Source organism: Glycine soja, chromosome 18 (genome assembly GCF_004193775.1).
Source record: "Glycine soja cultivar W05 chromosome 18, ASM419377v2, whole genome shotgun sequence".
Taxonomy (NCBI): Eukaryota; Viridiplantae; Streptophyta; class Magnoliopsida; order Fabales; family Fabaceae; genus Glycine; species Glycine soja.
The window spans coordinates 56,640,902-56,781,760 of NC_041019.1; the positions used below are offsets into that span (position 1 = coordinate 56,640,902).

Here is a 140,859-nt window from a genome sequence, read left to right on the forward strand (position 1 = left end):
TGTTTAACGTTGCTCTTCTATGCGTAGAAGAATATCCACATGATCGTCCACATACGACTGAGATAAATCCTTGTCGGCTGCTCACTGATGAAACTATCTCAGATAATGGCTTAACTATTTCGACAGAAGAGATGATATCAGGGCCTGGATTTTATGGTCCATGACAAAATATTAATTAAAATTCTCTTAAATTTAAGTATTTAAAAATAAACATAATATCATAAAAAATATATATTTTATTTCACTAAACAAAATAGCAATTTTAATAAATCTGGAAAATATAACATTTTTATTTAACTTACTTTTATGTTATTGTCTATTATTCAATTTATATCTATAAAAAAAATTGCTTTCACATAAATATTTATATATAAAGTAGGCATGACAAAGGAATAAATGGGAGGATGGGGTTGACTCTCTTGATCCCATCTCTACAAAAGGTAAGAATGCTTAAAAGATACGATATTATATTTTTGAAATCAATATATGCTCCCATCCAATTTAATCGAGTTTAAATAAATTCGTATGGATATATATTTTTAAAGTATTAATTATATTTATGATTTAATTTATTTTTTATATTTGGTCTCACAAGGAAAATTCTCTAGCTCCATTATTAACATTTGAAAAAAATATTATTTCACATTAAAGCTTAAGTATATTTTATTCTACTAATTTTAGTTTTATTTTCTTTATATTTTTTTTTGTGTTTCTTTAATATGTTGATATATTATAGAGTTGAAAATTCAATCAATACGAATCTTGGTATAACCTTAGGAAAAATAATTAAAAGAGTGACATTTTTTTAATAACATCTAATATTTTAGTTTAAATAAAAAAGGAGGCAAAATAAATAACAACTTCAATTTATTTATAAAAATAATATAAAAAATCATTACAAAATTCTAATATGACATTAGAGCAACTGTTTTGTTTGTTGTTGGTTTGGACTGAACACACCGGAAGGAAGGAAGAAAGAAAAGAGTGGAGTAATATGGAGCTTAAGATGTGAAAGAAGAAAGAAAGAAATCTGATTCTATGTAACTATGTTATTCAATGAATGAGTACATGCGATGTGAAAGTTATTTATAATTGTTACAATAAGGAGAGAGGACGATATTCAATACAAAATTTCATTCACATTCAACTCAATTGATGAATAACACGATACAGTGGGTGTTAGCCTTTTATAGGCAAACAAAGATGACAATATATATTTAATGGCTAAGGTGATTGAATGGAATATTACTACTTTTGCTTCAATTAAACAAACAACAAACTTACATAATTTAATGAAATATTACTACTTAATAGTAAAGTAATTAGTTATTTAGTCTAAAAGACCGAACGTCCTGTGCAAGCAAAGGCTATTGTGACTTGCATTGATCAGTCAACCGCAAGATAAATGACCCTCTCCAAGTCCAAGCTCAAGTTCAGATATATTTCAAAAACCAGAGTGAGAGTCTTTACCTCTCATAGGAGGCACTTCTTCGTGATCTTCAGCATCGTTTCCAAACACTTGCATCACAATTCAGACTACATCTACTAATTGCTGCATCAAAAAAGTGGTCCCTATACTATACCAGCTAAAATGCTTTCTTACACTCAAAAAGCATTGCATTATTAGGATTCATCCCATGTGATCCGTGATTCAGTTCAATAAGATGAGTAGAGAGGAAAACGGGTGGTCAATGCAATAAAGGAAAATAAATTGACCCAACAAAAGAACACATCACTTCAATATTAAAAAATGAAAAAATTGTAATTAATGGATTTGATCAGATGGAAGAAGGAAAAGAAAAAAAAAGGGCAAGAGTAGGAAAATTGAAGAATCTATAACCACACCACACGCATTCCCTGTATTGGTATCTAGCAATTATTAAGTTGTTTTTTTCTTGTATGTCTTGAAATTGAAATATGATGAGTTGTTTTACGATTATTTGGGTAGGCATTCACCATATCACCAACCTTTTCATTTAAAATGAATATATTCCAGGAAGATTTACACATTGGAGATTTGACACTGCATAGACAAATGGAAAAATCAAATAAACTAAAAAAATTTAAACAAAAGGAACTGAAAGAGCACTACCAAACACATCCTCTTTGATTATTCAGATGTTCTATTTTCAGTCTTATAAAATAGAGGCTTCACACACTTCAAATTCTTGAAACTTGAAAGTTGAAATTTCATACTTAATTTTGGGACTTCATGAAGCAATTTTAAATCGTACGAACAATATCTTCTAAAAGAAAAATTTCTCCTTGTCAGATTCTATCATCATTAAGTCCTAGATCTCAACCTCCTACCAACCAAGACTATCATGTGTAGAACATATATCAAACAAATCTGTCATGTGTATAGCACAAAAAGAAGTTCAGGCAAAAAGATTCCAACACTGAGCACTTGATGTAATAATTAACAACATTGCAGTGATCTGAGTACATCTTGATGCCAAAAGAAGGCACCCATTTTATTTATTATTACTGTACAAGGCAGTCACTTGTGGTATAATGCAGTCAACCATTAAATTCTCCTTTAGGCTCATACACGTATACAAATCTAATCTATTACAAACTTGATAAACTGATTTATCATTTATGTATGAGTACATATTGATGGAAAGGTCAAAGGATTTCAAAATCTACAGGCTGTGTTGTAACCAAAGATTTTGTTGAGTACTCCTGACAACCTCATATAGACTCGCGGTATTACATGGACCTTTGTAAATCTTACAGTAAATTATCTAGTTGAGTCTTTGGTGTCACATTCTATGCTCCATCTCCAGTTGTAAACATTCCCAAAAGTTTGATTTATGCGTGAAAATGAAGTGGACAATGTTGATAGTCGAAGCAAACTATATGAATTTAGAACATGTGCAAACTAACTGCGGTGCTACTAAATTGACTAGTGTCATTGAAATGTCACAAATAAAGGAAAAGCTACCGTCTGCAAATATTGGTATGATGTTAGGTGTCCGTTTTGCATGGTAGTGGAAGAAGCGTTTTGTTGCACTGTTGTGTTGTAAGGTTGAAAAGGTGTGGAAGGGTTGCTATAAGTGGGTCGGGTTGCAGGTAGCATTGCCCTGGCCACTGGGACACAAGGAACCATTTTATGCAGCATAACATGCTTGGTCATTATGGAAGCACAGGAATGAAGTTATTTTCAGAGGAGTTACTGTGAATTCTGAGCTGGCAGTTTTGGATTTGGCAAAATTTACATCTTGGGCCTGGACCAATGCTTGGACGAATGGAAATAAAATGATTGGAACACAAATCCTTTATTGTGTCTGAATTATGTAAATTCATGCAGTTCTTAGCTTTCGATTGTTGCAGTGGTATATAGGGTTGCCTGTTAGAGGGATGTTGATATAGGATCTATGCAACGTTATATTTCCCATTGAAGATGACGTTATATTTTTAGTGTATAAATAAATAAATAAATAGCACTACACTGTCTAAATCTGCTTGATACTGAAATTGCAAAATTGGACGCTAAAATTATATTATCCAGAGTAACAATTTGCAAAGCGGGGCTAGTTTTCAATTATCAAACAAATGACAAATTGAAAACAGCAATACAATTCATGAAAGCAAAAATTTATATAGCCTAAACCCAAAAACCTTAACAAACATTATTTTCCTAATTCCTTCCAAATACTAACTAGTCCACTTAATCAACCTCCTCAATCTTGGGGCCAGCACCACTACCACCAGCAGGTGGAGCATCATCATCGACGTCACCACCAGTACCAGCTCCGCCTTGGTACATCTTCGCTATAATGGGATTGCATATGCCCTCAAGCTCCTTCATCTTGTCTTCAAATTCATCAGCTTCTGCAAGCTGATTGGTATCAAGCCATTGAATGGCCTGCTCAATTGCATTATCAATCTTTGTCTTGTCTTCAGAGGAAAGCTTTGAACTGATCTTCTCATCCTTTATTGTGTTTCTCATGTTGTAGGCATAGTTCTCCAAGGCATTCTTTCCCTCAACCTTCTTCTTGTGCTCCTCATCTTCAGACTTGTATTTCTCAGCTTCTTGAACCATCTTCTCGATTTCTTCCTTTGACAACCTTCCTTTGTCATTGGTAATGGTAATCTTGTTCTTCTGGCCAGTTGTTTTGTCCTCGGCAGAGACATTCAAGATACCATTAGCATCAATATCGAAGCAAACAGTGATTTGAGGGACACCACGGGGAGCTGGAGGAATGCCTGACAGCTCAAACTTACCCAACAAGTTGTTATCCCTGGTTCTTGTTCTCTCACCCTCATAAACTTGAATCAAGACACCAGGTTGGTTATCTGAATATGTAGAGAACACTTGTTCCTTCTTAGTAGGAATGGTAGTATTCCTTGGAATCAATACAGTCATGACACCTCCAGCAGTCTCCAAACCCAATGACAATGGAGTGACATCCAAAAGCAACAAATCTTGAACCTTCTCATTGCCTTCACCGCTCAATATAGCTGCCTGGACAGCAGCTCCATAAGCAACGGCTTCGTCGGGATTGATGCTCTTGCAAAGATCTTTCCCATTGAAGAAGTCCTGCAACAGCTGCTGAACTTTAGGAATCCTTGTAGAGCCACCAACAAGGACAACATCATGAACAGAGCTCTTGTCCATCTTTGCATCCCTAAGACACTTTTCCACAGGCTCCATACATTTCCTGAAGAGGTCCATGTTGAGCTCCTCAAACCTGGCACGAGTGATGGTTGAATAGAAGTCAATGCCCTCAAACAGAGAATCAATCTCAATGGTGGTCTGAGCAGTGGATGAGAGTGTCCTCTTTGCTCTCTCACAAGAGGTTCTTAACCTTCTCAAGGCTCTTGGGTTTCCAGTAATATCCTTCTTGTTCTTCCTCTTGAACTCTTGTACAAAGTGGTTCACCATTCTATTATCAAAATCCTCCCCTCCAAGGTGAGTGTCTCCAGCTGTGGCCTTAACTTCAAAGATACCCTCCTCAATGGTGAGGAGAGAAACATCAAAGGTGCCACCTCCAAGATCAAAGATCAAGACATTCTTCTCACCAACACTAGTGGCTTTCTTGTCAAGCCCGTATGCAATTGCAGCAGCAGTTGGCTCATTTATTATTCTCATAACATTGAGGCCAGCAATGACACCAGCGTCTTTGGTGGCTTGACGCTGAGAATCATTGAAGTAAGCAGGCACAGTAACAACGGCATTCTTCACAGTCGACCCAAGGTAAGCCTCTGCAATCTCCCGCATCTTTGTTAGGACCATAGAGGAGATTTCCTCAGCAGCGAATTGCTTTTCCTCACCCTTGTAATTGACACCAATCATGGGTTTTTCACCAGCACCAGCAGTAACCTTGAATGGCCACAACTTCATATCACTCTGAACAGAAGGGTCGCTAACTCTCCTACCAATCAACCTCTTCGCATCTGCAAAGTGACAACACCCAGTTATCAACAATCACACCAAGCATCATCAACTCACAAATTACACCACAATAGAATGAAAACCTTCCACACTGTACATATATAGAATATTGAAACAAGTATATCGCGGGAATAAAAAACAATTCTTAAATTAGGGTAGATTAAGAGAATTCCTATTTTATAATATATATATATATATATATATATATATATATATATATATATATATATATATATATTGATCTCAATTCAAACCCTATAAACAAACCAAAGAGGACCACATCTGCTTCCCAACATGTAATTTTGGATTGAGCTCATTTTAATAAAATAATAACGAAGGCTTTAAAAAACGGTCCACAAGTTTTGAGAGGCTTCCACAATTGTAACCCGCAATATCATGAACCTTGAAAATTTGAAAATTGTCATCCTATTTTTAAAAAGAAGAAGGCTTGAATAATCGTAATTGAAATGAACCAAACATGAACTCAGCTTAAACGCGTAATTAAGATTTTACAACAAAACTCCACACTACTACTCATTAAAAGGAGATATAAGGTTGACCCGGTGTTTGACGAAAGGTACGGGGAGAAGTCGCGTGTTCGAGTCCATTTCTAACAAAACTAACAAAATAATATTTGCGGATAAAAAAAATAATGAGAACAATAAAACATAAAACATTACGATAAAATGTAAAAAGCTTGTTAGAAAAATGTAGGTAAAAATATTATTGAGCAGATAATGAGGACTGAGAAGAATTACCGAAGACGGTGTTGATGGGGTTCATGGCGACCTGGTTCTTAGCGGCATCTCCGATGAGTCTTTCGGTATCGGTGAAGGCGACATAAGAGGGTGTGGTACGGTTGCCCTGATCGTTGGCGATGATTTCGACGCGGTCGTGCTGCCAGACTCCGACGCAGGAGTAGGTGGTGCCCAGGTCGATTCCGATGGCGAGTCCCTCTCCTTTTCCGGCCATTTCTTTTTAGCAAATAAAGATTTAGAAGGGAAGATTGCAAAAAACCTTAACTTGGGTTTCTTGGTTCAGTTTTCTGTGAATGAATGGAAGGAGGAGAAGTGAGGTATATATAGGTTTCAGAGAGACACTGTGTCTAACTCTAGAATCTTCTACTCTTACGTGGGGCCCTCACCTTAACTGAAGCCGCTTTTCATTTGCCTCGTTGCTCGTTCTCTTTGAATCAGTTCAGTTCATTGGACCAAACCAAACCCACTGCTACGCTGGTTCCGGGTTTAATAGGCCCAACTCACTCAAAATTGATTTATTTAAGGGAGGTGCAGGAAGCAATAGCCGCTTTTGTCAAGTGGCAAGCCCTTTTTCTAATCCAGCCCATTTATTTACCCGCAGTAGTTCTCTTCAGAGGTTGTGCATCTAGACCCGAACAGAATAATAGAGCGTTAACAAAATGAACCGTTCAAGTCTGTCTTTGCTTAAATCAAAGATATTACTGCTGTCAAAAAAACAAAAAAATAATAATCAAAGATAATACTTTTATAACTAATTTAAATAAAAGCATAATTAATTGAAGTGACAGCACATGCGATTGTGAAACGCACGATTGCAGTTATTAAAAAATTATATTAATTAATATTAATAGGACTTATATATTAAGTTTATATTAAGATTGATTTTATCTGATATATGAGATGCACAATAAGAGTAACTTTCATCTTCTCAACCTCCCCTTCTGATTTGATTTCCTCTTAGGGGCCGTTTTACAGGAAAAAAAAAGATTTTTCATTTTCGGAAATTATATTTTTTTGGAATGAATAAACTTTTTTTTTACAATTGAAAATATTTAAATAAATTTCTCAAAAATCAAAGAATTTAGTATATTTTTATGAATTATTTAATTATTTTTCACATTATATAATTTAATAAAAAATAATATTATATGTTTACGATCATAAAAGAAAAATTAAACTCAAAAAAATAAGATTTTCAGCTTACATCGTGAAAAATTAATTAAAAAAATATTTCCAAAAAACATCGTTTCTTATGAATATTAATTTTTTTTAAAAATGTATATCCAACATGAGAAACTAAGTTTCTCAACTTATAATTCTCAGGAAATAAAAAATTTCTCTCCTATCAAACACCCCTATTAAAGATTAGGCTCAATTTTTATTCTTATTTCATTTTGGATTTCATTTTAAAATATTAATCAATATTTATTACATTGTATAAAATATTGTATATTAACCAAAAAGAAGAAAGATATATTGTACTAAATTTTAATGACGTACTATTTATAATTCACATTATGTTTTATTTTTAATGATTCAAAATTTAAAATGATACTACCTAGTTCAAGATATAAAAATATCTCTAAATTCAAAGAATACATTGTTATGTTGTCTAATATAATTTTAATGCAAACCAGATCAAAATTCAATAGTCTCTTGATGTAACAAACTGTGTATTATACATGCGTGTTTATTATTTGACGTACAATAATGAAATGAATCAAAAAATGAAATTAATTCACAATGTGAGTTACTTCAAATGAAAACAAACACAAAGGATTGTTCATGTCTTTTAATTTTTTTTGTTTAAATGCTAGTTAACCGTTATATATGATATAGTAAGTAAAATATTTAATTATAAGAGAATATATTCTTTATAATTTGAGAAAAGGAATTTATAATATTCTTTTTCCTTTTTATCACACCTAAGATAATCATATTTAATATTTTCAAACTATTAAATTATTAATCCCTTTAAATTTCTAAAGAAGTGATTCAACACAAATAATTAATATGTTGAAATTAATATTAAATAATTTAAGTACTACTTAAATTTGATCTTTAACGAAAATAATTTGTAATCATATTTTATTTACTTTTTAGTTGAATTTTGAATTAGTCAAAAAAAATTTAGGGTGATGAAACGAACAATTAAGATAAAAAAATTTAAATATCATAAGAGATATATACACTAAAAAAATGTATACTAATGGTGAGAAAATATTTGTCAATAGTATTACCTCCACTGATATCATTTTAATTTATTTAATAATATATATATATATATATATATATATATATATATATATATATATATATATATATATTATACCAATAGACAATTTCATTTATTAACTCCCTTGTTAACAGATTAATGTTTTTTAACCACAACTTAAAGCTGGGTCGATCTTGAATTCAAATATAAATATAGGTATTAATAAAAAGTAAACAACTTATGCACAAAAAGCAATTTTCTTTGGCTTTTACTCTTAAAATGAAATAGTTTTATCTTTTTCGGTGGATCTTTTTCTTTTTGTATCTTACAGTACATGGAAACACACCGATTGTTCTTATATATAATTGCAAAATCAATATATTTAATGTATTACTTTTGAATACTAATTTGATTACTGAATAAAGTAAAGAAGAGACATTTATTACACTCGGTTTCCTACATAAATTAATTAGTATATGTGTAAAGTTCATATAGTGACTTTAAATATAATTGATATAAGATTCACAACGATATATATATATATATATATATATATATATATATATATATATATATATATATACCCTTTGTCCTTAGAGAATAAACTTAAAATAGAAAGAATCTCTGAGGTAACAGCTAGATGGTTTTCTTTCAGTGAATTTGATAGCTAGTAACGAAACCAGTTTCAGACTCTAAGACTTGTTTCTCTTTTGCAGAAAAGAAAGAAAAAGAGGCACGTCTTTATTTCAATATCCGGATAAACGTTAGCAATAAGGTTGCATGCCCACGTTTCTATACAGTAGAAGATATACATAATTATTTAAAAGTAACGAAGAATCTAACATATATGATTGAGCTAATGTGGGGCTACAATAGGCCTTGGAACCAAGAAGGAATAGATTGGAATCACGGAAAGAGAGAGAAAATGATCATGCTGAAGAAGGACGTCATAAAAAGCAAAAGCTGCTAAGGAAACAGAGAAAACATATTCACGCCTAGACATGTGGGCATCATCAGCAACTATGCTATAGTAAAAGCTTGCTTGGGATTCCGAGCTACAGTTACCTTTAGTTGCTGCTGCTCCTAGCTACTACTTCTACTACTACTTCCAGTGGACCTGCACCTCTTTCTTTCTTCGAAGTTTCTTTGCTTTTATCATCATATATATATATATATATATATACACTACATTATTACCATGTTGGTAATATATAATCAAGAAATTGATTTTTATTTACATGACACATCCGTGGAAGCTATTCGATCATTACAACGAAGGCAACATTTCTTGGAATTAACCATGTCTTGGTCGAAGTTAACCAACTCGCAAATAAGTTAGCAAAGCATGACTTGATGGCAAATGTAGATTTTCATGTCTTATATTTTACTTCTGATGTTGTTGTATCTGAACTTAAGTTGATTTAGCGCTCTGGTTTCTTTCTCAGAGACTTTTAGTCTTAATTAATAATATTATTCTTTCAAAAAAAGAAGAATTTGATTCTAAATTTAATACATACAGAAAAACATACATATGCGTCAGAAGAAATTAATTTTTAAATAAATTTAATTAAATACCTCAAGAAATTATATTAATCTTTAATTTTCAACCAATTATCCCGAGTTTAAAGAAAAAGATATATGCATTACCATATAAACATTTTTGTGATCACTATCCCATCAATATACTACGACCCACCGACCAACAAAAACCACCCTTCACTGCTTCCTCCAACAGAGAGAGAGAAGGAAAAGAGAGAGATTCGCTTTTTTGACTATGTTGTGACACCTTTATTCCTTTTAAGCAAGCAAGCAATTAGCTAGCTTTGAAAATTGCAAAAAGCAAACAACTTAATGTCCCAGATTCCATCTCTAAAGCCTCCTTCAATTATCATATGAATGACATCATAATCATAATTAGATTATGACAAATATGCTTTACCAGATTGATTTCCTTGGGCCTTTATTCCATTATTTTATAACAAAAAAAAATTAAGGAATGAAAGATGAGTGCTAAGGAAGTATTAGCAAGCTCCCATCAATATTAAGGATGACGAGAGAAAAGATTGAAAAAGAATAAACACATGACTAATTGATATGCCTTTTTAATTAGTTAAAAAATACTTAAAATAAAAATTTAAATGTTTTTATTCTTTCATTTTTTTTTCAATTTCAAATTTTTTTCCTGTTTTTGTCTTGTACCTTTAAAGGTTTAAATTAGCAATCTAGCATTTTGATTATTTCTCCTTTGTTTTATTCTTTGTCTTCAATTGATTAGTTCGTTTGTTGTTGAATTGAAAGTCATATCTAGATTTTATAGTGCATGAAAGAGGAGTTGCATGGTTTTGAGGGGTATTTTGGCGTTTCTTTAACAACAAATGAAACATATCCTCCTTTTCCATGACTACAGTTCTCAGTTCACACATAAAACAAAGAAGTACGATAGATCCATTTGGTCAATTTCCTTATAATATGATAATCATTTTCGACACCAAATTATAGTACATATTCGTATTACTACAATTCTACCAGATCAACGTGACTCTCTTCTCTCACTCTCATGGTCCCAATTTGGATGTACTCAAAGTGCTTTTTCTGTGATAGGTTAAAAATAAGTAACCAAGATGAAAAAGAGATTCTCAAAATATGAGACCAACAGAAGTCTAGGAATTTGAAGTTTCTATTTAGATGATTAAAACAGCAAGTTGAACGTACTAACTAGCAGGAGTGGGTCAGAACAAACTAGAACTAAACATGATAAAATTAATGCACGAGGAAGAAATATTTCATGATCATGCACATTTCATTAACACCTTGCTAGCCCTCCAAAAATGGGAGTCTCCATGCGTTAAATTTTGCATTGGCCTTAAGAGGAAAATATATATTAATATGGATGCCTACTACGTAGTTCATTAATTTCCTGGGTAGTATTATCTAATATCTAGTATAATATGTGTGAGAGGAAAAGGTGCAGGGGGTGCAGAGAGGTAGCCACCTTATAAGTGTTGGAAAATGCATCTTCAAAATTCATTAATTTCACACACTCTAAAATATATTTCATTTGACTTTCTAACTATATATGATAGTATATATTTTAAAAAAACTAACTGATCGAGGATCCTCCCACTATGAATGTTACAGGATAATATTGAACTGGAGCACATCACTAAAAAAGCCCTACATATCACATATGTTTATTGGTTTGCTAGAATTTCTCACATTATTATACTCAAATATGACCATTACCTTTGTTTCAAATATTTTGTTGGTAACTTTCAATTGCCGGTATATTACACATATACCATATCTTTGTTTTGCAAATAAATTGATAGGAATTAAGGATATTGAATTAGACGAAAACTAAAAAATGATTCGAAGTCAGACACATTAGTGAGTAAATTAAAGTTTCTTAAACTTACATAAGTTGCATTATACCTGGCGCAAATCGTTAACAATGAGCAAATATTAAAAAAAAATGACACCATCACATAATAAAAAGCCCTCTAGACTAGTCCACACACACACATATATATATAGCTGCACACAATTAGTAATATCAACTTAACCCTTCATGTCATAACAACACATGCATATAAACAAATACACACCAATACTTTTGCTCAACGTGTTCATACTTAGTACAACAAAAAAGTATCAACGACATCCATCGACGGAAAAAGGAAATTACTTGAAGAGTTGCGTACCATTTTATCGTCACATTGATATGTAACACAAAGTGTTCTGATCTTCTTATCCTTCCTTCCCATTTATATATCCTCGTAAGACAAGACACATGCATAGGGTAGAATTCCGTTCCAATGTTAGCAAGGTGATATAATAGGTTCTTCTAACTCTAATACATTCGATCATTTTTCTATGATCATAAAAATCTGAGGCGACTAGGAAATGAAGCAAAAGCAATAGAATTGGAGTAGCTTAATTCCAATGATCACAACAAGTGGTTAGGTGAAGGAGTGAAACTAGGAACTTCACTCCATGCATTGCCACTACTTCCATTCCAAAGTACACCATTTCCCGAACTAGTCATCAAGAGATTTTTTGGCAAACTCAAACCTTGATTTTCTTCCAGCTTTATTGTGTTAAGCTGAGGTAATGTTCCACTTACACTAGAAATAGAATCCATTTTAGAACGAATATCAAACCGGCCTCCATTCTTTGCATAATTTGGCGGTTCAACATTGTTATTTTCTCCACCACCAAACTGAAACACCCCAAGTTGTGGCTCCAAATTAGTACTAAAGAAAGGGAACTGATGTTGAACTTGTTGCAGATTGTTAAACCTCAATTGCTCACCAAGGCCATTATTTGACAACATAGCCCCTCCACCACTATTACCAAGTGATGAAGCTGAACTAGTTCCGATTTGAAACTCAACATCACTAGTAGTGTTGCCATTTCTAGCCACCAAAGGTGTTGTGATCGCCCCCAAATGAGATCCAATGCCCCCAGAAGCGTAGTCACTGTTATAATGATGTAAAGAGGCCAAGAATGGGAATTGATGAGCTGGTGTTGGAGTTGGCAAATGAGTCATCATCACATGATCAGGGGTGCAGCCACTAGAAGAAGAGTTAGCACTGGCTGAGGTAGAACCTGTTGAAGGTTTCATAGGAGACTTTGATCTAGCACTGTTCCCTTTGTTTCTTTTGTTCCTTCTGCAGCCACCTCCAACTGGCACGCTCCTGAGTGCACCTCCTCTGGTCCAGTAACGACGACATGTCTTGCAAAAGTGGCGAGGCTGTGAGAGGCTGTAGTTGTTGTAGTAGCAAAACTTTGTGTTTGTAGATTCACATCGTGGACATTTGAGTGATGCATCGGGTTGGTGTATCTTTGCCATCCTGGCTCTATCAGCCATTGATCCTGGTCTGATAGAGCCCTGATAGCCACCATTTCCGATAGCGGCCGCCACCGATGAAGGTGGTGGCCGTTGCGGAGGTAGTGGAATCTGGGGATTCTGGGTGCCAATTCTTGCTAGCTGATTAGGTTGCTGTGAATTTTTTTTTACAAGTGTAAGCCAAATAATAAAAAAAAGAAAAGAAAAAATAAAGAAACTACAGAATTGAATATCTGTAAGTGTACACACATACAAAGAGTATATTCAGGAAAAAAAAATTAAAAGATTGATAAAGTGTATGTGTAGGAATATCTGATTTTTGGGATTAATTGTATTCTTAGCTAGCTTTATTGATGAAGAAGCTATAATAAGAAAAAGAAGAAAGGGAAGAGAGAATGAAAGAATTAATCCTTACCTGTTGTGACCAGTTGGGTGGATCTAGATAGATTGGAAGGGACGGGAAGACCATAGCTCTTGTTAATTAGAGAGCTTTCTTTCTCTTTTGTAAAAGTTTGATGGGTTCTTTGGTGGTGTGTGGGTGGAGAATCACATCAACATGAGAGAGTTGCAGAGAGAAAGAGATCACAGGGGGACGGGAAAAGATAAAGGAGCTTGTGGGGGTGTGTCTATTTAATTTATTTGTTTTGTTTTTGTTCTTAATTTATCTCTCCTCTATCTTTTTGTTTATATTAAAATTATTGGGGGATTATGGAGGAGCACCAAACGAGTTTCTTATTGTATAAGCACCTTTCTCTTCTGCTTTTACTGTGGCATTAACATTAAAGACTTTACTCTCCAATGGCCATGCATGTTGAGACTTAAGAAAGAGAAACCCTAGCCCTAGCTTTAGATTAACATACTATATTTTGTATTGTGAGGATTTTGATGCCTTAAAAAATATTTTAGAATAATAAATGTAGAATTTAAAAGTAAAAAGGTGATGAGTCAGGACTCATGGTGGGAAGGTCTTCGGTGGATGCGTCACAATCGAATGTACCTTTGTTTCCCTTCCGCCAGCTCTCTTCGAGGAAAAAGTAGTCATTATTTTCTTTTTTTTATCCTTTATTTAATTCAACTTTTTTTTTTCTGTAGTAAAGCTTTTTCCTTTTTGTGTAAAATTATTCATTAATACATATCCTATGTATCATAAATATTCACACACCTTTTTGGATTTAGCACTTCAGTCCTACAGTCATTCGATTAAATTCAAACATTAGATTCAAAGATGTAGAATATGACCTAGTGAAACTTTGTTTATAGATTATTAGATATTTTACTCCCTTTCACCCATTTCCACCTTTGTTATGAAATATATTTATAAGTCAAAGGGTATATATTAGACCTTGGAACTTGAAAGTTATTTTATATTTTATAAAGAAAAAGAAAAATAAAACAATATGTGTAAAGAATAATTTGATTAGAGAATATGCGTGAATCTGTAAATCTCCTGATATTAATTTAAGTTTAATTTCTATAGATAAAAAACCTCACCAATATATAGTAATTATTTCTATAAAAACGCACAATGAGTAGTTAGTTTAATATAAAAAGAAAATTAACAAATATGTATATTAGAAGAAAATAAATAAAAAAATGCATTAAAGGTCTATAATTTAACTTTCAATGAAGTCCAATGAGATAATTTATATCAATGGGAGTTGGGTATACGGTAAGGGATTAATCTTCTACTTACGTTATCAATTAAGGAGGACTCAGAATTCTTCCTAAAAGAAGTGCCCACAGTTTGACCGTGGCATATCTTCAACATGATTGCAGTAATGTGTAAGATTGTATACTGTCGTTTCATAATGATATTCTTGTACGTTAGTAATGATATATATATATATATATATATATATATATATATATATATATATATATATATATATATATATATATATATTGTTGAAACCAGGCTCCTAATTAATCTTTATTAATTTGGACAATAGATGTTGGCATCTGCCGTGCTTCCAACCTTAATCCAAGATTCCCTATGCCAACTATCATAGTAATCGCTCATGAATTATTGAATTTAGTGCTTAGAAGAAAGACAAGAGTAGACATCGATTCAATTCGAACCTTGAAAAAAAAGAATTCGATCGCTTGTCTAATTGTTCTTAAAGAGAAAGAAATTATCAAATAATTCCTTAAGATTACATACATAAAATATTTTAGTCCTTCTATTATTTTTGTTATATTTTTTAGTGCATCTTTAGGCGCAAAAAATGAATGTGTATTTAGTCTGTAAACGAATTATTAGTAATTCAAATTGATCTCTAAAAATGTTAACTAAAATAAATAGAGATGATTAAAATGTTCTACATTTATAATCATGAGAAACTATTTAGTAACTTCTTTTTTTAACAAATAAAACTCATCGAGTTAAATAATTTTTTATAAGAATGAAATTGAATATTTACTCAAAGTCTCTAATTGGTTTTAAGCCTTTTTGCCTCACCCATTTAAGTATGTGACTGGTCTGATTTGAGCCTAATTGATGAAATATAGAGTTTATATTTCAAATTGTTAGTTCAAATTAAACTTGACTATTTTTAATCTAATTCGATCATAGCTTATAAAAGCATGTAAAAAGCTTATATAATATTGATAAATGTTATGTATATACTATTTGTAAATTGAAATCACATAATAATTATCTAATTTTTTTTTTTTGTGTTAAAACAACAACAACTTAACTTCTTTTCAGTTTTAATCCAAAAGATGTTAAAGTTAATGATTTTATACTAATTTTGGTTATATTTTTTTGTAAATATATGAAAGATGATTGAAGAACTGAAGTGTCGCATCTTGCGGCTTAACGCATGCAAACATGTTAAGCGCGCATCCTGCGACTTAGCGCATGATCACTTAATCCAGCTGCCATGCATGTTCAACGCGAAAATCACGCTAAGCACACAAAGAAGTTCTGATTGGTCAATCAAGTGGTAAAGATATTTTAAAAGAAAAAGATTCATGGGAATTCTTCAACAAGAGGAAAGCAACGAAGCAAGGACAACAAAGGAGAAGAAAAAGCATACAAAGTCGTTATTAGCCGGTGCAAGGAAAATCCGTTTCTGGAGCTCTGGTCAACCCGTTTCACTCCATTTTCTTCCATTCATTTCATTCTTTATATTTATTAGCTTCTCATGAAAATGAGAGGCTAAAATCCAACCATTGTTGGGAGCTCTACAAACCAAACTCTCTATAATGTGATGATTCTAAATTATCTATTAATATGATATTGATATTATTGTTCTTTTATGTGCTCATTCACATGTCTCTGCTTTGATCATCCATTTTCATGTACTGTTTTAGGATTTAGACATTGGAAAATATTTATATGCTAAGAACTTGGGAAGAACATCTAGGTGATCTATGTCTAGGGATAAAATGGTATTGTTTAACCTGTTTATGCATCTTTGTTCATAATGCAAATGATTTAATATAACTCTTAAGGGATTAGGAGTGCTATTAAGTGATTTAGGCTCTCTCACTTGAGGGATCATAATTACGGTAGGTTAGTAGATGCAGGAAATAATTATATTCATGTTAAAAAGAAAAAAAAATCAATTACAATTGCATCAAAAGTAGTTCTGGTAAGTAAAGTCCCTAACACACTTCATAACTCATCACCAACACTATCTCACAATTCTAAGCGTTTGTTTTCTTAACATTTCATGTTCCTTGCTTTGTAGTTAATTTATATTAATTTATACTTAAATCAATGAACATGATTCAATTTGAATAACAAATTGCTTAAACATTAGATATACATAACTCTGGATATAAGCAAAGTCTCCATGGACTCGATATTTGTCTTACCGTTATATATATATATATATATATATATATATATATATATATATATATATATATATATATATATATATATACACATACAGAGAGAGAGGACATATCATATGAGAATGATCTTCTTGTGTGAAAATAAAAATGGTCATTCTCATCCATTAGATTAAAATAAAAGGCCAAGATTAAAACATTTTAAATTTAAATCAAAGTCTCATCTAATCATAAAATCTCTATAAGATTTGTCAATAAAAAAATTAAATATTTTAAAGATTCGTCATCACAACCACCACCATCATCATGATTACCGTCATCACCATCGTTGTTGCCACCGACAAGACCGTCACTACCACCACCTTCGTGATCGGCGTCATGACCACTGCCATTGCGATAGGGGTGGTGGCAATGACAGTCATGTTGGTGGGAATGAGAATGGTCACAACAATGATGATTATGATGATGGTGATTGCAGTGATAGAGGTGGTTGTGGTGATGATCTTGACGTAAATTAAAATTTTAAAATATTTAATTTTTTATTTGGCAAATCTTATAGAGATTTTAAAATATTTAATTTTAAAATGTTTTAATTTTTGCCTTTCATTTTAATCTAATAGATGAGAGTGACCCTCTTATGCGAAAATGAGAATGATTAATTTCAATCGTTAACTTGAAATGAAAATTCAAGCTTAAGACATTCTAAATTCAAATTAAAAATTTATTTAAGCATAAAATCTTTTTAAGATTTATCAAACAAAAAATTAAATATTCTTAAGATTTAATTTACGTCAAAATTATCACTACAATCAATATCATCGCCACATAATTACTATTGAGATAATTGTTATGATCATCATCGTTCTCACCAACATGAAGATTCTTTAATTTAAGAATATTCTTTCACCACAGCAGTTTAATTAATTTGAAGAGACTCACAATTTTTTTAGTTTTAAAATTGAAAAAAAAAAAAATCTTAAACTACAAGCTAAAAACTTGTTTTAATTTTTGAAATATTGAAAACCGAAAGTACTTACTTTTTTGTTGGATTTTCCCCCCGACAAACTGTAAACTATTTAACGGTTATTGATCATGACAATATATGTTTTGAATGCATTTAATATAAGCATGCAAATATTATACGAGTGATTATAGTATCAGTAATATTAGTATAATAATAATGGATATATACTAGAGTAATTCTAAAAATTAAGGAATAATAGTACAAATGTTGTTATGTAACAAACATACAATATTTGATCAGAATTGGGCTTTTCTTATGTCCCTTATAGAAGTATTTTCCTTTGCTTGAAAAAAAATATATTTGATCAGAATTGGATGTAGCAAGCAAAGGTCCCACCTGTTTTTACCAAATTTTTAAAATTGTTTAAACAAAATATGAGGGAGACAACTGAGGGACAAAGAATGGTGGAAATGGTGGACAAGGCAGCCAGTTATTGTGGGGAGGAAGAAGGAATGACAGGGAGGGGGGGTGACTCTTACTTTACATAGCCAAGTCCCGTCCCTTGTTTGATGAATGGAAAAGAAGAAAAGTAGACCCTTTTTGGGATATACAGGACGAAAGGAAAAGAAAAAAAATACCAAGTAATAATGTGATGAAAAAAATAGGTGGAAAATAAAACAGTAGAGAAAATGGGTATATAATCTTTGATCTTTGATGAATGATGATGCAGGGGAAGCTCCACAGCCATGCATGGACAGCGACATGGAAGATGGAACACATTGCGCATTGTGCATAAAAAAATCTTGATTTTAGGATAAGATTGTAACCTCTTGATTCCACAGCTCTGCCCCGCAAATGTTTATTCTCTCTAGAGATACATGTATATACATTATGGCTAGCTAGCTCTATGTATATACAAGAATTCATGCAAATTATATTGTGCTATATTGCATTTCGGCCATTTCCCACTAAAACAGAAAAACAAGCTCGACTTACTATCTTCAAAGCCGAGATACATGAAATTAAAAATAAAAATAGCATTTAAGATAATAAGATAAAAGCTAGTTTAATTAAAAAATAATAATTAAAGATCTAAGTTAGCTATAGTATTGTTATTTGGGGTGTGCTTCTTTATATAATAAGCTTTTAGTTGTGAACGATAAGTTACACTATATTCCATAGAGATTTGCCTTCATAGGATATATATCTTGCTGAGAAATAAGAATCTTCAATATAGTCAACCTCCTTTTTCACTTTTTCAGTTGTCTTCATAATCAAGCTCTTTTTTGTCACTTCCTTGCTCATTCCGTGCTAAACAAAATATTCCACACTTTCATCATTATTTTCTCACTAGAACTATGATCAAAGATCATTATAAATATCCACATATAATTAAGTAGTTTTTCTCCATATATAATGCCGTAATAGCACTCTATAAATTGTTGCAAATCATTGAAGTTATTTTTGTGTGGCGATATTTCTAATTACTACTACAAATTACTTAGTTAAGCTTTTTGACATTCATTTAATGGCTAAAAACTCATATAATACTTCTTCTCCCATGAGTAGTGTGAGAAAACATGTAAAAATAAGAATGGAGTACGTGACTAGAAATTTAAGTATCGTTGTTTGTATACTGAATAAGTTTTCGGTTAGGGCAGCCAAATATCTATCCAATCTCACATATAGGCAAAACAATTATTATGAGATTAGGCCACCTAATCTTGTTTAGGAGACGGATTATCTAAATGATCAACCAACACACGCAGACCCAACGTCCAAGGTCCAACAAGATTTATATAAATAGGATAGAACCTTCAAGTAAAAATGATTGTTCTATTAGTTCTCTAATTTATATATCCACTCTCATTAATAATTAATGACTTGTAATTTATAGTTTATTGACTTAATCTTATTTGAGTTTTTACTGAAGAATTTTATTTAAATGTTTTATCAATCAATATGTAAAAAAATGGACTTTTTAAAATATAATGAGAGATAGAGGATGCAATAGCCCATTAGTGGATGAGATGAGTCTCTTTTTGAGGACTCAAGAATTTGACCATTTTTTACAGATTGAAATTGAAATGGCCCGGTCCATGGTGATTATAAGGTGAAAAGGTTGACATGTTTTAAAATGAATCAGTAATGAATGATTAGCATTATCATGTCCGCTTGTTAAGCATTTTTAACGAATGATCTTCTAAGCTGTTGAAAAAAAAAATGATACCGTGCTACGTTGTTAATAAAAGTAGCGTAACATTGCATCATTTTTAAAAAAAAAAGAATATATATATTAATATTTATTGTTAAAAATTTACGGGTTGATAAATAATTGTAGACATGCATGAGGACAAAGAGTCGATCATCTATGTGAGAGTCCCACTCAAAATTTTAAATACTAAACCTGTTTGGCACTATAGGCTTGTTTAGTTGTTTTCAACTTTTAATGGGTATATCTATCAAATAAAAAGCTAAGATTATAGTATAAATATTACGGTACATTATAGAAAAAAATTTGATTGACATATCACATTAGTTAATCATATTATTTTTATAATTTTTTTTGTATATTTTAATATAATTTTTTATCAAACAAAATTTATACCTGTGGGAAACAAAATTAAAGATAATATATATATATATATATTTGTTGTAGTGCATCGAACTAGCTATCTGGCATCCAAAATTACAAGTGATATCAATACGAAAACTGATGTGAGAGCCCTAAGTCACCGAAAATGCATGTCATCTCCCTCACTCGTTAATTACTAATAAGAGCAGTTGAAAGCCATTAAACACTGTTTGTTTGTTTAATCAGTGGAAGCCATTCAAACGTTTGTTTTGGCCTTCCTCATTAAAAGAGTGATGGGTCAATGGCTCTTGGTAATTAATGCTACGTTAAACCATAGAGTCAAGTGGCTATCATGTACATTAAACACTGTTTTTATTTCTTTCTAGCTATTGGGCATCCTGAAAGGAAGCAATTTACCATCTTCTAATTAACCTCGGCGGCCTTTGGAAACTCGGTTTATTAACATTAATATGTTGAACAATTTTATTAAACTACTTTCACTTAATATTTTTTTCCCATTAAAACGTTACTTACAGTATTTTACAATAAATTAAATGAGTGTTGTAATAAGAGAAAAAAAATATTATACATTAACCGTATAAAATCCATTCAATTTTAATCTATCATATGATTTTTTTTTTTAATTTTTATAAAATTATCTTAAAAATTATAAAAATAATAATTTGTGATTGAATAATATAAAATTATATTCTCATTAAACTCTTGTAATAAATGAATTGATTCGGCTCGTTGTGATGATAACCCATTTTTGCCTATTTACTTTTTTTTTTGGGAAGGCTAGCTTTACCTAATTACTTAATGGCCGGCCAATTTAAATTAACCTTGTTGTCCTTAAGTACTCCTTATATATACCTAGTAAACGAGGAATATTATTAGAACACCTGGCCAGAAACTGCACCAAATCTGTCTACAGAAACATTAATTAGGAGAAGCCTGCGATGGATAACACTACTACCACCCACTCAACAAGTTCCACCTATTCAATTACTCTCCTCCTTTTGAGGGTCTTAACCTTTATCTTCCTTGTTATGGCGCTCATTTTCATTTCTATAAACAAGCTAACATTTGATGAAATTGATGCAGAAATCAAGTTTCATGATGTCTATGCTTATCGGTAAGTATTGTTTTTACTTCGATCTAGGTTATATGACATTTTAGAAAAAAAAAATCTAAAATAAATGTTATTTTATAAAATCAATACTGTATTAAAGATTTTTTTCAATATTATTCTTAACTAAAACTTAATGGGAGTAACATATAGAAAGATAAATACGTCATTAATTAGAGAGATAAAAATAAAGTATATTAGAAAATTATATAATTTTTTAATTTAATAAATTAATTACATTTCTTAATATCCGTATCAAAACTTTAAATATTATATAATCTGAAAATGAGGAAGTAATAGTTTACATTTCTACTTTATTAACCAACCTAATTAATATTCCCCTAGATCTCATATACTATAATACCACTTTGACTTTTGTTATAAGTCCCTAATTATAAAATCATATTCATGAATTTGTTTGATCTTTTTTATAAAATTATTTTTCATTTTTAGATGTATTAATTATTATGTTTTTTACATGTTTTTACTTAATTATTTTTTCTTTAAATATTAATGAAAAATAACTAAATAAATAAAAAGATAAGGAAAAAATAATTTTAAAATAATAATACAAATAATTTACATATTTAATGTGATTAAATAAATTGACTATTTTTATTAAGCCACTGTGAATCAATTAGAAAAATCTTATAATTAAGTGACTAGAGACGAAGGGAGTAATTTCCCACCTAATTATGATTATGGATTGATTTTCAAGTACTTTACAAAGGTTGTTATTTATAGTGCTAAGTACAAATGTCAAATCCATCTTTAATTTTTTTTTTATAGTGTCTGTTTCTCACATATTTAAGAAAAAGCGATTTGATTTTTTTTAATAAAAAAGTGATTTGGTTTAAAATAATTTAATGATGATTAGTTTTTCTATTTTTTTTAAATAAGAGCTACTAATTTGGACATCTTTATTTTAACGATTTAAAGTAATTTCTATTTGTTTATAGTAATAAAAATATTTTTTTTTAAGAAAACAACTGATTTTTATGAGAAATTATTCAAAATAAATTATAATTTAAATCAGATTTTATATTATTTTCATCTTTTAATTATTTTAAAAAGTTGAAACCAATACATGAAAAATATTTTGAAATTATTTTTTATGAAAAATGATGTAACAAACGGACCATATTTTCTAGACTTGATATGTAAAAAGGATAATGCTTAATATATATTGTTATTTTCCTTTATTAACTAGATACAAATTTCCAATTTTCACAACACTTTTTTCTCCCTATCACTTTATTACATGTCCCATGACCATACCGACAGATTTGAGCCTAGCAAAGGACTGATTCTCCACAACTAAAGTTTAATTAAATTCTTACTATGAAAGGTATCCAAATTTAATATGTCTAACAGTATGTCAGTATTTCAAACGTGTCTTCAAAGAAAGATAAATGTTATGTAAAAAATGTTTTGAAATGAGAACAACGCTTTTTTATTTTTCTCTCTTATCAATGCAGATATATGCTCTCTACGATAGTCATTGGGTTTGCGTATAACCTCTTGCAAATGGGCTTTTCAATCTTCACAGTGGTCTCAGGAAAGCGTGTATTAAGCAGTAATGGTGGTTATCTATTTGATTTCTTTGGTGACAAGGTACATCATTTTATAACAAATCTTCAAAGCTTTTACAATAATGTCGTTCTGCACCACATAAAAAAAATAATGTTGTTCTGCAAACGAAATAATAATTTTTTTGGCCTAATATTAGTATTGTCATTTTAATTGACAACTTTGCATGGTTAATTTCTATGGACAGATCATAGCATACCTTCTGATTTCCGGTTCAGCTGCTGGACTTGGTTTCACCGTAGAGCTGCTGCAAGATATTCCCTCAGATTCCTTCACTCAAAAGGCAAATGTTTCGGCCAGCCTTCTTCTAGTTGGGTTTTTGTTCACTGCCATAGCATCAATTTTCACTTCCTTTGCTTTGCCAAAGAAAGATATTAATTAATGAGTTGTATAATTCATTACAACAATTTCTACAACAATACCCATTTTCTCTTTCTCATTGTTGTAAAAACTGTTGTACGAATTATATTTCTCTTAACTAATTAGCTTGATGCAGAAATAATGAACATGGATTATATTATGATAGTACTTTTTGATTCCCTTCTCTAGTTAATTTGCTTTAGTTCAATTCCTTTGGTGGTCAATCAATATTTGTCGTGGTCATCTTTGTGTACCAGTGTGTATGCACTAATTAGTTAATTACACCAAAAAAAAACTCTCTGATCACAAACTCTCTAATTAGTCAATGAGTAGTATCTTATAATAATTTGATGTTATACGGTCTTTGAAAATAATACTCATGCCTGATGCGGACACTTTATTTATGTATAAGATTAATAATATGAAATTAATTAAAATAATTACTATAATTATATAAAAATTTATTTTTAAATATTTTAAACATAAGATTAAAAGTATGCATATTGCAAACATAAAAATTGATTTTTACTTGCTATTGAAACCTGGTTTTGCTTGTGTGCTCTTATGAGCATGACATGTTGCAAATAGTCGTCTCTAGCTTTAGAAAACAAAATACGAAGAAAAATACAAAGGCTCAGCCATTTTTGTTTGATCGTTGTTATTCATTGGGATGTCTTAGGGTACTACTTGGAATTTTCTATTTTAATGATTAATATGGACTAATATTATAAGACAATTATATGAGTTAATTATCATTAATGATTTTTATTTTATGTGATCAGATTAAGTGAGTCTCTTAAACAATTAAATTATATAATATAAAATTAATTGAGCAGTTAGGAAATAATAAAAACTCTAATAAGTTAACACGTTATAAGAAATTTATGATCTCCAATAATATACTCCATCGGCACATATATTCCTATTAAAAAATAAATATATTCTAGTTGAGGGAGAATCATGAAGTCATCCGCTACACATTTAAATCCGCTTCGTTTGTTTGATCAATTATCACTGTGGATCCAAATATTCTTAAAATTCTACTCGATAATTTAACTAATATGTTTTTGGTGATTATTTATATTTTATAAGGATGCTCTAAAATTTTAATATAGTAAACTTTTATGAATATGTAACTTTGTATATCCTAGCCGGAAAAAAAAATTAAGAAAAGAATTTGAAATTCTCCATTCAAACATACGCAAATGACCACGAGAGTGCATAATAGAAACTGTTTTTCTCGTGCATGTTATCCTATATCTACCTTACAGTTATAAAAAAAGAATATCTGCCTCAGTCATTCTCAAACTATCATCCCTTTATATATTTCATATTCTTAACTACTTATCTCTTTTTCAATGTATCATCTTTTATTCCTATATCAAAATTTTATTTTTTTTTTAAATTTCAATTGTTAACCATAACATTTATTTCAAAATTTAAAGTTTTCATTATTAATTTAAAATATATTTTATGTATTAAAAGATATTTATTCAATATAAATTTTAATTATAATATAATTTATAGATTTAAAATATTCATTTATTATATATTTTAATTATATAAAAACAAGTATTTATCTTATACAATATACAAAATAAAATTTTAATTTTAAATTAAAAACGTTAACAAATATATTCTAAATACCAAAAATTGAGTTGACAAATGCCTCTGAATGAGATCCGTTGGGAAGCCTAAGAATGGACGTTTGCCAACGAATCTCCCTCCTTCCTTTTGCAAATGGCAAACGGCCAGATGGGTCTCATAACATGTGTTGTCGCAAATCCAGCGAAAAAATAAACCTAGTCTTAGAAGTTGGGATAATTATGTTTCGTTTTATTTTTCTGTTTTTTGACTTTGGTTGCACATGTAGTAGTAATTAATCAAGAAGATTAGACGCTGACAACTTGTTACGGCTTTTGATTAAAAAAAAAAGTTTATAAAAGATTTCAATACTATTATTTTTTAAAAATAATGTATTGTTGAATCTGGTGAACCTGAGTAAGTTTCACGCTCTTGACCAATTCAAAAACGTAATCGTGTCCACGACGTCGAGGGTGAAAGCTTTTTTTTTAAAAAAAAAAAAAACAGAAAAGCAATGAATTAGTTTATTCGGAAAATATTTTTTCTTTATAATTAATTATAGATGTAATAATATTTTTATGCATTTTACATTTAAATATTTATAAAAAAAGCAGTAAAAGTAACACCGTTTTTAGTTTCATTATTATCTTTACAGAAAATTTAAATAGGCCTGATTATAATAATCAACAAACTTACAACACGTAACAATTTGTAATTAGTTAATTTTTTTATAAAAAAATTGTACCGTAAATATATATACTATTTTTTTTATTAATATCGTTGTCAACCCAAAATCAAATTAAGTTGTAATCGGTAGGTGCACATCTTAAGCTACAATTGAATCCATTTAATTTGACAAGTCTATATCCAACACATAAGCTTAATACAACTCAAATGAGTCAAATTAATCAGTTTGAACACTAGTATCCTGAAATTAAGTTGCAAATTGTACAAAATTTTAAAACACCTAAAAAGGATATATAAAAAAATTAGTATAAACTACGCACCAATAATAACTAATATATTAATCACTCAACATACTCTGGCTAATAGGGTCATCCAATCCCAAGTAATATTAATAACGTCAAAGAATGTGAATTTTCGCAGAAATTAAATTATAAGCAAAGAGTTTAGTCAACCAATTGATTCGGCTAGCTATAGCTGTGATGCCATTTTCAAAGTCAGCCATATTATGCTTTATTCGAAATCACCATGCATCTACTTGGCCATTAATTATTAATATCTTGGGTAAACGAGAACTAGATAGAGTGCATGCACATTCACAAGCTCATATTATAAAAGGGGCCAAATTTGTTCGCAGGAACAAGCTTTTTGGGTACAAGGAATCCAGAAGCCTTAGATATGGTTAATACCCCGCCCTCCAGTTCCACAGTTTCAAGAACTGTCCTTCTCCTTTTGAGGGTCTTAATCTTTGTCTTCCTTCTCATTGCTCTCATTCTCATTGCCATAGTCAAGCAAACTGATGACGAAACAGGTGCCGAAATCAAGTTCAATGATATCTATGCTTATCGGTAAGCATTATACATATAGTTTATGTCTCTACTTTATTATCCATGCCTAATCAATTATTAATATTCTCATCTATATATATATATATATTACCACTTTGACTTTTACATTATTAATTAGCAACGTGAGAAGGATTTTTACCTGAAGTTAGCTAGCTGGTAAATTATGATTAAGGATTGATTTAATTATTTTCAAGTACTTTACATATATATTGTTAAGCAAATGCCAAATTGGTACCTTACATCAAGGATTTTGGGATATATACGGAGATATAAGTAAAAACGAGAAGAAGAAAAAAAGTCATTTTTATTTTTCTACCTTTCTCTCTTTATTAAGAAATGTAAAGTGAAAATAATAATATTACTGTTTTGTAAATGCAGATATATGATATCTACAATAATAATCGGGTTTGCGTATAATCTGCTGCAAATGGCTTTCTCAATGTTCACTGTGGTCTCAGGAAACCGTGTATTAAGCGGTGATGGTGGCTATCTATTTGATTTCTTCGGTGACAAGGTACACCATGCATGCACGCCATCATAACAATTTGTCTTCACGCTTCTGCAATTAATAATGTTGTCCTATAGACTAATAATAATTATTTTGACCTAGCTAATATATTGTCATTTTAATTAACAACTTTGCATTAATTGTTAATTTCTATGGACAGATCATATCATACCTTTTGATTTCCGGTTCAGCTGCTGGATTTGGTGTGACCGTAGAGCTTGGTAGAGGTGTACCCTCAAACTCCTTTATTGAGAAGGCAAATGCTTCAGCCAGCCTTCTACTAATTGGATTTTTACTCACTGCCATAGCATCAACTTTCACTTCCTTTGCTTTGCCAAAGAAAGCTAATTAACAATTAAATACCTTGATGCAGAGAAAATGAAGTGTTCGTGTGCTTATAAAAACAAAATGATATTCATATGGATTATAAATTTATAATTCTGTCTTTCCCTTATTTAGTTAATCTAGTTTTGTTCAATTCCGATCCTTTGGTATGGTCGAACAATTGTCATGGATTAATTTGTATCTTGTACGTCTACGTCTGTGTCTGTATTTTTCCTTCCTAAGATACGAAGTTCAACTGTATTGTTTTTATTTAATAGAATGGAATTTTCTTGTTTCTCTCTTTGCTTTGCTTCTATGTTCATCTACTCTCATTATTAAATTTTACTGATTATAACCAGCACATCTCACAAATAAAAAAAGATAAGAAAAGAAAGGGTTAAACATCTTTTAAAAAAATTGTGTAACTGTCGAGTTGTAGTACTCCCATTTTTAATTAAATTAAATTATGTAAAATTGTCACATTAAACTCCGATCATTAACTTTGTCAATACAACTATCAGTGATGCCTAGCCAGCATTGTATGCAGACATTTTGGATGACATGACATCTTCTTGCTAAGTGTGTGTTTTTTTTTTCGTCACAATTTTTTAAGTCCTGATTTTAGTTTTTATAAAATTTAAAAATTGTTTTAATTTCCATAAAATTAAGAAGTTCAATTTTAATCCATTAAAATATAAAGTTTGATTTTAATCATTATGGTGAAGATTCATAATTAATGATATTTTTACCACAATTAAGTTAGCATAAAAAAGAAAGTTATATCAACTCGATTCACTTTTTTATAAGTAAGAAATAACCAATTTGACTTGACACATTATATGAGTTGACTCACTTCAAATCATAAAAAATTAAAAATAAATTAGAAAAATTAATCATTGTATTTCAATTCAAGTTATAATTGAAAGTACATATGTACTTAAAGTTAATTGTGATGATATAAAGTATATTCCAGTTGGTGGAATTAAAAATTAGAACAAAATCAACACAATATAAAGGCCATAAGGTGAAAGAATCATTATTAAAAAAATAAAAGGTTAAATTTGTTTTTTCCCCTTAAATTGAGCTTATTTTTATTTTTGATCAGCCAAATTTAAATTTATGTTTTTAGTTTCCTATTTTTTTTAAAAAAATTCTTTTTAGTACCTTTGTATATATAAATAAATAAACAAAAACATCTTAGTCACCTCAAAGTTAATCTGAGAATTTTTTTTATAATTATATTTGATTAAGCTAGATTGACTATTTTGTAGCTAAAAAAGGCAAACTGGATTGAGTTGGTTTACTTTCAAAAACAACCCATGGGGTGCCAATGTAGGTAAGATAAGTTTGCTCACATTGAGAGCTCTCCTCAAAACCTTTCATGTGAGATTATCTAACACTCTTTAATACCCTTTTGGATCGAAATATAAGAAAAAAAAATTAATGTGTATTGAATTAAAAAATAAATAAATTTTAACTAGTTTTTTTTATATTTAATGATTATATATTAAAAATTGCTATCCATTTAATTGGAGTTTTATTTTTAATAAACTTCTCCTTTTTTTGTCTTATATAATTAATATAGAGGATACTTTAAAAATTTGATTAAATTTTTATTGAAGCTATCAAAATTAAATGATGTTAACTAATTTTTTTTATATAGATATTATTCAATTCGTTATATATTATAGGGAGGGAGTACTAGCTAATAAAAGTTCCAATTAGAGCTCCAACTCAAACCACGTGTACAACTAAAGAAATATGAGACCAAGTGTTGCAATTTTTTAGTTACTAAATTAATTAATATACTGGTCGACATTGATTTGTGTAGTATTTCCCAACACAAAGTATATATTATCCATAAAAACTAAAACAATATATCTAAATTGAAATGCTTTTATTTGGTAGGCATTATATTATAGAGAAAAAAAGGATTTTTTATTTGGTAGATAGTATATTATACAACAAATTATCAAGTTAATCTGATAATTTTATTTTTCTATAATATCTATTAATAAAATATAATTGTGGAGGTTTTTAACAGGTAAAAATAAATTAAGATTCATCTCCTTAATTTATTTATCACAAAATGTTCAAAAAATCATTTTATATTATTTTAATTCTATGTATAAAAAATAGTAACAATTTTTTTTATTCAGAAAAAAAGTGAATATATATTACATAAATTAATGTGGAATATATATATATATATAAAGTCTTTTTCGTCGACATATATGATATTTAACCTTTAGGTCCACCATATTTCTCACGAGTAACATTATTTTTCACAAAAAGAAATGATGATACCCTGACAGTAAAAAAAAGAAGAAAGGAATTCGAAAGGTGTGAAGAAAAGAAATAAAACTATTAAATTATAAGTAAGTGATTCGAGAATATTAATGTTACTGAAAAACAAATTGCTCAAAAAACAAATTATATTGCAATAGTTGTACCAAATGCAGCAAAAGAGATAAACATGTCCACTTATTACCAATTACTAATTAAACAATCACAGAAGGAATTTCATCTGTTGACAAAAATCTAAAAATATAGCAATCATCACTCTTCCCCGGAAAGTACAAATCTGTGGCTATCCCCTCCCTATGGAACCCAACCTTCTCCAACACCCTCTGGGAAGCCTTGTGGCGCAAATAAGTATAAGCTTGCAACCTTCTCAAGTGAGGGAAATCATGGAAGACTTGGGACAAAACAATCTTCACTGCCTTAGTGGCTATCCCATTGCCCCAACAGTTGAACCCTAAGGCATATCCCAAGTCAGCTTTGTACCTTTCATCACCCGAATAAGGAAGCACCCAAACAATCCCTATGGAACGATCATCAAGGCATATTGACCGGCGTAAGGGGTGAACACACTCATCTTTCAGGAATGTCAAAGCCTCTGACCTGGACCCACAGGTCTTTAATCGTGTGTTCTGAGTCACTCTAGCATCTCCCAACCATAACAATACATCGTCAACATCTTCACTTGCCTTGAATGGCCGGACAGAGATCCTTGACAGATCAATTGCCATGACCATGTACTTTAGCTCTCGCCCCAGCTATAAATCTTCTCCTCTCTGTATAATCATATATAGAAGATGATTGCCGATAATAAAAAATGAATGTGTGGTCCTGCATTGTTTCTCATCCTTCAACAAAGATATTTATGATTATGGACAGAGAAATTGTATTAAAAGGAAGATAAAATTGTATTTTTGATTGGGTGGCTATTTTTAAATTTTGATTTTTGTCTCTTTTAAAATTATTCACTTATTTTATCTTTTTTTTTTTAAATCCAATCACATCATCATGATTCCAAATCTATATTTAAATATTGATTGTTAAAAAAAATATTGATTTTCACATATCATATGTCATGTTTTAATTTGACAATTATTATGTGTTTTCGAGGTTGATTTTATGAACAATAAAATGAACCTTATTGTTCTCATTAACATGATATGTGTGCTAAATGTTTTTTTACTTTATTTATAAATATTTTATTTTAAACTTGCAAAAAACCTGGGCTAAATAGAGCAACTTTGTGAACCAATTATTTAGGTTACGATGACCTTGTGAACCCCTAGGATGAAGTATTGACAGGAAGATATGTATTATCACGGGTAAAACTATAATGAGAATTTTAGTTTATTTTCTTTTATTATCATTTTCTTTTTTTTAGACTGGAAGACGCTTATCTTATTTCATTAATAAGCAGAACATCTATACGAGAAACATAAAAAAAGTGCAGACTAGCATAGACCCTAAACGCCCGTGCAAGAGCAAGAGCGACTCGACTTGCTTAATTGTTTACGAGCAAAACTCACATTTCTTATTAATACATGGGGGAATGATCAAATGAATAAATGACATTAGTGTAATTTTAAAAAAGTTGCATCAAATTCAAACTGTTAATACAAAATGATCCTGTAATTTATAGTAAATTAATATATATATAAATATATATTACAAAATGATCCTATATCTACCTTAGTACCTTACAGTTATAAAAAAAGAACGTCTGCCTCCTCAGTCATTTTCAAACTATCATCCCTTTGTTTTTATCTATATATTTTATATTTTTAACTATTTATCTCTTTCAATGTATCATCTTTTATTCCTATATCAAAATTTTAATTTTTTTTTTAAATTTCAATTGTTAACCATAACATTTATTTCAAAATTTAAAGTTTTCATTATTAATTTAAAATATATTTTATGTATTAAAAGATATTTATTAAGTATAAATTTTAATTATAATATAATTTATAGATTTAAAATATTAATTTATTATATATTTTAATCATATAAAAATAATTATTAATCTTATAGAATATACAAAATAAAGTTTTAATTTTAAATTAAAAAGTTACCAAATATAGTCTAAATACCAAAAATTGAGTCGACAAATGACTCTTCATGCATGCATGAGATGCGTTGGGAAGCCTATATGAATGGGCCAACGAATCTCCCTCCTTCCTCTTGCTAATGGCAAACGGCCAAATGGATTTCAATAGTATTATTTTAAAAAAATAATGTATTGTTGAATCTGATGAACCTGAGTAAGTTTCACGCTCTTGACCAATTCAAAAACGTAATCGTGTCCACGACGTCGAGGATGAAGGCTTTTTTTATAAAAAAAAAAACAGAAAAGCAATGAAGTAGTTTATTCGGAAAATATTTTTTCTTTATAATTAATTATAGATGTAATCATATCTTTATGCATTTTACATTTAAACATTTATAAAAAAAAGCAGTAAAAGTAACACCGTTTTTAGTTTCATTATTATCTTTACAGAAAATTTAAATAGGCCTGATTATAATAATCAACCAACTTACACCACATAACAATTTGCAATTAGTTAATTTTTTTATAAGAAAATTGTACCGTAAATATATATACTATTTTTTAAATTAATATAATTGTCAACCCAAAATCAAATTAAGTTGTAATCGGTAGGTGCACATCTTAAGCTACAATTGAATCCATTTAATTTGACAAGTCTATATCCAACACATAAGCTTAATACAACTCAAATGAGTCAAATTAATCAGTTTGAACACTAGTATCCTGAAATTAAGTTGCAAATTGTACAAAATTTTAAAACACCTAAAAAGGATATATAAAAAAATTAGTATAAACTACGCACCAATAATAACTAATATATTAATCACTCAACATACTCTGGCTAATAGGGTCATCCAATGCCAAGTAATATTAATAACGTCAAAGAATGTGAATTTTCGCAGAAATTAAATTATAAGCAAAGAGTTTAGTCAACCAATTGATTCGGCTAGCTATAGCTGTGATGCCATTTTCAAAGTCAGCCATATTATGCTTTATTCGAAATCACCATGCATCTACTTGGCCATTAATTATTAATATCTTGGGTGAACGAGAACTAGATAGAGTACTAGTGCATGCACCTTCACAAGCTCATATTATAAAAGGGGCCAAATTTGTTCGCAGGAACAAGCTTTTTGGGTACTAGGAATCCAGAAGCCTTAGATATGGTTAATACCCCGCCCTCCAGTTCCACAGTTTCAAGAACTGTCCTTCTCCTTTTGAGGGTCTTAATCTTTGTCTTCCTTCTCATTGCTCTCATTCTCATTGCCATAGTCAAGCAAACTGATGATCAAACAGGTGCCGAAATCAAGTTCAATGATATCTATGCTTATCGGTAAGCATTATACATATAGTTTATGTCTCTACTTTATTATCCAACCTAATTAATCATTAATATTCTCATCTATATATATATATATATCACCACTTTGACTTTTACATTATTAGCAACGTGAGAAGGATTTTTACCTGAAGTTAGCTAGCTGGTAAATTATGATTAAGGATTGATTTAATTATTTTCAAGTACTTTACATGTTGTTAAGCAAATGCCAAATTGGTACTTTACATCAAGGATTTTGGGATATATACAGATATATAAGTAAAAACGAGAAGAAAAAAAAAGTTACTTTTATTTTTCTACCTTTCTCTCTTTATTAAGAAATGTAAAGTGAAAATAATAATATTACTGTTTTGTAAATGCAGATATATGATATCTACAATAATAATCGGGTTTGCGTATAATCTGCTGCAAATGGCTTTCTCAATGTTCACTGTGGTCTCAGGAAACCGTGTATTAAGCGGTGATGGTGGCTATCTATTTGATTTCTTCGGTGACAAGGTACACCATGCATGCACGTCATCATAACAATTTGTCTTCACGCTTCTGCAATTAATAATGTTGTCCTATAGACTAATAATAATTATTTTGACCTAGCTAATATATTGTCATTTTAATTAACAACTTTGCATTAATTGTTAATTTCTATGGACAGATCATATCATACCTTTTGATTTCCGGTTCAGCTGCTGGATTTGGTGTGACCGTAGAGCTTGGTAGAGGTGTACCCTCAAACTCCTTTATTGAGAAGGCAAATGCTTCAGCCAGCCTTCTACTAATTGGATTTTTACTCACTGCCATAGCATCAACTTTCACTTCCTTTGCTTTGCCAAAGAAAGCTAATTAACAATTAAATACCTTGATGCAGAGAAAATGAAGTGTTCATGTGCTTATAAAAACAAAATGATATTCATATGGATTATAAATTTATAATTTTGTCTTTCCCTTTTCTAGTTAATCTAGTTTTGTTCAATTCCGATCCTTTGGTATGGTCGAACAATTGTGACTCAATTGTCAAGGATTAATTTGTATTTTGTACGTCTACCTCTGTGTCTGTATTTTTCCTTCCTATGATACGAAGCGCAACTGTATTGTTTTTACTTAATAGAATGGAATTTTCTTGATTCTCTCTTTGCTTTGCTTCTATGTTCGTCTACTCTCATTATTAAATTCTACTGATTATAATCCGCACATCTCACAAATAAAAAAAGATAAGAAAAGAAATAGTTAAACATCTTTTTAAAAAATTGTGTAACTGTTGAGTTTGAGTCCCATTTTTAATTAAATTAAATTACGTAAAATTGTCACAATAAACCCCGATCATTAACTTCGTCAATACAACTATCAGTGATGCCTACCCGGCATTATATGCGGACATTTTGTCATATTTAATGATTATATATTAAAAATGATGTTCGTTTAATTGGAGTTTATTTTTAATAAATTTCTCCTTTTTTTGTCATATATAATTAATGTAGAGGATACTTTAGAAATTTGATTAAATTTTTATTGAGACTATAAAAATTAAACGACGTTAACTAATTTTTTTTATAAATGCTATTCAATTTGTTTTATATTTTAGGAAGGGAGTACTAGCTAATAAAAGTTCCAACAATTAGAGCTCCAACTCAAACAAAGTTTCTAAAACTGTACAACTAAAGAAATATGAAGACCAAGTGTTGCAAATTTTTTAGTTACTAAGTCAATTAATTAATATACTAGTCGACATTGATTTGTGTAGTATTTCCCAACACAAAGTATATTATCCATAAAAACTAAAACAATATATCTAAATTCAAATGATAAAATTATACTTTTATTTGGTAGACATTATATTATAGAGAAAAAGGGAATTTTTATTTGGTAGATAGTATATTATACAATAAATTATCAAGTTAATCTGATAATTTTATTTTTCTATAATATCTATTAATAAAATATAAGGGTGGAGGTTTTTAACAGGTAAAAATAAATTAAGATTCATCTCCTTAATTTATTTATCACAAAATGTTTAAACTTTGTTTCATTTTAATATACTTTATTCTTTTAATTCTCAAAAATCATTTTATACTATTTTAATTCTATGTATAAAAAATAGTAACAATTTTTTTTATTCAGAAAAAAAGTGAATATATATTACATAAATTAATGTGGAATATATATATATAAATTAATTACTCAACACGCTCGGCAAATAATTAAGGTCAACTCAACCAATGTGAACTAATAATATACCCTGACAGTAAAAAAAAGAAAGGAAAGGTGTGAAGAAAAGAAATAAAACTATTAAATTATAAGTAAGTGATTCGAGAATATTAATGTTACTGAAAACAAATTGCTCAAAAAACAAATTAAATTGCAATAGTTGTACCAAATGCAGCAAAAGAGATAACCATGTCCACTTATTACCAATTACTAATTAAGCAATCAAAGAAGGAATTTCATCTGTTGACAAAAATCTAAAAATATAGAAATCATCACTCTTCCCCTTAAAGTACAAATCTCTGATTATCCCCTCCCTATGGAACCCAACCTTCTCCAACACCCTCTGGGAAGCCTTGTTGTCCAAATAAGTATAAGCTTGCAACCTTCTCAAGTGAGGGAAATCGTGGAAGACTTGGGACAAAACAATCTTCAGTGCCTTAGTGGCTATCCCATTGCCCCAATAGTTGACCCCTAAGGCATATCCCAAGTCAGCTTTGTACCTTTCATCACCCGAATGAGGAAACACCCAAACAATCCCTATGGAACGATCATCAAGGCATATTGACCGGCGTAAGGGGTAAACACACTCATCTTTCAGGAATGTCAAAGCTTCTGACCTGGACCCACATGTCTCTAATCGTGTGTACTGAGTCACCCTTGCATCTCCCAACCATAACAATACATCGTCAGCATCTTCACTTGCTTTGAATGGCCGGACAGAGATCCTTGATAGATCAATTGCCATGACCATGTACTTTAGCTCGCGCCCCAGCTATAAATGTTCTCCTCTGTGTATGATCATATATAGAAGATGATTGCTGATAAAAATATATATATATAGAAAATGATTATGAATGGGTGGTCCAGAATTGTTTCTCATTCTTCAAAAAAAAGATATTTATGATTATGGGAAGAGAAATTGTATTAAGAGGAATCTCTCTAGATGTCTTTAATTTTTTATTTTGATCTTTTTTTAAATTATTTATCTATTTTGTTCTTCTTTTTTATCTAATTATATAATTTTAGTCTCAAAATTTAGATTTAAACGTTATTAATTATTAAAAAAAATATTAACTATCACGTGTTAGATTAAAAAATTATCAGCATCTTCATAAGCACTAAGTCACTATAAATTGGAAATGGTAGACGAGAAAAGCTTATAAATCCAATTATAAATAGACTGATTTTCAGAAATATTAGTATATATTTATATGCATACAATGATGCAAACAAACAGGAACCGTTTGGCAGCTTAATGCTTCAAGATCTATTATTTGTTACTTCTTCCAATTTATCTGTAACTTGTACTCCCCTGCCCCTTTTAAGAATACTTATTTACTTATTATTTTATTTGCAGTAATTTCAGCTCCTTCTGATGTCAAAAAACATGAGCAGAAAGATGATAACCTTCCAGTTGACATCAAATTGCCTGTTAAGCATGTATTATCCAGAGAGCTTCAGGTTTCAAAATTATTAAGCCACCATGAGCTATTTTGTTTTCTCATCTTGTGGTTCATTTTCATTTGTTTTATTGTTTCTTGCAGCTGTATTTTGACAAAGTGGCCGAGCTTACTTTGAGTGAGTCTGAATCAGTTCTCTTTAAAGAGGCATTAGTAAGTTTGGCTACTGATTCAGGACTTCATCCACTAGTTCCTTATTTCACATGCTTTATAGCTGATGAGGTAATAATATTTGTCTATTTATGATAATGGTTGATAAAAATGGAAAATTCTCCTTATTGTAGCTCATTACAAATGCACGCTTCTCCATTCTTGTCAGGTTTCCTGTGGTTTGAATAATTATCCTCTTCTATTTGCCTTGATGCGAGTTGTTAGTAGCCTTCTGCAAAACCCTCACATCCATATTGAACCATATGTAAGTTTGCCTCTTGTTGATTTAGGGTTTAGAGTTGACATAGTACGATCTTTGTATAATCAACATAGTATTATTAATATTTACATAAATGTTGGTTGTTTTATCATTTTCTATTTGGAATTCTGTTGTTCATTGAATTATGAAAGCATCCTGAGATATTTAAGTTGACTTGTCTATAAAGATGGCCCTAACAACCCATGACCTGTTTGCCCCATAAATTTGAAGGCAAATAAAAAAAATGTACTTACTGCTATACTTTCTTGTCTCTTGCCGTGTAGGCTGCCCCATCAGCTTGGGTTCTGTTTTCTGGTATGGTTTTTTTCTTGCAAGATAGCAATGGGGCAGATTCAGAAAGTCATGTCCATTTGTTAGTACTTAATGGCTTTTATTATCTAATAAAGTGGTTTCCATGTTTATATTTTAATTTGTAAATATCAATATCCTAGTTTAATAATTTGTAGGGTTGTGAAATGAAGTAGAATGAATAACTAGAAAAGTCTTTCCATATATGTGGGGTTAGCTGCATGGATCAAATGACACCACAGTGTTTTGTCATAAAATGTGTTTTTCGAAAGGCCATTTAGATCTTAGTATGTTACTTGGTTCACATGAATGAGTTAATGTGAAACCATCTCTTTACCTCTTTTTCTTTCTGTTTTTGCATGCTTCAGCTACACCAGTTGATGCCATCTGTTGTGACCTGCCTTGTTGCTAAAAGGTTGGGCAGTAGGTTGGCAGACAACCACTGGGAACTTAGAGACTTTACGGCTAATCTGGTTGCCTCAATATGCAAAAGGTGAGATATCCTCTATCTATTCTGTTATATGTTTTGCATTAATGGAAACAAGCAATTTTCACTCAATACATTTATTGGTATGGTATCCTATTTATTTGTTGGTTGTTGCAATTTGTTCTATGTGTCTTTTGATTTTGTAGTAGCAAAGCCAAACAATACTAAATTTATTGTGTATTTCCTTTCAAATTCACCTTTGTTTTTGGAGATCCAGTTCAAAGGCACACTTAAATGGTTTTATTTGGTGAATTTGTATGATTAAAGCTTATGCTTTTTGTTGAGTTATCAAGCATTTTCCTGGCTTAGTCGTTGGCCTTTGAAGATGTAAAATTTGGTACAAACAGTTGAATCATTGAGTTGTAAGCTGGAAAATCCAGTTTTGCTTTATGATTTTAGGTATCTTGTTTGCCTAGTTTCAAAGTATTGTGTGGCTTATTTGTTGGGCTCTTATTGATTCTATTGCAATTTTTCTTGCTTTAAATGCTTGTTTCATGCAGGTTTGGACATGTTTACAGTAATCTCCAGTCTCGGTTGACAAAAACATTGCTGAATGCATTCTTGGATCCCAAGAAGGCATTGACGCAACACTATGGTGCAATTCAGGGGTTAGGAGCACTGGGTCCCAACGTGGTATGTGCCTGTCTATGTTGTTGGCAATTATGGAATTAGTCAAAGGCCAAAATTGGAAAAAATATTGTGAAAGAGAAAAATCAATGTACCAGCACATTTGTATTTATTCTATGTTGGAATATAACCCTGCAATGTGTATAGTAGAATTTGGTCTTGCATGGCATCAGAAAGAGCAGATTAAAATTTTTTTCATACAAAAAATTGTTGGAGGTGAATTGAAGGAAGAGGCTGCTCTTGGGTCAGAGGAAAGACAGGAAAAGAAGTTAACTTTGTATTCAGCTGACTTAACAGATTTGATCCTTTAAGCTCAACCTATTTCTTAATCCTTTTTATCACTAATTGAAATTGATTGATTTAATCCTTAAGGTTTTGATGTCAACATATGATATACTTATGTTGGTTAAGATGATAACTTCAGAATGCAATGACTATATATGTTTTTCATCATCTTATCATTAGGTTCCTATGCTTAATGTGGGAAGAACATGCTATTTCATTATTTTTTCAATATTGTGAACTTGTGAAGCATCTTGAGAGTTGACACCTTTGTTAAAGTCTTGGTTTGGGGAAAAATAAAGGTGCTTCTTGCTTGATGTTTATTCATATATAATTATAGAGCGGGCAAGTAACATAGTTTATATATATCATAATCTTGAGGACAAAATTTAATTGAAGTGAGATTTGGAACTTTGGGGTTTAAACGACTAATTTTTAAAAAAGCCTTGCATGGTATATGATGTATTTCTTAGTTTCACTCAAGTTATATTTGATGCTTACATATGAGGCTGTGATATGTTTTTAATGTTTATTGTTGCACTGTAAGTAGGTTCGCCTTCTTTTGCTGCCGAACCTTGAAACATATATGCGACTTCTTGAACCAGAGATGCTTCTTGAGATGCAGAAAAATGAAATGAAAAGGCATGAAGCTTGGCGGGTTTATGGAGCCTTGCTGGTAAGATATGCTGTCACATATAGACACTTGTTAGTAAAAAATAGGTGATTTTACAACTGAAGAATGTCAGTCTCAGTTAGTATAATATGGTTGTTCTGATAATAGTATGTAACGTATCATTCAGCGTGCTGCAGGTCAGTGTATATATGATCGACTAAAGATTTTCCCAACTTTTCCATCTCCTCCCCTTCATGCTGTCTGGAAGACCAATGCAAAAGTTCTTACTTCAACTCGTGAGTATTTTCCTCGTTACCCAAGAAAATATTGGTCATTAGTTTAGGAAATCTCAGTATCATTTTTTTAACCTGCTCATAGGAGGGAAGACACTTTTTCTTATTTCCTCATTGTCTCTTTGGATTGTTTACCATATTTCCTTATCTTTTCCTAATTCATTCCCCTAATTAGATGGGATTATAATTATAAATAGGATTAATAATATGGTCTAGTGCTCTAGGTTTTATGAACATAACCAACACGTCAATACATTGTAATACATCAAACTTTATAATTTATATTAATTAGAGTTTCATTCTCTTTTATATCAATTCCTGCCTCTATACCTAAAATCCGGTAATCTTAATAGCTTTTTAGAATATTCATCTGTGAATTTTTGTTTGAGTTGTGAAAGGTCTACCTCTTGTATCTTGTAATAAAATACACTTAGAAGTATATGTCTATCGAATATCAGTAATTTCTTGTTCACTTTAGTCTAACATTTCTAAGTAATTGAATAATGATACATTTTTATGTTTATAAAAAGAAATTATGAAATCTTTTCATTAAAAGTAACTGACCATTTGACCAGGAATATGCTAATGAACTAGTAAACAAGCTGGTAATCATGCTTCTATACTATACTAGGATATCATCTAAATATTCATGTACAGAAGTAATGCTTTCAGGTCACTTCTGTTTATAATTCAGATAATATTGCAGCAGTTACAAGTTCTGTTACTTGGTTCTTATTTTCTTAAGAAGTTCTTGATAACTGATGTACTAGGAGGCGCTAACTTTCCAATGGTTTTATCTTATAGATCAGTGTTGTGATTATTTAATAAAGTTTGCAGTTGGTCCAATTGAGACTTTCGCATGTCTGTTCTGTGGTTTTGTCAAACCAAAGTATCAATTATCAGCTTTGTACTTCTCCATGATTTGTTTGTACATGATTGATTATTAAGATAAACGCAAGGCAAGCCCTGAGCAATTGGAACAGCAGCCACCTTTGAAAAAAGCTGCTACGGATGGTGAGATTGGTGTGGACCTAATGAATCACGAGCAAGAGGAGGCAGGGACTCAAGCTTCTTCAGCCGATTCAATAATTGGCTCATCATCATCTAACACACAGATGAAAAATGAGACTACTTTAGATAGAGAAGTTAGAAGTAACAGGGGTGATACTCAGGCATTGAAGACATCTGCTGCTCTCACCCAGGTTTGGAAGGACGAGCTTAACTCAGGACGTACCCTGGTATCACTGTTTGAGTTGTTTGGTGAAGGAATTCTCTCCTTCATTCAGGCTCCTGAGATGTATATGTTCTTGTAACTTAGGGAGTATCATAGTAATTTGATGGATAGAACTTGGATAACCCATAGACCATTATTTCGAAAACAAACTAAAATTCCTCCATGGTATGCCAAGTTCATATTGATGTTTTTGATGTTGGTGGTGGGATGTTGCTTATCGGGTTGAGTGACGGGAAATGTTATGTTTGCGTAGCATGTTAAAATCCTTATTGCAGCCTATTCAGAAAGTCAAATAATAACCAAAGTACTAATAGGAAAATAATATTTGTACACCAAATGAGTGCATACACTTCAAGAAAGAAAAGAGAATGGAAGAGAAGAGATAACAGACTAGTGTAAAAAATAGGGTGTGAAAAAAATTCAAGATTAGTATTGATATGGCTTTTGGATTTAGACAGTGATAATTTCATCATTCTCAGGTGTAATTTTTCCTTTATGGATGTGTAAAAAGTCATTAAGATCAGTTCACGACCATGAGGAATTTATTACAAAAAAACCAGTGTAAGTCGTTATACTGGAAACAGTAATATAAAACAGGACATTAAAAATATTACAATACTAGAACTTTGTGAATTACAGGCTTGAGTAAATTAGTACTTAAGAAGCCACTTTTGGGAACTCCCTTTCAACAGCTTTTTTGAGGATGCTGTCTTCTTCCAAGACCATCTGAACCGGCAAGAAGCCCAATCCATTTGCCATGGCAAGCATCATCTGCTTCGTTTCCTTCTTGAATTCGTCGAGATCAATGGTGCCATTCAAGTTGTGATCGAATTGTACGAACAAGGATTCATAAACACGAGCAAGCTCATCTGGGTCTGGCTCCACATCAATACCAAAGTGCGTTTCCAACACCCTCAAGCTTTGGAGCTCCTTCAACATCTCCGCATACGAGAGAAGGCCATCATTGTCTGTGTCAAGGTAGGCGAACCGGTTAAGAACTGAGGCACTGAATGCTTCTTCATCCTGAAGGAAGTTGACAATGGTGGCACCATCCAAAATTTCTACACTCATCTTTCTCTTCTACTCGAGGCCAAATGAAAGATAGTTTTTATGGATTAGGAGAGGAGAGGGTTGTGTGTTTGCAAATGCTAGTGCTTTGACGAAGGTTTGATTCCTCCTAGTAATTTATAGTACAGGTAGTTGGTTCCAAGAGCATAGATTCCTTATAAACCAAAGATGAAATGGTATCGAAAGTTTCTCCTGTTTTGTGTCCCACGTTTATTTAGTGTGCTACTTTGTTTGTTCTTTAGTTAAAGGACTAAATTGGAAGTTTCCTTCCAACCCTTGGTCGTGATTGTTGGAATTTTCCCGTCTGCATTCTAGAAACCATTGATCACGGGGCTAAATATTTAAATCAAACTGCTTAGATTACACGGGTCATAAGTGAGGACGTTTTTATTAAGTGTTATAAATCTTCAATTCCTACTAATAAAAAAAGAAATAGTGAGGGTTGGGGAATAATACATAATTGGCATTCGGCAAAGTCTAAAACTAAAACCCTTAACGTGTAGACCGAATCAGTGAAGATTGAAGCACAAGTTGAAAGTCTTAAACAGGGATACCCACTGATTATGCTTTGCACTTTGCAATAAAGGATCTTCTGGGTTTATTCCCTCTCTCTCTCTCTCTCTACTATTCAGTTTACAACTTGCTGCCACCTGACTAATATCAAGGCGTCAAAAAATCTGTTTTCTGTACTTTATTGGCAGTTTTTTCTTTTTTAAAAAAAAAAAAAGAAAAAAGAAAAACCCATAACCACCCGTTTGCACTTGACTTAAAGGGTATAGCTTAGTTTGTACCTATTTAATAAATTTTATTAAATAAAAAATTATTTATAAGTTTGATTGAAATAAGTTTAAAAGTAACTAAAGAAAATCACAAATAATATTCACAATTCCGAACACTTTTTGATTAAGTCATATAATTGCTGTACTTTAAATTGAGAGATCTTTAAACTTTCCAAAACTTAAAAAAAAAAGAGAAAATTATATTGACAACCTGAAGTTTATTGAGATTGTACACTTGTAGACAATTCTATTTTCTTAACGATTACAACAACTTTTCTTATAAGGATATACGGTGAAATATTTTTTAAATAATTAAGAGCGTATTGATGTAATATTTTTAAATAATTAATGAGATTTTGTGTATACAAAAAAGAGAGATATAAAGACAAATTTGATAAAATTATAGGGGAGACAATGTAATTTAATAAAAAAATGCTCACAATACTCTCATTTGTAAGTTGAAAAAAAAAAACTTTTAAATTATTATGTTCTTCTTCAAACTTGTTCTTCAAATATGACGTAGGATCTTCAAAATTGGCAATGCTATGATTAAGTTTAGACATGGTAAGAAAATCCGTACCCGTGGGTACCCGTCCGAATCCGTCCCGACTTTGACGGATAATACCCGAGTTGACCGGGTATGGGTTCGGGTTCGGGTTTTCCCCGATAACCAAAAGTCAGGTATGGGTACGGGTATGAGATTACTAGACCCGTCCCGAACCCGAACCCGCCCCACCACTTAAAATCTTTAGAATTTTTGCATAATTTAATCAAAAGACATATAATTTTTATTACTAGTTAATTTTATTTTAAATTTTTTACATAATTTAATATTATTTTCTTAACTATTTATGTAGACACACGCGTTATAATAAATTTATTGATATATAAGTAGTTAAAAATAAATGTTTAACAATCAATTTATTTTTTTCTAAAATCAAATTTTTAATAATTTTTTTTAAAAAAAATATTTTTCTAAATGATGTGTGGAACGGGATTAGGGATACCCGATACCCGACGGGTACGGGGATGAGACAATAGACTCAAACCCGTCGGGTATCGGGTACGGGTATAGGGATATGTTAAGGAATCGGGGTAAGAGATTGGGGAGATAATACCCGTACCCGACCCACCCAATTGCCATGTCTAATTAAGTTGTCAAAATTGCATTTTGAACTCTCGGTGCAAGTGTTTAGTTGTTTAGTGGAACCCTCAAGAACAATTGAACTCAAACACCACTTCTTGGAAACAGGAAAGATATTCTAATACTATGAAATGAAATCTGAAACTTATACTTTCCTTTATATTAACAATCTTGAAATACACTAAATGCATAACAAAAAAAATAATAACAAATAAAACTATAAGTAAATATATAACACATACTCTCATACTTAATAACAAAAATTTAATTCCTCAATATGAATTCAAATTTGTTAGTGTACAATTAACAGATAATTATTTCTGTAAGTGTCAATTAACCTTGAGATATGTCTAATGAGTCCCGCGATTCAACTTACTTAAATTTTTCTTAATTAAAATAAAATAAAATTGTAACTGTCATAAATTATTACCATCAAGTCCAATAAACTTTAAAAATAGATGCTTTAGATGTGGGTGGATATTAATTATCGGATAGGGTGATGGCGAGTCTAATGTTTTCGTAGCATGCCAAATTCCTAACTGCAGCGTATTAGGAGACTAAATAATAATAATAGAAAAATAAGGATCTAGATGGTCATAATTTCAATCATTCTCTCAACAGCTACTCTAGTTCTTGGGCTAGAGATGTAAAGGTCAGCTTAAGATAGCTCAGTTCAAGTGTACACAAGGAATTCAAAAAAAAAAAAAGCAGTTTAAGACTTTTGACTGGAACAAGTAATAACAAGAAACAGAACATTAAAATGTTACAACAATAGCAGAACTCTATGAATGGCAAGCTTCTTGAATAAAATAGTACTTAATTAAGCAGCCACTTTATTGGACTCTCTTTCAACAGCTTTTTTAAGGATGCTGTCTTCTTCCAAGACCATCTGAACCGGCAAGAAACCCAATCCATCTGCCATGGCAAGCATCATCTGCTTCGTTTCCTTCTTGAATTCGTCGAGATCAATTGTGCCATTCAAGTTGTGATCGAATTGTACGAACAAGGATTCATAAACACGAGCAAGCTCATCTGGGTCTGGCTCCACATCAATACCGAAGTGCGTTTCCAACACCCTCAGGCTTTGGAGCTCCTTCAACATCTCTGCATACGAGAGAAGACCATCATTGTCTGTGTCAAGGTGAGAGAACCGGTTAAGAACTGAGACACTGAATGCTTCTTCATCCTGAAGGAAGTTGACAATGGTGGCACCATCCAAAATTTCTACACTCATCTTTCTCTTCTACTCGAGGCCAAATGGAAAGGAGAGGGTTGTGTAAGTGTGTTGCAAATGAAATGCTAGTGCTTTCTTTTTTTTGTTGATGAATAGAGTTTGATTCTCCTTAGTAATTTATAGTGTTGGTTAGTCGGTTCCAAGAGCATATATATTCTTAATTTATTGACTTACATTAAATGTGAAGTGGTATCGAAACCTTCTCCTGTTTTGTGTGTCACGTTTAATTAGTGTCCTGTGGTTTGTTTATTCTATATATATTATATTGGATGCTTCCTTCTTCCAACTTTGGGTCGTGATTGTTGGAATTTGATTTCCATTTCCAGAAATCCAGAGTCTACGGTGGAAAATGATCGGAATATAATAGGGGAACATCTGATAAATAATCATTGATCATTGGGTAAATATTTCAGATCAAAAGGCTTATATTACATGGGCCAAAGTGATGGTGTTCAAAATCCAATCAAATTGTTTATAAATGGTTAAATTGATTAAAAATAAAATAAAAAATCACTTAAATTGAAAATTACAAAACAAATAATAAAAAAGTTACATATTTTGTTGTTGTTTGGTTTAATTTTCAGATCATGTTAGAAAAACTCGGAACAAACCGAATAAACCCATGATTAGATTAATTTTTATCATGATAATTAATAACAAATATTAAATAATTTATTATTTTTCCTTTAGTTTGTAATATATATTTTACTTTCATGTGTTAAAGAAATATATTAATATTATTGAATATAGTATTAAACATGAAGTGATAGATAAGTTATTATTGTATTAAAAAAGAGTTAAAAATAAAATTTTATATTAATGTTAAATAAAAGTGAAAATAATATTTTTTAAGTAAAATATGTTAAATAAAATTTATTTTTAAATAATATAATAAAAAAATTAAAAAATATGAAATCACATCAAACTATAAAAAATTGATTTGGTTTGATTGAGTTTGATTAAAATTTGATGTAATATTTAAATTAAAAATCAAAACAATATTTATATTTTATGTTTAATTCTAAAGATATTTTTGTCCAACAATCAAATTACACCCTTACTGTCGAAAATGCTGTAAAGTCGGCGGGTATGTGAATTTTCAATTGGTATCTGGCAAAGTGGATGTTGAAAGTCTAAAACCCTTAGCGTGTAGAAGACCGATTTAAGTTTTGTTGAGAATGGTCTTTCCTTGAATGAACGAAACATAAGTTGAAAGTCTTAAACAGAGATACCCACTGATTATTTTAACAAACTCAATAAGTTAAAGTTATTATATATGCTTTGCACTTTGCAATAAAGTATCTTCTTGGTTTATTCTCCCTCTCTCCTTTTTATTTTCTATTCAGTTTGCATCTCTTGCTTGCTGCCCCATGAGTCCATCACTAATATTATTAAAGCCTAAAAATATCTGTTTTCTGTACTTTATCATTAATTCTTTTTATTAAAGAAAAACCGTTAACCACCCTTTTGGACTTTAGTTTAAAAGGTGTAGTTTGGTTAACTACTTATTTATTACTTTTTATTAAAAATTTATTGAAATAAGAAAAAAACTCATCATGAGAAATTCATAAATCATATTCATAAACTCAAATAACTCTTACAAATATACTTCTTAAATTTGTTATAATATTATTGATCGAACTTTTAGATTGAGAGATCTTTTGATTTTCTAAATCTTAAAAAGGGACATTAAAATATCTTATTTATTTAAAAGGAAGAGAAAAAAATCATTTTCTCTCTCTCTCTCTAAGAAAAATGAAGAGTACCTATAATAAAATTACATCCTTCTCACGTTCAAGATTTATAACTAAAAGCCAATGACTTGAGTAAGTGGGTGATTGCAAAATAAGTTTGAATGAAATAGATTTTGAAAAATTGATCTTTGAAGTAATGAGATTTTATATTTGAATATTTTTAATATTCTTAATGTATTTTTTATTGAATAAGTTAATTTCTAAAAGTAAATTAGTAGTACAATTTAATATAGTATAAAATTTTGATTCAAAGCAAAAATCACCTAAAATTACTTCCACTCAATTAATTCTAAACCTATTGAATCTTTAACATAAAACTAAAGATGTTTATATTTATATAAAATTATGTTGGCTCGTATTTCAAAGTGATTTGGCATGATAATCTGAATTCAAACACACACCAGAGTTCCAAGCATGCATGTAAAAAGATATAATATATATATATATATATATATATATATATATATTATTAATAGACAACTCTTTTAATGATAAGGCGAAATGGAAGCTGCAAATAGAAATTAAAAGGGTCGTAGCAGAAGGTATCTTGATTTGATGAGCATAATAAAGTAAGTGGTGAGAAGAAAAAGTAAACGATGAAGCAGCACAACGAATAAAAGTCAGAAAGGAAGAAGAAAGGTGAAAATTATTAAATATGATTGTCCGAGTCTTGTAGAATCATAATAAGTTCTTTTGACGGAATCATGATAAGATTCTTTTTTTTTTTTATAAGTTCTTATTTGATCAAAAATTGTGTTTTTTTCTTTCTTAAATATTAATTATAATTGTGTTTTTTCAGTTCATGCTTCATTTTTTCTGCTTTTGAGTGCTGCCATATAATGAATGAGTTTATAACCTGCTTGTTGAAAGTTTGTTTGATCATTTGTGATGGTATTATGTTAACTTTTGGCCTTTGTCATATAAAACCCAGTGGTATATTAGCACCACAACCACACTTTCATGCCAACCCCACTAAGAATGAAATAAAAACGACAGAACCTTAATAGCCCGAAAACAAAACCATGCCATGTCAAGTCATTCATCTATGGTGTTTGAGTCTCTACAATGACAGGAAACAAAAGATAAGACATAGCCCGAAAAGCAAGCTTGGTGAATTTTCTCTACCTTTATTTAGTACACTGTGCCTTTTTAAATACATGCAATTTTGGAAGTTAACATAATGACCACTACATTAAATTAATATGATAATCACTGTATTAACTACTTTTAGAATGATGACTACGGCCACGCCATGACAATTTCCATGCCAGAATATCTTTTTTCTAACATAGTCTCAATTAATAAAAGTCAATGCCTTCCAAGTTTGCTTGCTTCTTGTTAATTGGGATTTTTATTTTCTTATGGTCCAAATTGAAACCAAGGTATTTTTGTGGTCCACGAGATTAAGGTTTAATTGAGTGATTTTGCAATCGGGCTTAGTGGGTTGGGCTATATTAAGTTTGTGATTCGTGATAGCAACGCATTTTTAATACACTCCTTTAAATACATTATTTTCTATTGATTAAATTTATTAAAAAAATTGAAATTAGAGAAACATTAAAATAAGAGGGAGTTTGTTAAGAAAGATGTGTATCCCTAACCTTTCCCATTTGGGATTATAGTTAATTACTTTGTTTTTAGCTAAAAGTTTAGTTTTCAAATGATTCTAAAATAGCATGTAGATTAGTCATGAGTGGCGGCGGTTAGATAAATGATCCTATGTTACTTGTTTTTTTTTATATATGATTCAAATTTCATATAATATTTTTTATATTATTTATTTTTAGATTAAAATATTTTTTAAGTAAATGAGATACACGTTGTATTGACAAGTATTCAGAAGAGAGTGCACGAAACCATCCCCCCAGACACACACTAAGTGGCGGATAGATAAATGATCCTATGTTACTTGTTTTTTTTTTTTATATGATTCAATTTTTATATAATATTTTTTATATTATTTATTTTTAGATTAAAATATCTTTTATTGTATTGACAAGTATTCAGAAGAGAGTGCACCAAACCATCCCCCCCACACACACACACACACATATATATATATATATATATTATGGATTGAATATTCCAAAAACCAGAAGGAAATGCAAGAAGCAACAGAATTACATAAAGCAATATCTCTTATGTTATATATGAACTTGTGGCCAAAGCCCAATCCAATATTTTCTCATGTTTCCTTTTAGAAGGCATTTGGCACTGTGAGCATTCTTTTATGGATAAATAATTATTTTGTTTTTGAACATGTGAAGTGTTAATATATCACTTGTTTTTAACAGATCAAAATTCAAAATTTCAAATTTTAATGACTGAAATGAAGAAAATTCAAATTTTAATTTCTAAAAGTAAAAAAAAAAAGACAAATCTATTAATCCATTAACTTAATTCATTATCGTTAAGAAAGAGTCTACATGATATATTCAAAAACGAATTTATCAATATTCTATTAGAATGAAAATAATTGATTACTTTAAATATAATTTAATTTTTATCTTCTCCTTTTAATTTTGACATTTAGTTATTACCTATTTGTTGTCAAATATTTTTTTATGAATAAAAAACATCTTTTAATATGAATTTATTATCGTCCAGCGGAAGATGGATTAATTGATATGAAATTGTATATTTCATCTATGTTAAATACTGGGAACGAGAACTTTACTGCTTACACTGTCTTGTTAACTTTTGATAAATAATAAGAGGGGAGTTATAACAATAAAAGTGAATATCTCTTTCCATTCCTGACTTCAACTTTTATGATGCTATTTCATTTACTTGAAAGATCATCCACTCCTTCTTTTCTTGCTTTCACAGACAATCAAAGCTCGATTGGTGACCACGACATTGGAGTGTAAGCCACTCTCCAACCAAAGCGATAATGAGAATTGAAAACCCAGATTTGATTAGAATTACAGCATTGAGAACAATTAAAAATCCAACATTTGATAAGAATTATGCTCATCAATCTTGGTTGTATCATAAAACAAATCTGTGAGACCAATATGTTGTGTTGCAGAGCTGCAAAGGCATTTTCCTGTGTCGGCATTAATCAAAACTTTAACCGGCGCCAGGAGAAAGTGTCACGTGAGTATGATTTACATTTAAGACGTCAATCTAATAATCATATTAAGTCACGGGATTTGTAGGTTTACATTTTTATATTGATGCAATAAAACTATAAAATATAGTCCTCTTAATAGGAGAAAAAAATTAAATACATTTTTATTGTTAATAAATATTTAATTTTTGTATTTGTTGTTTAATAATTTTTTTATTTGAGTTGAGTTTTTAATAAAATAATAATTTTATTTTTTTATCCTTTGTGTTTATTTTTAGTTTTCAGTAAATTGATGAACTTTATGTCTATTATTTGATAAAAAAAATTTATTGTTAATAGTCGAAATTAAAATAAAATTTACTAATTTATCAATAATTAAAACAAAATATTAAGAATCAAAAATAAAAATATAATTTTATTAAGAATTAACACAATAAAATTTCATTAGAGTACAAACACAAAAAAATGGGTATTTAACATGATTAAAGACATATTAAAAAAATAGTCTTTGTTAACTCTTCTTCTCAGTAAGACATTCAAATCTCTTGTTCCTTTTTCGTGTCTTTTTGAGTTTTTTCCCTTTCTTTGTTAATTAAAAGATTGCATGTCAATGAAAGACACTAACAATTTAACACAACTTAATAGGGAACTTTTTTTTACTAATGTTTTATCCTTTTCATTTTTTTGACAACATACTATTGGGTGCAATGTGAAATAGCTCGCAAGACAGGAAAAAATACTATTGGGTGCAATGTGAAATAGCTCGCAAGACAGGAAAAAAGACTAATGTCATGGCACGTCAACTACAATTTTGTAGACACATTTTAGTGCAGAAGAATAACTTAAAAAGTTGTTATTTGAAATTAAGGAATCGCAATGATTCTTTGATGCATTTTACACTCAGTCGCACAGTAACTGGGTGCTTAGTTTTCTATTTATTCCAAGGCATTGCTGACTTGCTGTCAAGATCAACGGGAGAGCATGCCTATAAATCACTAAAACAAAGCCATGTCTAACCACAATTTTTTTTTAATCAGCATGTCTAACCAGCATTGAGAGTTAACCAGTAAACTGATGTTGGCTAGTTTTTTTTTAATCATATCAAGCAGTGTCTCTATTCAAAGATAAAATTATGGGAAGAGATGGGGAAAACAAGACTAGCAAGGCTGTTCTGCCGTAAATGTGAATTCTTATTCGTATACATGCCATTTGGCAGGTGATTGCAATTTGAAGCGAATTTTGTATGTGTAATATGTAACACCTATGGTTCTCACCTGGTTAGGACCCTTCTTTGCCTTTGAAGAGGAGTACCATTAGATAAATGCGGATACTATTTATCAAAATCAACTTCAGTATTAGCAGAGACTGAATTTGAGTGAGATCCATTCAGAGAAAGATGAACAACGCATAGCAAAGCTTGTTCTTGTGAACTGATCCAAAGATGAATTCAATAACAATAACAGAAGCCAAAGTCAACAATAATAACATTTTAAAACATGCCCGGCACAAATATATTAAACTACAACACTGTTCAAATAATATCTATAAATAAGAAAAGTTTGCATTCAATACAAACAAAATGACAGATCTCAGCATTGCAAAAAATAGAAACTTAAAAAACATCTAAGCAAACTTGCCAATGACACGATCAAAGAGGTTCACAATCTCATTTAGATGATCCTCAAACACCTCTATTTTATCCCGCTGATTATCACCCTCAAGCAAATCAGTCGCCTTTGTAATTACAGATTTGATTTTCTTCCTTTCTTGTAAACAAAGCTTTGAACTGATATTCTTATTATTCAATGCATTCCTCATCTTGTAAACATAGTGATCCAAAGCATTCATTGTATTAGCCTTCTTCATGAACTTCATATCATTAACCTGATATTTCTCAGCTTCATGAATCATTCTTTTAATCTGCTCAGCTGAAAGCCTTTTTTGGTCATTGGTTATGGTAATCTCATTCCTATAACCAGTGGTTGTTTCCTCCGCAGAAACAGATAGAATGCCATTTACATCTATTGTAAAGCATACATCCACAGGATGGCCACGAGGAGCAGGAACCAATCCCAAAAGACTAAAGAAACCAAGCAAATTGTTATCATTTGCTCTGGTTCTCTCGCCTTCATAAACCTCAATACGCGCAGAGGTTTGGTTATCTTCCACTGTAAAATATTCTTGAGTCCTCTTAACTGGAATAGTAGTATTCCTAGGAATCACAACACTCATGAGATCTCCTTTTGTGGATATACCAAGTGACAGCGGTGCAACATCCAACAAAACCAAATTTGGAACATTCTGAATGTCATCACTCAACAAAGCAGCCTGCACGGCAGCTCCATAAGCGACAGCCTCGTCAGGGTTGATACTCTTGCACAAATCCTTTCCCTCAAAGAATTCCTGCAATAGTTCCTGCACTTTGGGAATCCTCGAAGAACCACCAACAAGGACAACATCATGTACACTGCTCTTGTCCGTCTTTGCATCTTTAAGACACTTCTTAACAGTCTTCAGACACTTCTCAAAGAGATCCATATTTAGTTCCTCAAACTTTGCACGAGTGATTGAAATGCCGAAATCAATGCCTTTAGATAATGAATCAACCTCAATTGTGGTTGTAACAGCAAACGAGAGTGTCCTTTTCGCCTTTTCGCACGCAGTTCTCAACCTTCGTAAAGCTCTGGGGTTACCACTAATGTCGACCTTGTTCATTCTTTTGAACTCCTGCACCAAGTAATTCACCATTCTGTTGTCGAAGTCCTCTCCCCCAAGGTGGGTGTTCCCTGCAGTAGCCTTGACTTGGAAGACCTTGTCCTTAATTGTAAGGAGAGAAACATCAAAAGTACCACCACCAAGGTCAAAGATAAAAATGTTACGCTCTCCAACACAGTTAATTTTCTTGTCAAGGCCATATGCAATAGCTGCTGCAGTGGGTTCATTGATTATCCGCATAACATTAAGGCCAGCTATGGTTCCAGCATCTATGGTGGCTTTACGCTGAGAATCATTGAAATAAGCAGGCACTGTAACAACAGCACTCTTTGCCGGTGTTTCCAAATATGCCTCAGCAATCTCCCGCATTTTCATGAGGATCATAGATGACACTTCCTCTGCTGAAAGGAGCTTCTCGTGGCCCTTGTATTTAACGGTGATCATGGGTTTGTCATTATTATCAGCTATGACCTTGAATGGCCATAACATTTTATCATTTTGAATAGTGGGATCGCTGTATTTCCTACCAATTAACCTCTTGGCATCTGCAAAATTTATAATATGTTGCTGTTCATTTTGCCTTTAATAGTCCAGAGAATAATCAAGAAGGAAAAAAAACGTACCAAAGACAGTGTTTTCTGGGTTGGTTGCAGCCTGATTCTTAGCAGCATCACCAATCAACCTTTGATCGTCAGTGAAAGCGACAAAAGAAGGTGTAGTTCTGTTCCCTTGGTCGTTGTGAATTATTTCTACTCTATTTTGTTGCCCCTGCCACACTGCAACACACGAGTAGGTTGTACCAAGGTCGATTCCTACGGCAAATCCCTGGTTTTTGGCCATTCTATTTCACGTGAATGAAGACCCAGATGAACAGTAGTAATTGAATGCAGGCTTTGAAAGACTTCTGGTATGGTTGAATATTTCAAGTTAGATTTTTATACGCGTGAAATATGAAAATCAGCTAAAATATTTATAATTAAACATACGTATATATATTGATTGCATAAAAGGAATTTATATCTGCCTGGCCATTGGAAATCATTACTTAATTATTCGAAGTGATTTCCAATGGAATTTGGAAAACTAAAAATCAGAGAGCATTCGTTAATGTTCTTTGTTTAAGTTGATAAGGTGTTAGAATAGAATCGTCATCCGTATTGAAGTTAAGTAGTGTATACATGTGCCCAGTCATAGGAAATGGCACAAACTTAATTACTCCCATTAACTAGGGCAGGAAATTGGAAAACTAAAAGACTTTTAAGTTATCATTCAATGATTTTCCTTCTTTAAGTTGATAGGGCAATCTTTTATGTATGACAAGGAAATGATGATCCGATCAAGTTAGGTAGTTAGACTGAATCGTGGTTCACAGTTTCCTAACTTTTTTTTGTTGGAATTTAAGAAATTGAATGGACGTAAATAACACATACTGTATTGTTTATAAGATTTAAGTAGACTAATTTAACTGCTCTTAAAAAAAAGTGGATTAATTTAACACGGATGATGATGGTTGTCATTTTATAAGTAAAAAAATAATTTTTCATTTCTAAGAATTATGTTTCCTGCAAATATTGTATAAGAATAGAAAACATAACTATAAAAAAAAAAATTACGTCATGAGAATCTTAGATTCTAACCCTATCATATGGAAAAGTTTTAGTGAAAAATACCTAATTTAAAAACAATTTCTAAAAATGTTAGATTCTTGTAAATGATTTTTAAAATACTCAACTTAAATTCTTGAAAAACTAAAAATTTTCTACCAAACACCTTCTAAAGAAAAAATTAGTAGGATAACATGTACTTGTACTAATATTAATTTTATAATTTATATATTTTTATATTATTATGATTTTGGCTGAAGTTTTAGGTTGTGAGGAATTTGCTGCCCAAGCCCCAATTGCTCTTGGAATTACTCCAAATTTGATAAGGTTCTTCCTTGCATCTTGTAAAGATTAAAGGCAATGATATCCTCTTTTCCTTTATGCGAAGAAAAAAGTGAAGGTTTACAGTGTAAACTCTTAAAAGTACATACTTTATTAAAAAAAAAAAGTTTTAAAATTGACTGTGTTTAACGTGGACTGATTTATTTTCTACCATTAAAAATATCCCTTAGATTAATCAATAGTCTATTTTCTTATCATGGACTTTAAACACCAAATCCTTGCTCCTTTCTTGCCGGCGATGCTTGTCCACCGTGCGCCTCCGCCGGAGATATATTCGGCAGCGGACCCGCAACCGGAGACGATTTTCGATGGCGGCACCGCCACTTAAATTTTTCTCTCCGTTTTTTTTTTTCCATTCCCTTCCTCTTCTCTGCTCCTCCCTCAAGCCTTTGTTCTGCAACATTTTATTTCTCCTCCTTCGTTGACAACGGCTAGTTCTACGATACCAGCCTCCCTCACTGTCAGTCTAGATCGAAATCAAGTTCAAGGACGAACGTGTAGACACACCGCTTGCTCCTCCCTCAACACTTCCGCACATTGTCAGCAAAGGCACCGCAGATTTGATCGTCGGTGGCGTGATTAGCAGATCTGGATAGCCATGTAACGCGATGTTTTTCGCAGTTTTTGGTGTTTTTTTTTTGTTTAACTGATTCTTAAGCTTTTAGTCCCCGAGACTCACTCTGTTTCACTATTTCTGGACTTTTTGGATTGTTTGTTTTTTCGTTACTTTGTCAATTTTTGCTTTGCTTGTCTCTGATTTTTATCGTAGATCGCCATCCATTTTTTCTTCTTTATTTTTTGGCACGGAGATTGTTGGTTTGGGTGGAGATAGTCAAAGAAAGAGAAGAAGGAAGAGGATAGGAGAAGAAAGGGTGGAAGGGGGGGGGGGGGGGGGATACAACAAGAGAGTCACCGTCGTCGGAAGTCATGGTGGTTACCAGTCGAAATTTGAGGAGCCGAGGAGCGAGAGAGAAAGAAGAAAAACATTTGGTACAACATGCCTACCAAATTACTGTGTACCTGAGATAAATCTAACCGTATAAAAAAGGCAAAATTACATTTTTTTCCCCTTCTCTACAATTTCGATTTTAGTGTTTTTAAATTTATTTACGAACTTAATTTCCCAATTATTTCAAATAGTGTGGTGAAATGGTGATAAGATAGAGCATAGAGGAGACGTGGGACATGAATTGCATTGAAATATCTTGCATTTGCAGGAAACGGTAAGTACAGTTCCCTCTTGTTCTTACCTTGCGAAATTCGGTATTAATTTCCTTATCAAATTTATTTAGAATGCAGTGACACAGTCTAAATTATCATCTATTCACAAATTTTCATATATGATAGGTTTCTTCTCGTATCATAACTACTTTAGAAATGATAACTGTAACAATTTGTTATTGGTTACCGGGTGTAAAACTCTTTCTCATTGTCATGGGAAATATAATTGACAGCCACCTAAACATATACTACTTCCTAACTGACATATTTAGATTATTGTGTTGTGCACCATCTGTTTGATGAAATTTCCAAGTTGGTTTCTAGAATTCTACAATTCTACCTTCAAAACCGTGTGTACAACTTGTTTGTTATAATGTCTGAACCACAACAAACATGCTTCTGTTGTGCTGATTCCTAGCCCACTTGTTCTTGGCCATCCTTGCTCTCTTCTACCTGTTGTTATCCTCTACTTGCTTTTTTGGGGTTTATTCAGTAAGCTTGGAATAGTGTGGAATTAATTGGTTATTTTGTATCTTGAGGGCTTAGGCAACTTTCTGACTGTTTGGTTTTGTGCGGATATTTTTAAAATTGCCTGAAGGTTAGTCTTTTCATTTGCCAATTTATCTGCACATTTCGTGTCTCTGAATATTTGAAGGTATTGCTTGGCCCATGCTTTGATTTAAATCATTTTGGTGACACACAGTCAGAAATATTTTGTGAGGATGAATAGAAAATTTGGAGGTGGAAAGCAGCCAACAGGGACTCCTTCACTGGCTTGGTCCTGCGTGGTTGTTGTCTTCTCTCTTCTTGCTGGTGCCTCTGTTGTTCACAATATCTATAAGCCTAATCTTGTAAGTTTTTCTCTCTAACTTCTTCATGTTACATTCTTTTATTCAGTGTTTTGAGTTATAAATATGGCAATATGTGCAAGGTATGTGTGTTTTATTTGTGGAAGTTGGACTTTTGAATGCTCCATATTTGTTACAGCACATAGGGAGCTAATGTGCTTGATTGAAACCTGAGCTATTTTAAATATCTTTTCTTTTCAATTTGTCTAACAAAGTGCACAGTTGAGATCGTTGCTAACTATTTTTTAGATATAGATAAAGCCAATCCCTTTACTTGACATTGCACTGATCATTGCAGCATACTGTGCGGTCAGTAACTTAAGTCCAACTTCTATGATTTCCTATAAATGTTAGATCCGTTTGACTATCTTGACAATTTATCTCACGCATTAGTTCATGCTGCTCTAAATTCAATCCACTCTTTGCGAACAATGCAATGAAGATATTGTAGTTGCAGTAGTACATTCACACACACAAACACATATATTCAAAAATCATTTGACCGATAAAAAAAAACATATTCAAAATCTTTATCATGTCCTCTATTTTCACTATGAATTTAAATTTTCCTTAGATTGAATCATAGTAGATAGCGAAGTGCAAAACCATTTATGAAATAATAAAGTCTATAATTTTATAAAATACAAACTCTTGATAAAAAGCCATGGATATGTAGCCATTAACTCCCTTTGATTTTCTTATCATAATATCATCTGTTATCACTTACAGTCTTACACTATACTATCTAAAGTGCCTAGGATGCATTTTACAGGATCAAGATCTTTTTACTGTAATGTTGTTTACTCATTTTTTTTTCCTATGTAGACATTGCCTCCTGTTGATGGAGTTGATAGCACCAAGCAGAAACATGATGAAAAAGAATGATCATCTCCCCTGCTGAATTCCTTTTCATTATCGTGAAGGTGACCAAGTTTGCTTAAAGTTAACTATCACTACAATTAAGTCTGATATAAACTACAAAGGATTAATTTTATATGAGAATATTAATTTTATTTTTTGGAATTTTTGTTTTTACGGTGGTGTTTTAATTTTTTGGTGGATATACAGTTGCAAAATTTTTGGAAGACTAGTAGTGATGTTTTAAATTTTTGAGAGACTAATGTTGACCAAATTTTTTGGAAAACTAATATGTGCAAAACGAACCTTGAGAGTTTATCAACTTTATTCTATAATCATATAGTATTCTATCTTTGCTTATCTACTGCACAAAACAAGTCCTAATTCAATGTATAAAAACAAAATAGATAAAGCTTTTAGAACAGCTCGATCAGATTGTATTTACGGTGCAAGTCTTGTAATATCTTATGATGTCCTGCATAACTTTAAAAATGATGATTTGAGTATTTGACTACTCTGATTATATATTTTCAGAGCAAATACATGTGAATTAAAATAAACATATTATAAACACTGTTGGTACCAAAATAATTAATGCAATTTTTTTATAGCCTGTAATTAAAATTTCCAACACTTTTGATTACAGTATATGCCTAACTTTTATCTACACATAGTTAAAGCCTGAACAATTAACTGGTCTACTGAGTTCATCTTCGTGCCACAGACGACCTCAACTACTAATACTGTTCATTATCCATTTCCCCCCCTTTCCTTTTATTCTATCTTGTATTATTATAAACACAATGCTTTGTTGGCAATTAGTGTTTTTTTATTAAGAGCTTTCTTTCTGCTTCCCTTTCAAATATTTGCTGGCAGCCTTGCATTACAAGGACTTGACAGAGCATATTCAGTTAGGATCGAAGATGTTCTTAGTGCTGGACAACTATTTGTGGTTGGCTAGTTGTATAATCGGGCCCCAAGTAGCATTAGGGCTTATTTTATTGTAAAGTGGATACTGAATTGAAAGTTAATCTTAGAAAAGGTTGCATATCCTAATGAGATGGTATCCATAGATGTTTTCATTGTTGCCACTCCATAATTAGAGGAAAGAGGTGTTTTATCTTTTTGTTGTCCAATACTTTTTACACGTTGGAGAGAAAGAATAGGCTGTTACTCACCTATTGACTCGAGCAAATTCCACTCCTTTTCAGAGTAACACAATTGGTTAAATATGTATAAATTCTGTTTTACCTGCGCTATTTTTTCTTCCTCAAACCACTAGGAGTATTTCGTGGATGGCATCCGAAAGTTATGCTGTTAATTTTTGTCCAATCTTATTCCTTGCAAATTTGACTTTAACCGTAATTAATTTTGTATGAAGGAATAAATGTACGATACTGATTGAAAAACAAGAATAAATACTTAATGGTGAACCCAAGTAACTTTACTTCAATAACCAACGTGAAGGGATATTTGAATATTTGATCGGAATATAAATATTTAAATTATTAACAATTAGAAATTATACATTTTTTGTAAGAAAAGAATAATTAGTTTTTACTTAATGCTAAAAAATGCCTTTAGTGAAAGCAATGATCATTCAGTAAATAAAAGCAACAACTGTTTTTAAATTTTTTATTTCAATATTTTTGTCATTTTCTTTTTTTACTGAAAAGAACTTTAATTATTGATGTTAATACACAATTTTTTTCACAGAAAGAAATTATTCTATCACACTCTCAAAGAACCGGTACATTTGTCCAATTGTTACAAGAAGCAACACTTCTTGGTTCTTGCCCAGGAAAAAACCTCGAGTTTAATTGAAGTAGTACACGACTACAATTACATTATCAGTTGACACGATTTGAACTTGTAAAGAGATTGTTAAAATAAATGCTACTTCTATTACAATCTTTGTTGTTGTTTTTATAATTTTAATTTTAATTCTTGATCAATATAATATACATATTTTTTCCCTATTTAAGTGTTAATATGTTGCAAAAATTATCTCTCAAATAATAATTATTACAACCAAACTTTAAAATGTAATGAAAAATAACTGAATGCAAGGTATTCGTGGTACTTACTAGTTATCAGTTCAAGAGATAATTAAGTAGACATTCCCATAAAAGGAGCTTTATTGTTAATATTAGCTTTAAATTTAGCATATAAAAAATACTCGGCAACAAAGAATAGTTTGAATATCTCAAAATTTGTTAGTAATACATTGTAAAGATGACCAACATAAATAGTTAATACTAGTTACAATTAATCTCTTACCTAAATAAAATTAAGAAAAAATGGCATACTAGAAATTAACATTTTTTCCGGTGAAACACATACTAGTATTAGCCAATGATAAAAAGAGAGGACCGGAATGAATGGGTGTAAGGAAAAAGAGGGAAAAAAAAGTGAAAAAGAGAGAAATTAAATACTAAATATTAAATATATAATAATAATAATAGGAGTGGAGGGCAAAAACCAAGCACCGTGGAAATCGCTGTTTGATTTAAAACCAGAAATCAACGGTACACATTGCATCTCGTGGTTCTTATATTGAATTCCAATTTCCATTTCCACTTGATCCCCCCCTCTCTCTCTCTCATCACTACCTCTGCATTTTTCTCTCGCTCTCTGCCTTCCATCACCCTCGCCATTTCCCTTCCCAAGGTCCGTTTCTCTCCCTCGATCCGTTTCTCTTTCTCTTGGATCTGTTTCTTCCGTTTCCGTTTTCAATTTTCACCATTCAATTTTGGTTTTTTCTTCAATTCGAATGGGAGTGTTCTTTGTTTTCGTTATTTTATTGTTGGGTAGCTGGATTTCAATTGGGTCGTTGTTGGATTTCGATTTATTTCACTGGGTGTGAGAATTTTTTTTTTTCTTTTTGCTAGCTTTTTTAAGTGGATGTGGGTTGGATTATTTTTAGATTTTTGGTTTGTTTGATGTTTCTTTAGGTTTTGTTCAATCTTTTTAATCTATGTTGTTTATAATTGATCGATCTGCTTGTTATTTATGGGAGGATGCGTTTTCTTGTTTTATTTTGAAGAAAAGAACGATTTTGATTGGTTTAAATGGTAACATCATGCGTCGTTGTGTTTGTATTTTTGAGATTTGTGGTAGATGGGGATGGATCTGTCGTTGTTGAGGATGGTTCTGTCAAAAGTGTGGTATTTGAGGATGAGTTGGTAACGAATCTGAATTGTTGTTTGAGGTTGAGACAACACAATGATTTGTATTAGTTTACTTTTTTGCCGTGATGCAATTAATTAAAGATGTTTAAAATGTTGGTAAAGTGTGCTGAACCTCCCTCTCTCTTAAAACTGAAAGAAGAGATACCGAAAAGGAAATGTAATAATGCTTTGCTTGTGGACCCTTTGGAAATTTTCAACGGTTTGAGTGTTCCCTATCCTTCTAACAACCAACTATTATGGCTCATGGTGCATGTCTAATCAACTTATTCTGTTGTCAACATCTTTGCTCTTGTCTGAGGAATGTAGGATGTAGGAGTGGGTATGTGTACAGTATGTACTTTTGTTTGGGTTTTACTATGTTGGAACACATTTATGTGTATCATTTAATTCAGGATACAAGTTTCTATTCCAGGTTAAATATCTGTCTGGTAGTCATTTTCCCGACTTGTTTATTGTGTATTGCTATGTTACGATATATCTCTGCACTAATAATAGTTTTGTTACATGATGCTTTGTCCATGATATACCCATCCCGTTATCTTTAGGTCTACTTGATGGATGCTATTTTGAAATGACTTGCTGTGGGACTAATCTGCTCAGAGGAATAGAAAAATTAAAACAAAATGAAGAACAGTGGAATGTATAAGATTTAATAATAAATAATATATGTTTCCCCTTTTTGTTATGTGTGATTGTAATTGGTTAGCTTACTGTTTGCGTCTGTCCTAGGACATCATTTTTGTTTATAAACCATAAGGATTGAGGATAGTTGAAATGGATTTGGTTAAGTATATGATTAAATTATGTGATCCTGTCAAAGAGTTCTTTGTTTTGGTATTTTTCTTTGTCACTTTTTCATAGTATGCTATGGAAGTGGAGAGAAATTTGATTTGTGTAGGGATTGTCTTGTTCAAAATTTCCCTTCCAATGTTTTATTGGCTGTGTTTACAGAATGCACTTCTACTGAATATTCATCATTTATCCTGCAGATAGTAGAAGATGGCAGACGCTGAGGATATTCAACCTCTTGTTTGTGACAATGGAACAGGAATGGTTAAGGTACATGATGGATCTTTTGTTTTTGTATTATTTGTTGAATAAACTTACTGTCATACTCTTGTTGGTTTTATGGGAATATCATTTTACATTAATGTTACTTTTGTGAATTTGAAAAATTAATTGCAACAAATATTTGTAGGCTGGTTTTGCTGGAGATGATGCCCCACGTGCTGTGTTTCCCAGCATTGTAGGTCGTCCTCGTCACACTGGTGTGATGGTTGGCATGGGCCAAAAAGATGCATATGTTGGTGATGAGGCACAGTCTAAGAGGGGTATTTTGACTCTCAAGTACCCCATTGAACACGGAATTGTGAGCAATTGGGATGATATGGAAAAGATTTGGCATCATACCTTCTATAATGAGCTTCGTGTTGCCCCAGAAGAGCATCCAGTTCTCTTAACTGAGGCCCCTCTTAACCCTAAGGCTAATCGTGAGAAGATGACCCAAATCATGTTTGAGACCTTTAACACCCCTGCTATGTATGTAGCCATCCAGGCTGTTCTTTCACTTTATGCAAGTGGTCGTACAACTGGTAAGCCATTTTTTATTTGTTTGATTAACTTGAGGTTGTATAGTATGAACTTATCTGGGAACTTTGAAATTGAGATAAGCATATGTCAACATCCATGAGAATCTATAGAGTCTGTATGTTCAACATTGCATTTTTGGATATTTTAAAATAAACTGAAAATGATTCATTTCATTGTGAATGATTTCACTTGACATATTACTAAATGGAGAAAAAACAAATTCTGTGAACTGGGAATTATGATTGTAGAAAACTGCTGTAAAGATTCCTTATATCATGTGATCGACTTTTAAAACTTTATTTATTTGCCTTCTCGTTGCAGGTATTGTGTTGGATTCTGGTGATGGTGTCAGCCACACTGTCCCTATCTATGAGGGTTATGCCCTCCCACATGCCATCCTTCGTCTTGATCTGGCTGGTCGTGACCTCACAGATTTCTTGATGAAAATCTTGACTGAACGTGGTTATTCCTTCACCACCTCAGCCGAGCGGGAAATTGTAAGGGATGTGAAAGAAAAGCTTTCTTACATTGCCCTTGACTACGAGCAAGAACTGGAGACAGCCAGGACCAGCTCGTCTGTGGAGAAGAGCTATGAGTTGCCTGATGGGCAGGTCATCACCATTGGCGATGAGCGTTTCAGATGTCCAGAGGTTCTGTTCCAACCATCCATGATTGGAATGGAAGCTTCAGGCATTCACGAGACAACATACAACTCCATAATGAAGTGCGATGTTGATATCAGGAAGGACCTCTATGGTAACATTGTTCTTTCAGGAGGAACAACCATGTTCCCTGGTATTGCTGACAGAATGAGCAAGGAAATTTCGGCATTGGCACCCAGCAGCATGAAGATCAAGGTTGTAGCACCACCTGAGAGAAAATACAGTGTCTGGATCGGTGGTTCTATCTTGGCATCTCTTAGCACCTTCCAGCAGGTTTGTTCTCTTCCTTTATTCTTTTTCCTGCTTCTTGGAATGTTATGTTGTTGTGAGATAGTACATTCTTCTATGATAATAATGACACAAACTTTTGTTTTGAGTGCAGATGTGGATTGCAAAGGCAGAATATGACGAGTCTGGTCCATCAATTGTGCACAGAAAGTGCTTCTAAAACTGTTTGAGAGATAGGGTTATTGAAGCGAAAGACTACTATCATCATGATTTGTCTGGAAGCAATGCATTGCAGATTGTAACCCTTTCATTCTAGCTTTTGTTATCCTTTTCATGTTATTCTCTTGTTGGAGTGATCATTTATTTGCAGAAAGTGAGGAGAGTTGGTTTTTTTTTTTTTTTTAAATGGTCCAGTTCTTTTCATATACATTGATAAGTTTTTGACTGGTTCATTCTGAGTATGAGTTAGCTGGATTATCAAACTACGCTTGTACCCTTGTTATGCATAATTATAATCCTTCATCCGTTGAACTACAAGTTTAATTCTTTTCAAATACACTACGCTTGTACCTATGTTATGCATAATTATAATCCTTCATCCGTTGAACTACAAGTTTAGTTCTTTTCAAATTAAATAACAAGTTAATTCACCGAACCCCTAATATCTTCTAGTCACTACTGTGCACTAGAAGAAAATTAAAATACTCTTTTCTGCCTCGTGTTGTGAGAGTATTATTTATGTTCTTATAATTGATATTATGAATAAAGGTATTGCCACCATTGTGTTACAAATCATACAATCAACGGAGTACTATTATTCGCACTTAAACTTTATGATTCTGAATTCCATCTAAATCCTTCGTGCGGTCTAGTTTTTTATCAGTGTAATTTTATCATGGAGAAACACTAATTAAAATCGTATAAATCTGATCCTGTATTAAAAGATTCAGGCTTTGATAAAATGTTAAATTAAAAAATCATAGTTTTCAGTAAAAATAGCATCATCGTGTTCTCTAAGTATCATTTGCACATGAATGAATCAAGCATCAATTCAACATGATTATCGTATTGGATGCACACTTGAGAGAAAAGTTACTGGGCATAGATTGTTTTGACAAAATAAAAGGATTAATATAGGAGAATTGAAACCCACAAACACATCAAAATAAATAATTTTAGTACCTAGCAAAACACGGCCGAGCCTAGTTTAAAAGAAATTTGAGATAATATAGCATCAACATTCTAAACAAGAATACTAAATTACCTAACGTAAGAAATGGAGGGATGGATATATACCAAGCACCAACGAGAAAGGCAATTCATCCCTAATGAAGGGGAAATAAATAATATAACTTGCCAATACTAGTTCTATATAATAAACTGAAAATCAGAACGGAACAAGCTGTATATGAATGGCAAAAGTTGCATGTGAAAATTGATTGACTATCTAACAAACTGAAATGTCAGTACTACTCAAATGTCAGTGCAACTACTGCATATAATTGCACTTCATGTGAGAAAAAGCAAGTGAAATCAATTAGATGACACTAGAATATTAAATATAAGTTGGATTGGATGGTTAAGAAAGAAAAGAGAAGAAAAATCTCAGATTCAATCTCTCTACTAGTAAAATTAATATTTTAATAAACTAATATTTGTCGAAAAAAAATAGTACAATGGTCGGTGATATTATTAAATAAGTAAATTTAATTATGATTTGCTTATATTTTGTTCTGCAATTTTATACAAGAATTTCTCTCTTGAGAGACTTTTAGCTTATAGTTTAATCAAAAGAGGGTATAGTAAATTATGTTTCTTATTGGAAATTTTTTTAATTAATTTTAGATTTTTCAGCAATATAAGTAATAAATAAAATTGTGTTCTGCAATTTTATACAAGAATTTCTCTCATGAGAGACTTTTAGCTTATAGTTGAATCAAAAGAGGGTATAGTAAATTATGTTTCTTATTGGAAATTTTTTAATTAATTTTAGATTTTTCAGCAATATAAGTAATAAATAAAATTGTCAAGATATTTCTTTATACATATAAAAAATTACTTTGTATGGCACATGTCCATGCTCTGTTCATTTCTAAAATGATGAGAATGTATATTTTAAAATAAAAAGAAAAAAAAAATATTTGAACATAGCCATAGGGGAAAATATAATTTACTGTAACTTTTCTTCTTTTACCACAAGGCATAAAATTCATAAATTGACCTGCTATTCATAAATTAATCCTCTTATTTTTCATAAGCAATTAATTATGTATTTATGTCATTTGCATTTTACAGTAAAGTTACAGAAATACGATTGATGATCATAATTTGATAAATTTTCCAAAAGGATGTAATCAAAGATTGTCTTATCAGGTAGTATCACCCAACCTGGGAGGAAAATTAATGAAAGTAACCGTTTAGTTATCACCCTATCACTTGAAGGCTTTCAGTCTTTTAGTTTTCCAATGTCCATGCAGATGCACTGTGCAAGAAGTGACCTTGGATTAATTAAGTGGTGATTTCCAATGGATTGGCAGATATACATTCATCTTATAGAATCAAGAGATGCAAAAATGTATAAGTTTTAAGTATTTCATATAATTATCAAATTTCACACAGAGAAATTAACCTGCCACATTTATAAAAAAAATTTAAGTCTTTCAAAGCCTGAATTTTGAATCTTTTGAAATTCACTCTTCATTCACCTGACCCGAGAATGGCCAAAGAAGATGAAATTTGCTGTAGGAATCGATCTTGGTACAACATATTCGTGCGTTGCAGTGTGGTAAGAGCAACATGGTAGAGTTGAAATAATCCACAACCAACAAGGCAACAAAACCACACCTTCTTTTGTTGCTTTCACAGACAATCAGAGGTTGATTGGTGGTGCCGCAAAGAATCAGGCTGTCTCCAACCCAGAAAGCACTGTATTTGGTATGTTTTCTACTCTCAAGCATTCAAAAATATTACTACTTTCCTTTACATTTCCCTATAGATTTTTACAATGAGACTTCTTATAACTTTTGCATTAGTATATTTTCTTTTCTCAAGTATTCACAAATATTACTACTTTCCTTTATATTTCCCTATAGAGTTTTACAATGAGACTTCTTATTACTTTTGCAGATGCAAAGAGGTTAATTGGTAGAAAATATAGTGATCCTGTTATTCAAAAAGAGAAAATGCTGTGGCCATTCAAAGTTGTTGCCAGTATTAATGACAAACCAATGATTGTTGTCAAGTACAAAGGGCAGGAGAAGCACCTTTGTGCTGAGGAAGTATCATCTATGGTCTTGTTAGGAAGAAGATGATGCTCTGCCATGAAAACCTGCCATAGGGATAGTTACAACAATGTTCAGGCCAACTAGAAGCAGTTATCATTCAGTTGTAGACATGCAATTGTGTATAAAAGCTCTATGAATCAATGAATAAGACAGAAAAGAATCTTCGATACCTAGCTTTCATAGGAGGCCTTGGTCCTCAAAACCAAGTAGTGTAGTTTTCTCCCTCCCCTCTGCTCCTAACAGGTCTTCACAAAGATGTGGGAGATTGCAGAGGCATATTTGGAAACACCTGTAAAGAATGCTGTTGTAACAGTGCCTGCTTATTTCAATGATTCTCAGCGAAAAGCTACTGCTGCTGCTATTGCATATGACCTTGACAAGAGGACTAATTTCGTTGGAGAGCAAAACATTTTCATCTTTGACCTTGGTGGTGGTACTTCTCACGATCAAGGATAAGGTATTCTAAGTTAAGGCTACTGCTGGAAACACTCACTTAAGGTGGAGAGGACTTTGAAAACAGAATGGTGAGCTATTTTGTAGAGGAATTTAAAAAGAAGAACAAAGTGGACATTAGTGAGAACCCTAGAGCCCTAAGGAGGTTGAGAACTGCGTGTGAGAGGGCAAAAATAACACTATCCTATGATGTTATTACCAACATTGAGTTGGTTGTTTTATTTAAGGGCATTGACTTCTGCTCTTCAATCACTCGTGCAAAGTTTGAAGAGTGTATGCAAAGATGGACAAGAGCAGTGTAGATGATGTTGTCCTTGTTTGGTGGCTCTTCTAGGATTCCCAATCCTGATGAGGCTGTTGCTTACGGTGCAGCTGTGCAGGCTGCTTTGTTGAATGAAGGCATTGAGAATGTTCCAAATTTGGTGTTGTTTACTTTTAACATTTTTAGATTGATCTAGCAATTACATCTATATAATTCTTCATCTGGTAGATGACTTAGTTTTACAATTTACTCAATTTTCAGGGCAACATAGACCAATGGGAATAAATTATAATACTTAGAAATCACTATATGGCTCACAAGGCACTTGTTTCATATGTAGAGAGGTGCGGTATATTTATAAGCTTGATCTTACTTCCTTCCTTACTCTTAAGATTCTTCTAGCAATTACATCTAGATAATTTTTCATTTTGTGGAAGACATACTTTTACAATTTACTCAATTTTTTGGGGTATTCTACACAAAACAGTATCCTTGAATTTGGCATGTATCTTTTCTTTTGGTACAAGGTCTTAAAGATGTATGTCAGATACACTTACGATGACAAATCCTTCTTTAAACTAACAACAGAACTATAAAGCAGGGAATTAAAAATGTGACATAAAATGCCAAACTCCTAATAATAGAGGTATAGACTGCTAGCTGATGAGTGATGAAAAAGAAAGACATGTGAGATTGAAATAATTATGAAATGAAGAATATAGAACTATAAATTACTAGAAAGAAATTGTTGAGATTCATTCTGCAGGATAGTTTTCAAATTGAAATAGATGGAGCAATCAACAATTTTAAATATTTAGCCTACCTACTATACCCGGCAATTTCAGCAAGAAAAACATACTTTTTTATTAATATTAAAATGGTTGTATGAAATTCAGCACATTAAGGGTATTTTCATCAGACTTCTTTACATGGCTATTATCTTAATAAGCACTTGTGTCTATAATGAGAATCAGATTCTGAAATTAATTTACAGATATGACTAATTACAATAATTGTATTCAATGTGTCCAGATATTACATGTCAAATTATAGCAATTAACTTCAGATTATGTTTTCAGATTTTGATCCAGATATTATTGATTCCAGATTCTGATCCTCATTAATCTATTTGATGGAACCATTAAAGCCTTACTTTGTTGAACACTGATTTTTTATTTAAGCATTGGTGCTTAGAGGAGTGCTAGCAACCTACTGTCCTTATCACCAAAGGAGCAATCTTCATTCACCTAATTTTGACCCTGCCAAATCGACACCGGTAACCTTACACCGTTTTATTCATTTCACGTAATACACATCGATCCGATCACTGTATAATATAGGTTTTTCTTTTCCGTCGGTAAATGTTAGTTAGTTGTTAGCCAGGGAATCAAAACCACGACCCTTCTCTCCCTTCCTACTCCTTTTACCAACAAATCAATCTTATAACTATGTCGTATAATATAGGTGGTTAACCGTTTTATTCATTTCATGTAATTCACGTAATATGGTCATTGAAGATCATTACTACTATTAAGGACAAACTCATGACCATGGTTAAGTGCAAAGGTCAAAAGAAGCACCTTTACTCCTAAAAAGTATCTTTGCGTGGTAGTGCAGAAGCATATATAGAAAACCTTGTGAAAAAAATGTTGTTGCTATTGTGCCTGCTTATTTGAATGACTCTCAGAGAAAAGACGGTGCCAATGTTGCTGATGCCACTGCTGGCCTCAATGTTATGCAGATAGTCAATGAGCCTACCGCAGCTTTTGTATTTGTATATAGCCTTGGCGATATAACTGATTGTGTTGGAAAACAAAACATTTTCATCTTTGACCTTGGCAATGGCGAAATATTTTGAAGAGGAGTTCAAGAGGAAGAATGAAGCAGACATCAGTGATAACCGAAAAGTTCTAGGAAGGTTGAGAAGTGCATGTTAGAGGGTGAATAGGACACTCTGATCATATGTTGTTACTTGGGCTGCTCAAAAAAACTAGTTTTAAAGAAATAACTATAACAAGTTATATAAAAGTAATTATAAAAGTATAACCAGTTATATAGTTATGATTATTTTAAATAACTTATTTTTACTCATCCATAATCGGTTATATACCCATATTTTAAAAACAATAACTAATTATAGTTATAATATCCAAACCATGAGCACCCTAGTTGTTACATGCAACGTTGAGATAGATGCTTTATTTCAGGGCATTCCTTTGTGCTAAGATTGAGAAAATCAATATGGAGCTCTCTAAGGAATGTATGAAAACAGTGACCAGGTGTCTCGCTGATGCTAAGATAGACAAGAGAAGCAAGGTACATGATGTTGTTCTTGTTGGTGGTTCTTAATTAGCTCTTCTATGGTTCTCGTGAAGATGCTTGTGTGAGAAAGCAACATCATTAAGAGCTCTTCTGTGGTCCTCTTCAACCATCAATAAGGACAACACCATCTATATTACTCTTGTGTCGATCTTAGCATCAACAAGACACCCTATCTACTGTCTTCATACATTCATGAATATTGATTTCTTCAAACTTAGCACGAGTGAATGAAGAGCAGATCGAAGTAAATGTGTCCTTTTTGCCCTCTCGGGTGCACTTCCCAACCTCCTCCTCAATCCCTTTGGGTTCGCACTGATGTCTGCTTTTCTTCCTTTTGAACTCTTCTACAAAATATTTCACCAATCTACTAATTATCAAGTAACCATCTTAAACTAAATTAAGTCTGATAACCTCTCATTGGATATGTTGCTTAAATTGCTGCAATGGCTGACTTGAGCACTCAACATACTTCTGATTGATCCTAGACTTGTTCCATGCCTACAGGCTAGCCAACTCATTTTGCTGCGCGGTTGAGTACATCTCATTTATAAAACAAAATATGGTTTAGATAATTCATATATGATTTTATATTTTTTATTATATACTTGTCCTTGAAGTAGCATGTTGCTAAATTAGTCAACTTTAAGAATTACTCTAGAACATTAAATTTAACAATGACTATGTTTTTAATGTTTCTTGTATGATTGTGTTTGAATGATTTAAGAATGATTTTTAATTCAATTATATTAATTTTAATTAATATTTTGTATTGATTTATCGATGTTATACTTAATAAAGTGCATATAATGAGTATAAATATGAGTACATATATAAGTATCCAACAAATTACATGGGTATGGATCTGGGGTATTATTTTCAAATTTACTCATTATCATGACTAGATATTGACCCATCTAACCCTCTCATGTACAAGTTTGGTGCAATCATAGATTAAAAAGGGGTTAAGGTGAGAAAGAAGATGTTAGGATTTTAGTAAAGTTTCAAGAGATCCATATAAAGTTTAAAATGAAAAAATGACTTAAGGATATGTCTTTCTAGAATTAGTTATAATAGCTTGATATCATGAGGGGGGCGGCATACAGAGCCTTGCTATTAGAAGTTAGATTTTAAATAATTGTAAATTCGGCTTCGTCCCTGGTAAGGTGTGATCATTTTCCTTCTTCTTATTTTGCTTTTAGAAACTGTTACGTAAAATAATTTTAAAAATACATTTTTAAACTAAAACCAAACTATTGTGGATGTCATGGATAAAGGTTTTGAAATTTGAGCTCGATTAATACTGTAAAATGTGAATTAATTATTTGTACATATTTATACACCCTTTCTTTGATTCTACGATGTCCATAAGCACCCCTCTTCACCAAACTTACACGCACTTCAAGTGCTAAATTATGTAAATTATTGTTACATCTCATTACACAGAAAGCAGGGATGCTGTAGTCCGTTTCTCTCGATCATCAATAAAGGGGTGATATTCTTCTGTGACTTCTCCCGAATTTGGATCATTTTCTTGCTTTAGGAGCTTTGAATTGTCATTGTCTTCATGTATTTGTTGCTCTCTTTCATTTCCATTTGCAGTACTGAGTTTCTTTCCTAAGCTTGTGAAATCATATTTTTCATATTGACGATTATCATAGTAAGAATTACATCTCCCGTAAATCTTAGAAGGTAAGTCACTTAACCTTTCATCTATTGCTGAGCTTCGTTGGTTAAAACTTCCAAAACCTTTGATTGCATGAGAAAGATTACGTGCTCTTGCTCTTTCTTCTGTGAAAAAATCCTTGTTTCTTAAGAGCTTTAATATTCTTTCTGATAATTTTCTAACTCTCAAACCCCAGTTGAACCTGTAAAATGAAATAATGTACCAAGGGTCATCACTTGATTCATGCAACAAAATTTTGGTGATGACAAAAATTATTTGAGTTGATACATCACCTACCCTTTTTCATCAATGAACTGAAATTGTCCAATCTCTTCAATAACATCTATATCACATTGAAACTCCTCGGATACTCTTTTAGGTCCATGAGTTAGTAGATGTTCCAGTAAAATAAGAGCCTTGTATGAGGCTCTCCAATACCCTTTATCGAATTTCAACAACCTGTTTTCTCCACAAAACTAGAACACAATTATTACACTTTACGAAAAGAGTCTTTGAGATCAGAATAACCAAATCAGGACACAAGAAACCGGAAACCTGCGATGCAAAATCTCTATGATTCTCTCATATTCATCCACTTCGAAGGCAGCTCGTGCTATTATACTTGTGGAACGCGTGTCTGGTGGCCATGGATTCTCATTTGTGGCTTCTTCTGTCATTCTTAAGCACAGTCCCACACACAAAAGAAAAGCATTGCCAACATGAAAAATAAAATCAAGTGTTTGATTGTACCAAAAACGAATAAAATGATTGCACAGCAAAGTTAAAAATTAAAATTTATGGCCCTTCTACTAAGTAGTTTCACATGTTTTAACCAATTCCTTTGATCTTGACATTAATGAATAAGATATTATACTAAAGAAAGGCTTCTTAAGAATTCAAAAAAATGAGTTATATCATTCCTTTGGTACTTTGTTGAATCTAACTTTGACTAATAATATGGCGAAATCCAATTTGTAAGATGTTGACATAGAATCTATCCTATCTAGTAGTTGTTGAGCCTATCGGGTAATTGATTATTATTGGACCATGCCAGCAGCAGATATCCACTCCCAAATTCTAAGATATAGATAATATATTTCCTTCCTTGTTAAAGAATTTGAAACTGCTCTGGTCATACTATGAGAAGGATTTTATTTTAATTTTGTTAATAACCAATAACTTAAAACATGCATGATTTAGTTTCATGACAAAGAGCTTCATATTTTTTCAGCTATCCTGGTCATCTTAGGAGAATGGTTTCTTTTTTATCTTCAAATAATCAACAACTTAAAGCATGATTGAGTTGAGACCACTAGGTCAGGAAAAAAGAAAAAGAAAGACTTACAACTGTACTGGTGTAACATCTGTGAGCGCTAGCCTTGCAGTTTTAATCTTCTCCTTCAAGAACCGAAATGCTTGCCCTTTGATTTCATGGATGAGAGGAGAACTCATATTTACAATCTTCTTTGGAAGAATTTTGAGGATAATGGTGACGAAGATTTTGAAGACTAGTTTTATTATATAATCTATAGTTTGCGTATCTATGTACGTAACATGTGCAACTGCTCCATTACCAAAAGCACTAATACTTTTCATAAAGTGGAGTTGCATATGTAATGAGAGGTAGAACAACGGAATAAGCCTAACTTGTGATTTGGAAAGGATGAGGAATAATATAAGCATGATAATTCAAAGGCAAGTTTTGCTGAAGCGTCTTTGTCTTTAAGTTCATGTCGTTTAGAAAGAGTGCCTTAAACTACTCCTTGATGGCCAAAGAAATTTTTGACCCGGTGAACTTATAAAATACTGTTGATCTCAATTCCTCAGTCTATGGTTGACTGGTTTAAAATCTGTCTGATGCTTAAAACGTTGTACATAAAACTACTGTGTACGTGTGTGTAGAAACTTCTGATTATGTGGAATTTCCTAAATATCACTTTCTTTTTTAGAAAAAATTGTTTTTCTTTCAAAGATAATATTTTCCAACACACTGTTATTAGATGAAATTTATATCAGTATCAACTATCAACATGTATCAGGTTGAATGAAAGGAACTCGGATCCTTTAAATATGAGTATTGAAACATATTAGGTAAGAACTCTTGATTATCATGAATAAAAGTGAATAAATCTGAATCCTACACTCATACTTAGATGTTTAAGATTAAAAGTAGGTTCGGGTATGCTTGCATACGTGTTTTTTCACGTTCAACGGAAAAGTTTTGTGAGAGTAAAGTTCTGCAAAGTCAAAATGCTTTAAACCAAACACACATTTAGAATTAATATGACTACTTAAAAGTCTATATTTATCTTTTACATTTTTTACCGTTTAAATATAATCTAATGGTCTATATATTTTTTTAAAAATTTCATGCAATAACAAGAGTTCTCACTTCTCACTTGATATAGCAATACTAAACAATTTTTAGTATTCAGACATATTAGGTGAGAAAACTCTTGGTTATTATAAAAAATGTGAATAATGATTTTGAATCCCACAATCATGCTTAGATGTTTAAGATTAAAAGTAGGTTAAAGACTTAGAATGTGTTTGCCTATGCGTTTTTTCACGTTCAACAAAAAAATTTAGTAAAATTATGTTGAACATTTGGAAAGTGAGAATGCTTTAAACTAAACACACACTTATAGGAGGCTATCCTATACCTTATTGATGACTAATTTGATACCCATATGAAATACTGAGTGTAAGCGTTTACCATAAGATCACATAATAAACTATAAATTAAATAATAAAAATTACAAAAAAAATGTTTTTTCTATTCTCAATCGCTAACATTTGACATCAAATTTGTAATTTCTAAAACAAACAATAATGTGCCTAGCTTACTCTTTTCACTCATGTTAAATGTATAATATTCCATTTAAAACTAACTACTTGAATAAACAAAAAAAAAATCAAGATTTGCAACATTACAAAAGTGAAAATGGGTGTTTCTAGAGAACCAAAAAAAGAGGATGTGCAAAAATGAAATAGTCAAAACTACAATCATGAACTATTACATTACATATAATGATATTCATGTACATGATGGACACTATCATGAATATCTCTCTCTTCTCTTATCTCTCACTAGGTGTATCGTGAATATCACATTTCTATTACATATATCTATCTAAATGTGAATTTTGTAGTTTTTATTGTCAAGTAATAGGTGCAAGAGCTATGAGAATTGCACGAAAATAAACCAGGGTTTCAGCTTTTTGTGTTTATCGGAACAGTACGCAGCTTTGCTAACACGATATTAAGTTATTAACACAATCTACAGCAGCCATAACATTTACTTCCAGGAGAGATGAACAAAAAGCATCAACAACTCACCAATATTAGATAACGTCTTTCAAATGGAATGAAAGGAATACAAAGTTATCTATATAATATTTTGATTAAGAAAAATACAAACCAATGTGATTGAAAACTATTCCCAGCCAACAGTAACAACATAATGTTGAATATATTTTTACCTGGTAGAAATAGCAATACTAAAAGTAAAAAGGATAAAAGCCTCTATGACCCCAAACTGAAGGGAATAACCCGGAAAGTTATGGTTAGTCCTACAAACTTTAAATATTGCATGATTGTCCCTTAAGCCCGGCATGAGAGTATATGTTCTCTTGTAAGAGGTGACTCTTGTTTAGATAGGAAAATGCCACTTCTCTTCCCAGTTAAGTTGATCATCGACGCTCGCTCAGGTAGAATTAGAAATTCTCCACATACCAGTCCTGTACCCCACAGACATGAGCACAAGCTCCCAAAGCATGTTAGGTATACTCAGAAGATTCACCTTGGATCCTGGAATTTCAGACCAATTCACAGAAATTTCTGAAACTGGGATTCTAAACCACTTGCATAGAAAGACTAACTCAACATCAAAGCACCACCTGCAGAGAATGGCATAGACATTATAGAAAATTACAAAGTTTTGTTTAACTTGTTTTGTAATTCAAAGGATTGAGCTAAATATTTATCGCATATTGCAACCTATAGACAGGAGCATAGTCGACTGATACAAATATGTAGATTCTATTTTTTTATATCAAATATCTGTAGGCTTGTAATTTACTAATATAACCACATATGTCAAAGTTTGTTCACTTTTGGTCCTTCTCTTGCGTGTTTTTTCTTAATCCATTTTCGAGTGACAGAAAGTTATACCAAAGAAGTGAAGATTGTAAGAACAATTTACTAATAAAAATAAGTAAGAGCAATCAGTTTTCTATTATTTCTGAATTATGAAGTAATTTCCTTTCAAAATTTACGAAATTATTGCTTTTTATAGAGGACTAAGAGCAGTCACCTTTTTAAGCGTACATTTGAAAAAAGCTTCCTGGCTGCTGCCCTAGTAAACATCTTGAAACCACACTGTGGAAGTACAAGGTCAATATCAGAATAAAAACCAACATCAAATACACATGCACAAGCACAGGAAATGCAGAAGTGGAGAAGTGATAAAAAGATAAATCATGCTAATGTCAACAGGCTTTTATGACACAACTACCATGTCTGGTGAAGCTTTCGTCATAATCTGTATACCAGTCACAAGAGTATCAAATCAAAATGCAAGCCCAAAAATTAATGAAGTAGGGAATTGCCTGTGTATCACGAATTCCAGGACCAGCAGCCAAGAGAACCACAAGATGGAAGCCCTTCATCAAAAAATTGCGGTACCACTTCCTCTGAAAGCATTAATTTAAGTTATTCAACCTAGATGATCTAAACATATGGCAACAATAAAACAAAGAATGAAGAAGGCCACACTTAACTGTAGCTAAAGCTTTCTCCTCTAGATGAGCTCTTGAGCCAAACACAGCAGCTGGGACATCAGATATTCTAAATCTAGGATCACTATCACTTGAATCTCCATGGTGATATTCCCTTTTGGCAACAGCTTGAATCTGACCGCAGAACATTAGACAATGCATATCAATATTTAGCACCAGAAATATTTGATTGTAAGATCTATGAAAACTTCCATTGTAGCATTCCATTAACCTGATTTTCAAGCTTTTCTAGGTCAGTGACTTTAGTTGCTCCATCAGCATCAAGCATAAGAAGTAGTTCACCACGTGAATGCATCATTCCCTGTAATACAATGCTTTCAAGGAAAGAAGAAAGCCTTAATTAATTATCAAGCATAGTGTGATACAGAGGCATTTGACTTTCGACATGAATAGATTTTAAGATACTACAGTTTAAATTAGACTCACTTTTCTGATTGCTTCTCCTTTGCCATGATTTCTTCCTAGAAGGATGACCCTTACCTTGTCTACTGTGTATTTCCTCACAAATTCAAAAGCTACTCTTTTTGTCTCATCAGCACTTCCATCATCAATAATTACAACCTGCTCAAGTGTCCATTGTGAAGAGAATGTAGAAGTGTATCCACAGAAAGTTACAAATGCATTTGGAACAAAGTAAGTTGAGCAAAGAGATTCAAATATGCTATGTTAGGCCAAACTGTTCTTAATGAATATAGAAAGTATTTTCACTTCACATTAGTAAAGTTCATGAGTGAAATAAAGCCTTTTTTTATATGTCCACCAGATACCCTCATCATGTAATATAGAAATTTCTTTACAGTTGATTCTAAATCAATATTAATATTCCCAACACAATAAGCTAGACTCTAAAACAAAGTTCCAAGAGAATGGAATTAAAACAGGGTTATATAGATAATATATATATATATATAATATATATGCAGTTGAATAAAAGGAACTGGAAGTACCTCATATGTAAATGAAGAATCCTTTAAAGTACGTTGATGAAGATAACTACAAATTATGGTATAAATAGAAGTATGCTTATTAGTACCAAACTTAAACAATAAATGATAAGCTACTTCACAAGAGAAGCAGTTAAATAACTAGTTACACCACTACTCTATGCATATGAGGTCCAAACCTATTCAAATAAATGGCACCGCCAAGAAAATGCATAAGAGTTTGCGAGCCAGGAGAAGTGAATCAGCCTATGGACCAGGTGCTGGACACAAGTCCTAGGAAACCCATTGTATGGAAAGTATATTCTAGACGAAATAAGGCAGGGGTTGTTAGGAGTTAGGAGTTGGTAGTGAGGTGGCAGTTAATCACTATGGGAGCAGCAGGAGTATAGACAGAGTATGGGGGTTGGAGGCATGCTTTTGGTGAGTGTCAGTTAGGCAAGTATCTTTCCCTGAGGAGCCAGAGGCTCTGGAATGTGGTGCTGTGCTCATCTTTCTTCTAACGAACTTTTAGTTATCTGTGACTGAATAATATAGTAATGCCTTTGATATCTTCTCTAGTGCTCTAACAGATGCAAACACAGAATACAAAATTTTGAAAGAAGTAGTCAAATAGACTCATTGCAATTGACATTATACACACAACAAAAACTGCATGGCAGAATGACCAAAGTAGACTGACTAAGTGGCAACCATACCCAAATCCTTTTATTAATATTAACATTGAAAACATAAATCTAGGTAAAAACAACGCACTTTCACTTACTTCATAGTTTCCTCAAGAGCTCCTGGAAGCCTATGCTCCTCATTGAATGCAGGGATAATCAAAGAAATATACTTTGTGGCTGGATCAACAATATGTGGGCAAGGAACCTAAATATGCAAGAGTATCAATTAAAACCAATTCATAACAATGAGCTATCTTCATAAAGTCAAGCTGAAACATAGGCTAAAACATGTTTCCTCCAGACCTGCAATCTTCAAGTTGTACAATTACAATTTTCCTATACCCTTGCAGCAAAAAAGTCACCATTTTGCATTACCAAATTCACTTGTCAATCCTTTGGAAAGAAAAAAAATAATCCCATTGATAAGAGGTGATAGGTTGAAAAGTGGACTCGTAAAGTCGACTTATTTCACTAAATTAGACTTCTTAAATGTTCACAAAATCCTGCTTATCTACAGAAATAACACAATACAAACGTGCAAAGGGAAACATTTACCTGTTTCAATGAGCTAGGATCTTCAAAAATAGCCGGAACTTCAATATGCCTTTTGAAAATCAAAATGGAAATATTAAACTAATACTCCCAATCCATATACACATACTACTAGATGAGTAAAAATAAGGACATACTGATGGTTGTTTCTTCTTTTATATGCTTCAAAAAACACTACAAAGACAAACCCTAAGAGCGCAATCGCAGTGAAGGTGACAAAAAGACAGATATAATCCATTCCTATTCAGATGCTGCAGCTATTGCAAGCTTCGTATCCCTGCCATGAAGCACAGAGAATTTGCACACATTGTTCACATTAAACAACACATAGCACATAAGGAATCATGTCATTCAGCATACACACATACATTCAAAACAAATGAAAATGAATATTATTTTGTCAAATTCAAAACATTGATTTCACCATCAGCATGGAATAAAGGAAATTCATCACCACTGATTGATTTAGTGTATAGAAACACATTATGGCAGGAAACAAAATAAAAACTGAAGAAGCAATGGTGGTCAGAACAGAGTCAAACCATATCGATCATTAATTTTATTCATATATTTATTTTTTTTAAAATAGTGAACGAAGGGAATGGAGAATAGTGAATCGAAGATTCATAGACGAAGATGAAGAAGATGAAGATGGTTTGGAAGAATTACCAGATTGAGCTGAACGAAGAGAGAGAACGCTCAACGTCGTCGATCAAGACTTCGAAGTTCAACCCGACCCAAACGCACCGTTTTAGTCGCTCGGTTCTCTTTCCCGGACCTGAGGTACAAAGACATAAAATAAGAATAAGGCCCAAACCAGAAATAATAAGTTAACTTGTAATGGGCATTTGAATAATGCACCTCCACTTTGAATCTGCACCTCCCAGAGAAAGATGAATGGACAAAAAACACTCTATCCTCTCTTTTTCTATCTTCTTCCTCTAGTAACACGTGTCGACCCTTCACTTTCCCTGCAGTGCCCTTCACCCTGCCCTCTCTTGTGTCACGTCCCACGTAGCCAAAGTGTGTTTCTTCTCTCCTTGTTCTTGTTCTTGGTCAACCCTAATTTGAGTTTGAGTTTAGGGGGAAAAGGAAACATGGAAGATAAGCAAAGGCAATCAGAGATGGAGAGGGTGACGGTGAATTTGTCTTCTTCCTCTAGTAATGTATAACCCTCCACCACATCGCAAATCTAAAGGATTTTTTTTATTCCAAAACACATATCACTCCTAGAACAACTATTCTGAAATAGTTTTTCTAGAAGAATTTTTTCTATTCCAGAATATTTCATCTGGAAGTGTATATGTAATCTGGAATAGTTGTTTCAGAAAAGTATTCCAAAATGGATTTTTTTTTTTCTATTGCAAAATAATTGTTTCGGAATACCTATACAATTCGATAATGACTATTCCAGAATATAAAGAGATGGTAAGCTTCTCTTGCGCTTCGATGAGATTTTTGACAAAGTGGTGAAGAAATCAACGACAGACATCACTCGATGAAGAAAGAAACGAATACTTCTCCACTTTAGGTACTACCATTTTTTAATTTGTTTCCAAACACTCATATTTGATTCTCTCCATTGCAATTGCGTGCATGCATGCTACTTGAAGTTGAGGTGAAGAACTTTAGAAAGGGTAGATTCAAATGCTCTTATAATGTGTTCAATATAAATCGACACTTTCGGCAAAGTGAATTGGGTGTTGCTATTCCCACCCCAATGTTTGTTTGTTATTCTTATTTCCAAAATAAATCATTGGCAAAAACGCATTTTCTTTGAACAATATACACAATAGAAATATACTTTCATGTGTTAAAGAGGTGTGAACATGTGTTCTATTGCATATATTGTTCAATGAAAAAGTGATTTTTTTTTTTTTTGTGTACAGAGAGTGCACACTTAGCATTATGTATTTTAGATCCATACACAATGATGATGTGTTTTCATTATGTATTTTGAAATTTAATTGTTTATATTTTTAAATCATTTTTTATGCAGGATAGCTTTTAATGATTCATTGACAAGTGAGCAAAGCACATAATGATTCATTAATTTATATTTTTTTATTGACAAATATTAGTTGTTAATTTTTTTGGTAATGGAGAGATTTTAAACTCATCACTTCTCTCTCTTCCCAAACAAGTCAACCTTATAACTCATATAATGATAATGATTCACTAATATATGAACAATGCAAGTGTTTGAATTGATGCAAACTGGACCCTTGATTTAGTCGATGCAATCTCGATGGCTTCTTTTCAAACACACATGACAGACCAAAATATCACAAGCACGTCAATTTATTGTTCTACTAACAAACCCAAACACTCACCCAAACGTATATGGCAAGTGATGTTACAAAAATTGGACTGCTCATGAATCTATTATTGGATTAATGGGTCATCAAAGGTATACACGAGTTGGACCGAGTAAGGCTCTTGAAGCTTAAGTTTGGCTTGCAAAAAAAATAAAATTGATTGCTTAAGTTTAATTCATTTACTTAAAAGAGTCCAATTGAAATCTTGACTTTGTCTCATTAAAAAAATCAACCTTGAACTTGGTCTGTTTAGTTCATTTAAAACTTAATTATTTTTTATTTTATGAATTTTAAAATTATTTTTAACTTTATCAATTAAGCATTGTAATCATTTTAATACTAGATAATTATCTACTAATAAAAATAAAAATATGTGTTTAACATGTGATATGTGTAACTAAAATTTTTAAACTATTAAAAAAATCGTTGCTTTTTTACTATTACAATATTACAAAAAAGAAACTTCAAAATCAATTGAACATTCTGAACAAAGTTGAATCTACATATATAAATAACAAAGACCAATAAAATCTTCATCAATTTTTTTTATTAACATGCAAAATGATTTATATATCAAAAAAGAAGCTATGTTAAGCTCAAGTAGTATTCAATACAAGCTAACCGAGTCTGCTGGACTTTGAACAAGAGTAGTGACACTCCAATAAAACATTACGCAAAACCGTTGTTAAAAAAGCCATTATAAAAAATATATTGTGTTTTTCTTGTTCTTTGTGAATTCGTGGAGAATAATAACATGCCTTATATATGCAAATACCTATTTCATTTGAAATAAGATACATTAGCACTAATGATCTAGTGATAGTTTATAACACAAATATCTACCAACCACAATCATAATAAACTTTTATTTTAAACACCCATTTTATTGAAATTTTATAAAATAACTATGGGTACAATATAACTCAATCACTACAACAGCAAAGTCTCGCAATTAAAATACATCCGTAAAACTTCTTAAAACCTAGGCTACTGCAATAATCCCTACAATCTAAAGGACGGTAGCATTTTCCTATACACTTAAAAGCTTGTCCAGTCGTTGTTCCTGCAATGAGAATAAAGTTCACAATGTCATGGATAAAATTTCTTGGTTGTGAAAATTCATCCTAAAATTGGCTTGGAAGTATAAATTTTCTCATTTCCCCCCTCTTTTCAGTAAATAAACCAAGAAATAATGTAAATAATTGTTTTACCCTACAAATTATATATTGGAAAATCAATTAGAGAAGTGAAACAAATTTATTTGCTTGAATTACCTGAACTCAAAATCAATGCAACAATTAAAATTTCCAAGAGAAAGCGTTGATGAAAGCAAAAAGCCATTTCCGATGGATTTTAGTTTCGAATTTTGATAATTATATCTGACTCTTTATATATACTAATACATGAATTATTCATCGAGGATTATCATACACTTCAAAAATTGTATGTACAAAATTATTAATGATAATTAATGTCATTCATTTAATTCATTTAATTCATTTAATGAGACTTTAAGGAAATTAAATATTTTCTATACATACACCAAAGAAAGAATTAAAGATGAGTAGACATAACATGTAAAAAATGAATCACAATCTAAATCTAAAGAATCATTGAATCACTACTTAAACATGCTTTAGTTACTATACATACACAAAAGAATCACGGCTTAAACATGCTTAGTTACATATACTAATACATGAATTATTTACAGAGGATTATCATGCACTTCAAAAATTGTATGTACAAAATTATTAATGGTAATTAATGTCATTCATTTAATGAGACTTTAAGAAAGTTAAATATTTTCTATACATACACAAAAGAAAGAATTAAAGATGAGTAGACATAAAAGTAATGTAAAGAATGAATCACAATCTAAATCCAAAGAATCGTTGAATCACTACTTAAACATGCTTAGTTACACATATATATGAATTATTCATCGAGGAGTATCATGAACTTCAAAAAAAATTGTATGTACAAAATTATTAATGGTAATTAATGTCATTCATTTAATTCATTTAATGAGACTTTAAGGAAATTAAATACTTTCTATACATACACAAAAAGAAAGAATTAAAGATGACTAAACATAAAAGTAATGTAAAGAATGAATCAATCTAAATTTAAAGAATCATTAAATCACTATGCTTAGTTACTTAATGACCAAAATATGCTATCAATTTTTTTTATCAATATATAAAACTCAAATTTAATTACGTCATACTTATTTTTTAAGAATGAGTAGTTGACTTTCAAATCTAATTGCACTATAGAACGACGAAAAGGAGAAAAGTTTCGTCTCTAATTTAAAACCCATTCATTTTTGGATTATTATTATTATTAAATGATAAACCTTTTATTTAAATTAATTATATTTTTATAGATGAATTAATTACATTTTTAAATTTTGAATATTTCTAATTTTTTATTTTGAAGTTATATAGTTCAATGTTTTTTTCCTGTAAATATTAAATTAAAGTATTCAAATTGATTATTATATGGGCCTTTCCCAACGAATTTCTTATTCGATACCCTCTCCTCGGATTGCTATTCCAACTCCTTTGCCAGTTAGTAAACTGGAAACAGATATGCTATGTGGGGTTTGCCCAACGGTAAACCTAAGCAAAATTGGAGGAGAGGACCTTAATTTCTAATTTAAACTCTTTTTTTTACTTATTCAAACAATTTAAAATTGTCAAAAAATATATATTTAAAAATTAAATTCACCCAATAAAAAATATAACATCATTTGTTACGCAGAGCACATTATTTTTAACTACGTCTACAGAGAAGAAGCAAAACCTATATTTTTCAGGGATTAAAATAAATTTAAATTTGGAAAATACAAATAAAAGTGACTCATTTAAAAGATAAAAAAAATATAAACCTATAAAAGTATCTATATTTTATTAATTGATCATTTTATGTTTTAGATTTAACTATACTTTTGATACCCGTGCTTTATTCTGTGTGATTTAATTTGGCCTATATAGATTTAATTGATTGCATTTGTTATTATAATTTTTTAATTGTTTTTTAAGCCCAAAATTTTACCAAACAATTAACAAAAATATACTAGAAGTGTAACGTATCCGTGAGTTGTATAAACTAGTAATATAAAATGTATAAAATATTTCAAGAAAAATTTCTTTTTCATTCTTATTTATATTTTACATATTGTTTCCTTTGCAAATATATACAAATGAATGATATGAAATATCTCAATTACATTTTTTATAAGATAAAAAAAATTAAGGGATTTAATTTAAACAATTAAAAAATTATAACAACTAAATGATTAAAATTAAGGAAATCAAAGTCACTCATAAACTAAAATATAAGGAATAAAATTACAATTATTCATGTTTTCTTTTCCTTGTAGTATTTGTGTCAATAATTTCTTTTTTCCCGCTATGTATTTGAACAATTATTACCTTTTAACTTGGTTGTCATACATGGTACACCATGTCCGGCGTGGAATCACATATCATGAGTTCTACAGCTGAAAATGTTTCCATTTCCACATAGCACTCGCAAGAAAACAAAGGGGAAAAAACCATCTCTTAATAACTGTTTTTCAAGGTTTTTTTTCTTCAGCTGAAAATGTTTCCATTTCCACATATTATAAACACATAGTACTAGCAAGTTCCAACATGTGACACTCGATAATGCGAACTAGTGGTGGCACCACCTACAGATACAGGCCTACACATTTATTGAGTCGATAGTTCAAACCCACAATACCTTCAAAGTTCAATCTCAAAGGACTCTTGAGTCTTGACCCCCCAACCTCATCAAAAATTCGATGAGCACACATAACATATGAATAATAATCACTAAAGGTAAAGGGTCTTGCAGCTGCAAGCATTGACAGACACAATTCTCCATTATTCTTGTGAAGATTAAAGTAAGGTGGCACTTGACATGGGTCCTAACAAGCCATGATTAAAGCCATAAGTGGGCACAGGGGAAAAAGAAATGTGGTCTCTTTCTTCTTCTTCTTCTTCTTTTTTTTTTTTTAATTTCCCTTCACTTTTCTGAGCCATTAGAAACTTTACGGAGAGGGAAAGGTTGCCAATGCCAATTGTAATTGTTCCTTCTCCACGGATCCTATCTTGACCATTCTACTAAACCAAACATTACTATTATTTTACCATATTCAAATACCTCTATTGAATGATAGTTTAATCCCCATAAATCCTTCTTCCGATATTTTCCAAAGCTAGCTAGAATGAATATATTATATCCCAGGTCATTTTAAAATTTCAGTTTATTTGGCATTTTTCTAATTATCGAATATTTTTGTAATATTTAAGACGGTTCACGGATCACGGGTTAGATATGGCACAATTTACCAGAAAACAGTTTGCAGAGGGGAAAACATGAATTGGGCAGTTTTTGTCTCTAGATTATTCAGTAGTAGTTGCAAACTCTTGGTTCCATTAATTCCATCTATACCTTTAATGCATTATTAAAATTTACACTTCGTTGTAAACATCTAGGTAAATTAGTGAGCAAAATAAGCATCGTTAGTAAACAACTTTTTCAAGAGGCATTGGGTTTGATATGATTATAATGTGTTATATAAATAGAATACTATAATCTACATTGAAAACAATATTAAAATTTTCCTACCAAATTTTCAACTACTAAACTTCTTTCCTGCTCTAAATATAATGAAAGTGAGTTCTTCTCAGGTTACAATATGGAGAGATAAATTTACAGAATAATCAACAACCGGTAGAAGCAGCAATAATACTCACTGTGTATGTGTTTCGCCAAGACTTGGTGAATAAATTTTAAAAGCGGACTAGAGAGAATTATTTTTATTTCTAAAGTTATAGTGGCGAATAAATTAAGAACACATTTCAACTATAGACAGTTCAAGTGCGCTATTTATTACTGGAAAATATGTCTGCCTGGAATAGATTAAGATTCTATAGCTAGCAATAAGAAAAAAAAGTAAGCATAAACTGCGCCCCCTTGACAAATTTGTATTAGCAGATGTCAACAAAAAGGACAAATGCAACCTGGATTCGGTCATCCACTGTATAACCTTCAATTTAGTACCCCCATTATTCATGCTACATTACACTTTCATTTTCCCCAAAATTCAAAAGAAAAATACAGATCAAACAAGATCATCAACAAATAAACCAATAATAAGCCTCCCAAAGTTCCAAAAAGACTAGGAAACCAAGTTAACAAATTAAGACAAAATATATCTCTTTTAAGACCCTAATGAAGATGAAGATGTTAATGTGAAGAGAGGAAGGAAGCCCTTAGACACACGCACACACACACATATATATAAACTCTGATGAGATGATGATATTGATTCACAGCTTTGGCCTAATGAGCCATGGCTACCTGAGGTTGTGACTGTGACTGTGAGTAACTGATGCTTCTTTGGTTTGGCATGGAAAGCATAACAGTGTGATCCAAGAAATCCTTAAGCTCCACAACAGACTGAAGAATGGTTCTTAGATCCTCAGCACAGGAAAAGCCAAAGCTTCCAACTTGCCTAACAGCATAGACATAGAAAGTTATGCACCCTTTTCTGAACTTGAACCTTGCCATCTCACATCCATTGAGGCCCCTTATGAGCCTCTTGTTGACATCACCAAGTGCTATCTCTGGTGGCCAAATTCTGTCCACTGAGGCCTTCATGGCCTCAGTTTCAAACACAAAGAGGAGCACCTTGGACTTCTTGGTGCCAAGGCCAAGGGTGAGGGTGTGCCAAGCATGGTGTGCCAAGATGGTGAAGTTTGTGGGCAAGAATGCTGTGGTGGAAGGGAAAGGGAGCTTGTCCTTTGGTTTGTTGGTGTTGTTGGTTGGTGGGAAAGAAAGAACCTTGAGAAGCTCCAAGGGTCTTGCTCTTCTGATTGTGAAGGACTTCACTATGAACTGGCCTCCAAATTTGATACCCTTTACCTCTGAGCTTGGCTTGAAGGAGAAATCAGAGTTCTGCTTTGTGCTTTGGTCATTGGGGTGTTGGTGCTTTTGCTTCTTGTTCTTGTTTCTCTTCTCTTTCTCTCCCATGGCTAGTGGGTGAGGAGTTGAGGGGTTTTGTTTTGGTGGACACAAAATGGTTGGTTATCTATCTTGATTGATATCATAACATAACAAGACCAATCTACAATGCTTTCAATGGGATGTACTATGTAGTAGTATTGGTGTGGTACTCGAATTTTTCTTGGTGGGTTTTTTTTTTCATACTAGAATAATAATTCGTTGCAGTCAAGAAGGTGGAAAAATACTTGACATAAATTTTCAACCATTTTAGAAAATAAACAGGGCACTTAACTATTCTGATTCTGTACATATTTCTAACTCATTTGGAAAGTCATAGTTAGGACTAGAAATTAAAATATTTCATCTATGTATTAAAAAATGATAATAGCACACTTATGAACACCCAATTTTGACCAAAATCACCACGGGAAGAGGACAACATTTTTTAACTCACTTTTTTTATTATTGACTGAGAATGGAAGTCACAACTTTTTTGTAAATTTCACTTCTTATTTAATGAATTTTATCCATAATTTTATAAGTTTTAATAACTTTTAATTAATACAAATGTATTAATAACCTTACTTAAAATAATACTTTTTAACCTTTTCAAAATATTCTTTAACCCGATCAATAAGAGGCTAATCTATTGAATACCAATAGAGGACACACTAATCCACTAGGTTTCACCTTAATGGTGGAAGTTGAAATAGATATATGAAAATTTAGGTTCGATTTCATTGTCACTGTTTTAAAAAAAATGTTTAAAGTAAAAACCTGTCTATTTTTTCTTTAAAAGTTAAAACACTAATTAACTGAGTAGAATAATAATGATTTGTTTTAACTGAGATAATAGTGGCGCAACTTGACCCCCTATTTTTAGGTAGAAAACATTAGATATAAGTTTTACTGTTGAATTTAATTAATGATTCGAAAATTTGTTCAACATTGAATTCATGTGTAAGATTTTAGGTGGAAATTATTCGGTTTTTAAAGCTTGAAAACAGGACAATACTGAGACTAGCTAACTGCTAAGCAGCGAATCTCTGCCACTCGTGCGTGCCCCAATCAAGTTTTGCCCCCAAGAGATAAAGAAAATATATTAAAATTCATATAATATACTGTAAATTTGTTATAATTTTTCCTTCTAACTGTACCATAACTAAATAAAAATGTTTTATAGATTCCAGCTAATCCTACTGATCTATTGCATTGATGTGAGTAAAGTTTAAGATAAAAATAAAAATGTGTTGTCTTCGTTAATGGTTGTTGTCACTTATGATCTTCGCATCAAACAAAAAGTTATCATTGCAACAAAAAACAATTGGTACACGCATAAAACAAAAACAAAACACTATCAGTCGCTCTTATCCTCTAACCTAATTACCTAACCAATCCATCCACCAATTAAAGATAATTATCCACTAGCATATGCCTCGATAAATAAATAGATATGTGCTAATTTACACTTACACGTAATTTTTAATGTGCTAATTATTTATTAAAAACATTTATCATTTTTTTCTCAAAATATCTTCCCATCACAAGTAGGAGATTAATCTATTAAAGTGCATTCATGCATCATCCTTAAATTATGTTATATAGTGGAGTGGAATTGCATATATTAGAATTCTTGGTGTACTTCTCTAGTTAAAAAAACATAAAAAAGGACAATTTTTGTTCATCTGCCAATGCGTGAATCCAATTAAATATGTGGACGATGTGTTGCATATCAGAAAGGGGATCTAATATTAATCTTGGTGTGTTGTCAATACCTCAAGCACCGACACAACTAAGCAATCTTAGGTGCCCAATTTAACTAAAATAATTTAGAAGATCATCATGTGCAACCATGGGATTGTACTCATTAATCATAATTACCCTTCAAATGAGTTCACTAATAGAGATTGGGACCGCATAATGATGGTCTCATATAGAGAGAGGAAGTTGAGCTGCTCTCAGCAACCATAATAGCACCCATTTGTTTAAAGGTCTTTAGTTTTCATAGGATTGCTAAAACTATTTTAATTGCTCACAGTGTGAACATCCATATTATAGCAGGAATCGCATTAATTATTAATTATATATAATATGATATCAAAACTTCAAAAATCCAATATGATAAATTTCTTATTTCTTGAAAATATAGAAGTACTAAAAAAAATGTTTGTCTAATCAAAATACAAGTCATGTAATATGACTAATAAGTAAGCCGTTGCTGTAATATTTTACTAATTTTTTAAAGTTGAGTTGAGTAAGAGGTCAACATGCAATTTCAACAAAACCATAAAATGAAATAGTTTATTGTTTAATTTAAGAATTTAATTTAAAAACATCGAGAGTCGAAATTTTTTTATATTATCATCCCATCATAATAATTGCTTTAAAAATAAATTTAACACTCCATGATTTCTAATTGAATGAAAATAAAAATAAAAAACAGTGCAAGAAAATTAAATTTTCAATTTAAATGTGGCCATATGAACTTCAAAATATATATACGTCATGCGACTGTGTGCAGATTTCGATCTGATATATAACTGTAACACATTGTATAACACCACACAGCATTCTTCTTATTTACGCATATTAAAAGATAGTGGTTGCTGTATATGCATTTGATACTTTTATTGAAAGAGGAATGAGGAGGTAGGCTTACCTCATTTGACAACCTGAAAGTTCTCTTACTAATAAAGGCGTCATTGCCTTCAACAATAATTATAATCGAGAGAAGAACATGAAGAGAGACAAACTGCAACAACAACTTTATCCTTGGTCCTAGCTAAGAATAATCAATAATTAGTTTCAAGCCCATAAGATAGCTAAGCTTTTATGATGTTCATCTAACTTTAGAAGGGTTTGCAATAATTTATTCTCAGTAGTAACAAGAATATAATAAATTGAATTCTCTCTATCTGTCATGACTTAATATGTCTCTACTCAATTTGAAATTTATTAGTAATTCTATCAAAAAGGAACATGTGTAAAAACTTTTATCCTTGTGTGTGTGTGTGTTTTTGTTATGGTTTGCTACAAATTATATGTAGATCTTATAAATTTTGTTGAAAGGTCTTTCAATTTCAAACACCTGAATTGATAGGTACTTTGATATAAGGTTTCAACAAAAAGTTAGCTCTTTTTAATCAACAGGCTACTTCATAAAGATCATGTCTACATCCTCCTAATTGGCACGAAAACTACCAATTATGATCAATAATCTGACATGCAGAATTTCCTGTAAGTCTAACACAATCAAATAACTGATGTTGACCTATATTTTTGAATGCCACAAGATACATGTAAGAAATTAACAATCATAGATATATAAGCTCGAGTGTTTGGTATTTTAAGGACACTTTCTTTTCCTTTTAAATTTATAAGGAAAAAATCTTTTAAAAAATTATAAGGAAAGTCGAAAGACTTTTTGGTGTACAAAAGAAAGTTGGAAGATTAATCCCGAAAGAATACACATAATAGATTGTGAGAATATAATTTTAGATATAATTATTAATTATTTGTTTATTAACTTTGAAAAAGAAAAGCTTCAATTAAATTAAATTGTCAAATGGAGATCTAAACGAGTTGAATATTTATGAATTATTTTAGTTCAATTTGTTAAATTTTGATCAAACTCATTTGTTTTTACAAAATAAATAAATTTAAACTTGAATTTAGATTACAGTAATAAGTATAATTTTTTTTAAAAAAAAACTATAAGATTGATATTAAAAGCTTGTAAATGGCCTATGTGTGCGGTGCGCGTAATAAAAAAGAGATATGCTTAGTAAATTAAATGTGATGCCAATACTGTATAGTTTTAGTGTTTTACAGCTCAATTTCCTCTCTCCATGATATCATCATTATGTGGTCCCAATTATATTTAGACGTGAAAATTAGGTAATAACAAGTTTAATCAAACTGAATAACTTATATATAAATAAAAATATTTAATAAACTTTAATCTACCTATAAACTATATATATAATAAAATAAAGTCTTTTTTAATCATATATCATCATTTCATTAGTCACGTGTCACCATTTTATTAATCATTTTTTTTGTTGATTAATTACCCTCCACTCTGGAAACCCTATGTACCTACCTCTTCTCCTCTCCTTTCCACCTTCTTTCCATCTTAATATCTCCTTCTCCCTTCACCATAGTCCCCAATGAATGGTGCCCCCCTCCTCCCTTGTATCTCTCTCACTTTTCGTCAATCTTTTATTTCTTCATAAACAAGGATGGGCAAAGTTTGATAGTAATGAGAAAGGATGGACGATGGATTGGAGTAAAAAAATAATACTATTGGTTCTTTCAAGATTTTTATTTATGTCCTTATTTTTTTATTTTTTAAAATTGTATGCTTCAATGTTCTTCTCCTAAACCCTAAAGTTCCTATGATTGTGAGGCAAATACATGCCCTTCCCGGTTTTTATACTTTCATTTTTTTTGTTTTTTGAATTTCAAATTTTTTTTGTTCTCTAATTTTGTCTTCTCAATCATTATTTGCAAAAATCAAAATATAGAATTATTGATTTCTCATCCCTACACAGACGAAGGTTCTCTATTCATTGTTTCAAATCCTCGTCCTCTGAATTCATTTTTTTCAATTTGGGAGAGATGTTTTTTTTGTACAATTTTGAATTAGAGGCACCAGTCACCTTAAAGGTTTGTTTATTGTATAAAAACATTAAACTTTTAATCCATTCTCTACACAAAGAATAGAAGAATCTCTTGATTGTCTATAGACGTCAATCACATTGATTGAAGCAGATCAGAGCTCTAAGTATGATTCCATAATTGCTCGCGATGTCTTGTATAAATTTGATATTTAAGAAAATCAATGGATTGAATGATTTCACTCTATAGAAATTGAAGATGAGAGCTGTTCTAATTCATCAAGGATATGCAACAATGTTAGACAGAGAAAATAAACCGACTGTGAGTATGAGGTGGGGGGGACATGAGATTATAGAGAAGGTGCAAATTTAATTTTATTGAGCTTGATTGATGAGGTATTGTGAGAGGTTGTTGATGAAATGAGTGTTTTGGGATTCAACGGTTAAGATTATTAATGTACACTTTTTTCTTTTCAAAGTTGAACGGCTAGAGAAAATTGCCACTACGATCGAGTTAGCTTTATATATAAATGGAGCTTTATAAACATGGTATGATAGGGTCCAATTGTTGTTTGAGCTAAAATTAGTTTTAAAGGAAATACCTCAAGCTATTTGTTGAGAATACAATTAAATTCTAACAAAGACATATCCTTGATGTTGTGCTTGCTGCCTTGTCCATGCTTCTTAGTTTTACATGTAAGAATTCAAGAATTCATAATATATTGAATTCTTAAATGTAAAATTATAAAACCTAAAAAAAACAATTTTTTATTAATTTTAATTATTGTTTCTCCACATTAATCAATTTAAAATCACCTATATATTGTGATTTATATTAAAATTGTCCTTGAAAAACTATGAATTAGCCTTCAATTCCTAAAAACAATACTCAATCTTACAAGTTATCAAGAATACTGTTACATTTTCCATTAACTTTAACATTAATATGGTTACTTAACAGTAGAGATTAAAAAAATTATAAGGCTAAAACAAAAAAATTAAAGAATTAAAATAATAAGCATACCCTATTTTATATAGGGACCACAAAGTCATTTAAATCTTAAAATTATTACTCATAACAACTCGGTACTTCTCCATGTCTAATCAATATTTTTATTAATGAATTTTGAATAATAAATAGTTTATAGAGTTAGTACATATTTTTGCAAATACATGCATTATACTAGTAGTTCAATAGTACTTGTAGTTCATTTTAATTTCCAAAGAATAGAAGAATAGAAGGTTGAGTAATGTCAACCCAACATAAAATCTTTATTCCAATTGTTTTATTTTGTCGAAAAGATGGGTGCCCTATATAAGCTTTTAAAAGCGTCAAACTTCATGGTGAAGGTTATTATTTTTTTTTTTTGTGTGTGTGTGTGTGTGTTTGATTCCGAATGATCCCTTTTCCAAGTTCTGGACTAAATTCAATAGATTCAGACTTCTTTATCGAGGCTGTCTGTTGTTAAGGAAACGAAAGAATCAATAAAAGTGCTTTGCCAAACAGACAATTCAATTACTACTACTACTATTATGAAGGATCAATTATAGGAGATAGACAGCATTGTTAAAGATGATTCGTGGTTGTTTTTGGAATATGAGAAACATACTTATGATATGTGAATAGTACCAAAAATAAATAGGAAAATAAAATATCAACTGCTTGCAACGGCTATATGCTCAAGCATCTCAGCAGCTTCTTGATTAAAAATAAATAACTAGAGAAAGCAAAATATCAGCTTTGATTTGAAAATTGACATTATGAGTCTTTTCTTTTTTTTCAAATTAGAAAAAACTACTACATTAGTGGTAGTATTAAACTTTGGAATTCAACATCTAATGCAATGTTGGGTTTGAATGTGTATAACCAAATCCATTCAGTTTTTCATGATACTATTGAAACAACTCTATTACTTTAAAATTATCACATTTTGAATGTGTGACACGAGGTTTAAACTCGAAATCAAACACACTATATTATATTATTATTCAAGCCTCAGCATTCTCTTCTTCTAACAAATCTTAAATAATTTGTAACGTTGACAAGACAGAAGTATTGAAAATAAAATTCATTCACAATTATAAACTGCAATTTCTGAGTCATAACTCATCATGAGTTTGGCAAATGTATTTTAGATCTCACTATTCGAATGGATTTTCTTTTAGAATTGCATATGAAATATGGGCTTATGCATTAAAATAAGGTTGGGCGTATAGTCTATGACATGGGCGATAAATTAGTTATGTATGGCTGATCTTGCTTATTAGCATCTTCAGTCTTGTATGGCGTATAGTCTATGAAAATTCTATTAAAATATTTGTATAAATGGCTCTGAAGGATAAATAATTTTAAAAGTTGAAAACTTGAAATACAAGTTTTATTCTGTCACGGGTTAGAGCCCTAAGAAAATACTTAAAAAGGAAGAACAGGATTAGTCTCTCTGACGGTAAAAGAACAAAGGAAAAAGCACTAAAGAAATTTGTGGCAAAGAATCACGGATAAAATGTTGCCATAAGCCTAAAATATCACAATGTGTGAAAACTTTTTTGTTCTCATGTGTTACACTCATTCAACAAATCTGTTATGCTCATTTATGATATACGAGGGTCTTGTGAGATTTTCTATTTGTGCAAGGAGTGTCTCTTTTCAATTATTATTGTCGGCAATAGTATCGAACTACCAATGCTGAAATCTTTTCTGATTTCTGTCTGCGTTATTTAATGAGAGTTGTTGTAAAATTGACAAATCCTGTAAGAATGCATTCGATGAATACTCTTGGTCAATGGTGTGAGTTTGACTTAATTTATGTTGGGGTAGGGTGGTTTGATTCCATTGTGTCCCCTTCCTTGGACAACAAGATTTCACGTCTTCTCAGGCCCATTTAATTTCGAGCAAAAGCAAGGTGTGATTTACTGATTTTGGAAATGGACCAACGCCTTATTTCTATGAATAATTATATACACATTTTAAAGAGCTACATTATCTGGTACAATCATATTTCAACTTAAGATTTCCTTCTAATTACATTTTAAAACCTTTCTAACACACTCGTAGTGTAATTTTTAATGTAAAAACTGATTGAGAAGTTCGGAAACAGTTGTCGATCCCCTCCAGGCTCCAGTATGTAATATCTTAAAATGTTGAAGAGAAGATAACAGCTAATTGTAGCCCTCTTCGTCCTTCTTCTAAGGACTTGTTTATCATATGACCAAGTACCTTGCAGTCATGTTGTAAATCTGGTATTAATGCATATTTGAAAATCTGGTATAAAATCATTTTCATGACAAAAGTCATTCTATTAAAGGGTGAAAATTCTTATTTTCACTTTCATTTTATTTTTATTTTTTAGATCTGCGTTGAAACAGAAGCTACACTAATTTTAACTATGAATTCAAACATGTACTAAGTACTCCCCCCTTTGCACATCTTTAAGGCCGAACACACATTGTGCAGAAGAAAATTACTTTAATACTCCCGGACAAGTACAATTACCTCTGCATGGAAGATCCACATTATAGTCACTACTGACACATGAGAAAGTGATAAACTATAAAACTATAAAATTAATATTTTGCGTGATTTGGATTTAAAAGTTGGTATTAAAATTATAAAATCATTTTAACTTAAAATTCCAAAACTCATATCTAAAGTTCATACCAAACAAAGCCTAAATTATCGAGCACGTTATAGCTAATTGAGTACAGCTTGCAAAAGCAAGGTAGTTAGGAAATTTGGGATCAACGATACATTTCTTTAAATTTGGAAATTTTGGAGCACTGTAATATAATAATGATTATTAAGTCTTTTCTTTTATCCGTATTTTTTTTTCTGTTAATAAATACCTTGTTTTTAGACCAAAATCATTGAGTTTGAAAATTAGGAACCACCAACACTGATTCAGCTACGAATGATGTTAATATTAATGCAAAGTTCCTATTTAGTAGTCGGTGGACCATCATATCTAGTCAAGGCATGAAATACCATGCCAACATTCATCTTCCAGAACAATATACAAACTAAATAATTTTGAGTACATGAATGCATAATCTCAGAGTCACAGATACCACTAAGCCACATTGACACCATGACAATGGGCTTTTCTCTATCTTCCTTTCTTGCCTCTGATTATAACCTTTAAATAAACATGCTCAGATTTTGCATTTATCATGGCCTGCAAATAATAACAGAACACATAAACACCGTAAGCCATATATGAATAAAAGTTAGATACAAATTCACAAGTGCTTTCAATTTTGTTCTCTGATCAGAGTGGAAGTTTCAGTTGAATAATCAGTGTTAATCTTTAATCAAAACCTTTATTATGCAAATTACCAATATAAAACTAAAATTCTGATTAAAGAACAAGATCAGAAACACATAAGACTGCATTCAAGTTTTGCTATGGTGGTGAGACTCACTTGGATTAGTAGTAGTAATAACACCAGTTTGAGAGAAGTCACAGTTGAAATCATGGCGCCCATTGGCCTGGTAGTAGGCATTCATGGCATAAGTGGCAAGAGCCTTAACGTTGTTGGCTGCAAAGCAATCTCCTCCTGGTTGAATTGGCCTACAATCAACTCCTTGGCTGCACACATAGTTTATGTTTGCTTGCAAAGCTTGGTTGCTAGCATCTGCCTTTGGCACACACCATTTTTGACCTCCTACTGCAGGTGCAGGTTTTGTAGGAGCTGCAGGTCTTGTAGGTGTAGGTCTTGCAGGTGTAACTGCCTGCATTTATTCATTCAAAAATGTCTCAACAACAACATTACATGATGGTAAGAAATTTATCTGAGTAGAAATGTAATATTATTAAGCAAATACTACATACGTACAAACAGTCTCAAGGATTTTCACATGTGCAACCAATTAAAAATTGTCGTGGATGATAATTATGTAGCCCTTTGTTGGTGGTGTTTATAATAACTAATACCTTAGAAGTGATACCAAGCATAATTTCTGATCTGATTGCTCCAAATTATTATGGATTTCTCCTTTAAAACAAGACACATTTTGTAATCCATTAACCCAATTTAGCACTACTAACTACTAAGTTCCAATCATTCATTGGTAAAAAGAAAAAGTTCCAATCACTCAAGAGAAAGTTACTCAAAAATTTCTAATTAAAAAAAAAAATACAATATCTTATTACTATAATCAAATTCTTTTATGAATTAATCAAGATTTTCTAAAAGCTAAGAAAAGTGTGCCCATATGACCGTTTGTTAGAATTTGATAATTGTTAGATAATAAACAGGCCATGTGACGAACTAGACCAAATTCTCCTTCTAAAAAGCAACAAGGGGCACCTCTCTATCTCAACCGTTAGATGAGGGGGGTGCTATTTAAATTATCAACCACAAAAGGTTCACAATAATCGACGGCTTTACAGGCCGGTGCATCTCGAATTGTGTATTGTACTCCATCTTGGAGAGAAAAACTGAAAAAGCAAAAAGTAAAAGGACAAAGAGATCATAATTATCTCTTTTTTTCCATTATTTTATACGTAAAAAACTAATAAATAAAACACTAATTTCACAAAAATCATATTTCTTTAGGTCTTACTAATATTTAATGACTCTCTTTTTAATAGGGGTGTGGTACCTGCACTTATCATTATTAGTGTTAAGGTGAAAAGTTAAAAAAAATAGATTAAACCTGTCCGTTGCGGAGGATTCCGGAGTCGTAGACGGGAGTGAAATCAGGTTGGAAGAGGCCCCAGTTGCGTTCGGCTATTGGGCCGGGCTTTTGGTTCTCATTGAAGAGCGCGAAGATGTAAGTCTCGAAGCTTCGGTTTGGCATCAACGGCGTTCCCTTCCCCGTCGCCAGGTGCTTCACCAGTTCCCTGTTAAAGGACTGCGCGTTCGCCACGCTGCACGCGTCCCAACCGTCGCAAACGGAGGGCCACCCCGTTTCGCCGACGGCGATGTCCACGTCACCGTACCCCAAAGCATTCATCGCCGAGTGCACCGCGTCCATCAGAGCGTCGAACTGGTTCGTGTAACTCCTCTTCGTGTACCTGTCGTACAAGCCGCGGTTGGGCCTGAACAGAAGAAAGTTCACGTTTTTCCCGTTGTAACCGAAGTACGGGTACGGGTTCACCATCAAGGGTGTTCTCGTCTCCCTCAGAAACTTCAGCATTGGGCCCAACACGTGCTTTGCGTACCCGGGCCTGAACCTGCCCATACTTGGTGGTATCGATGACCGCATTATCGCCAGAGAGTGAGCAGTGGTTACCTGAAAAACCAATAAGCAAAATTAGATTAATCCACTACTATTGCATGCTTTTGTAATTTTTTTATAATAAAAAAACCTTTTTTTTAATGTTCTATTAATTTGGTTAAATTTCATTCTCTACAGCTAAAGGGGTTTTCAACTTTTCCTGTAACTATATAGGTAAAAGGGAATATGTTTCAATCATGGTTGCCATTCATGACCGTGACCCAAAATAAACATGTTATTCGAATATCTACCGCAGAAAATTAGATATTAATTTCTCAGAATTCAAGGTACACGAACTCACATTGAACAACCATTGATCGTGTTTTTAAGGGGCATTTTATTTGTCAATCATTATAAAATGTAGCTAATGAGACAATATTCACTACTTTGGCTCATATCACTAATAAAAGTGAATTATCTGTCATGCTCTGTCGAATTGAACATCTTAAACAGCTCAAAAACGAATAGCCTTAAGGCCCAATAAATAACAAATTAGTCATGATAAGCTCGAAAAGTTATAAGATTTGATCTTAAAACAGCTCCAGAAGCCAACTAAGAAAATCCAGGTTTACTTATTCTGGTCACATCAAAAAGTAAATCGGAATGATAATTGTACTACAAATCTTAGAATAAAAAAAGGAGAAAATTTTGAAATGTAATAAATGATATGATAAAAGGAAAAAGACACATGATGATGATGTTCAATAAATTGTTGTAAAAATTATTATACATGTATCATATCTGAAAAGTAAATGTGAGATTTTTTAGGAGTGAGATGGAATTAACAATAGTACCTTAATGTCGGTTATGCCCTCGGCTAGGAGGGCTGAGTGAAGGGTTCTCATGGCGGGGACGAGGCCGCGGATCATGTTGGTGTCGCCCCAGTGGAGAACCTCGCTGCCGACGAGGATGTAATTAATTTTGGTCTGAGGGTGAAAGGGTTTGATGTGCGTCGCCACCCACTGCCTAGCCGAGTCGATTTTGGTTAAGGCGGCGATGTCGCCGTTGGGGGCGGTCACCGTCACGGAGATGCCGCTGCCGGCGAAGGCCCGCAGGATGTCCGGGTTCACGTCGTAGATCTTCACGCGGTCGATGGTCGTCTTCGTCTTCAGGAAGTTCGCCACCGCCGCAGGCGGTGGAAGGTTGTCGCCGAGCGTGCCGTAGTTGATGCCGATGCCGTGAGCGGCGATGGCGAGGTGGAGCAGCAGGAGGAGGGGAAGGAGGAGGAATGCGGAGGTGGTGGCCATGGGTTGTGTTGTGTTATTAGAATTATTACAAGTAAGAAACAAAAGGTCTTACGTTTGTGTCTATATATAACAAGAAAGGAGGGATAGGGATTGTGAACTATTTTTTAGGACCGTGGTCAAATAGTGTGTCTCTTCTGTAATCTTTGTCTATTTTATAATGACCATGGCGAAACGCGTCACTAATCATGAAGGCTAACGGCTAATCGTGACTGATAATTAAATTATCTTTTGAAAAATTAAATAAGTCTTTTTTCTTTTGCTAAATTTAAACAAATTGGAAGACTGTTTCGTTATCTGATGATGTCATTTTTCTCACAATAATAGGTTTTGTTTGAGAGGTGAATGGTCTCTGTTTTATGTCAAGGATTATTAGACGAAATAATTATTCTTTTAATAATGTTTTTATCTATAAAAAATAAATTTCTTTTGATTATGAATATATGAAAATAAAATTTCATGTATGATAGTAGGAGAGAATTTTTTGTACTTAATTTATATTTTTTTTATCGACTACCTCATTCTCGTGGATGACTTTTAAAATTAGAAAGAGAATATTTCTATTTGAAAGAAGTTTTTATATAAATGAAGTCTGTTATCAATTATTTTTGTGAAGTAAATTGAATTGAAAGGGAGAATAATTCAAAAACAGATAAAGAAATGGATCGTCCACAGATAAATAATAGCTTTTCTGCTAGGTGATGTTTTTCACTTAATAATGATTAACTTTTTTAATTTTGGTAACAATCAGGATTAGTGAAGAGAAAGCTGTGGTGATTGGTGCAAGTCTAACGCAACGAGGTGGGGTAGAAAAGTAAAAAAACGGAAAGCAGAGGGAGAAGTAGCGTGTTGCTTGAACAACGGCTACGGAATTGTTGGGTTTAAAAATGAAAGGAAGGAACAAATTACAAGCTGGCAAGAGAGGGGCACGCCATGATGGCGATGCTGTGGGGTGTTTTGGAATCGGATTCAAAATTGAATCAATAGAAAATTCATAAAATGAATGGTGGGGCAACCAAGGTGTTGTGGGTCAAAAAGTTACTTGAGATTCATTTCCCTCATTTTATGCATTTAATTTATTCAAACAATGTACCAAAGTGTTCTTTACCGTATGCCCATAGGGGTGACTCATCAGAGATTATCTTGCGTCTCATCTAGCTGTCAGAATGTCTCAGAAACGTACGCGTTTTCACGTGCCATTTTTGCTACTGTTTTGGCTTGGCTTGAACTTCAAAATTTGTGTTGGTGCCAGCTACGCGGTTTCCACCAGGTTCGATGAATCTCGTGGGTCGTAGCCAGCATTGGGCTATTATCGTTCGGCCCATGGCATGCCCATCTTCCCAAAAAAAAATTAATTTACTAATATCTTTGGGACAGCATGACATTTTTTTAAACAAATAAACTTACATTAAAGTATAACAACGTATAAAAACCATGCACTTAAATTGGGTGCATCACGTGAGTAGCCCTTTTTTTTCAGAGAGGATCAAATATAAATATAAAATTCAACTAATAATTAAAAGACTCAGTGGTTAATATATAAAGTGTAAATAAAAAGTACTAATAGAGAGCTTCTCATTAAGGACAGAGAGTATGATGAAATGACACCGGCTAAGATAGGAGAAAGGACTAGTTACTTTATTATGGGTATTTTTTTCCCGTCTATTTGGGCAAGCCTACACTCCGTCCATAGTGCATCAAGAGTGCGGCAAATTTGACCAGACTGGGTTAATTTTAAAAATTATTTTCTAAAATGGATCTCTTTTCAAATTATTTCTAAAGAGAATATATTTTTTCAAAGCGTTCTGTCATCATTACAAACGAAACACCACGTGGCAACATGACATGTGTTTCGTCATTGGTGCTGGTGAAACATGCTGCAACTTTTTTCCAGCGTGGCATGGGTCTCGCCACTGGTTCTGGCGAAATAAGCTTGATAGGATTTCGACAGGGCCACTGGCAAAACAGGTATAAGTATGGAAAATTAATTTTGCTTGTAAACTTGAAACAGGTATAACTTTTGATAAAAATGTCCGTTTGAGACCCATAATATATCAAAATGCTCAAAATTGAATGAGAAATCCCCTAACAAAAATATCACACGCTAGTTATTTTTATTCAAGTTTTGTTATTCTCTAATAATGGAAGAATCGGGTGGTTAAATCTTAAATCCTATTTTTCACCTACTTAGAAACATTTTTTGGAAAAATGATTTGGGAATTTTCCAGCACCAGTAGCGAGACCCATGCCACGTTGAAAAAAAGTTGTAGCATTTTTCGCCAACACCAATGGCGAAACGCATACCATGCTGTCACGTGGTGTTTCGCTTGTAGTGATGGCGAAACGCTTTGAAAAAAACAGACTCCCTCTGGAAATAGTTTAAAAAGAGACTCGTTTTGAAAAATAATTTCTAAAACTAACCGAGTTTGATCAATTTGCCTCAAGAGTGCAAGTTGAAAGGACTATTATTATGGGGAAGGTTGTCGAATGTCTTAGCACTCATCCTATTAAATAAAACAATAGAAAGGAACAAGCTTTAAATCAAGAAACATGCAATGGGAGGATCGGTTGAACAAAAGCATGTGTTGTTGTAAATCTCCAAAAATGTCTTCTATTCCTACGGACAAAAAAAAAATCAAGATACATGCAACATAACCTCAAAAGCTAGCACACATGTGAACTAAAATACTGCAAGTTCAAAAGTTGTTTCTTTTTTCTTATTGCGTGCTGAATCAAAATTCAAAAACAATCATTATCTAGTTACAGTCTTACAGTTATAAATAATCAGAAATTCAAAAGACTATAATAGTTCACACAAAATTAATCATAAGAATATAAATCATAAGAATATATATTGAAAGATAGGAACATTAACATATAGTACCAAAAATTCCCAGACCCAACAAATATAAGAGGCAAGGAATAAATATCAGACATAATGGGTATCCAGTACTTGGTGATTGTCACTGGACACCAACCAAAAATTCGACTCTGCAATTGCGACACCTAAAAAACATGGACAAGAAAGAAGGAAAGAACCGTTTCATTATAAAATGGCTTATTTGTTGTTGTTATGGCTGCCTATATGAACCTGTCGTTTGTTGATCAGACTTATTAGGTAGCAAGATGAGGATTTCATAGAGGGAAAAATAGCCGCATAATTCTGTATTATTTTCGTTCAGTCTCTTGTTAACTTCAAAGCCAAAATCTGTACATGTCAAAGAGGCCTTAACAAGGGGTGTCTCCATCTCTCAGGCTTCATCCTCCAGTTACTTTCAATGTTTCTTGGCTTCAACATTCGCTCTATTTCGATTCCTGATTGAAGACAAGATTGCAGCCTCTTCAAATGTCCACAACATTGCTTGTGATCGAAGCAATCACTGCTGCTAACAATATTGCCTTCTGAATGTGTGTATCTTTCATACGGTGACTGCCACTTGGCTTGCAGATATGCTAGAGATCTCCATGGAGGAAGCGGCATAGAATTCTGTTTCAAAGAAGATCTAGTAGCTTCTTCCATTATTCCAAGAAATTGTTTCAGCCTTGTAAAGGAACCCACATAGACAACCGGAAGTGAATTCAGTATCCTATCATATGAATCGACAGCTCTAGCTATTTCAAAGTGGCTTCGGAAATCAATATCAACAATCAATTGCTCCGAGCTTCCAGAATTATTGTCAACCACAACATCAATATATTCATGATCACCTGTGCCACAAGTTTCAACAAGCAAACATCAGCTGAGATGAAAGCATAAGCAAAAACATGTGCATATTGTGCCAGTGGAATCCTGGAACAACAGCACATATAATAATACTACATAAAAGAGTATGCCACTTTACTGTCCTAATATTACTTAACATGGTAAAAAGCAAAAGTAGAATTGTAATTTTTGTCAAATAAAAAAAATATAATATGGCATACCTCCAGGGACCTTGCCACTACCCTGCCATTTAGATGCACAAACACCAGCATCATAACCAGAAAGTCTCATCAACTTCACAAGATAAAACCTGATACAGCTAGCATAACATGGACCAGAATTCATAACTTGAAGGTTGGTCTCATTCATTGACCGTATGAGGGAATGGACAACTGAAAGCAAGTCACTCTCATGTTGAGCCACTGACAGCTTACAGATCTGTGTCATGATAGTCAGGGAAGTTGTTAAAATATCTGTTGATGTAGAAGATAGACTAGAATGTTTTAGAGAATAAGAATGCTTTATTCAAGATGATACGTAGGTTCTACATATCATCCACATGTATAAAGTATAGAGTATAGACTCTTGATCGACTTTGCGGAGACTATTCCCTAGGATAATAATAAGAGATGCAACTTCCTTAATCTAATACCCGTGAACACTAAATACATTGAAACATGAGATAACTGAACATACTATTTCCTAAGTACATTAAATGTCATTATTCTCAACAATATCTTTTATCCAAAGTAAATAATTGGTAGGAAAGCATTCACTGATACAGTAAAATCATAAAACGGCAATTCTATTACTTTGGAGTCAATTTTCTGTTTTTTCTTCATTTTGTTTCCCTGTAAAATCCAATGTGGCAATGTGTCGAGTTTAAATACTTGAGAAACGAGTAGAAACTGCTTCCACCCATACCCCTAGAAAATAGGAGATTACATGTTGCAATTTCATGATCAAACCCAAAATTTTCAAATGAAAATAAGAGATTCAAAATGCATGTGCTAAGACTCAACCCCAGGTTGTTTTAGCTGGTTTATGCTTTCCGAGGCTTGTTGAACAAGAATCTTGAACGTGAATCCTTATCTCATGTCAGATTCACGTTTAACATGGTTCAATAATAAAAATACAAACATGCTCATAGAAAGCTTTGAAAGAGCCTATGAAAGTAACCTATGATGACCTTCCAATAAGCTCTTTTTGGCTTATTTCATAAATTCCATAGTTATGCTTATGTGTAAGCTCTCATCTGATCAAACCTTATTAAATAAGTGCTTAATCAAACTATATAGACCACCATACCCCCAAATGCATGTAAACAAAATCCTTGGTGCTAGATATCAAAATTCAAAAGACACAGTAAAAAAAATAATATAACCAAAGTCAAGGAGGAAAAAGATTGATGTCAGTCAATAAAACAACTAAACCCTGGTTTCTATCACAGTAATGTCTGAAGATACTCCGATCAGAGACAATAAATTCCAGAGGAAATTGTTGTTAAGGAATAAATAAAAGGTTGGAATTTGGTACAACAAAAACTACCATATTATTCTACATAGAAGTTGCCCTTGAAAGGGACCTATTATCAATTGAGAGAAGACTCTTTCCGAGGTGAAGTTATAGGTGTGACCAAGAATTAAAAAACAAAAATCTTAATAAAATTATTACAAGGCCTAGACAACAAGAGTATCTAAGCAGATACAGCTACTTTGGATTCTCCTTGGGAACCTCAAAAATCATAGTTTGAGCAAAAAAATTACATTCTCCAAATAGAAATCCAAACATGATTAAAAAAACAAAACTAGTGCCCATTCCAATTCCTGCCCCCAACACAAACAAAATCATTTTTGTAGAATCAAATCACAATTCAACAATTTACCTGAATCCTCTCGGCGAGTTGAGCGAAATCAGAATGTCCAGTATCGCTATCACTGCTACACCAAGACTCTGCGCCACTACTTCCATTTTCTAAAAAATCGCTAACCATGAGCGCCAAATCATGCTCGCTCTCGTGGCTGAAACCGCCACCAATCTCTCGTCCGCCGCCAACTCTGACCCACAAATCGCCACCGGTGGCCACGCAAATCCTACAATCCATCCCTTCTCCTTCTCCTTCTCCTCCAACGACGTCGTTTCGATCACCCCAAGTCCCCAGCTTCTCTCAAACCAAACGACACCGTTTTCTGACAATCACCAAAGTACAACAACACAGTCGAAATTCCTCGTACACCCACGATTCCTCTGCCTCGAATTCGACAACCCAATTGAACGCGCGGTCCAATTCGGCAAAACGGATCAAAATTTCAAATTTTTTTTTTGTTTTTGTTTGCCAACAAATTTTAATAAAAAAAACTGAATTTTATGTTTCCGTGTACTGACGTGAATTTAGTCGCGAGAATTTTTTGAAGAATTGAAAAGGGGAAAAAAATATGAAATAATAATGAAAAAGGAAAAGAAAAAGAAAAATTTGGCCTTTCGATCTAGAGGGATGAAGAAGGTTGATTGGCAAATGGAAAATGATTCCTTTGCAAATGAAAACCCAAAAGATTGGAAGGCGAGTTCGTTGGAGAAAGAAGGCAATATAAAAGGCACAGGTGACTTGTAATGACCAATTTGCTCCTCTCAATTTGCCCCATCACAAAAAAAAATTTAAAAAAAGGAGTGGTTAGTTTAAGTAGTTTAAGTAACAAATCAAATCAATCAATTGTTAGTAGAGTATTAGTTTCTTTAACTAAAATTTTACATGTGAAAAACTTTTATTGGAAGAAATAACTTTATGATAGATATTATATTATGTTTTTGACTCGTATATAAATCCTGGATAACTTTATTCAAATTTAATATAACTATTATGAAAGATACAAAAGAAAATTATTTTTCCAATATTCGGGGCAATAATGATTTTTTTTTAAGGACAATAAGGATTCAGACAAGAGAAAAAGATATTTTTTGTATGAAAGATAATGGAATATAAACTTTCATTTCCAAATATTTAAGACAAGAACGACTAACACAAAAAAAAAAAGTATCTTTTTTACAAGAGACAAGTTTGTTCAAATTTAATAGAGTTATGATGGAAGATAAAGTTTTATTTTCAATTATTTAAGGTACCATTTATTAAGACAAAAAAAATCAATTCAATATAAAATTAAAATAAACCTTCACATATTTTTATATAAAATATTTGATTATTTGAAAATATTTATTTATTTTGAAAATAATATTTTGCATAAGAAATTTTCACGATCTTCATATTTACTTCAAGTTAATTAAATTATTTTTCTTTGTGTTTTGACATATATTATAAAAAAATTATCATAAAATTTATAATAAATAATTTTTTTGGTCAATGAAGATATTTTTTTCTCTCGTACAATATGCACTAATAAAGGTTTAACTTAAACCTTTGTACAAATTATCTAAGAATGCTATCAATCTCTGGAAATGAATATAGTGCATTTTTTTTTACAATTACTCTTGGATTAACTTATTCCTCTTCATTTGTAAAAAAAAAAAAACTTATCATTTTCGAAACACTATTGCTAAGATAATCCTCCCAGTTTATTGAAAAGTAATTTTGTTATATTTTTAGAAATCATAAATATCTTTTAGGAAAAATAATCATATTTAAATTTGGTAAAATTATTATAAATGATTAAATTGATTTTTTTAGTACTTAACTTAACTATACTCTAAGATTGGAATTTGATATCAATAATAATTGTTGATTCTTGCACTCCATAGTTTTTTTTTAGCCATTGCACTCCATAGTTGTTGTATGTATCTTTACATATTGATTTTTTTTCAACGGGCATATTTATATTTATTATTAGAATGCTAGCTGCTGCATATATATATATAAAGCTGATTGATGCATTTAGCTGGACGAGTTTCATTCTAGGGAAACCTACGCCGCACGCGTCTCAAGTAGACCATTTTTTCTTGTCAAATCAAAAAGTCATTGTTATTGTTCAAGTTTAACCCTCAAACAATTGACTCTGTCAATTTGTAGTAACTAAATTATAAGAGAAAAAAATGTTTGGGTTTAATTCTATAATCATGTAAAGAAAACACATAAATGTTTTGAAAATATTGAAGGACAACACCCCAAAGATCGAATTGGTCTGCCCTGCCATTATATTTATGTTAAAGGATGCAAGCTTACATCTTGCAATGAGGCGTTGGAGCCACTCAACAAATAAACTACTTTTCTTTAGAGAAATTTAATTATGTCAATTATGATAGGATTGAATATGTTGTTAAAAGCTTTCCTTTGTGTACCAAATTGAATTCCCCAACAGCTACGATGATTTAGATTCATTGTGGCATTAAAAATCAAATATATAAAGTAAGATACGTAGTCCAGCGGCATAGCCCACCTTCACGGGCGAATTTCTTAGCACCATGTTTCTGTTTTACTAATCCCATAATTCTTGCATCTCAATTTAATATAAATTCTCCTACTAAATTATAATAAACAAATAAAAATTTATAAGCATGCCATTGATCTGCATAAACAATGACTAATGTTGGTTAAAAATTATCAATACACATAAAGTAAATAATATTTTCCTCTTAATGTAATGTATTTCATATCCTACAACATTTGATTATGAAACAGGAGTTATTATAACTTGTGTGAACAATTGTCGATAGTAAAATATTTAGTGTTAAAATTAAAAGCAAAAATCTGAACATGGGCATTATAGTAATTACACAATAGGATAACTTTCGTGGAATTGTGGAAACCAAGTCACTTTTAATTAAAATATTGAAATTGAAAGGTTGAAGATGAAACATACAGAAAGTGACAGAAAGCAAATTGATTGATGAATTGGATGAGGCTGACCTTGACCCTAATGGCACAATGAGATGAAGACTCCCTGAATTGCACGGAGACTATATTTTACACTTTTATTATTATCAAATAATTGGTTTCTGTGAAAACGAAGAAATAATAATAATAAGTCACCCTATTAGATTTGAAATCCGTTGCAAATTTCCAATTGTCAAGTCATTGCCATAAATTTAATAGTGGTTTTTTTGCAACGGATGTGCAACAAAAGAGATATAAAAATGTAGTTCAATTCTCCAAGTTACACGTTACCCAGAAAATATTTCTGACAAATTACTCCTTACAGTAATAAAATATAAGAGAGAATGTATTCAGACCAGAATCATTACAGTAAAAAGTAAGAGAGAACATATTCAGAGCAAGAGAATAACTGGATAAGCAACCATGAGAAATATGCATAAAATAGGAAGTCAATAGCTGGCATGACCAACATTTTTTTGGGAGAAGGTTCTCAATTTTATTTATAGGAAATTTCACATATTCTGCAGACATCTTAATGCTTGAAAATATGTAATAACATTATTTTGATTAAAATCTGTGTACATTAATTTTCAAATGCTATTGTATTTAACATATTAGTCTGTGTAGATAATGAATATAATTGTTATTTTTTTTATCAGTTTAAATGAAATTTTTGTAGTATGTTAAGTTGTTAACAAGGCGAAAGCGTAGTTACGGCTTTTTATGTGCTGTTAAAGTTTTTTTTAATTAAAATTGCAAGTTTATGCATAATTATCGAAATAGAATTTGAATTTTGACTATAAATTAATGTAATAATTATTTAAATATTTCGGACTTTTTTCATAATTAACATTTGGCAGTTTTTTTTTTTCATAATTTACATTATGAACGACTTCAAGGATGAAATTCAAGTAATAGAAATTAATTAGAAGAATTAGATTTTTGCATTAACCATGATAAATGAACAAATTTCCTTAAAAAAAGGACAAAAATATAATTAAAGTCAGGAATAATCACGCGAGACACGGGAGATACAGCTAATCCTTGAAGTGGCATCTATGAGAGTAAAGTTTATATTTGGAATCTTGTGATGACAATAGTACTAATCCAGACTAGATACATACCTGTCATGCAATGCAACAATATGAAATCTTAAAATCTTGCATGATTTGATACTTCATTCATTTGCATTTTTCTATCCAATGCAGAAATATATGAAATTTATTGTTTTCAAACCAGTAAATATTTGCTTTTTTTATTAGTTTTAAATATTTTATAATTTTACACTCTAAAAATTAAAAAGAAAGTATATTTCTATTCATTTAATTTAATTGAAATAAAGTGATTTTAGAAGTTTTTAAATAAATCGTTTATATTATTATATTAAATTCAATTTAGTACTCATAACATGTGTCAAATTTTAATAAGCCCCCCTTGGAGATTTTCACCATTGTTTTAGTGAGGCTTTATGAACAGCTAACAATCTCAATTTTAAAAGTGTTGATAGTGTTTATGAACTACACACACATCAATCAGACAAATTAATTAATTTTGGAAGGAAAAAAATGACACACTCAATTCTTATCAAGCAGGGTGATACTGACATGTGTTGAGGAGTGAGGACACTAAATAGGATCATTAGCATAGAAATATACTACAGTGAAAACTATATATAAAGAAAAACAGCATGGTAAATCCTTGATTATATGAAAAAAAATCCAACTATTTTTTATCAGCCCTAGTGAAAATGTAAATATTTTACAAAAATATCTAATTATGTTTTGTCGCCTTAGATATAAAAGACACATGTTTATCCAATATTCATCGCCATAGCATTATTTCTACAATAATTATTTGTTGTTAACAATTCTATACAGTTTTTAGTACCATTAAATACATCGACTTTATTTAAAGCGTTGGATTATATTAAAAAATTATACGTTGAATTGAAACGATTTTAATCATGTATTTCATGTTGATTCTATGGCGCCACCATTTTATTTTTTGGGGGGGAGATGAATGGAGGGTTGGGGGCGAAGAAGAAGGGTCAAAACCCATTAGTATAAAACATATATATTAAATTAACAATCCGTAATTCATTATATGTTCTAATATAAGGCTGTTAGTATTTTTTTATGCATATTGAATAAAAAATTATTTATTCAAAAATAGTATCAAATTTAAATAAAATTTTATTTTATAATAGAAAACAAAATAGAAACTTAATACATATTTTTTCGGTGAATAATATGCATATATTTATAATTAGTCTAAGAAATTCATTTATATCAAATAATTATTTTTTCTATAAATATCACATCTCTACAGCGTTTTGTAGTGGATGAAAAAATTTGAAACAAGCCATTCTTTTATTTATTCATAAAGCCAAAAAAAGATAATGTTAAACAAAATAATTAATCAGACTTTAAAGAATTTTTTTAGACAACTTTAAAGAATTGGTAAAGCTTAATACATGTATTTTATCTATTAAATCAATATTTTTATAAATATATCTATAATTATAGACACAATTCACCTTTATACCTAGCTATAACTTAAAATAAATCTATCATATTCATAACTATATACAATATAACATAAAGATAAAGATAAACCTCTCTCTATATATATAACTTGTGCCAAAATTAAAAGTAGATGGTTGAATATTAATAAGTACTATACAAATATATAGTGGTATCAATTAAAATACTTCAAAATTAGGCATAGTACGTAAAAAATACAATTATTAAATACAATATCATGAAATGATTTAAACAAGACATACTGGCCATAAAGACACCACAACAGCAACATGGTTTGATTACCCTATCATTTATTAGTGACCAAGAAAAGAAAAACCCTACCCTTTTGGATGGGGGCACAAGGCATCTTCTGGGTATGAATCCTCACAATGCATTTACAAACATGACAGATCCTTCTGGAAAGGAGGAAGGACACTTGGCACGAGAAATCCAAGGAGAGAGAATAAGGTTAATTGTAGGACCACTTCTTAAGATTCCAACTTTCTGGCTGACACCTAATAAACGAACATGACAACATTATGTTGCCCCTCCATATTATTCTTAGAAATTAAAAGTAAGGGTTGGCTCCATATAGCAGCGGATACACAACCATGTAATAATTATAATATGATCCATTTCAAAATTGGTCATACAAGACGCCCAACGCTAAGGTAAGAATCAGTTTACTCTTCAATGGTACAAATTATGAAGGATAGAGTTCACCTACCAAGCTTTATTATGATAACAACCAATCCACCACATCTTATTATCAATCTTATGTGGATTTGTATTTATCTTAAAGTGAAACCTGACTTTAAAAACAAAATGATGAGGAAATTCAATCATTGATTAATTTTTTTTAATAAATACATAAAATTATAGAATGATTTATTAATTTCTTTATGAACGAATGATTCAGTCTAGACTAATCTACGGAAACAATTTTTAATTTTATGATTCAAGATGGATGACACACCTCACTCGAATAGGAAATTTCCAGAAAGGTTTAGAACTTTAGACTTTAGAGCATAATTTTGCACCGATACTTATGCTGAGCTAGAGGGAAAGGAATTTTCTTTAGAGCTACTTTAAAGTGATTTAGCTAGGTAGCAGATGCAGCAATAGGCCTCAGGACCCTCCATGTATATATAAAAAAAGATGCAATGAAGAATATATAAAAGAAAAGCAAAAAGTAAAGACATTGATTTTAACTGTTCCAAAATAGATGAATTTCCATGTATATATTGTCATATAATAAACTCTAGGTTCATATGTGTCACGAGTAATCGATTATCTTTTCCTTCTTTCTTTACACAAGGACTCCAGTGTGGGGCGTGCATACGAAATACAGTGAACAATATGGCAACCAAGTTAGGTGTACATACATTTATTAAAGGGAACTTGATAAATAAATCTACAATGTATACATCTTTTCCTATGATAATTGAACAAATTCTAATTAATTAATATCAATTTATATTAACAATCACTTACTATCAATGATAACTACTGAAAGCTACTTGTTTAATGGATACTATCTCCTGACTGATCAAATTTTAACTTTGATGAGGAGCTGAAAAAATTATATTGGAAAACTTCCAATTATATATACAAGACACTGAAATTACATAATCAATAGACCAGGAGTACTGGTCAACAATCATAAGATGTTACTTTGAAGAAATGAATTAGCATTTCTAGTTGTTTTTCTGTTCAATCAAAGGATACAAGACTTGAAAAGCATGTGTTGCAAAGGATTTGCAAGGAACAAGATATGTGAAATCCAAGAGTTGACGGTGGAAGCAATAGCAAAAGTTAAACTAGGAGATACACACGTGGAAGACAAAATGTAGCATTAGGTAAAGAGAATGTTGATACAATGTAAGAGTACCCACACAGTTTTGATGTAGGACAGAGAATGCTGGTCAGTTAGTAAAAGCTTAAGAAATAAATGTGTTGCTATTTTTGTACACGTCTTTTATTCTAAGCCATGGCAATCTAGTCACTACCTCAATGAATGGACATGATCCTGCTTTGAACCTTTTCAAATGTAATCACATTTGAATACTCTATTATTAGATATACCTCATTATATTTATATTTTTTATTTAATTTTTCATAGGTGTTAAATATAATATATGATATGATGAGATAAAAAGAAAAAGATATAAAAATAATAAAATGTTAATAAAATATATAAAATAAAAGAGCGTTGAAATATTACTCGATGAAAAAAAAATCCAACCCAAATTCCTCTTCGATATCAACGATCATGTTATTAGTTTTTTCATCAATTCCAAATTTCCAATGCTATGTAACTTTTTCTACATAGAATCAAGGTTTTCATAATGAGCTTGTCCACATCTATGTTATTAGTTTTTTCATCAATTCCAAATTTCCAATGCTATGTAACTCTTTCTACATAGAATCAAGGTTTTCATAATGAGCTTGTCCACATCTAACAAACACGATGGTGGCGCATCAGATACCTCATTAGACTACAATAGGATAAACAAAACAAAAGTAGCAAGGGCATTAACAAAATAAACAATATGTGAAATGCATGCTTAAAATAAAGAAGAGAAAAAAAAAATTCTAACTGAGAGGAGAGAGAGTGAGAATTTTACTCTTTAAGTTGTGTTTTTTTAAGTTATAATACAAGAGTAGTTGTGGGTAGAGTCTCGAGATTTTTATTTTTATTTTTTTAATCAAGAAGGGATAAAAGAGAAATCTTATTAAAATAATAGGAGTACAAATACAAAAATGATAATAATTAATTACAATCTCAATTATAAGTTATTAACTCACTTATTTGCACTCTTTTTTTGTTAACAGATTAGTAGATCATTCGTTGAAAATGTCGAGCAACACTAAGGATAGGTTTAGTTGAGCAGAAGATAATGGAAAAGAATGAAATAGAGAATAAATATTTAAATTAAAATAGAGAAAAAAAGTATGAGATCCAATTAAATAGTGAAATTTTTTCATCAAATCATTTTTCCTTCTTAGCAACCAAATCACCCCTTACAAAACATACAGGAAATTAAATAGAGCGTTGCAGCAGTGCACAACATATCAACAATGGCAAATCAGGCATGCACATTCTATAAAATAACAAGTTAGCAATCTTGAATTTATAAACACAAACAAAACAGAAAATACAGAAATCACATTCTCCTAAATACATAGAAATAATTTGCAAATCTTTGATGTAACATTGATGGGTGAAAATATTCTGAGCTGTCAATCCAGTTTAGCTAGCTCCATTCCTAGACCACAGACTTGGGCCAAAAAGCCCACAGACAAAATTCCCTAGGACCAAAAAATTCACATAATCCTGTGAGCCAAGACCAGCTCACAGATCCTATAAAAGTTCAAAGATATACCCCTTTTTTATGATTCATTGCTATCTGAATTCTAAATAAAAGTTTGTTTTCTGTTACACATTAACTTTTTATGATTTATTTGATAATATATATGTTTGAGTTAATGCTGAGTTTACAATCAGATGGATCCTAAGTATTTATGGCTTTCTATCATTCTCTGAAGCATTCCTGTTGCACAATACCAATTTTCTCCTCAAGAATTTCAAAATGATTAATAGTACCACTCAAACCCGCTTTGGTTTCTATCCAATCTGAGGACCGTGACTCACTTGAGCAAAGGAAACTGCTAGCTTCACCAAGATTAGTAATGTTATGTACTCGTATTAAAATGATATATTATTGTTATAGAAATTTAAAATTGCAGTTCCTGTCACATAACTGAATGTTTTTCAATTTCCTTTGCTACTTGGATTTGCTGGTTGAAACTTGTTACCTGAGTAAGGCGAAAACATTTCATTCAACTCGATCATACACTTTGCTAGTAAAATATGTGCAGTGCCTAGAATAAAAATAAAGGTTTTTTATAACAATTTTATGCAAGTTTCAAGTAGAAAGCACGAATTTAAGGTAAAATATGTTTGGGGCAGTATAAAATTTAAAAAATATTAATTTGATTTTTATAAAAATAAAATATTTTTTATGATTGTTAATAGTAATTCTGTTAGATGATTTTTACATGACTAACGAACTTTTTTTTTTTACCTTCCCACGCACACTTAGAAGAAATTAGAATTTGTAGTTATTTCATCTTTTCCTCCTAATCACATCATAAAGTGCGAGAAAATTGCATAGGAAACAATAAAAAATTATAATTTTTGGAAGATATTAGCTACAAAAAATTGTTTAATTCATTTTAGAGGTTTTAACCATCACAAATTATTTAACGCGTTACAAAAAATTACATGTATAAATATATTAGTCATGTCAAATTACTATTTAACAGCGTTATCACTAAAAACCATAAAAAATATGTTTTATTTTTACATGGACCAACTTAATACAAATTTTTTTATAAAGACCAAATTAATACTTTTCAAAATTGTAGAGCACTTCAAATATATATTTTACCCACTAATTTATCAGCTTGACTGAGGCAAGTAACATCAGTTTAATATACAGGCTAGCTTTGTCTATTATCACAGGTCACAACTGCATCTTGAGGGGAGTTAATTATTACAATTTGTCATTCCAATTGTCCAGCTAATTAATTATTTTGTTAAATCCCAATCCTTATTCTCTCCAACTGCTACAACTCTATATTAGGAATCAATCAAGCAAGGATTTGCTCTAATCTGTGATTTCGTTATGTTCCCTGTCATATCAGAATGTAATTTTGTTCCCATAAATAGCTAGGAAGACTTCTGTTTTTATCAGTTGCGTCAGTTTTACATATACAAGAATTATCTTAAATTTCAATAAAACAAGGAATTGTTTTACAAATAGAAAATTTATTGTTTCAGCTGCATCCTTTAGTTGATGAAACACAACGAGAGATTGCCTTGGGTATATATGAATTCAATCATAGTTCGCAATAATAGCTTCACCTTATCAGTGAATACTGAATAAAAATACTTCTTTTCTGATGTAGCAGTTTTTATGCCATGAACAAATAAAATATCTAGTGATTAGAATATAAACATATTAATTTATAGGAAAACAAATTTAACTATATATAAGGTTGTTAGTGGACTTTTATACGTCAATAAAAGCAAAAAACATGTCATTGAAATTTGAAAGGATCCTAATTAAAAGTTCACTACTACAGGTCTTTTAGCAGAAGCTTCTTTTACAAAAATGCATGCCTCCATTTTGAAGGGTTGAGCTCTTTATCATGAATTCCTCACTCAACTTTTGGCATTACTTATCAATAAAGTAATCATGCATCGCTCTTTATTATGATGCAATTATGCAAGAGGGCATACGCTACAGGGAACAAATATGGTCAAAAGGGACAGTGATTAACTTGGAATATATATTTATGGTCATGCTCAGTGGCCTTGGTTGATTGTGCCAAGGCTATATATAAAAGGCTGGAATATATTTGCTTACTAGCTACCAAAGCAAAGCATTAAATAAAGGTTTCTTTACCTTGTCTTTTGTAATTGGCTGGTCCTCATCAACTAAATGGCCCCGATCAGATAAGATTACCATTACAACATCAGATTCAACTACAGTACCCCTTCTTATTGATGCTGCATTACTCTATAATTTAAGTGATATGCCAATAGCATTAAAGTGAAATTTCAATGATAGATGTGTCTTCTTCACTTTTGTTTTGAGATATAAGATTATTAGGACACAGGTGAACAACAGTCACCTAGCTTAAATTATAAAACTAGCTACTTGAGGTGTGAGGTGCAAGGAATGTATGTGAATTATTGGTCTAGTTGGTCACATCAAGTTATTAACGGAGTAATAAAATTAATTTGGTGGTAGAAAGATAAGAAAGAAAGAAAAAGATCCGTATATTCGATTTTCCTATTTTCCTGCTAAGAAAAAATTGACATTTTATAATTAACATTTATCAATAAAAAAAATTAAATTGGTAATGGTCTTAGATCAATTACTTCATTTTTCTTATGGAACTGTTGATTAATTACAATATTGGCAAATATAAATGAGATCAATAACAATTTCATTCATTTGTCCTAATTCAATATGTGAAAATAGTATTGTTATTTCAATTGAATTATTATATTTCCTTATTCTGATTTATATTTTCCTTGGCCTCCGTTAATGAAAATATAACATGTTACTGATTGGTACATTTTTACTACAACTTAAATCACAAGACCTTTATTTTATATTGTAATAGTAGTTTTTTCACTACTGATCAGAGAAGAGTTTATTTTAGTCTGCGTTGGTAAATATGTGAAAGGAACAGGAACTCACTACAAATTGTTTTCAATGTACTTGTCATTAATTGTAGGATGTGTGGTATAATCAAGTAAATTATATTACGTAACCTTTTTCAATAGTTTTGATCTTTTTCTACCTAAAATGATATATTCGACGATATACTTTTCAGTCAGGATGAGTGCTAAGTTTGCATGAGTTTGTTTTAGAATGGACTGTTTTTTGTTTTATAACTTATTAAGAAATTATTATTTCTATAGTTTTCTCTTTTCCGGAGATGCGCGTACTATTTATACTTATATATACCTCTTACTAACGTACCTAACTTATTACCTCTAAGGTAAGGGCTTATTCCGTGGTATATATCTTTACGAAACATTGATTTGTTTTTTTAAAAAAAATATTTGTTAACTACTTTATTAGTGGGAAAGATTTACCGGTTTTATCAATAATTTATCTTTGTTCAAGAATCTAGTAGATAATCTTTAGAGTAATTTCCTTTCTTAATCACATCTTTTTTATCACAAAATTTGAACTTGAGACATTATTAATGACATTGTTTTTTTACATTGATGTTTATTTGAAAATAAATAACCATTAATTTTATTATTGGTTTCAGTTTGGATTTTAAAAATCTTAATAAGAAGACACTTGATTATAAGGCTTACCAGTTACCACTTACAAAGTCATTTACATTATATATGCTAGAGTGAAATCTATCTAATTTTGCATTTGGACTTAATTAAGATGGTTGAACGAGTGACGAAATTTAAACAAATAAGAAATTTGGCTAGAGATCATAATTAAGTTCGTTGACGTACATACTTACTTATTTGAAAAAGAATTGTACTTGTATATTTTCATTGTATAAAATAAATCCAATTGAGGTATGCAATTTACAAAGGTATATTATATATAAATAGCTTTCTGTAAAAAAATATATTATAAATACCTTGCAACAGAAGCAAAACTTTAACTTACCTTCGCAAACGATATATCATGTATGTATAAATGATAATTTTCACTTGCAACCCATCTTTAAACATTAATTAAGGTCTTTTGCAACCCTCTCTAGTCTATATCGCAAGAATATTGAATACTACTCTTTTTAAAATTTAATATGCATTATACCTTTAAAAAGGTAAAAGGTAAAGTAAAATTAATTTAAATGGGGGCAAAGTTAATCACGTTCTGAAAAAAAAAAAAAAAGACTTTTTAGAGAGAAAGGAGAATAAGGCGCTCGTAGCTCGGGGGAAAAGAAAGTGAAAGAGAGAGAAGGAACCTTCTCGGATTCAACGGATAAAATGAATAAGTGATCCCAAAATGTAGAATAAGTTCACTTGCAAACATTTTTGCAAAGTATTACAAGATGATAACACAACTTTATCACCACAAGTTTTGTATTACTAGAAGAACAATGATTTTTGTGTACAAAACCTTATGAACGTGTATTAATCAGAAATGGTTTAAAAGAAAAAAGAAACAAGACTAAAAAGAAAACAAGTAAAGTAACTCAGAAATCGATCATAATGACTTTTTTTATTTGTCATCTAAAAAAAAACATTTGTAATATTAATTAGAATGTTTCTTGATACAATTCGATATATAATAACTTTGACGTAAATTTTATCTGTTAGTGGTTTGTTTGTTCAATTGTCTATTTCCATTAAGTAAGTGTTTGGGATAGTTACAGATAAAATTATTTGTAAGTGAATTAGATTATTTTAATAATCGACTATATATAATTGATTGTAATTAAAAGTAATTTTTGTTTGGGTAAATTTACTGAAAAATGTTATTTTTAGTAGTAAAAAACCTATTTAAGATAAAAGTAATATTTTTTGTAGAGTAATTTGGAACAATATTCGTTGCCTTTTTTTATTTGTATAAATTAAGCATTTATATAAAGATAACAAAAATTAAGCCATGAGAAGTAAATTAAAGGTGAATATATATAGGATATATGAAATGTAATGTTCAAATAGTTGTAAGTAAATTTGATGGGTCAAAAGGAAGGTAATTCAATTGATTAAGCAATTAGGTAAGTTATTATAAATTTTTTGATATTGTTTTCTCACCAATAAAAATAAAATTAATTTGATCCAGAGGTTATATTATAGCATGCAAACGTGCAATAATTCCCAACAAAAGTGAAATAAAAAAATCTGTCTTATTTTTTTTTTGTTTGTATGAAAGTTATATATTGTCTTATTCCAAAAGCAAGGCACAATATATATTCACCAATTGAAACAATCGTTGCTAATACAAGTCCCTTGCAAATCGTCCTTTACCCTGACATGTTATCAATCATGTCTTCTACAGGCAATAAAGTTAAATAAAAAAAAATACTTAATTATAGTATAAGTGAAGTATTACACATTGGCTTAATGAAGGAGTTAGGAGTAACAGTGGTCCTTTGCGTTATTCGATTTGTCTGTGGTAGGCAGCAAGAATCAAATTCCTCTCAACACCTTTCAAAAATGATTTCTGCTATTTTTAATTCTATACCTTCTAAAGTTTGATTGCACTTCAGCGTTTTTCAGTTTCCACGAAGTTTCAATAATTGACGCTAGCTAGCATGGCAATCCAAAGTTTTGTCCCGAAGCACATTAACAAAAAGTAGAAAAAAAGAGTGAGTACATTCATTGACTCTTCTCCTTCACACTTCGAAGCACCAAGTGTAAAGAAAAAGCTGGTAGATCTACAAGAACAAAGATTCTCTTAAGATGATGATGAGAAATATCATTACATGATGTAGAATTATATAGATCTCGAACAATTTCTATCTAACACATTTTTGTGTGTATCATTGTATTATGTATCGAGACCTAGTGATATCAAATCATGTGATAATTTATCGATTCTCAGTAGTTGCTTACATTATAGTATATTACATGATGTAGGATCATATAGATCTCGAACAATCTCTATCTAACACATTTTTTGTGTGTGTCATCGTGTCACGTATAGTATATATAGATTTGATCGAGACATGGTGATATCAGATCATGTGATAATTTATCGATTCTCAGTAGTTGCTTACATGATGGAGCATGCATTTACGTTGTCTTCACTGAAAAGGGACATAAATTTCTCTTCTGTATCAGCTGATGCTGCAAATGTTTGGACGTTTCGAACATAGCCGCCGGGTGCCCTTTTGTCATAGACGCCGGAGGCATGAGGATATGTGACCACATGCTGTGGAACATAAGGCCAAAATTCAGCTTTTTTCTTCCCGGTTCTCTTTACCCTATTCAACACCTTGTTTGGATCAACGCAACCATTCACTGTCACCCTGCTTTGCTTTCTGTTTATCTCCACAGATTTCACTCCTGCAACACATGCACGCATGTATCCATTAGCCTTCAAATCAATTTTTCTTTAATTTCGTATAATGTACATTTAATTAATATGTGGTTTAATTTTTATGTATGTAGTTAATTTTTTTCCTTTTCAATTTTCGCTTGTTACCAATCACGTACATATCTCAAAAGCTTAAGATATAAAGTACTAAAATGTTCTTTACGGAAGCATTAAGCTTGAATATTGCATGTACATGTGCACGGACCTTGTACTGAAATCCAACAAGATGATAAGAATTTAATCAAATCTGAACCCCTTGATCATACTGATTATGATATATATCATGATATAAATTAACTTTCCAAAAACTTAAAATTATAATATACCGAATAAAGACGTATAGATAATTTTATATCTATTAGGTATCTAATATATATAGATATCTAGTAATAAATTAAACTTTGGATTAGAATTTAGAACCTTTGATTGTCGCCACTGCATTTCTGACTTTTCGTTCACAGCCATCACAGTCCATTTTGACTTTGATCTCAACTGTCTAAAATGAAGACCGACATGTGAGGAATGAATATATATGAAGCTAATAAGGAAGGAAAACATAGCGTTAAAAAAATTAAAAGTATGGGGAAAGAAGAGAGCATAAAGGAAAATGGTGTTGTGGCATGTGGTAATTAGGTTAGGGGAGTGCCTACCTGCATTGTTTTGATCTTTTTGCTGGGAACTGTGCAAAAGTTGGAGATGATGTAGTTAAGTGCACCCATTTCAATTCCTTTCCAAAAAGCAAATTAGAGAAGAGTGAGTGAGAGAGAAGACAGGCACAAATCAAACATGAGGGCGTGGTGTTTATATAGGAAACTAAAGATTCACAGCTAGATAGAGAAAAAAAGTTGAATTTCCAAAGCGGTGTCTAGAACATTATATTAATATTATAATAAGAAGAAATAATTCAAGTGGACATACGTGCCCATAAAGTTAGATTTGTGGTTTATAAGAACATGCATGAAAGATATATGCTTTAAAATTGGTTTTGTGGTGCCATGTTTTATTGAAAAGAAAAAAAAAACAATTGTTTTAAATCTAGGCAGAATTATAAAAAAGTGATTTTGGGTTGCCTTTCTTTTCTGTCAATGAGTATGACTTGCTTTCCAACATTCCATACATGGTGCATCGATTCAAAATTATACGTTGTGATTTAAGATAACGAGCGTATACATTCTAAAAAAATATTTTTATTATATAAAATATTATTTTGATTTAAGGGAATGTGTACATCCTAAAAAAAGGTACGTATAAGGAATACATCCTATTACCAAAAAAAAGGTAATTTGTACATATTATAGTAAAATAATTTTCAAACTAAAAGTATTTGTTAAAAAGTAAAGTAAAAGTAGTTAGTTCCACATTGGTTAGGAAATAATTCAATAAAGGATATATATAAAAAAATGTGGACCATATAAACCTAATGTCAAGGTTTTAGTTCTTCCGATCCTAGTGTTTCACCCCTAGAGTCATATAAAAGAGCTTATTAGCAATGTGGGGATTAGATATATAGTTCAATATCTCTCTCTATATATAATGATGATAATGAAAATTAAACTTAGTGGATTTGTTGTCTAGTTCTCTTTACTTATCATTATCATTAGCTCATGAACTCGTGTAAGTACTCCATGAGTTCCCGATCGAACAATGTTTTTCATTATTAAAAGAGTCGAAATTAAAATAACTATAAATTAGTTAAATATTTAGATCAAATACCATAAATAATTAGTGGCATTGTTAAAGAAATAATTTAAAATTAAATGATGATTATTTTGGATTAGGTTGAGATTTTTAAAGAATAATTCCCTTAATATATAGAATTCTTTAAAGGATTAGTGAAACTGAATCTTTGTAAAGTAGTTTGTCGAATTTCCATTGATAAACTTTCAAGAGCTCAAAGCTTCAAACAACAAAAATGAAGGAGGAAGAAGATGATTAAGGAGAAATTGACACATTCAACTGACTAAGACCAGTCCAATAGTAAGTTAGACCTAAATTTTGAGAGACTTTTATACTTTAAATAAGAAAGTTATATGTTGAACATTTTTATCAATATAGGTAGCTAGCTTTTTTTTAAAAAAACAAATTAATAATAAATATTATTTTGTTGATAGACCTAAAATTTAAATTTTAGTTATTTTATTTTTGGATTGACCAACAATCAACAACTTATTAGAATGATAAGCCTAATTGCAGATTTGTAACAAAGGATTCACACACCTTAGAAAGAGTTCAATCTAAAATCTCATTCAAAGTTATACACACATAAGTGTTTGTAAAAGGTATTTAACTAAACACCAATGAACCCAACTAAGGAATCTAAACACTTTTCAAGTCACAAAAATCTATAAGACGAGGGGTTTGAAATACATCAGAATGTGCTAACTTTCAAAGATTAAGAATCATACCTGTTCCTCTAAAAAAATCATTCGTTATTTTAGTTGTTAAATTTGTTAGCGATCGATCGATTTTTCAATTGCTAAAACTAGCCGTTTTAATTTCTTTTTTAATTTGACTCAAATTAACGAGCTTTATTTTTTTTTTCCAAAGTTTGTATTGTTTTGAAAAAAAAGAAACGAAAAATTAATTTCAATTTTGTTGCATGTTATCATTTTCATTTTTTTTATGAAGTTATCATTTTCGTATGATTATGTATTTTTATCTATATTTTTTTTTGCATTTAATATCATGATATATTGTCTTTCAAAATAATAATAATACATAAATGTACTATTATTAATTCTATGTATTTAAATATATATGTATAAAGTTTTGCAAAATAAATTTCTTTCTCTCGCTCTCTCTAAAGCATTCTTTATTACAAAAGAAACATTCTATGTATTTTGGGAGAACTCTGGGTATCCTCTAGTTGAGAATTATACATGCACTAATTTTTTTGAAGTACTGAGATGCATTAAAAAATTGATTTCTTCTGACATATATTCTTCAAGACACATTCTATGCATGGCCATTAATATGTATTAAGTAGAATAATAATAAAAGACATTGGCTTAATAATGAAGCAACTTCAATTTAAAAACTTTCACTCTAAACGTGTATCACCACATTTAATTTCGAGTTATTAGTACGTACGTAGTAAATCATCTTTAAAATGTCATGTATATTTTTTAGACTATATATGTATATACTTAAAATACTTTCATATTATATATATATATATATATATATGTATATATATTTATAATTTTATTTTGTGTTTCTCTTAGTTTTTAATATTTTTATTTAATTTCAGTAAAAGAATAATGTTATTTTAAAGGTGCTATTAATAATTTTTATGTGCCAGTAATACCGTTAATTATATTGGCATACTAGTGAAATAAAATGTTAAGAATAAAATAAATGTGTAAAAAAAGTTAGGAAATATAGATTGTGTGGACCTCAATTTTTTTTTTTTTGGTTATGATAATAACTGTTTGAGAAGTGAAATTTGGTTAATATATGTTATAGACACACGATTTATTTAATATGTATTGTATTAAGACTTAAGAGTATGTTGGGTCAAAATTAAAATTCCAAAGTTAATTATATAATTTGTCCTCCAATCGGAGGGAGAATAATTGACCTACCTAATGTGCAAAGTGGCTATATCTTTCAAACCCTAAAAAATGGGGCAAAAAGAAGAAATTAAAGCATTATGCAACCCCACATATACAGAACAGAACAAAACAAAACCACCGCCCAAGGATCAAAATTCCTTGTTGACTCGGAACAGTTTTGTGCTTTTGGTTTTTCTTCTCTCTCATTTTGGCAGGCAGATATTCATCACTTCCAAGTTTGGATTTCTATCAGTCGTTTTCCCTTTCCCTACACAAGCATTTTTTTTTTATCTTTTCTGTTTTAATAATTTGTAATGTTTGATAATATTTTATATAATATAAAAAACATAAAATAATTATTTTTTTGGAAAAATCTTGTATTAAACAGTAAAAAAAATTATTATTATAAAAAGTTTTCTTGTATAATCTATTCATTTCCTTTTATTCTTTTTTTCACTCATCTAAATGAGTGGAGTTTTTTTTTTTAATTTATTTTTCTCGTATTTTGTATATTTAAGCAACATATCTTTATTTTTTTTATTTTAATTTTTACCCTCACATTTCTAATCTTCTTTGTCCTATTTCATTCCTTATCCAAGAAAAATGTTTATTTGTTTTAAAATCTAGTAGAATTAATTTTGAACCAATATTTAAATTTATTTCTATAACAAATTTTACATTAAAAATACATACCAAAAAAGAGTTATTTTAGAAATAAAATAATATTTAATTGCAAAAAAAAACAAAACTCACCTATTTAGCCAAGGAGCTAGGCTCCTGATGAACCTGGATTAGGAGGTTGCTCTTCTCAACAATGTGAGGAAAGAAATCAGTGCGCTGATTTTTTTGTTTAGATTGATTTGATGAAATAAATGTTTATTTTAATAAAATAAGTAATATTTTTTAGTATTTTTCTCTAAATTACTTCTGTTTAAAAAAATAATTTTTAACTTATTTTAAAAAATAAATCCTATCTACTTCTTAAAAAAATACTTATATAAAAAATATTTATTTTAAAATTTAAACAAAGTCATCCTTAGAGTGTGGGGAAGATTATATCGTCTTATATTGCATCACACATTCCCCATCATGGCATCACAGTTGTACTGATGCATCTAGGGTGCATTTCTTTGGGGTGTAATTTTGCTTGGCTTTTCTGTTTTTGTTCTCTTGTAGTACACTACCCAAAAAACAAGATCACCAGATTGAAGAGAAATAGAGATAGGCTCTCATGTTAAGTAAGTGATATAAATTAGGCTATATGTATATCTTGAGAAAACATAGCTTTTATCAGGATGTGGTCCTTTTGCTCGATCATATATTAAATTAGATCCTAGAAAGAAGAAAAACAAAAGATAATTAACTCTTGATGTCGTTGATGCATATTTGGTGGAATTGGCCGTAGTTTTATCAAAGTTTTCTTCCACACTACAGATTCTCTAACTAAAAAATAAGAGTTTTATTCATGGAACTTAGAATCTAAAAGCTCTATATGCAAATCCTTAACTCACTAAAACGTACTACTTATCTGAAATGCTGACACATGTCCCCAGCGTCACTTTTCTGATAAGTTACCCTTCTCAAGTGCATTCCTTTGGAAGGCATTTTTGAGAAACTTTTAACCTATAACTTGGATGAGCTGAAGCTTCTCGAACCACATCTCTTTGAACTTTTAATATAATTGACGTAACTGTGTGTCTCTCTTACTATCCACGCTCATCATGCATATGCTAAGGAGATCGAAAATATATAATATACTATTGAGAATATTACTAGTTAAATAAAATTATGACACAAAACATACGCGACCTTGGATGAAATTTTAAATAATGAACAATGAACAATAAAATATATATATTCCCAATGATGTATTTGAGGGTATAGAAGAATTCTCCAAAATGCTAATATGGTCTCTTCATAATTCTCCGAGTAATAATGTCATGTGATTATCCAAATGATGTATTTGAGGGTATAGAAGAGTTCTCCAAAATGCTAATAATGAACAATAAAATATATATATTCCCAATGATTGATCGAGGCCAGCATTGGTTGCTGCTAGCATCCATGGTGGCATTGAAATGTGCAGGCACAGTAACATGCAACAGCATTAATCTTCATAGTATGATCCTTCGCAGATATTTCCATATAATTTTTTGCAATATCTCGCATTTTGACGAGAATCATAGAATGAACTTCCTCAGGAGAAAAAGTGTCGCTCCTGATGCAGCAGGTACCTAACTGAAAGAAATCAACAACTCTTAAATGAAACAAATACCAAATCTTAAATGGCTTAGTTAAGTTTATGCTCATTTGATATTTTTTAAAATTTTTTTTAAACAGATCTTTCATAAAAAAAATTATTATAAAATTGTCCTTTTATTGTTATATTTTCATTTATTTTTGAGAATTTAAATTTATGATTTTTTCCATTTAATCTTTCTTAATCAAAAACCAAATAAGAAATTATTTATGAAGATTAAAATATAATATTCGTAATATTTATGAAAATTAAAAGGAAAACCTATAATATGTAGAGAGATTAAATGAAAAATAAAAATTACAGAAAAATGTTTAGTAAAAAGATATTTTAGGAAAGACTTGTTTAAAAACATTATACTCAAAATAAATAAAAAACATGATTTATCTACAACTGATGAGCTGCATAGTATTATTGAAGAATCAAATTATTTACATCAAGTTATTATACTAAAGACTAAACTTGAGAAGGAGTCTCCTATATCCGAGCAAATTTACAAAAGAAATATGTACCAAAAATATGGCCAAATTTGACATGATACAAAGTTAATACACTAATAGAATCATAAATTCCTCCTTTCAAAAATAATATAAAACAGAATCATAAATTCCTTATTAAAGTTAATATTACAAAGTTACAAACTAAAATTTAATGATATAAACATTTCATTTGCCAATGAGCAATTAGAGAGAGTGTGTGGATAAAATAAATTAATAAAAAAAGCCCAATTTATCCGAGAATACAAAAATGGATGGGGCTCTTAACTCTGAACTATAGTAGCTTGAGGCTTGAGCTAGCTACTCTACACACTTTCCAACTGTGAGTTTCCTTCTTCAACGTTCGTTTGAGTCTTATCTGTTATGTTTTCTATTTCAAATTCAATTTCATCCAAATCAATTCTAACCAAACGCACCTTCCAATCACAAGTCGAATTTCCCCCACATTTTGTTACATATTATTAATTAATTAAAGAATAAATTTTTAGTGGAACCCTAACTCTCCGTTAATCAATCGACCAAACAGGCATAGCTGCTGCCCGCTCCGATAGATCCTCTATTCCGCAATTAGTTGCTCTTGAGTTCTTTCCTCTTTGCTTTAGAAGATTTTCTACCTTTGTGTGCTTTTTGTAATTTTATTTTAAGTAATTTACATTAGTTTCAAACTTCAAGTACACTGTGTATGATAAAATTGGTGCTTATCTATACGTTTTGAAGATGTGACACTATAAAGGTGAAAACAAACCACTTGAGTTTATAGGATTAAAATCAATTGTGCTTTGTGCTACATTGTGCTATTAAGTGTGATTTCTTTCTATTCTATTCTATTTATTTATTTATTCTGAAAGCATACATTTTGTGGGCATAATGTTGGGGTTGACCCAAGGTCTCTATTTGCCGCCACCCCCTTTTTGGAAAATAACTTTGATCAGTTCTAAATAGAAACGAGGTTGAGTTGTTTGGCAATTTTAACTTTTTTTTTCTCTTAATTTCTGATATAGCTAAGTGATCAAATTGCTCATGTTACCTAATTTATTTTGGTCGGATTGAGTTATTTTTAATTAACCTCCCATCCAGTGAGACACCGGATTCTGTAGGATAAGAGCTTATCAAGAGTAGAGTTGCCTTGTGCAATCTGTTTCTGTCTTCTGTCTAGTGCATCAGATATAGCTGGTTAAGATTCTCTACTCGGGTGCATGGCAATGGCGATCTCTTCTGTTCATGCCACACTATTTGCCAGGGCCTCTTTCTTTTGCCAAAGTAGTGGCCTAAGAAGCTTTAGGTCGTGTTTACCTTTCTCATCTTCAGCTGCTTCTGTCTCCACTCACAATTTTTCACGGAAGAAATGGAGGCAGCCAGTGTTGTCAGTATTGGATCTTGGCGGAGTCAACATAAGCAGAGAAGGTACTCTGGGTATTGCTTGTTGTTTTTCTTTTATATCTGAATGTTTATTGTCTTATAAATGCTTATTTGAGCTATAAGCACATATGAATATATTATGATCCACAGAAAAAAAAAACTTTCAAACTTGGGCAGGTATGCACTAATATTCTTTTTTTTCCCCCATAGTTTTGAGTCATTTGATACACTGAAGGATGTTCTACACGACCACTAATTGTGTTGTAACTTTTAAGGAGAATGTCCATGACTATGACCTATTTGCACACTTTCTGTGAGTGAATAACATTGAAGTCATTTTATTTAATTTTCACATTTTGATATAATTGCTATTGCAGAAGTGGCTAGGATGTTTTGGGTGGCCTATAATTTGCTTTATTTATTCTACTTATTTTACTTTCTATATGCCTTTACATTTGTGGTGCTGCTTTATGCTAATGTTTTGGTTGAAAAATGTTCTTTGGTTTATAAAATTCTTATAATTTCTGATTCGTGGTGTTATAGATGTGGTGAGGGATGATCCAACAAATAATGTGCCAGACAATATATTTTCAAAACTTGGAGTGCATCTTCACAGGAGGGATCAACATCCTCTTGGGATACTGAAGAATGCAATTTATGAGTATTTTGACACACATTATTCAAATAAGTTCAACAAGTTTGATGATCTTTGTCCTATTGTTTCAGTGAAGCAGGTATGGAGTAATAAATTGAAGAATTAGTTTCCCTTTGCCTCCTATATGATGCATTGATATTTTTAGCTGTTACTTTGTTTCACACATGTTAATACACTATTTTCTATTTATGCATTTAGTTCCTTCTAGATTTATGCCGATTATTCATTTGAGTATTTCATGCCAATGATGTTCTCTATTTGTCATTTGATGTTATTTGAGTAATTTGCATGTTGATTTTCTTCCGAAGGTAAATGATATTTGTGGAATATCAGATAACAAATCTCGTAGTTTTTTAAGACCAATAAACTTGTTTAAATCCTTAAACAAGCCTCTAAAAGGGAAAAACAAGTATTTTGAAAGTAATTGATACTAATTTGTTTATGAATTTATTTTATGAATTACATATGTTTGTACCTGTGATATTATATATTTTTCTTTGATATGAACTCACAAAGCTGACTTAGTAAAGGAAACAGTGCTTTTACTTTGGCTTTAATGAATGGTCTATTCAGAGATGATTGAGTCATTGATCTTCTGTTTTTTCTTTAATGAATGTTTTAAAATTTGTTGCAATTTCTGTTTGGGTTTATGCGGCTTATAACATTTGGGGGCTTTTGATCAAATGGCTCTTCAGTCCTTTGGTGGTGGTGCTTTTGATGAAATTATATTATTCTTCAATCTTTTCTTGTACATGGTGTTGCATTTGATCAAATGACTTAATTCTTCAGTCGTTTTTTGTGATGTTATTTAACCAGTATCTGCAGATTCTTTAATCCTTTCCGTTTGGAAAGTTATATAAAACAGAGGAAAAGGGGGATAAAGAAAGAATGCTATTCAAAAGGATGACTATAGTAACATTGTACATGACTCCATATATAAAAAATACTGTTAATGCTAGTTTTTAAGCATAATTGTACTTTATTTCTGATAGTAAACAAAAATTTCTGATGCATCAACCATATTTACAGGTTGAATGAAGTTCAAGTTTCACGGTCATATTAATTTAAACTAATATAGTTAATTATTGAAACCTCAGTTAAGAATACTGCTATGTCTTGTCGATGTTATATTTTCTACATAAAAGTAAATGTGCCACCTCAGCTCTGCTAATATAGTTCTTCGATCCATTGTTTTTATCCCTTTCATTTTGATTGCTTATCTTACTTATCACTTCTTTTTGGTTGATAAGGTGGTTTGAACTCTGGTTGGGTTTCTTTGTGACAATCTTCTTGTAGAATTTTGTTGAGGTCTTGGCTCCTTACAATCTTTTTCTTGTTGCAGAATTTTGATGATGTCTTGGTTCCTGAAGACCATGTAAGTAGGAGCTATAATGATACTTACTACATAGACCCTCAGACTGTTTTGAGGTGCCACACAAGTGCTCATCAGGCAGAATTATTGAGAACTGAATACACCCATTTCCTTGTTACTGGAGATGTTTACCGTAGGGATTCAATTGATTCAACTCATTATCCTGTCTTCCATCAAGTATGTCCCCATATGCAGTAACTGGTTTAATCTAATAATAATTAACTTTATATAATTTTATCTTTTTTATTTTGTAGATGGAAGGCTTTCGGGTTTTTGTTCCGGAAGAATGGGAGGCATCTGGAATGGATGCCACATTATTTGCAGCAACAGACTTAAAGCAATGCCTTGAGGGTCTAGCACGTCATTTATTTGGTATTTCCAAATGACCAATATGTGCACTTCATTTTCAGTTGCTGCATTTTGATAATTAATGAGGATTTGTAAGACGAGTTAGTTAAAGTAAAGAAAATAATCAATTTATGGTGGCTAGATACTTCATCTTTATTGCATATACATCAATACATGCATTTTCCATTGTTCATGTCAAGATAAAAAATACTTTTTAAAAAATTATGAAGAGGAGAAATTTGCTTCATGACTTTTGACTTAGTGTGAAGGACGGAAGTTGTGGAAACATCCTCTTTGAGGGTAAGGTTGTATACATCTGACCTTTGTAGAAGAACTCACAATGGTAGGAGCCTGGATGTGTTGGGCTGCAATTTATGTTATACAACTTAGTTGTCCCAACATTATAAAAGAAAATTGTGTACAACAATACCAACAAAATACATGTGTATAATTTACATAGTCTTCCTTAATGCACTATTTGATACAAAGGAGGGGAGGGAAATGAAAAAAATTACTATTATATACTTAGAATGGTAAAATAAAGCTATTCGATTAAGAATAATTTAGCCTAATTATTGTAAAAGTTTTGCTTCCCTCCACATTTCCCAATTCTGAAGGGAGCCAAAATTGAGCAAGGAGGGAGTTTAGCCTCCTCCATCTCCCTCTAACCAAACATTATGTAAATGATTTTCTTTTTTTAAATAGCCTTCTCTGCGCATTTATAGTTTTTCCCTTTTGCGTTTCAGGTGCTGTGGAAATGCGCTGGGTGGATACTTATTTCCCATTTACTAATCCATCGTTTGAACTTGAAATATATTTCAAGGCATGCTATGCATACTTATCTCTATAACATGGTGACAACAAATGTTATTTACTAGTATGATTAAAAAATAATATGAAAAGAAGATTGTGCATTATATATAAAAACTTGTTCATTAAAGTGCACTAGATTCATCCCAAATTGATTGTGACCTTTCAAATTTAAAATTTTATCATCACCATATTTGTCTATTTTATGTGTGATTAAAATTTGCAGACTTCTTAATCCTTGCCCTTTCGTAGAAGATTTTTTCTTCTTAAAAACACAATAGATGTCAAGACACTGGGTTTCTAACCCAGGTTAGAACCTATCCCTTGATAGCGATACCACATAGAAACACATAATAAGATAAAGTGAGAAAGCCAAGGGAAATAATTCCCTGTATATGAATTTATATTTTATACTAATGAATTAGGGGAAGTACAGGTGTAATAGATTTAATCCCTCTGCTCATTACATCGTAAACTTTATTACTTTTTACTTTTAACAATCTTAACGTCACACTAGTTGTACTTTCACTTCTTTCATTCTAATATGGCATATATCATCTTATAAGCACAAAGGCATGGTTCCATGGAAAACATCTCTAACAAGGTCCCCCTCGTAAGCACATATGGTATATATCATCTCGTAAAACATCAAATAATGGATAAAAGGTTCTTATTTTAAGCATCAGGTAGCATTTGGTGCATGGACAAAATGGAGTGGAGCAATTTTGTTCTCCTTGGTTCCATGCTTCCACCCTTTTAGTGGAACTAAAATGTTCCACTTTTTAACCCCATATCCCATTTTGTTCCATTTAAAATGCACCAAACATAAAATAGAACCCAAGATGTTATGTTTTGTCTTATTCTCTACTGAATGCTACTTTCGTCATTGCAAACATAATAGAAAATTGGTAATTTATCAAAGTTCATCTTATTTCAATTCAATTTGCACAAAATTTATAAAATAAGAAATTATAGGATGCAAGATAGAAAGTTTTCATGGTGTGTAAGAAGTATCATATTCACATGTATCCAATATAGGTATTTGCATTTTATATTCTTCCTAAATTGGAAAATATTTCTTGGTTTCCAAAGTCATTATTCTGTCTAAACTAAATGTTTGTTTTTGCATCATTAATTAAGCCAAGGTCCGTTGTATGCTACTCTCATTTCTGTCATTTGGATGATGATACTTTATTGGACTGATATCGGGATCTGTTGCAGATTTGGAGGATTTGCTGGCATTATCTCCTCTATCTTATTTGTTTCAATTTACAAGTAGTTTAGAGTAGAGATTAGTGTTGCCTTTTACCAATGAGGGTTGGCTCAAATGGTATATGTTCACGAAAACAATCTTGAGATAATTCTTCCCAGTGATCCTTTAGTGGTAGGTTATCTGTGAGACCTTGCTGGGGCTTGTGGCAATGCCCTGACCTTGGAATTAGTCGTCGTATAGTTTTGCATTGATCTGCTACAAAGAGTAATTGAACAAGCTATCTGGCTTTACGTGTAGATTTGTAATGTCTATGCTTCCTTACTGTGCAGTTGTTGGATTGCAATGCTAAAAATTTTCAAAATGTCTCACCTTTGGTTCTTGCGGGATACAATTTTTAAACCCTTTCAACATCTTCAAAATTTTCTTCTTAGTTTCTTCAATAGATTATTCTTATACCAGAATCCTAATCAGGTTGACATGTCAGAAAGTCTAGCATGGCCAAACTATTTAGATTAGGACGTTCTTTATGAATAATTGAGAGTGGGACTAGAATCTGGAGGGGAAGAAGTCATATTTGCATCACCCCACTACTTATGTCATTACTAGTTAGTGCATACGGCCATACACCTTATATCCAATTTGAATTTATGAAGCAGCAGCTTCATTAATGAATGATTTAACCAGCAGCTATCCATAAGTCATTTATTCCTATGCTTGTTTTATTTCTCTTCATCCCTGTTTTTTCCCACTCAATAGTTTTCTAATAAAATCAAGTAATGTCTATTATATCTTTTATTGCAGGAAAAGTGGTTGGAAGTTTTGGGGTGTGGAGTGACAGAGCAAGAGATTCTGAAGAGAAATGGGAAACCTAATAATGTTGCTTGGGCTTTTGGCCTAGGGTTGGAGAGGTTAGCTATGGTTCTATTTGACATACCTGATATTCGTCTCTTTTGGTCAAATGATGAGCGATTTACCTCTCAGGTATTTCATGGATATGTTCAACTAGCATCCTTCAATGCTGTCTCTTCTTTTTCCCGGTTGCCATATGTGATGTGACTACAAGAATTTATGATGTAGTCATCTTGAGAATCAAAATATTATCTGTTTAGTTCTTTTGTGATCTCTTCTCTAATGTATTGCTTGTTTGCCTTTTGATTTTATATACAGTTTTCCAAGGGTCAGTTGGGAGTCAAATTTAAGCCATTTTCAAAGGTAACATCTACATGTCCAAATGTGTGCCTACCCTTGGGTGTATACATTTCTTATCACTTTTCTGAGTATGTTCACGTCTAGGAATATCTCTTACTCCTTACAATATATGGCTACAATTTAAACGTGAAAGCTGGATGAGAAGGATTCATGTAATTGAAAGTTAAGATGGCCCATGTAAATTGTCATGTAAAACTCTGTTTTGTGCAATGAGAACATATAGTGAGTTTTGAGGGTCTAATCTAAATTGCAAGATACAGTTAAGCTTAGACCTGCATATGTCCATGGGTTTGATGCTTCACTATGTTAAAAGCCTTTTACTAAACAATCTTTCAAGCATCTTGTAGACAGTTAGTTATTTTAAACTAACAGATGTAGATATATTTTCTGTATTTTAGTTTTATTCTTGTCAAATGATACTTGTCTTTTATGTAAATCTCAGACCAGAAGGCATTTTACTAAGCAATCTTTCGAGCATCTTGGCGGTTATGTTCTCTGCATGTCTGACTGTCTTGCTATTCATTTTGAGTCTTGAATCTTGAGGAATCTATATTTTTATTTCAGTGGACACAGTCTTGTGAGAGCATTCTAATTTTTGTGTTTGCCTTTGCAGTATCCTCCTTGTTACAAGGACATGAGTTTCTGGATCAATGAATCATTCACCGAAAACAATCTGTGTGAAGTTGTTAGAGGAATAGCCGGGGATCTTGTCGAGGAGGTACATCTTTGAATAATTTGGGCAGAACTTTTTTGTGACATTTTACAATTGTTTGGATTCACAATTAGCTGCTTTCTTAATGTTCAATGGCAACAAAGTGCGTATTAGATGAGCTGATCTTGTACTATTGACTAGGGTTGATAATATTTTCAGATTCTGCATTTTTTACTTCAGTAAAAAATCACCAAATTATGACACCCAAATTGTAAATCTACTAGAATCATTCAACCCAGAAGCTTAAAGCTTCACTTGCCATAATATTTTATTGGCTGAAATTAATGCAAAAAGGCAAACCTCGGTTCTGTTTAAGGGAAAGTTGCTAAACCAAACCAGAATACTAGAAATGGCCTTCGCAATCCCATCTTGACAGACAAAGGCATAACATTTATCTTGAAATGAGTTCTATGTTGGTGTGCTTGATCTTATGTGATCTGTAAAATAGATTCCTATTGTTTCCAATGAAGCTACCAAATATAGAGGAAGATTTGGTAGAACCAAAATCCTTTCTGAGCAGGTGGTTGGCATTCATTATTTTAAGACCATATTTTGAAGAGGCTTTGACGAATGTTGTTAATTAGTTCCTACTCCAAGTGCCAACTAAGTTACGAGCAAAGAAATAGTTCTTGGTTGCTACTTGTTCTCATATTGGAATATAAAACTTTCTGAGTTGAATCATTAAATTGAGCGCCAAACTTATATTTCACTATGGTGCCTGATAAAAGAACATACACCAGAAGTTTTGGGGAGTAGGTATTATTGTACAGTAGGATATTCATTTTACTTTATTACTGCTATTGCTAGTGCTCGTGTGAATATAGTCAGTTGTAGAAAGATATTGATGTAGAGATAGAACACTGTTTTAGTGGAATAACTGAAGTGATTTGGACATTCATTATTTTACTGTATAGTGATTAATGAAACTTAGTTAATGTGCATAACGTCTATTTAAGTTAACAGAGCATCTATTTAAAGTAGACTTTCCCAATCTGTACTAGCATAACCATTCCCTTGTATATTGCCTTTGGCTTCGTACAATAATCCCTTAGTGGGTCCTCCTCAGCTGGATCTGATGGAACCACCACATTCCAATGTCTGTCACATGGACACATACTTCAATGTTCATGGCTGCCAAGAACAAATCATGAGCAAAAAATGGAGCTTTTTTTTTTTTTTTTTTTTCCTTTAGGCTGTGATCGGATGTGCAGACAAATAAAAGACCAAAGATGGAAATGAGGTGGTGCAGTTTGGTATGAAAGTAAAGTTACAAGTGGTGGGCCCATAGCTTAAAATTTCCATCTTTTCAGTTGCGGCAAAATTGATCTTTAAGGCAAAAAAAGAAAATCAATTTTTTAAACCAACAAAATTGATTTTCTTTGGTTTTTGGGCAAAAAATCGATTTTCTTTGACACAATTTTTTATTTCTCACCTATTTATCTTAAACCAGACAACACAACATTTTATTTCTACTCTATTTCTCATTTTTCAAATTATCTCTCTTCTATTTCTGTCTACCCATTTCTCTACTCTAAACCAAACACACCCTTACTTGGCTTTTCAACTGTTTAGCTTCTTATTCTTTCTTTTCTCCATTTTTTTTCTTACATTAATCATTTAGTTTTTAACAGGATTATGACATCCTTTCCCCCTTTTTTCATATGAGTGCTACATTAAGTTTGATCCCTTTTTCTGTTTTTGTTTCGCTTCTCGAATTTGCAGGTGCAATTAATAGACAATTTCACCAACAAGAAAGGAATGACCAGCCACTGCTATAGGATTGCATATAGGTCTATGGAACGTTCACTCACTGATGAGGAAATAAACGATCTGCAGGTATTAAATATAATTAGAATTACTGGTGCAATCATTACTAGTCTAGGTCTTATGTTGTCATATTTTGTTTTGAAAGTTACCAACACTTGTTTTACCCCTTGTCAATGCAGTGGAAAGTAAGAGAACAGGTGCAGAGCAAATTGAATGTTGTCTTAAGATGAGCTATAAATGTTGAAAATTTACAGCTTTGCTGTGTTCAATCTCATTTTTGTTAATGTATAGATGTTTTGCCTCCCTTTAGCGACTGAACAGCGCTATAGACAGATGTATTATTTAATTTTCACATAGTGAATATACCCTACAATACATAACGAGCCATGGCTAGTCCAACAGGATTATCTGTATTATCTACTGTCCTGTTTTGGGGAAAAAAATATTTTATTGTAAAATTTCTGGACCCCGACACACGAAATGGTATGTTCTCCAACAGTAAATCTTTTGTTTGTGTTTTCATAGCAAAGCACTGATATGATCTTGCCGAAAAATAAAAGAATCCTCATTGCCAAACAGTGGGATTGTGGACGATTATTTATACATTACGGGTCCATCTTTTTGTCTCAATGTATGCAAGGAATGTTTTGATTTGTGCTATTCTAGATATGCCAAAGAATGTATGCAATGACAGTTGCTAAGTTTCTGTGATAGTAAAAAAAATCTAAAATAAATTCTTTTAAGGTTTTGTATAAATGTGGCTCGTTTCCCTATTTTTCTTTGCTAGATAAAGTCAAAGACGAGAAACATTTAGAGCAGAAAACATACCCGACATACTCTCGTAGCAAGTAAAAAATTGAATAAACAATTTCATGTTTCAATAATTCTCTCTTTACCATCACATTTTCAAACTTGAGGTTCTTTCTTCTAAAGTTTTTTTTCATAAATATTTTCTAGAATTAAAACCAAACATATTTCTATTTTGAAAATAGAAAGAAGGTCATTAATGATCCAAGCAAGATTCAGAAAAATTGTTTATTGTGGAGATATTTGTTGCTTCTACTAATAAATAATAAATAAATTAAATATAAATAACTTTTTAGAATTTTAAAGAAATAGTACATATATTAATTGTCTAATAAATGTCTAAAGATGAAACATAAAATTCATTTTCAATTATGAGTTTTTTTTTTAAAACAAATAAGTTTATAGTTTTCAACTTATTAAAAAATCGTCTAATACTTAATGCATACAATAATAACAATTTCGATAAGGACATTCCTTTTTATTATAGTAATATATAATAGTTTATAAGATGATTGGTAAGGAAACTTGATAATTTTGATTTCGATAATGATCCTATGAGTATTAAGAAGCTAAGATTGAAAAAATAAAATTTTGAAAATAAATGAAGATTGAAAAGAGTAAAGGGTTTAAAAAGATATACTATAATAAAGAAACAAGAATTCATAAAAGATGTGAATTGAATACATATATAATGATTTGTTGAACCTTTAGTCAATTTAGATGTTGTTGGTGTTTGAGGAATTAAAAATGTGTTTGGGAACCAGTTAGGAACCCCATTTCACACTTTCCAAAGCAACTATATGTTGCTTCACATTCATCGTGATTCGATAATTGATTTTGGTTCATCTCACCGCCACTCTCAAACATGCTATAAGTAATTGTGGTTTAACCCCTTAAAAATTGACAATCAACAATTTTATTGATAGACTTCTAATACTAATAGTTAAATTATATGATATAAATACATTGATCTGATATCAGTAACAGTCTTCATATAATTTTTGCATAATCGTGTCAACTAATATTTTGATTTATCGAAAAAATACTTTGATCTCCCGTGCTTTTCAATCATACCTGCATGAATGAAATTATTGAAATTAATAATCTCAATTGAAATAACTTCCTTTGATTACACAATTCAATTTCTCAAACTTTTATCCATATTCCAACCATTTTAAAAAGGAATTCATCTCAAAATTTGTATAGCACGCACACAAGCAGTCGCCATTGTCACCCAGAGTAAAAAAAGAGTTGTTTCTGGCTTTTTGATTTTCATTCACCGTTTGGTTCATGGTAAAGAAGGTGGTTTTGAACTTTATTTTTTTTGTGTTCTGTAACTGCATATTTTGTATTTTTATATTTATCCTTTACACACTGCACTCCCTTTCCTTTCTTCGCAAACCCTGGACTCTGGTCACTATTTTTTGTGCTAACCAAATCTTCACACAACACAACCGCTATGACCCATATTGAGTCCTGCGCTAGAAACAGAGAGCGTGGTGGTTCTGAAATGTTTCTTTTCTTCCATACTTTGTTTGGAGTTAGAAATACCAATGATGAATATACTTCTTGAAATTAGGGAAACAAAGTTTTAGCCTCCCCATAATGGCATGTGCATTCAGTTTGAATGAGTATACCTGAATTTCAGTTTTGCGATCATGCCTAAATTGAATGAGAACGATCAAGTAATCATCGGTTGACACGTCATACCCAAAACCGTACAGAAATTTATGGGTTAACTGATCCTCAAAGCATGATAAGCGTTTGTGGACACCTATGGATGGATTCCACAGAATGAGATCACGGGTTGTGGCGAAGCCTCTGCATGAACCCACAATATCAGGTTCACGTAATTGGTTTGGTGGAATGGGGAGAAGGAAATTCAAAGGAACAGAAGGTGCAGCGTCTATATCAATGGATTGAAAATAAGGGTAATTTGATGAGAGAAGGAGTCGATGGGAGGGTGAGGCAGCAAGGTCGTGATGGGAAACAGCGAATTGGGGATCGGAAATTTGAGAAAGGCATGAGTTGCAAACACACTTGAAACGCAACAGGGATCTCACCGGCAACCTCAGAAGAATCTCCGTGATCAACTCCGCAGGAAGAATCTGAGTATTCTTCTTCACCTCTACAATTGCTTCAATCCCTTTTTGCTTTAGGGGTTCCTCCGTTAATCTAAATCAATCCAAATTACATCTCTTCGGATTTGTTCCCAGTTTAAATAATGAGGTATATAACTACTTTAGTGTGAGAAATGGTTCGATTTGTTAATTAAAATAACAAAATTTAATTTTAATTTTAAAATTTGTGATAATATGATTTGGTGGTTAAATTTGTGAAATTAATCTGTTAGAATTAAATTCAAAATTTTCATTTTTTAAATCAATATGTCATTGTTTCATACCTTTTAAATCAAAAGAATTATTTTTCAAATAATTAATTAAGAATCCAAAAGAAAAATCTTGAGTGATTTATTTAAGATTTTATTTAATTATATTTTTTAATTTAAATCTCAACCAAACTAAATACACAAACTAATCGCATTGCTTTTGTATATAAAAAAATACAATTGTACAAAAAAAAAGGACTAATTGCATTGCTTTAGATATTCGATTTATCTTATTTCTTTTCATTTTCAACCTGAATCAACCGTATTGATTATTTTTCAACTTTTAGGTTAATATATTATAAATTTTAAATTTAGAACTTATATTGTATTTTATGTTTTATTATCTTATCTGATGTTATCAAAATCATATTTTAGTTATATTATTACGTAATGTTTTCATTACATTTTAGATAAAGAAATTAATAATATATATAAAGTGATAATTATAGAAAAAATAAATTTTAAATAAAACAAATAAATATTTATTAAAAAATAAATAATATTTTTGTATCTCGCATTGATATAAAATCATTTTTTTTTAAAATAGACAATTAGTGTAAATAAAAACTACAAAAATATAATAATTTATTTACTTTTATCATAATCCAACCAATTTAACTTTAAGTCGTTAAGTTTGATTAGGATTAACCCAAAATAAGTTTCAAAACTCTAACTAAACCCATCTAATCAAATATAAGAGTTTAATTACTTATAATATAAAACTTTATATTGTAACCCAATCATAAATAATCGTTTATAAGACATTTTAAGATAATTATTATAAAAGTAACAAATTAACTTATCATACGCGATAGTTTATAATTAAATGATTATGTAAAACTATTATAGGTAGTTAATTCATAACCTTTTTAAGCTTGATGTTCATGACCTTTTTACTTATTATACTAGAGAGTTTGACTTAACATTAACTCAAGCTTATGCACATCAATTTTTTAAGCAACTTTATGTAATTTATTATTTTTTACATTTCCAATCTATGTCTAGAGTTTGCATGAACTTTACAAAACTAAGCACAAATTGTGAGAGTCAACTTAACTAAATTTTCATGTTGACTTTTAAGGATCTGAGTACACACATACATGGATATGAGTAGGTAAATTGTGCAAAAATATCTACGATGTTAATATTGTGTAATGATTTTCTTTTTTTTAGTTCGAAGAAGGATGAAATAAATAGATACTTTCAATACTATTAGATAAAGCACGAATGACATGTTAAGACCGTCAATAGAGACTCACTTAAAGAATTAGTACGTAGACCTAAACTACAAACAAACCCACGTACTTATACCACAATAGTTTCTTCTAATTGTTACTCAACTAGTTTCTTGTGTTAGAGAATCTCAAAAGAGAATTGTCCACCAAACACGAAAGATGACATTGTTGTGATTTGAACCCCACTTCCACATTAGGGTGGTCAATAGAGACCCACGTAATGAATTACTATGCAAGCTTGATTACAAGCAATTTTACTTAGTTGTAACTACTCAATTAGTTCTTATGCACTAAGGGATCTCACTTAGAAAGATTCCTCCATCAAACAGAAAAATCAAGGTGAACTTGAACCCATGCTTATGAAGAAAGTGAACTTAAATCACATATTTAATCACTTGTGCTTACCCACGTTTACAATAATAAAACTTGTTGTGCTCCCTTGTAAAAATGGAACCCATAGATATTTTTTTATGCATTTAACTCATTTTCTTGCCAATAATCATGTGAAGCTTATTTATTTTCAATTTGTTCAAACTACTTCATTCCTTTTGATTTCACCATATATTGATAAAACCTTGTCTAGTATTTGACTTACAATCAGAACACAACCTGTCTCACGTTTTAATAAAAAAGACAAAGGTTTTTGACAATTGGCCATCAATGTAAAATTTATTAATCTCTAGCACAAGTAATTTCACTTCCAATTAGTCCATATCCTCTATACCGGAATATGTTTAGACTTTAGAGATTCTTAAATCACCCTTTTCTTTGTCAAACACGATTTGTTTTTTAAAATTAATAATTAGTGCTTATATAATTTCACTCTCCGATATGTATACTTTGTCTTCTAAAGTATAAGCAAAAATAAGTTTATTTGACTTAACGTTCAAAATAACTTTATAATATCTTCTCTGACTTGCGAGGGCAAATTAAAAAAAAAAAAAGGATACTTCATTGAATCTTTAAAGACAGATAAATTCATTTTACAAGAAATACAAGAAAATGAATGTAATGCAAGAAATCTAGTGCTAGAAATTGATGGGCACCAAATGAACAGATTACTTTTTTTTTTTTTTGTAAACTAGAAACATCTACAAAAGCAAACAAACAGATTACTTTCCAAGCACTATCAGAAGTTTCATTCCAAGGCATG

At 31.4% G+C, this 140,859-nt stretch overlaps 20 protein-coding genes, 1 long non-coding RNA gene and 1 pseudogene across 29 annotated transcripts; 8 read left to right on the forward strand and 14 right to left on the reverse strand.

Annotated features, from left to right (window-relative positions):
• Positions 1-3,475: 3,475 nt before the first annotated feature.
• On the reverse strand, positions 3,476-6,461 carry LOC114395248 (heat shock cognate 70 kDa protein 2-like). Its single transcript, XM_028356974.1, has 2 exons — positions 6,160-6,461; positions 3,476-5,403 (listed from the first exon to the last, which is right to left on the reverse strand). Exons 1-2 carry the CDS (start codon positions 6,371-6,373, stop codon positions 3,674-3,676), a joined length of 1,944 nt encoding a protein of 647 aa, XP_028212775.1. The 5' UTR covers positions 6,374-6,461; the 3' UTR covers positions 3,476-3,673.
• Positions 6,462-11,776: 5,315 nt separating this feature from the next.
• LOC114395253 (dof zinc finger protein DOF2.4-like) lies at positions 11,777-13,855 on the reverse strand. Its single transcript, XM_028356979.1, has 2 exons — positions 13,639-13,855; positions 11,777-13,376 (listed from the first exon to the last, which is right to left on the reverse strand). The coding sequence occupies exons 1-2, from the start codon at positions 13,690-13,692 to the stop codon at positions 12,321-12,323; spliced, it is 1,110 nt and encodes a 369-aa protein (XP_028212780.1). The 5' UTR covers positions 13,693-13,855; the 3' UTR covers positions 11,777-12,320.
• Positions 13,856-21,344: 7,489 nt separating this feature from the next.
• LOC114395268 (CASP-like protein 4D1) lies at positions 21,345-24,016 on the forward strand. The gene is made up of 3 exons (XM_028357001.1): positions 21,345-21,698; positions 23,171-23,306; positions 23,470-24,016. Exons 1-3 carry the CDS (start codon positions 21,523-21,525, stop codon positions 23,662-23,664), a joined length of 507 nt encoding a protein of 168 aa, XP_028212802.1. The 5' UTR covers positions 21,345-21,522; the 3' UTR covers positions 23,665-24,016.
• A 2,529-nt stretch (positions 24,017-26,545) lies between these two features.
• LOC114395271 (CASP-like protein 4D1) lies at positions 26,546-27,891 on the forward strand. Its single transcript, XM_028357004.1, has 3 exons — positions 26,546-26,758; positions 27,137-27,272; positions 27,427-27,891. Exons 1-3 carry the CDS (start codon positions 26,589-26,591, stop codon positions 27,616-27,618), a joined length of 498 nt encoding a protein of 165 aa, XP_028212805.1. The 5' UTR covers positions 26,546-26,588; the 3' UTR covers positions 27,619-27,891.
• Positions 27,892-30,007: 2,116 nt separating this feature from the next.
• LOC114395266 (putative ribosomal-protein-alanine acetyltransferase) lies at positions 30,008-30,739 on the reverse strand. The gene has a single exon (XM_028356999.1). The coding sequence runs from the start codon at positions 30,626-30,628 to the stop codon at positions 30,092-30,094; it is 537 nt and encodes a 178-aa protein (XP_028212800.1). The 5' UTR covers positions 30,629-30,739; the 3' UTR covers positions 30,008-30,091.
• Positions 30,740-33,047: 2,308 nt separating this feature from the next.
• Positions 33,048-34,405, forward strand: LOC114395272 (CASP-like protein 4D1). The gene is made up of 3 exons (XM_028357005.1): positions 33,048-33,271; positions 33,640-33,775; positions 33,930-34,405. Exons 1-3 carry the CDS (start codon positions 33,102-33,104, stop codon positions 34,119-34,121), a joined length of 498 nt encoding a protein of 165 aa, XP_028212806.1. The 5' UTR covers positions 33,048-33,101; the 3' UTR covers positions 34,122-34,405.
• Positions 34,406-35,609: 1,204 nt separating this feature from the next.
• On the reverse strand, positions 35,610-36,297 carry LOC114395267 (putative ribosomal-protein-alanine acetyltransferase). The gene has a single exon (XM_028357000.1). The coding sequence runs from the start codon at positions 36,228-36,230 to the stop codon at positions 35,694-35,696; it is 537 nt and encodes a 178-aa protein (XP_028212801.1). The 5' UTR covers positions 36,231-36,297; the 3' UTR covers positions 35,610-35,693.
• Positions 36,298-36,703: 406 nt separating this feature from the next.
• On the forward strand, positions 36,704-41,460 carry LOC114395265 (transcription initiation factor TFIID subunit 6-like). Its single transcript, XM_028356998.1, has 8 exons — positions 36,704-36,919; positions 37,024-37,161; positions 37,259-37,354; positions 38,026-38,150; positions 38,645-38,777; positions 39,604-39,729; positions 39,854-39,962; positions 40,908-41,460. The coding sequence occupies exons 3-8, from the start codon at positions 37,301-37,303 to the stop codon at positions 41,270-41,272; spliced, it is 912 nt and encodes a 303-aa protein (XP_028212799.1). The 5' UTR covers positions 36,704-36,919; positions 37,024-37,161; positions 37,259-37,300; the 3' UTR covers positions 41,273-41,460.
• A 182-nt stretch (positions 41,461-41,642) lies between these two features.
• Positions 41,643-42,451, reverse strand: LOC114395273. The gene has a single exon (XM_028357007.1). It carries the CDS (start codon positions 42,262-42,264, stop codon positions 41,851-41,853), a length of 414 nt encoding a protein of 137 aa, XP_028212808.1. The 5' UTR covers positions 42,265-42,451; the 3' UTR covers positions 41,643-41,850.
• A 2,301-nt stretch (positions 42,452-44,752) lies between these two features.
• LOC114395275 lies at positions 44,753-45,526 on the reverse strand. The gene has a single exon (XM_028357010.1). The coding sequence runs from the start codon at positions 45,416-45,418 to the stop codon at positions 45,005-45,007; it is 414 nt and encodes a 137-aa protein (XP_028212811.1). The 5' UTR covers positions 45,419-45,526; the 3' UTR covers positions 44,753-45,004.
• Positions 45,527-51,832: 6,306 nt separating this feature from the next.
• Positions 51,833-53,849, reverse strand: LOC114395249 (probable mediator of RNA polymerase II transcription subunit 37c). Its single transcript, XM_028356976.1, has 2 exons — positions 53,584-53,849; positions 51,833-53,505 (listed from the first exon to the last, which is right to left on the reverse strand). The coding sequence occupies exons 1-2, from the start codon at positions 53,798-53,800 to the stop codon at positions 51,869-51,871; spliced, it is 1,854 nt and encodes a 617-aa protein (XP_028212777.1). The 5' UTR covers positions 53,801-53,849; the 3' UTR covers positions 51,833-51,868.
• A 1,169-nt stretch (positions 53,850-55,018) lies between these two features.
• LOC114395277 lies at positions 55,019-59,092 on the forward strand. Of its 6 annotated transcripts, XR_003662982.1 has the most exons (5): positions 55,029-56,129; positions 56,674-56,725; positions 56,831-56,978; positions 57,801-57,898; positions 58,710-59,092. XR_003662982.1 is itself a non-coding variant. In XM_028357012.1 (4 exons), exons 2-4 carry the CDS (start codon positions 56,092-56,094, stop codon positions 57,858-57,860), a joined length of 246 nt encoding a protein of 81 aa, XP_028212813.1. In that variant the 5' UTR covers positions 55,046-55,954; positions 56,047-56,091; the 3' UTR covers positions 57,861-58,171. The 6 variants fall into 6 exon arrangements, 1 of the variants encoding a protein (XP_028212813.1); XR_003662978.1 differs by having other exon boundaries at positions 55,019-56,129; positions 56,674-56,978; XR_003662979.1 differs by lacking the exon at positions 56,674-56,725 and having other exon boundaries at positions 55,039-56,129; positions 56,783-56,978; positions 58,710-59,012.
• A 1,257-nt stretch (positions 59,093-60,349) lies between these two features.
• On the forward strand, positions 60,350-64,041 carry LOC114395252 (actin-11). Its single transcript, XM_028356978.1, has 5 exons — positions 60,350-60,503; positions 62,014-62,083; positions 62,223-62,616; positions 62,936-63,549; positions 63,659-64,041. Exons 2-5 carry the CDS (start codon positions 62,024-62,026, stop codon positions 63,722-63,724), a joined length of 1,134 nt encoding a protein of 377 aa, XP_028212779.1. The 5' UTR covers positions 60,350-60,503; positions 62,014-62,023; the 3' UTR covers positions 63,725-64,041.
• A 2,192-nt stretch (positions 64,042-66,233) lies between these two features.
• On the forward strand, positions 66,234-69,361 carry LOC114397449 (annotated as a pseudogene).
• Positions 69,362-71,094: 1,733 nt separating this feature from the next.
• Positions 71,095-73,032, reverse strand: LOC114395256 (clathrin interactor 1-like). Its single transcript, XM_028356984.1, has 4 exons — positions 72,834-73,032; positions 72,044-72,166; positions 71,786-71,947; positions 71,095-71,690 (listed from the first exon to the last, which is right to left on the reverse strand). The coding sequence occupies exons 1-4, from the start codon at positions 72,938-72,940 to the stop codon at positions 71,261-71,263; spliced, it is 822 nt and encodes a 273-aa protein (XP_028212785.1). The 5' UTR covers positions 72,941-73,032; the 3' UTR covers positions 71,095-71,260.
• Positions 73,033-74,804: 1,772 nt separating this feature from the next.
• Positions 74,805-79,416, reverse strand: LOC114395255 (dolichyl-phosphate beta-glucosyltransferase-like). Its single transcript, XM_028356982.1, has 12 exons — positions 79,310-79,416; positions 79,118-79,226; positions 78,586-78,725; positions 78,452-78,500; positions 77,995-78,101; positions 77,235-77,280; positions 76,714-76,848; positions 76,499-76,588; positions 76,270-76,401; positions 76,099-76,182; positions 75,804-75,868; positions 74,805-75,387 (listed from the first exon to the last, which is right to left on the reverse strand). Exons 3-12 carry the CDS (start codon positions 78,684-78,686, stop codon positions 75,195-75,197), a joined length of 1,002 nt encoding a protein of 333 aa, XP_028212783.1. The 5' UTR covers positions 78,687-78,725; positions 79,118-79,226; positions 79,310-79,416; the 3' UTR covers positions 74,805-75,194.
• A 2,213-nt stretch (positions 79,417-81,629) lies between these two features.
• Positions 81,630-82,167, reverse strand: LOC114395045. Its single transcript, XR_003662941.1, has 2 exons — positions 82,041-82,167; positions 81,630-81,829 (listed from the first exon to the last, which is right to left on the reverse strand). It is a non-coding gene; the product is annotated as an uncharacterized LOC114395045 (long non-coding RNA).
• Positions 82,168-85,649: 3,482 nt separating this feature from the next.
• Positions 85,650-87,030, reverse strand: LOC114394547. The gene has a single exon (XM_028356158.1). It carries the CDS (start codon positions 86,812-86,814, stop codon positions 86,125-86,127), a length of 690 nt encoding a protein of 229 aa, XP_028211959.1. The 5' UTR covers positions 86,815-87,030; the 3' UTR covers positions 85,650-86,124.
• Positions 87,031-95,303: 8,273 nt separating this feature from the next.
• LOC114395429 (glucan endo-1,3-beta-glucosidase) lies at positions 95,304-98,999 on the reverse strand. Its single transcript, XM_028357207.1, has 4 exons — positions 98,421-98,999; positions 97,063-97,641; positions 95,826-96,135; positions 95,304-95,578 (listed from the first exon to the last, which is right to left on the reverse strand). The coding sequence occupies exons 1-4, from the start codon at positions 98,871-98,873 to the stop codon at positions 95,556-95,558; spliced, it is 1,365 nt and encodes a 454-aa protein (XP_028213008.1). The 5' UTR covers positions 98,874-98,999; the 3' UTR covers positions 95,304-95,555.
• Positions 99,000-101,690: 2,691 nt separating this feature from the next.
• LOC114396149 lies at positions 101,691-105,145 on the reverse strand. The gene is made up of 3 exons (XM_028358042.1): positions 104,459-105,145; positions 102,795-103,011; positions 101,691-102,578 (listed from the first exon to the last, which is right to left on the reverse strand). The coding sequence occupies exons 1-3, from the start codon at positions 104,675-104,677 to the stop codon at positions 102,088-102,090; spliced, it is 927 nt and encodes a 308-aa protein (XP_028213843.1). The 5' UTR covers positions 104,678-105,145; the 3' UTR covers positions 101,691-102,087.
• A 13,345-nt stretch (positions 105,146-118,490) lies between these two features.
• LOC114395536 (heavy metal-associated isoprenylated plant protein 21-like) lies at positions 118,491-120,318 on the reverse strand. 3 transcript variants are annotated; one of them, XM_028357341.1, is made up of 4 exons: positions 120,173-120,318; positions 119,943-120,018; positions 119,203-119,491; positions 118,491-118,728 (listed from the first exon to the last, which is right to left on the reverse strand). In XM_028357341.1, exons 1-4 carry the CDS (start codon positions 120,239-120,241, stop codon positions 118,716-118,718), a joined length of 447 nt encoding a protein of 148 aa, XP_028213142.1. In that variant the 5' UTR covers positions 120,242-120,318; the 3' UTR covers positions 118,491-118,715. The 3 variants fall into 3 exon arrangements, with proteins under 3 accessions (XP_028213142.1, XP_028213144.1, XP_028213143.1); XM_028357343.1 differs by having other exon boundaries at positions 118,491-118,732; XM_028357342.1 differs by lacking the exon at positions 118,491-118,728 and having other exon boundaries at positions 118,862-119,491.
• Positions 120,319-126,081: 5,763 nt separating this feature from the next.
• LOC114396631 (phenylalanine--tRNA ligase, chloroplastic/mitochondrial-like) lies at positions 126,082-135,811 on the forward strand. 2 transcript variants are annotated; one of them, XM_028358715.1, is made up of 11 exons: positions 126,082-126,152; positions 126,908-127,234; positions 127,733-127,923; positions 129,187-129,393; positions 129,471-129,588; positions 130,311-130,387; positions 132,389-132,568; positions 132,755-132,799; positions 133,410-133,514; positions 135,231-135,344; positions 135,455-135,811. In XM_028358715.1, the coding sequence occupies exons 2-11, from the start codon at positions 127,027-127,029 to the stop codon at positions 135,503-135,505; spliced, it is 1,296 nt and encodes a 431-aa protein (XP_028214516.1). In that variant the 5' UTR covers positions 126,082-126,152; positions 126,908-127,026; the 3' UTR covers positions 135,506-135,811. The 2 variants fall into 2 exon arrangements, with proteins under 2 accessions (XP_028214516.1, XP_028214517.1); XM_028358716.1 differs by lacking the exon at positions 126,082-126,152 and adding an exon at positions 126,761-126,779.
• The last annotated feature ends 5,048 nt before the right edge of the window (positions 135,812-140,859 follow it).

Bases quoted from the DNA above. Each gene is read 5' to 3' on its own strand.
- LOC114395248 (XM_028356974.1), bottom strand. From the start codon at position 6,373: ATGGCCGGAAAAGGAGAGGGACTCGCCATCGGAATCGACCTGGGCACC. The intron at 5,404-6,159 runs GTAATTCTTCTC...GTCACTTTGCAG, and splicing joins CCCCATCAACACCGTCTTCG to ATGCGAAGAGGTTGATTGGT.
- LOC114395253 (XM_028356979.1), bottom strand. From the start codon at position 13,692: ATGGTCTTCCCGTCCCTTCCAATCTATCTAGATCCACCCAACTGGTCA. The intron at 13,377-13,638 runs GTAAGGATTAAT...AAAAATTCACAG, and splicing joins CACCCAACTGGTCACAACAG to CAACCTAATCAGCTAGCAAG.
- LOC114395268 (XM_028357001.1), top strand. From the start codon at position 21,523: ATGGATAACACTACTACCACCCACTCAACAAGTTCCACCTATTCAATT. The intron at 21,699-23,170 runs GTAAGTATTGTT...TTATCAATGCAG, and splicing joins CATGATGTCTATGCTTATCG to ATATATGCTCTCTACGATAG. The intron at 23,307-23,469 runs GTACATCATTTT...TTCTATGGACAG, and splicing joins TTGATTTCTTTGGTGACAAG to ATCATAGCATACCTTCTGAT.
- LOC114395271 (XM_028357004.1), top strand. From the start codon at position 26,589: ATGGTTAATACCCCGCCCTCCAGTTCCACAGTTTCAAGAACTGTCCTT. The intron at 26,759-27,136 runs GTAAGCATTATA...TTGTAAATGCAG, and splicing joins AATGATATCTATGCTTATCG to ATATATGATATCTACAATAA. The intron at 27,273-27,426 runs GTACACCATGCA...TTCTATGGACAG, and splicing joins TTGATTTCTTCGGTGACAAG to ATCATATCATACCTTTTGAT.
- LOC114395266 (XM_028356999.1), bottom strand. From the start codon at position 30,628: ATGGTCATGGCAATTGATCTGTCAAGGATCTCTGTCCGGCCATTCAAG.
- LOC114395272 (XM_028357005.1), top strand. From the start codon at position 33,102: ATGGTTAATACCCCGCCCTCCAGTTCCACAGTTTCAAGAACTGTCCTT. The intron at 33,272-33,639 runs GTAAGCATTATA...TTGTAAATGCAG, and splicing joins AATGATATCTATGCTTATCG to ATATATGATATCTACAATAA. The intron at 33,776-33,929 runs GTACACCATGCA...TTCTATGGACAG, and splicing joins TTGATTTCTTCGGTGACAAG to ATCATATCATACCTTTTGAT.
- LOC114395267 (XM_028357000.1), bottom strand. From the start codon at position 36,230: ATGGTCATGGCAATTGATCTATCAAGGATCTCTGTCCGGCCATTCAAA.
- LOC114395265 (XM_028356998.1), top strand. From the start codon at position 37,301: ATGCGAGTTGTTAGTAGCCTTCTGCAAAACCCTCACATCCATATTGAA. The intron at 38,778-39,603 runs GTATGTGCCTGT...CACTGTAAGTAG, and splicing joins GAGCACTGGGTCCCAACGTG to GTTCGCCTTCTTTTGCTGCC. The intron at 39,730-39,853 runs GTAAGATATGCT...CGTATCATTCAG, and splicing joins GGGTTTATGGAGCCTTGCTG to CGTGCTGCAGGTCAGTGTAT.
- LOC114395273 (XM_028357007.1), bottom strand. From the start codon at position 42,264: ATGAGTGTAGAAATTTTGGATGGTGCCACCATTGTCAACTTCCTTCAG.
- LOC114395275 (XM_028357010.1), bottom strand. From the start codon at position 45,418: ATGAGTGTAGAAATTTTGGATGGTGCCACCATTGTCAACTTCCTTCAG.
- LOC114395249 (XM_028356976.1), bottom strand. From the start codon at position 53,800: ATGGCCAAAAACCAGGGATTTGCCGTAGGAATCGACCTTGGTACAACC. The intron at 53,506-53,583 runs GTACGTTTTTTT...TAAATTTTGCAG, and splicing joins CCCAGAAAACACTGTCTTTG to ATGCCAAGAGGTTAATTGGT.
- LOC114395277 (XM_028357012.1), top strand. From the start codon at position 56,092: ATGAATTGCATTGAAATATCTTGCATTTGCAGGAAACG. The intron at 56,130-56,830 runs GTAAGTACAGTT...GGTGACACACAG, and splicing joins TCTTGCATTTGCAGGAAACG to TCAGAAATATTTTGTGAGGA. The intron at 56,979-57,800 runs GTAAGTTTTTCT...TTTCCTATGTAG, and splicing joins ATATCTATAAGCCTAATCTT to ACATTGCCTCCTGTTGATGG.
- LOC114395252 (XM_028356978.1), top strand. From the start codon at position 62,024: ATGGCAGACGCTGAGGATATTCAACCTCTTGTTTGTGACAATGGAACA. The intron at 62,617-62,935 runs GTAAGCCATTTT...TTCTCGTTGCAG, and splicing joins TGCAAGTGGTCGTACAACTG to GTATTGTGTTGGATTCTGGT. The intron at 63,550-63,658 runs GTTTGTTCTCTT...TTTTGAGTGCAG, and splicing joins CTCTTAGCACCTTCCAGCAG to ATGTGGATTGCAAAGGCAGA.
- LOC114395256 (XM_028356984.1), bottom strand. From the start codon at position 72,940: ATGAGTTCTCCTCTCATCCATGAAATCAAAGGGCAAGCATTTCGGTTC. The intron at 72,167-72,833 runs GTAAGTCTTTCT...ACTGTGCTTAAG, and splicing joins GATGTTACACCAGTACAGTT to AATGACAGAAGAAGCCACAA. The intron at 71,948-72,043 runs GTTTCCGGTTTC...TGGAGAAAACAG, and splicing joins ATAGAGATTTTGCATCGCAG to GTTGTTGAAATTCGATAAAG.
- LOC114395255 (XM_028356982.1), bottom strand. From the start codon at position 78,686: ATGGATTATATCTGTCTTTTTGTCACCTTCACTGCGATTGCGCTCTTA. The intron at 78,102-78,451 runs GTAAATGTTTCC...TTGCATATTTAG, and splicing joins ATCCTAGCTCATTGAAACAG to GTTCCTTGCCCACATATTGT. The intron at 76,849-77,234 runs GTACTTCCAGTT...ACACTTGAGCAG, and splicing joins ATTCTTCATTTACATATGAG to GTTGTAATTATTGATGATGG.
- LOC114394547 (XM_028356158.1), bottom strand. From the start codon at position 86,814: ATGGGAGAGAAAGAGAAGAGAAACAAGAACAAGAAGCAAAAGCACCAA.
- LOC114395429 (XM_028357207.1), bottom strand. From the start codon at position 98,873: ATGGCCACCACCTCCGCATTCCTCCTCCTTCCCCTCCTCCTGCTGCTC. The intron at 97,642-98,420 runs GTACTATTGTTA...TTGGTTTTTCAG, and splicing joins AGGGCATAACCGACATTAAG to GTAACCACTGCTCACTCTCT. The intron at 96,136-97,062 runs GTTTAATCTATT...GAATAAATGCAG, and splicing joins GAATCCTCCGCAACGGACAG to GCAGTTACACCTGCAAGACC.
- LOC114396149 (XM_028358042.1), bottom strand. From the start codon at position 104,677: ATGGATTGTAGGATTTGCGTGGCCACCGGTGGCGATTTGTGGGTCAGA. The intron at 103,012-104,458 runs GTAAATTGTTGA...ATCATGACACAG, and splicing joins AACTCGCCGAGAGGATTCAG to ATCTGTAAGCTGTCAGTGGC. The intron at 102,579-102,794 runs GTATGCCATATT...CTTGTGGCACAG, and splicing joins TAGTGGCAAGGTCCCTGGAG to GTGATCATGAATATATTGAT.
- LOC114395536 (XM_028357341.1), bottom strand. From the start codon at position 120,241: ATGGGTGCACTTAACTACATCATCTCCAACTTTTGCACAGTTCCCAGC. The intron at 120,019-120,172 runs GTAGGCACTCCC...TCTTCATTTTAG, and splicing joins AAAAGATCAAAACAATGCAG to ACAGTTGAGATCAAAGTCAA. The intron at 119,492-119,942 runs GTTCTAAATTCT...CATGTGTTGCAG, and splicing joins TGCAGTGGCGACAATCAAAG to GAGTGAAATCTGTGGAGATA.
- LOC114396631 (XM_028358715.1), top strand. From the start codon at position 127,027: ATGGCAATGGCGATCTCTTCTGTTCATGCCACACTATTTGCCAGGGCC. The intron at 133,515-135,230 runs GTACATCTTTGA...TCGAATTTGCAG, and splicing joins CCGGGGATCTTGTCGAGGAG to GTGCAATTAATAGACAATTT. The intron at 135,345-135,454 runs GTATTAAATATA...TTGTCAATGCAG, and splicing joins AGGAAATAAACGATCTGCAG to TGGAAAGTAAGAGAACAGGT.